The sequence below is a fragment of the Panicum virgatum genome, chromosome 9N (assembly GCF_016808335.1).
Source record: "Panicum virgatum strain AP13 chromosome 9N, P.virgatum_v5, whole genome shotgun sequence".
NCBI classification, from domain to species: Eukaryota; Viridiplantae; Streptophyta; class Magnoliopsida; order Poales; family Poaceae; genus Panicum; species Panicum virgatum.
In genome coordinates this window covers 75550936-75689370 of record NC_053153.1, presented here as the reverse complement: position 1 = coordinate 75689370, position 138435 = coordinate 75550936, and the positions used below count along the sequence as shown (strand labels likewise).

Below are 138435 nucleotides of genomic sequence, written 5' to 3'. Positions count from 1 at the left end.
TTGAGTTCTCTGCTTGTATGCTATTTGAAATCGCCTTTTTTTGTTTTGAAATCGTCTGAATGTATGTATGCTCTGAACAAAAGCAAAATCAAAGGAACACTGCTGCTAGGATGGCTGTGTCCGTTCGGAGCTTTTAGAAGGGGACAAACACCATAATAATGTCATTCAAAAACGTCTGGTCCTATGCGTGATTAAATCTAGGATCTTGCCATCCGGATGTTTGTGGAAGCAAGGAGCTTTGCATTGCATCTAGACAAGCACTCATTTCACAATGCCCAGGGGCCAGGGAGATCTTTTCGTTCCATTACTGCTCCACCAAGGCGGCTTGCATCTAGACAGCGTGAAGCAGCTCGTGTGAATGATACCAAAGATCCCACTCCTACCGATTGCCACCTCATCAAGGGGATGTTTAGATGTCGAGGCTAAATTTTAGACCATATCACATCAAAAAAATCATTGTATTTATAAGTATTAAATAAATTTTAATTATAAAACTAACTGTAGAAATCTAGGGCAAAACTGCGAGATAAATCTAATGACATATATTAATCTCTAATTAGTGGATGGTTACTGTAGTATCACTGTAGCAAATCATAAATTAATTAGACTCTTTAGATTCGTCTCGTGAAGTAGCACTCATCTGTACAAAAAGTTTTATAAATTGATTTTATTTAATACTTCTAAATGGTATGATTCATTTTGATACGACAGGAACTAAAAAAATCTTTGAAAACAAATACTCTATATACTATCGGCCCTGGAGAGGGCGCGCTCAGAGCAGCCCGCCGCTCCCCGAGCGTTCCTCGGGCGCCACGTGCCCCGGAGAGAGAAGCCCGACGCGGCTTGTGGATTTGCCGCGCCCATGTGCCACAGTCGCAGCGCCTCGGTCCGTCCGCGCCCTGCCGGAGAGAGGGGGGAGGGAGGGCCAGCCGGCCGCCGCCGCGAGAAGGGAGGAGGAAGAAGGAGGCCGGTCGCGCGCGCAGGGGAGGGGGAAGGACGCCCGGCGTGGCGAGGAAGTGAGGAGAGGGGTGCACCGATGGGGAGGGAGGCCGCCACCGCTGTAGCACGAGGCCCGCCGCCGCGCGCGGATTCGGCCGGCGAGGAGGCCGAGGCCGGTACTCCCCCCACCGCCCGAATCTGCGCATGAGCACCTCAGCTGCCGCTGCCGGAGAGGACTGGCCGCCGGGAGCAGGGGCGGGGTGGTGGCGGGGCCCCGCGCCCGCAACGGCGGAGCCCCGCTCCGGCCGCTGGAGCCATGCCCGCCGTTGTGCCGGCCCCACCTCGCTGCTGCCTTGGACGGCCACCTGCGCCGCGAGGAGCCGCCGTCGGCACCTTCGCCGGCACGACGCGGGCGGGGAAGACAGCTCGAGGCCGGCCGAAATCCCGGACGCCGCGGCAGGTCCGCTCCGGCTGCCCGACGTCTCCGATATGGCCTCCCACAAGGCCTCTCCGCTCCGCTCTGGCCGCCGCGCGCGTAGGGGATATGGCGGCGCCGCGCGGCGAGGCAGGAGGGAGGAGGAGGGGGCGGAGCTCGAGCAGGCCATGGATCCTCCGTGGCCCTGCGCGGCCTGGGAGGGGGGGCGCTCGTGTTGTCGGTCGAAACCCACCAGCGAGCAGCGACAGGCAACACGAAGAGCCGGAAGGTCGCCGGGGCGCTGGCAGGCACTGCTCCCTCGTCGACGGCCCGCAATTTCAGCAACGCGCCGCGGCTTGTGAAGACGCAGGGCGTGCCACCTGACCTATACCCGATCAGGAAGGTGCGGACGTGCTTGCAATGATTTGCCTGTATACACAAACACGTGGAAATATAAGTCCGAGCCGTGGTCGACTCCCCGGGACGACTCTTGCATCGGCTTTAAAGAGCCGATCGAGTCCCGGTGTCAGATGGGATCTGTATTTATCCGGATATTGATGAATAAAGCAAATAACTGTAAAGCTGCTTCAATTAAATCTAATTGATCTAATCCACAACGGTAAAGGCTTCACTGCTAGATCGGAACATCCTACACGTGACTGGGCCTAATAAACGTAACAGATAACTAAGCTATAACCAAAACAGAGGCCTAAGAACTAGTAAGAGCCGATTCCCGGATCAATTCCCTGTTAAGACTAAAGCAAAGCATCTAAGACGCCACCGGATCGTCCAACCCGTTTGCAAGGCCTAACCTAGCAGATATTATGCCAACTCTTAAGAACAAGAGCAAACCGTAACAGATCAGATCTACTAAACATGAAAGAAGCAGGGTGTCGTCTCTATACAACTAATCCTATATGACAAGAACTAGCATAAGATTGAAACGTGACTGCACAGAGACAACATGATATTCGTAGATGATAAACAACAAGGCACGATAGATCTACTAAAAGCCATGCTACGAACATCAAGATAACTAGCATTACTCGCCATCAAAAACGCTTCAGTACAAGTAATACCAAGGTAAAAAGCAAGAACAACGCTGCCCTGATCGCGAGAAGCGATCAGGGCAGCATGGCGCTTACTTGGATGAAACCCTAAGATTAGGGGTGGCGATGCGCCGAGGGTTGTTGTTTGCGAGACGTGATGACGCTCTCCTTTAAGAATAACAAAGGATACATATTTATAGTCCGGAGACTTGGGAAACAATCTAAACTAATCCTGTCCCGATCGGACTCTATCTCTAATCTTAAACTAAATCTAAGGATACATGGCCCATGTGGCCCAGATGCTCACGCAGGAGCCGATTTACAAGTCTTCTTAATCTTCTGCTTCAAGCCCATCTTGCTTTCGGCCCATAAACTAATCCTGTTAATTAATGGCGATAACAGCTCGTCGCCGGCGGAGGGAGCAGGGAGAGGGCGGCGGAGGGAGTAGAGTGAGGTGGAGGTGGAGGCGGAGAAAACAAGACAGAGACGGGCGGCACGGTCGGTGAAGAGAGAGAGAGAATGGGGAGGGAGGGGGTGGGGGTGGGGGATAAAGGAGAAAAAAATTGATAAGCGGATCTGCTGCTCGTAGTTGGTATAAAATAGAAGATATAGAAGATCATTAGTGCGGAAAACATGTATATGGAGGATAGAATCTCGATAACTAGGTAGAAATATTTTTTTGAGGATAAAAATAAAGTACCCCGAGTGCGGACGGTCTAAACCCGTCACTATGGGACGCGGCACGAGCCGACCTGCGGCACCGCCCTCCAACATACCTTTGTTCCTACGTAACCGTCAACATATCAACCATTTTGCTCCACAATTCTAACTGGGCGCGGCGTAGCGCGCGGTTTGCCTAGTTAATATGATCCCACAGCCAGGGAGAGGATGGTGGTACAAGATGTGTAACTGAGAAAGAAAAAGAAGCGGAAGGACGGTTGGAGAGGGTCCTGGACCTCTCCATCCTGTAGCAAGTCGATCGTCTCATTTTTTGTTTTCACAGTTGCAACCATTCCAAGATCTACATCTGATGAATTGCTACTACATGCAATATATTTAGCTATTTTAACCTAATAGTCGGCATCAATTAACTCTCTCCTGATACTTTTATGACTGCAAACTGTGCCATTTCTACGCCCTCTATTACTCAGTTTTATTTGGATTAGTATTCCGAGCTACCTAAAAATTGTTTGGTAGCTACGAATGCTGGCCCTCAATTGTAATATATGGCTTGACAGAACCTATCGGCTGCACATGCCATTCAATCGGTACTGCTGTTAACATTCAACTCCTATAATTCTCATGAGTGACAGAAAATCACTCGACTTCTACCGAACCATTAGCCTAGCCATCTAGCGACCTACACATACTAGTGTTCAAGCATAGGTATCTAGGAATCATACAGCTAAGGTTCCAAGCAACTCCTTTAAACTTAAATACGCAAGTAGATAGGAATAATAAGTTGCATAAATTTAAAATAGATAGGACATGCTCCGGGGCTTGCCTGGGATTAACACTAGATCAGTGTTAGTTAGAAGATAATCACTCAGCGAGCATCTTCCTTCGGTCGTGCACATCGGGGTCCATCCATCCATCTTCTAGACGTGTCCACTATTCACCGTCTTCTGGCTCGAATCCAACGTCACATTTTTCACGTGGTTCATCTATCATACCTAAATGAAATGCAACAATGCATATGTATGAATGCAAAGTTCCGAGTTATTTAGCGATTTAGGTTTTATTATTTTTCCTTCATGATAAAGTTGTAGTCTAACATAAAGTGAGTTGGATGTGAAACTTCTTAATTAACATTTCCTGTGAGTTGGATGTGAAACTTCTTAATTAACATTTCCTGGGCAGTCATTTATAGAATAGTAATTTAACATGATTTAGTTCGTGAAAGGAACATGGTGGTTTTTTAAAATTTTGCTAAGTCATGTAACACAAGTATTTCAACAAACAATAGTCAAACAAGAATAAATTGTACATGTCAAATAATGCAAGTAATGGTAATGAAATTTTAACTAAGTGTTGGTGACCTACTAATGAGCCTACTGTACATTTTTCAGATTTAACGGAGTACTACACAAGGCATGAAAAATAAAGTAATTTATAGTGACATAGACCAAGGTTAATTTATACATACCATTCTACTAAGATTTTGTTAAGTAATAAACCCTAAACTTTTGTAGAGCATCTACATAACTAGGATATGATTCTGTGCAACTTTTATCTACAAACTTGCAATATACTGACCAGTGCAAAAATAACCAATTAGACATAGGAACAACATGAGCTAAACAATATATCTATTTTTACTAGGTATTTGACCTTCAAACTTTTACTGAGTGTTTATGATATGGTGCAAAGCATGTTGTGAATTTTTCATATTTTCTCGGGTAATAGAACTATTTATCATGAAATAGCACTATTAACCATGGATTAAATCAAAACCAAATCTAGAGAGTTGTGATGGCTCCTAAACTTTTACCATATTGTTCATTTAGTATCTAAAGCATACTGAAAAATTTTTACTTGAAAATACCAAGTAGAACATCAAGAACAAAATATAGCATTTAATCCTAGCCTAGAACAAGATCTAATAAGAACCCATATCTACACTTATCTTATGGGCCTACAAATTTTACACAGTGTTCAACTTTCAGGTACATAGTTTCTGTACAAAAATCACATGCAGGTCATGTATACAACTCCTAGAATAATTATGAGCTATTATTTCTAATCTTTATCCTACATTAAAAACAAAACAAAATCTGAGTATGCGCATGTAATGAAAGTTGTAGAGTTTGTTTCAAGGACACCAAAACAGTTGAGTTTGTATTTTTAATATTTTTCTACGAATTGTTATGTATTTTACAAGTTTGCTGTTTTGAAGTTCATGAACATTTTGCAGACCCTAGAACTTTGGTTTCTTTTAAGGGGGAGCCCCTGGCCGAGCTTGGAAACAGGGGAGGCAAGGATGGCCGGAATCCGGCGATTCCCCTTGCCGGCAGCGAGAGGCCGGTGGGGGGAAAGGAGGAGGGAGTCGAGGCACACCTCTAGGAGGTCTCGGGTCACGAGAAGATGGCCCGAGGCGGCCTGTCCGCGGTGAGGGCGGCCGGCGGCGGACTGCGCCGGTGGAGGCGGCGCTCCGGCGGTTGTGGGCGGCGGGGAGGGGGTCGGAGAGCTGCGCCACGACGAGAGGAAGCTCGCTGTGGGGTTATCTCGGGCATAGGAGGGTCGGAAGAGGGGGCTTCGCGGTGAGGTGCCCGCGGCGGCGCTCATGGCGGCGACGGGAGGTGCTCAGGCGGGCGAGGGCGAGCGGGAACGGGCCGGTGAGCTTCAGTGGGAGGCGGGGGAGGTGGTGGTACGCTCTGTTTGGGAAGGAGGGGGCCGCAGAGGGGAGCTCCATGGCGCTCAGGCGAAGCCGACGGCCATAGCGGGCGGCGGCAAGCTCCGGCGCACAGGAGCGAGCTCGATTCGGCTCAGGGATGGGAAGGGAGTGGAGAGGGAGGTCGGGAACGCGTGCTGCGCGAGCCAAAGGGGAAGGAGAGGGGCGAGGGCGCAGGTGAGATGGAGAAAGGGCGCACAGCACGGCTCGGGGCATTGTCCGTCCTCGGCATGCGCGAAGGGAGGCGGCGCCGCGTGGCGAGGTCGAGAAGCGTCGGGGAGGATCCGGGAGCGGGGAGGCGAGTCTGGCCGGGGAGGGCGGCGCATGGGCGGCGGTGAGATGGCGATGAATGGCGAGGCGACGGCGTTGCGATAGGGAAGGAGGAGATGGTGGCGAGGGCAGTTCTGTAAATAAACTGAAGTTCAAAATGCAGTTTGTAAATTCAGTTTTTTTCCTGACCTCAAATGAAAAACTTTTGAATACCAAACTTACTTAAAATTTCGAGATCTACAACTTTCGTTTTAGGCACCTTTTCATTTGAATAATGATTTGAAAGATAAATTTTGAAACTTGAGTGCATTTGAAAAGGTCCTATATGCTTCGAAATTTAAATTTTTCTCCCATTTTTGTGTGGCGACTCGAAAAACTTTGAACACAAAAGTTGTTCGTCATTCGAAAACCTATAACATTGGTTTTGGGCAAAAATCCATTTAAGCAACGGTTTAAAATTTATTTTGAAAACCTGTTTGTTACGATTTGAAAGATAATTTAAACGTTTAAAAACTGTGATTTGAACAACTCATCATTTCATGTGCAAAACTTCATTTAATTATGCATGATTTGATGCTAACAATCCGGGATTAGCTAGTTAAATATTTGGGCTGTCACAATTGTCTAATTATGTATGCAATCTCTACTGCTACTATATTTAGTTCCAACATTTCTATATTTTCATTTACTATGTTATGCTATATTTACTCATGTATATAGATCTGTTCTATTTGTAATGAAGAAACTGATGATGATGATAGAGCGCGCAACGCGCGCATTGTGTTCTAGTCTGTCTGACGACGAAGACAACCTCGCGGAGCCGGGTCGTCGTCGTCCCAGCACGCGCCTCGGCCGCGCCCCCGCGCCGGGATCCGCGGCGCCGACTAGCTCCCGGCACGGGCTAGAGATGCGCGCGCGTGGAGCGTGCTAGCAATGGGCAAAGTCGCAAAGACACGTGTGCTCTGCTCCCTGGTTGCAGCGTGGCATCTTCTACGCCTGGGGATCGTTGACGATTGGCTTGTCGTGCAGATGTTGGACGACCAAAACCTGAGCTGCAAACTTTCAAGTTTCAACTAGTAGGGTCTAACTGTTGTCGTTGAAACGGTCTCGCTTCATTACTTCCTGGCCGCTAAGGTAAGCTCACTCACAGATCGAAGTACCACGACAGCAGCCTCCGGCTAAGGCAACTAGTAGGGTCTAACTGTTGTCGTTGAACCAGCAAGCACGCAGCAGCCTCCGGCCTCCGCCGTTCGAAGTACCACGACATGGCCATTTCTTTGCTTGCTTGCCCACATCGGTCGGGCACAGATCAATCTGTCATTGGCGTTCCCGTTCTCCCTTGCTGGAAGGTCTGAAGGTTCGATCGGATAGTACAAGGTTTTTCACTTCCCTGCGTGGGAGGAAGGAGAGAATGAGGAAGAGGTTGGTAGATTCACCATCTACCAATACAATTATGCAAGTGCTTCTGAACAGAGTGGCGTAGCAGCCACCACCATCGTATTCAGAAGCTACGGTGCGCGCGAGACCTCATCCTCATCTCATCGTGTGTCTGGAGAGCCAAGAGATGGACGCGTGACAATGTGACATCATAGGCACAACTGATTCGGAAGTCAGCAGACTTCAAACCGTGTGTTGTGGTGCAGGGCGGCTGCAGGTTTTATCACCCCGCGAAGCTCCTCGCCAACGCAATTTTTGGCGCTTTTCTCTACCTTACTTTGTTCTCATCACTTCCTCCTGTTAGTGATTAGAGTGCCCTGGTCACTGCTGGGGCTTAAACTGCTATCAGGAGCCGCCACCATACTATTATACAGTCTGTCTAATTCAAGACATCTGCAGCCAAATGAATACAAGAAAGAGATGTACCTTCTGAAGTCAACCCGAGGAGTTGAGGTTGGCCAGTTCTACCAAATTTCTGTTTTAATTCAGTCTTAAAAAATTCCATTGAATTTGAGTTCACATCCTACAAAGGATTAAATCTTACTATTACTAATTGGAGGCTCCTTTGGAGCCTTTACATAAAGCCATCTAGGATCCTAAGTGGACACTCCGAAAAAATAGAGAAATCCTATAAATTCTCGCAAAAATCGGAAACATCCAGCCATCAATCCAACAACTCTAATTATAATAACCATCGGATCTGTTAACTTTCCTAATAAATTACTCACATCTGCCATTATGAAAAAAGACTGAAGTAACCCCCTAAATATTTATCTAAATTACCCATATTTGCCAATATTTAAAAAAATCTAAAGTAACCCCTGAATCTTTGTGTAAATTACCCACCTATGCCATTATAAAAATAATACAAATACCCCCCTAAATTTACATATAAATTATCCAATTATGTCGTTATTATTACAAGTTAAATTACTCATAAATCTGAATCTAAATTATATAATTACAATAATATATTAAAGTTCACCAATATGAAATTCTAAAATTATTATTTCTATTATTATTAATATAGTATTTATATTATTATTTATATAAAAATACTACCCACGATATATGTCATCATATATTCATGTATAATGGAAGAGATAAGAACACCAATTCACAAACAAATAGTTCAACTAAACATATATTAAATACATATGGAGGTGCACAAAATGAAATATATTGTAACTAAATAATGAAAATATATATTTTAGAGTATATGTTAGAATATTTAATAGATGAAAAGGACGTGAGATGGACAATTATAATTATTGATCTTATTTTTATATTAATTTTAATTAGCCCGTGCTCCTGCATGGGTTGACAGACTAGTATAGTCTAATTATAAAACTAATTACATAAATAGAGGCTAATTCTACAGACGAATCTATAAACCTAATTCACGATCATTAGCACATATAATTATTATAACACAACGTGGTCAAATCAGTGACTAATTAGGTTTAATAAATTCATCTTGTAAATTAGTCTTCATTTATAAAATTGGTTCTGCAATTAATCTATATTTAATATTTCTAATTGGTGTCCAAACATTCAATGACTGAAGTTTAGTCGTGGGATCAAACACCTGAGGACGAAGATTTATCTTTCCAGTTCAGTTTTTCTTGATAGGGCATCCAAGGAAATAAATTCAATAGAATATACTTCACCCATCCTCCAAGATCCGGACAAGGACTTCTCCATCTTGAATGCATCTCCTCATCTAGGATCTAAATCTCTAGGCTTCTAGGGCCGAAGGAACCATCATTCTCGGTCTACCAGTGTTAGCCACACTACGTTCTTGTACACTCTTGAAAATTTTGGTTTAGATACGATCATAACATACAAACAAGATACACAAATTGATGATACACAAATTGCTGAGCAAGAGGATATGAGATTATTCCCCAAACTCAGCAAGATTGCAACAAAAAGAAAGTATCTAAAGAAAACTCTTGAAGCATGAAAATTTTCCCGGCTTCAACATTTAACAAGGTGACTAGCCACTTCTTTTATAATCTAGGAAAAAGTTGAATCTACACGTATGAACTACCATAAATTTCCAATTTTCAACATTTAACAAAAAAACGGATAACGGAGACCATCCAACTGTCGAAATCGGACAAAATTTAGCCCTTGGGTGATTTTGAATGTGGTTTATTTCATGAAATTTAAATTATTCAAGTTTAAACTGTAAACATTGTAAGAAAATTATTCTAAATAAATAATACAAAACATGTGCCAATATTTTTCTAAAAATATAACCAAGTTATTGGCACCCTACTTGTCAGTTATTCGGATCCAACTTTTTCATGTTCCTAGTATTTATTTATTTTAAGTTTTGTCTATTATTTTTTAATAAATAAGACTCAAACAAAGGATAGGCTACTTTTAAGAAATCTTTTTGTACTAGTTTCGTATTTCTACAATTTAAAATAAACTAGTTTTGATTGTTTAAATCTAACTAGATTTTTTATTTTTCTAAAAAAATAAAACCAGCTTTGAAACTACCCAAAGAGCCAAAGTCGTCTAGTTTTGACAGTTATCTGGTTTTGTAGTTAATAATTAAAATCAAACTAAATTGGTTTTTCCCCTACAATCTGATACACAAGAAAATATATTTGGTGGATCTAGACAACACTTGGTTTCACATCTTTGTAATTGTGTTGATATCAATAAAAACTTGTTTATCTAGAAAAGACAACACTTGCTCTCATACATATATAGGAGAGGACAGGAGAAGTACATACATACATAATATAATTGACGCCTGTTTCATCGTGAGTGGATTTGCGGCGTCAATAGAGGGAGGACAAGACAGCAACGGGCGGACAAGTCAAGCATCAGCCTAGCGGGTAGTCGCCTTGGGCACAAAAAACCGAGAACCGAGGACCGAACCGAAAAAATCGAGAATCGGAGCCGAACCGAACCGAAATCGAGAATTTCGGTTCTTCTTCGGTTCATGATTCTCAAGAACCGAAATACTCGGATCGGTTCGGTTCCTGGGCTCGGTTAACTGAAGAACCGACCTCATCCACATTCAGCCCATCAACTCTATCTGGCCCAAGGCCCAACAAGCAAACAAAACCCTAATCCCCCAACCCCAGCCCAGTCTCGCACCCCTCACTAGCCTCCTGCCTCCCGACCCACGCCCCGTCCGCCCTCCGCCCGCCCCGCAGCCGCCACCCGGCGCCCTCCCCGGCCGCCCGCCGGCCCCGTCCCCGCCGGCTCCGCGGCCGCAGCTGCCCGCCGCCGGCCACTGCCCGCACCGGCGCACCATCCCCGCCCCCGTCTCCCTCCCTCCCGGCGCGGCGCCGCCCCCGCCCCGGCCCCGTCTCCCTCCCGGCGCGGCAGCCGGCGGCGCCCCGCCCCGCCCCAGTCTAGCCATCTCCCTCCCTCCCTCTCGGAGTCCCGGCGCAGCGGCGCCCTGCCCCGCCGTATGGCCGTCTCCCTCCCTTCCTCCCGGCGGCGGCAGGGGCGCAGGGCAGCGCGCGGCCATGGGCGCGCACGCCCCGGCCAGCGCCAGCCGCCGCCGCTTCGCGCCCGCTCCATCCACCCCGCCGGCCGCTGCCGACGCCGGCACGCCGCCCCCGGAGGAGCTCACGGCAGCAGTGCTTGCGGTGGAGGAGGCAGAGGACGGCGCACCTCCTCCGTCGACCTCCTCTTCCCGGAGCGCGCGGATCCGCGTGTGCGTGGCTGCGGCGGCCACCCCAGGCCCCAGCAGGCGCGAGGCCAGCCCGTGCGTGGGCTCGCCAGCGCCGCGAGGGCCGGCGGCTCCATCCAATTTTTTTTATTTTGTGAACATTCGGTTCTTTCGGTTAGAACCGGAACCGAACCGAAGGAACCGAAACCGAAATTTGTCGGTTCCTATATATGAAAAGAACCGATCAGTTCCTATTTTTTTGGAACCGAATTTTCCAAAAAACCGAGGAACCGAACCGATCGGTTCGGTTAGAATCGAAGACCAGGCCTAGCGGGTATGATCCAATAGACGTGAGCAAAATGATGACAAATATTTATTTAACTCGAGTATAAAAAAACAATGTACCTTTTTCATGCTGCAAGGTGTAACATATAATTTACTACTATTCAAATTTCGTTTGGTAATGGCCTTGTTTGGTTATGTGGTGGGAAAAATTTCATAGAAATCTTTCCATGTGTTTGGTAACAACAGGTGAAAAAATGGGCCCAAGAGTGGGGTCATACGCGGGACCCACGGCGGACCGTGTTAGGCGGCCCCGTGATCTTCCCCCAGCGCAAGGATCCCCCCCCCCGACGCAAACCGTATCCAGGCTCCCCCTCCCACGCCGCCGCTCCATCCGGACGCACCGCCACAATCCGCCGCTCCCGGCCGGCCGCCGGCCCTCCATTCCACGGATCCGCTGCCCTGCACCCACGACACACCGGATTTGGGGTCGCCGTCCGTTCCCGCGCCGTCGAAGTCGCCAGCAACGCGCGTCAAGTTTGGGGCCGGACCGGCGGCCGGTGTTCGGCCCGCCCGGCGCGCCAGCTCACGGATCAGCCACCGTCCGCCCCCATTCCTTCTCCTTCCCCGGCGCGCGGCCGTCTGCCGCCGTCGAATCCCTCCCCGGCGTTGATTTGTTGCAGATCCAGAGCCGTTAGTTCGGGAGGTATTTGATGATGTTTTGGTCTCCATCTAACTGGCCTTGTGCATGCCTGACCTGCAGTTTGCTGCAATAGTAGACTGCAGTAGCGAGCAGTAGTAATATGCGGGTCAGCAGTTGCTACATGCTGCCTGTGGTCTCCTTTCCAACAACAGATAGACTAATTACTTGTGCAATGTAATGTTAATCTTTTGATGCCCTCGTATATGTTCAGGTTTGGGTCCCGAGAAACATGGAGAAAAGTTGAGGTATAAAGCTTTTGATGGATGGTGACAACCGACAGGTATGGTGTCTTCTGTCTGTAGGATTTCTCTTGCCCCAATTACTGGAGCATCGTGGAATTGAAATTGTAGCTAGTTCAGCCCACCAGGTTGTACCTGTTTTATCGTGTCATTTGTTTGTCCTACACTTTATCATACTTAAGAAAACAAGTACTCATGTCATGTTACTTAGGCACTTGAACAAGTATAGTAGATCAAATCTACTAATTGCATTGCTCTGATTTTCACATAAACGCTTGCGTGATTAGACCAGAAGTAGAAGCCTCCTCAGGTTGTGTTGCTGCACCATTTCTGAATTGAGTGTGAAATCTGCCTCATCATTGGGCACGTTTCATGAAAACCTTTTTATAGTAACATGGTTTGTTTATTCACTTAGCATCTTTCAGCCATTCCTGCTGCTTTAATGTATTCAGTTCTTGACTTCCTGCTGCTTTAAAGTATATTTTAGTAAATAAACTAATAATCTGCACAATTCCTATGCAACCCGTGATTATGAAATGCAATATGGATCAGAATCAGATAATCTTTAGAGTTGTTCCTTTTCTTGTTCTTTGTCTTTGTTTGGTCTGTTTCTAATTCTAACAATATAATGCAGGAATGATCTTCCAATGCAGAATGCGGCGTGCGGGTATGGTGTGTCTGGGATCGACTATGAGGACAATGAAAAATCCATGGGCGCCTGCTGCTGCTTGTGCCGCCTCATCGATGTGTGTGTTTTTCACTTTCTATGAAAAGAAATATAGAGCTGGTTTTGATATGTACATGCTAGAAATTTTAAGAAATGATTGTTGCTTACATGGATTGTACAGATATATAAGCCTGTTTGATTGAAATTAGCTATATGTGCAAGTGATTCAATTTTTGACGGTAAGGTCCTACAAGGAAATATTTTTTGACAGATTCTTTAATCTGACAGAGCTAAATTTTTTTGTGAGTCGCCACACAGGGAAATTCTATCAGAAAATTTATTTCTATCAGTAAACCGACAAGCAATTGTAATTTCTGTCATTTTATCCCTGTCAGTATTTGCTTGGCGGTTTCCCGTCAGAAATAATTTTTCGGATGGTTTTCCCCTATATCCCTGATGGTTTCAAGCATAGGGAAATTTCAGTTTGCAGTAGTGATAGTTGGTTGCCCAATATTTGTGTTTGTGGACCATATTTGTGTTGCAAAGGAAACAAATTCTATATATTATATTTGGCTATTTATGTACCTATGTGTGTGCAATTAGCAATTTCTGAATTTTAGGAACACATAGCTGTGTGCATATAGCAATTGCATCAGTTTTCATATGTTTGGTTATGTTTGGTTTTGCCAAACATATAGGAAACTTTTCACAAATTTTTTTCTCCCTCCAAACCAAACAGGGCCAATGTATGTCAAACATTTGCCAGCTTTTTAATCCAGTTTTCTGCACTGAATGGTTCATTGAACATCGTAATCACAAAATAAGAGGTTAGGATGATATTCAATTCATGCGCAACTAAATAACTTTAGGTGTTCAGCTGAAGTACCATAGCATCTCAGTGGCATACTTGTATTGGCCAGCCTCACATAGCGATCTCGCAGTACTGAAAATCATGTGGCATTATTCCCGTGGATTTGCGAAAAAGATGAAGTCAAATGAAAACATGAAAAACACGTCAATGTTTCACCCCAACCATCAATTTCTCAACCGGACGGCTACCCAAGCATGCCGGGTTGGTGGAGTGCATCTGCTCTGTGCTTTTAAACGCCGCGTCCTCCCGCAGCGTACACCGCGGCTCAGTTCACTCCTCCCCGACCCGCTCGCTCCAGCTTCCACTCTCCCCTCCGGTGGCAGGTCGCGGGAGATCGATCAGCCATGAGCCAAGGCGGAGCGGCGGCCGGCAACGGCGTCAGCCCCGGCAACGTGCCGGTGTGCTACTACGGTCAAGCGGGGCGCGTGCCGGCGGCGCTGGAGCGGCGGGTGCGCGCCGCGGAGCTGTTCCTGCGGTGCGCGGCGTGCGGGCTCGCGGTGCTCGCCGCGGCGCTGCTGGGCGCCGACCGCCAGACCCGAGTCTTCTTCTCTGTCGAGAAGGAGGCCCGGTACACCGACATGCAGTCCCTCGCGTAAGCACCTCCGATCCGTCCGTCGTCGATCCCCTGGCTCGACCTTCCATTCCGCCTCTTCATTCTCTGTGCAATATTCCATCTACCATTATTATGGCCTCCCAATGATGCACGTCATGGCTCCATGCAACAGCCGCAAGCGAATTTTTTTTAATAATTGTTAATAATTGTCTGTCTATTTTTTTTGCGCAAACTTCTCCACAATTAAGTTCGCATGGTCACATGTCACAAATCCAAGTACAGTGCTAAAATATTCCTTTTCCAGCTGCCAAATTGTTTGCTCTAATCAGTCACCGATTCACTGGTATCTCTGAGCTTGTTTATTTCACTGTCATGAGAGATGAGCGCTACTTTCGCATAGCCACTGATCAGAAAAAAACCAGTGATTTTTTTTTTTGTAACTGAAAAAACCAAGTGATTTTTTTAACTGAAAAAACCAAGTGATTTTAATTTGTTCCATACTTCCATCCACTAACAATAGTAGGCTAGGAGTTGGTATCTCGCTTCCATCACAACTTGTGAAGACAAGGCACCCGTCTGAAGACTGATGGCCACTATGCAAGTGAGGAAAGCTTCCTTAATTTGTTTACTGGTGATGTAGAGCACGCCATTTCCTGAACGCGTACATACACATCGCGCCACCAAAACTGTGTAGCATCAGATTTTGGTTGCGCAGCGGTGGAGGGGTTGAGGGAGATTAATGGCGAGGCCAACGAGCAACCACACATACGGGGCGATGCAGAGGAAGCAGCCGCTTAAAGCTGCTGCCGGGGCACGCACAGTTGGGCGGGTTTATTTCCCTGCCGCTTTGGCGAGGACCCATGCCCTGCGTCGATCTGCCAATCCCGCCGGCGCCGTGGAGAAGCCTTCTTCACCGGTGGCCGCGCACGGGCAGGCCTGGCCGGCCGTGGTTCGCATGGAAGGAGGCCGTGGTGTCGTGCCCAGAGTGGCAGCCGCTTTCATGACGCTGCCCGTCCTGTCCTTGCAGGCATCACATTCGCAGACTCGCAGTGTGATCTTCTCCATTCCTGTTACTCGTGGTAGCGTTTCTGGTTGTTTTTCACTGTGAGGCGTTGTAACGATTGGCAACTACCACGTGGTGTGGCTAGGCCACCCGATGCAGTGTTAGTGGTTACTAGATCATTCATGGCCGCTGCATGAATGCGACCTACTTCTCGCCTACCAGCACGGTTCCGGCACATCTGCCATTTCAATTTTGTTTCGCATGCCAATAGTGCTCTTCAGTTTCTATAGGACTGCTAGCGTCGTTTTTTTTGTTAGAAAAGGTGCTAGTATTGTTACGTTTATCCTAAGTCATCAACCATCTTAGGTCTGACCAAATTCTTAGCTGTTCAATTCCCAAAGCTTTATTTGAACATGGCATGAGGAAACAGTAGCATCAGTATATATAGCTTTGATAGGAAAAAAAATGCAAGCAGCGATACAGTAGTCCATGATCACTGTGATTTACTAATATGCTGGGCAAGTCAACAGTAATGCTAGTTAGTATAAAACAAACGACACAATCATGGTACTAGACTATTGCAATCAATGTTCTTACAGCGCTATGGTGACTCGTGGCGACCTACCCCCTCACAACGCCTAGGCATATAAGGCGCGAGGCGAGGCGAGGCGAGGCGACGCCATAGACATATCCTAAATATACCATGACAGCAAAATTTAGTAGCATATACATACCGAAGAGAGCACTTGCACAGCACAACTCAGAGAGCAATATAATATTATCTAATCTAGCAAACATTATACTAATCCAATTGACAGTAATAAAGTATACATTAGCTAGCCCAAAACACAAAGCAACATCACATGGCTCAATTAGTAAACAAAAGAGGCACAAATTACATAGCCACTAACATATGAGTTGATTTTTAAATGGCTGACAGAGCCATGCATAAAGCAGAGCAAGCACAAGGAGAGCAGCGGAGAAATCACAAGCAGAGCAGAGGGAAGGAAGACCGGAGAGCACTGAGCAGCAGACCAGTAGACCAGAGCAGAGGGAAGGAATTACCCGGCCATTGCAGTCTTGCAGGGGTCGCACGAGGCCGCGGACTAGCAGAGGAGGTGCACGAAGGCGGGGCCGCATGGGGCCGTGGACCAACAGAGGCGGTGCCGCGCGGAGGCGAAGAGGAGGCGGGGCCGCGCGGGCGGCGGAGATGCCCAGGGTGGCGCGGGTCCTCGCGCACTGGCAGAGATGTGCAGGGCCGCGCGGTTCCTCGCGGACGGGGAGATGCGCGAGGCTGCGGGGTTGCCGTCGCCCCGCCAGGTGAGTTCTCCCGCGCTCTATTCTCTGTTTCCCCCTCTTCTTTGTTTCTGTCCGTCCATTAAGCCAGCACTGGACTTCGATTTCGCGCCCAACCTTTGTTTCCCGCTCGATTTCCCGCCTGCCCGCTCGATTTCCCACGGACCAGCTATGGCGCCCGCCTCATCCTCCATGGCGTCCAGAGGACGCCTTTCGACGCCTAGGCGGACGCCTTGCGACTGAGGCGGACGCCATACGCATGCAGGCAAGGCGAGGGGGACGCCTACCACCCCAAGGGCGCCTTGACGCCTAGTCGTCGCCTAGGCGACGCCTTAAGAACATTGATTGCAATCTGTTCTCGATCACTTCATAGTTATAGCGGGTCCTCGGTGCTGTACAACATTTACACAGCTGCAAGGAGGACCATTTTCATGATGCAGTAGCATGGGATCGTGTAACATTATTCAAAGTACTGAAGAAGAGCTAACCATGCCCACAAAGTAGGTGATTTTTCATAATAGGGCCACATGGAAGGGAGGAAAAAATCCAGGATACTTTTTTTTTTCACCCAACTCCTCGGAACCAATGATACGAATCACGGATGATTTCCTCCTGGCTCCGGACATAAATCTCGAAAAAGAGGCAGAATTGTTGCTTAAGCCTGTTCGTTGCTTTAATTTGCAGATTTTTGGTGATAGCAAACGGGATGGCGGCGTGTTATAGCCTGCTCCAAGGGGCGAGGTGCTTGGTGAGCATCCTGACAGGTGGCGTCCTCATCAGCAGGCCCATGGCATGGGCTATCTTCTCTTGCGATCAGGCAAGTATTTATAATTATCACGACCGGCTTTTATAGTTTCTGGTCGCTGTCTCTATGTTCTTGCAGGTGTGTTATTTGTCACCATCAAGTGGGTTTATTGTTCTGCTATCATTTTCAAAACTTTCTGAGTGTAGATGCTGCTGTTCTGTAGCCCTTGGTACGTGATGGAGACATAAGTAGACTTTTACCCAAAGTTTTGGCTCAGCCTAGAGTAAGGTTAGGACTAGTGCTAGCTAGCTCTTAGGAGAAATAGTCGATTACTCGTGATGAGCAAATATATAGTCACTCTGAGCTCTGACGAGTAAACAGTCATGCATATTCATATAGCAGACTGAAAAAAAGGAGATAAGAAAAACAGCATGTAGGAGTAATTTTGTATGCTGGACGTGTCAATTGTTGATAGGAAAAACACTACGTAGTATGCTTGTCAAAGAGCTTGGTCCGCAAACCGTCAACATGACATGACATTCTTCTTGACCAATAAAGAGAGGGGAAATAGAAGGCGGCATTAATTGTCACCTTAATTTTGCATTTATAGCATACAGGGGGGCACCTTTCGTACGTGTGGCCGGAAATTGCTGATTAGGTTATTATATATCGCCATGTCATATGCTTCCTGCCTTCCTGGGAAATCACCTGCATGTGTTATGTGCAGTGTAGCTCTGTATTTCAGTCAAGACGTACGTTTCAGTACAACAGGTAGTATACCAGGCAAGTGCATTTTGCTGCCTGAATGCAGCAGCATCCGCAGTGCAGTACAATCAAGATTCAAGAACTAACCACAGCAATGGGCAGCGTTAGCAGGTAGTAGTTGGCGAGACCACAGATCAGAGGCACCACACCACATGGCGTCATGCCAAGCACTAAACTATCGTCGGCAGTCCTTCGTTCTGATAATGCCTGTCGTCGTTGTTGCCCTGAACCGTGTCAGCAGCAAGCATCTCTTTCGTTCTGTGAACAACCTGGGTGGTGGCATGGATGCAGGCGATGGCGTATTTCACGATCTCGGCGGTGGCGGTGGCGATGGAGGCGGCGGTGATCGGCAAGTACGGCAACACGCAGTTCCAGTGGATGAAGACGTGCCACCTCTACAAGCGGTTCTGCGGGCAGGCGGGGGGCGCCGTGGCCTGCGCCGTCGCGGCGAGCCTCAACCTGGTGGGCATCTCGCTCGTCTCCGCGTTCAACCTCTTCCGGTTGTACGGCAGCGGCAAGGGGAGGAAGTGATGATCGGCCGGCCGCCGGCGACCCGGTGCTCGCAGCTCGCTCGGCCTCTTCAGTTCAGCCAGCCTAGTAACACTACATGCCCCGGCTTGCCTCCGGCCTCTTTCTAGGTTTTAACCCCCCAGTCTGGAACCATATAGCGCCATGGATGATTGTCTTCTCCGGTTTGATCGAGTTTTTCTTCTCCTTTTCTGGTGTTGGGATGCTGCTACCTGTCGTCGTCTGTCAGCGCAGCGTAGCCATAAAAAGTCTCTGGGACCTGTATGTAAAAATGAAGGGAAGTGATCCGAGGTGTTTGTGTACGTAGTTGTATGGCAATAATAAACGTGCGGGAAAGCGATGTATCGACGACCACTGTGGCGCTGTCGCCGCCTGCAGCCGCTGCTGCAGGACGGCAGGGCTACCGAATTTACTCCCATGGTCACCACTGTGTACAGTAGCGGTTGTTGCTGATGCTGTGGCACCCGCCTTCATTTACTGCTCGGGGACTGCCATTACGGTTGCGAGCTGCCCACAGGGCAGAGGCGTTGTGGCAGCACATGCGGCGTCCCAAGCGATCCTTGATTCAGGGATGATCAAAAAAATTGTTCTCCGATCTTGTCCTGGTGTCCAAAGCGAAAGGAAAGGACCACCTCCTCCTATGGTTACCTTTGAGGCCCATTATAATTGTGCATGGTGAGCCGAGAGCCCGTCCTATGGACGTGATGGGCCGTCCTATTGTGGACCGAACATTTCGGCACGTGATGGGCCGTTCTATATATATTAACCGAACCTTTCGGCACGTGACGGGCCCGTTCTATGTGGAGTTTTTTTATTATTATTTTCGATTTATCAAAAATATATATCAATTTTTTTTTGCAAAATTGTCACCATGCTGCCGGTTCATTTGGCGGTAAGGAGATACCGCCAGATGAACCGGCGGTAGGAGCTGTGGGCCCCCGGCTGACAGCCTATCGCCGTTTGAACTGGCGGTAGCAGGCCAGGCCAGCGGGCCGTGGTGGGCCGGGAACGTACCGCCAGTTGAACCGGCGGTAGGTGGCGTTTGCCGCCAGATGAGCCGGCGATAAGTAATTACAGTACAGACATCCTATAAAATAATTAAATAATTAATTACAGCACTGAAAGCATATAAAATAATTAAAAAATGTGGGAATACCTACCGCCGTTTCAAACGGCGATAGGACACTGGGCGTCTACAGTCCGGCTACAGCCGGCTATAGCCGCGCTGTAGCCCGGCGGTAGCACCTACCGCCAGTTCATCCGGCGGTAGGTAGCTACCGCCGGATGAAACGGCGGTATGTTTGATGGGCCGTGGGCCAAGGAACTTACCGCCGGTTCATCCGGCGGTACCTTCCTTCCGCCGGATGAACGGGCGGCTGGATGACATATTTGCAAAATAAAAATTATGACATATATTTTTGACAAATCGAAAAAAATAAAAAAATAAAAAAATCCCTTTCGGCACGCGATGGGCTTTTCATGATGGCGATAAGAAAATTTGTTACCGTCTCAAGGAAATAAAAGAAGAAGAAGGGTACTTTCAGAAATGGACCAAACTCTAGAAACAAAAAAAGGAAATGTGTAACGAACATGGCACCATTCATGCCCTTTCGAGTGATTTTGGTGATTGTATGACAACGCAATCAATGGGACTAATGGTTTTGCTGAGTGAACATTTCTAGATCCCAGAGATGATGTACAACGGCCATGCAAAGCAAAACACGAAGAAAGAACTCAAAGAAACGCTGAATTGGACGAGTTCTTCTGAAATCAGTAGCACCGGAAGAACCGATGCCTATAGCATCGGTGCATCCGATGGTTGTCGGAACATCCGACGGCCTGGCTTTGGTGCAAGACTGAGCGCCTCTGGAGATCAGGTGAAGAAAGAATGAAGCACCGGTTGAACCGACGGTGTCAAGAGAAGCGTCGGTGCATTCAACATAATATGTTCCAGAGACGTTGTTGTGGCAGCCCCGCCTAAATTAATCCGGCTTAAGTGCGCTAACCATCACCGAAACGGTAACTAGGGTTAACACGAACTTAAAACGGAGTAATCCGGCAGTGCTGTCGGGTAAAATCCTGATTAAACCACTTGAAACAGGATCGACAAAGCAGTCCAGAGAATGCAACATTCCATAAATTTTACTATACAGAGTATGAAACTGAATTATTATTACAAACCGAGTTTGAATTTATAAAAAAATATAACAAAGCTCAAGAGTGACGGAAAACGAACGATAGTCTAGCGACGAAACAAGACGTCATGATTAAGCCCGTACATGACGTCATCCATCCTCAAATGTACCACTTCAAAAACAAAGCCACAAGTAAGGCTGAGTATACTAATACTCAGCAAGGCTTACCCGACTAAGGGTATACTTAGCCCTTTATCTAGACATGCAAGGCTTCTGGCTTGAGAGGTTTGGTTTGCCGAAAAGCAATAAGAGTAGATCCTTAATTGCAGGTTTTAGCTTTCAATTTCTAGTTCAATTAGCCATTCTATGTGAGCATCTATCCAATAGCATACATGGTGGAAATAATTATCTTTCATCATCCAACCAACCATATTCATCATCATCATAATCTTTCACTTCTTACTCTATATGGCAAAAGCGTCGCCGTGGCGCTTCGGCGGCCATCCTCGGCGTGTGCGCAGGGGGCGGTGCCGTGTGGCGAGACCGAGCGGATTGGGGCGGTTTGGGAGAGCCCGGTGGCGAGCTGCACCAACGCAGCGACACGTGGAGACGCTGGTGCAAAGAGCGGCGACGGCGCATGGCTCGGCCGGCGCAGAACAGGGGAGGGAGTGAGGAAAGAGAGAGTAGAGAGAGAAAGAGATTTGTCTGATTCAAATTTGAATTTTTCTCAAAAATTTCAATTAACACTCGAAAAATTTTTAATATGAAAGCTGTTCAAAAATTAAAATTCTACAACTTTCGTTTCAGGCATAAACTCATTTGAAGCATTGTTAAAGAGTTAAATTTAAATTCTTGAGGAATGTACACTATTACCCTATTCAAGTTTGAATTCAAAATTTTCCTTCAATTTTTGTATGGCAACTTGAAAAACTTTGAACACGAAAGTCGTTCATCATTTGAAACCCTACGATTTTGGTTTTAGGCAAAAGTTCATTTGTGCTATTTTTTAGAAATTATTTTTAAAGAATATTTGTTTAAAATTTGAAGGACAGTTTAATTGTTTGAAAACTGTGGTTTGAAAGGCTCGTCATTTCATGTACAAAATTTCATTTTCTCCCGTTGACTTCAACTATCATTTGGGTTATTATAACATTAGTGAGATGCCTATTTAATTTTATATGCATCCTTGCATTGGGTTAAAAGTTATTTAAGGTTCCTGACCTATGCACATATATACATGCATTTATTTCGACGTTTCTTGGTTAAGGGTACATGATTTGGTGCTAATGACCCTGGTTTAGCTAATTAAACACCTGGGGTGTTACAGTTGTCAAGCGTGCAGCAGCCAAGCCTTCAGCACCGGTTGAACTGGTGGTGCGTCGGAGCAAGGCGTCGGTGCAATGACGTCAGCAAGTGCAACGGCTATCTGCGGATCAAGTGTCACCGGAAGAACCGACGCCTAAGCATCGGATCAACCGATGGTCCCTAAAGTTGCTGCAGCAGTGTCAGAGAGGCCAACGGCTACTTCAAAGCGCAGAGTGACCGGAAGAACCGATGCCCTATGCACCAGAAGTTCCGATGCCTACGCAGAAAACTGGCCAACGGCTAGTAACGGATCTCTTGAGTTGGTGGCCTATATATATGAGCTCCCCCGGCCATTTGAAGTTTGCTGGAGTCCCAAGACATCACACACACACACACCCAAGAACACCTCCAAGCCATCCAAGAGCATAGAGTTCAAATCTTTAGTACTTAGCACAAGCTTTGTGAGTGTTAGTGCTAGGTTATCTCTTGAGTGAGTGATCAAGCAAGGTTTAGATCCTTGTGCTGTGGTTTTAGAGTGAACCAAACTTGTATCTCGGTGCATCGGCCTCTTTGGAGCATTAGTGGCTCGCCGGCAAGTCAACGACCCTCCGGCTTGGTGTGGTGTGGCGTCGACAACATTGTGCGGGGGACGGAGACCCCTGCTTCGTGGGCAATCTCCCTTAGTGAAGATCGGGATCAAGGTGACCGTGATTGTGTTCATGGAAGAGACTTGATTGCCGGGAAGCGATACACTTCGTGAGTGCTTCAACAACGTGGACGTAGGGGTGCCTTTGTGGCAAACCGAACCACGGGATATATCCTCGTGTCGAGAGTTCGCTTTCACTCATCCCTCTCCTTTAGCTTCCGCATTTCATATTGCAACTTGTGTGCCTTTACTTTCTTAGTGTAGTATCTTGCTAGGATTGGCTATAGGTTGCAAAACTCTTTTGGGATGAGAGTTTCACACTAAGGTGAACCGTAGTTGCACATCTAGATAGCTTGTTTTAGTTTAAGTTTTGTGCAATCTAGTTGGAGCCATAGGTTAAGGTTTTTAGAGTGCCTAATTCACCCCCTCCCCTTCTTAGGCGCACCCGATCGCTTTCAAGTGGTATCAAAGCCGGGACTCACTTCTCTCATAAAGAAAGCCAATTTCATTGGCAAATTTGTGTTTACCGGCTCATTAGATCGGTAGGCTTTACCGCCTAGTGAGTTAGCTCTTAGGGGAAAAGGATGGATCCTTTTAGACCCGCTCCACAGTTCGACGGTACGGGCTTCCAACGATGGAAGGTCTTAATGCAAGCCCATCTCCAAGCAACAGGGCTAAATATTTGAAGAGTAGTGAGTGAATGGGTAAAAAATAATGGTCAACAAGAGAAGCAATATGATGTCACCGCTAAATGCATAATCTTCTCTTCTCTTTGTGATAACGTGTTCAATTGTGTTTATTCTTGTGAAAATGCTCAAAAGATATGGAAGACTATCATTGAGAACCATGAGGGCACAGAGGATGTTGCCAACGAAAGATATCATGTTCTCCTTGATAAGCTTAATAGTTTTAAGCAACTTGATGATGGGAATGCCGAATCAATATACTCACACTTGAACACACTTGTGAATGAGATTAATTCCTTAGGTGTGAAGCAAATTGAAGACTTGAAACTCATTCGCAAGATCTTTCACTCACTCCGAAGGCCGGACTATGATTTGGTGACCACAATTCTATATGAGAAAGAGCTCGACACAATGACACCAAATCAAGTCCTCAACAAGGTGATCGCCCATAAGCTACGCAATGACATCAAGACAAAAGCGCCATCTTCTTCACCAACACACAGTGCACTTGCATGCAAGAAACTCAAGAAATTGAAGAAGATGGCTATTAAAGGTAGCTCAAGTGATGAGGAAGAAGAGGATGCAAGAAGCTCCTCAAGTAATGATAAAGAGCCAATGCACCCCAACCTCTACAAGCAAGTAAAGAAGATGAACAAATACTTGAAGAAAATCAACTCAATGGGGTATATGGTCTTCCTCAAAGATGAGCCTCACCATCAACTTATGAAGATTGAGAAGAAATTCAAGAAGAATAAGCAAAAGAAGGAGAAGAAGCCCAAGCATGAATCATTTGCCATATTTGGTGAATGGGTTAGCGGTGGTGAAGAATCAAGTGCAAGTTCAAGTGATGAATCAAACAAGAAATTCACCACCCGCATGGGATCATCATCCAACACTTGCTTTATGGCCAAAGATATGGATAGCGATGTAAATGATGATGACTCCGACTCTCCTTCAATTAATGAACTTCTTGACCTTGTTCATGAGCACCAAAAAATCATTAATAAGCAATCAAAAGAAATTAAAAACCTTAATGCTCTAAATGATCTAAATGCTTCTCTTGCCACAAATTTTGAAGATTTAATGTGCAAATTCAAATTACTTAGAAAGAATCATGAAGAGCTCAAATTAAAATTTGAGAGCATTAATGATACAAATGACTCTTTGGAAATAAAACAAGCTATCCCTTGTGCAATTTCTATCTCTAGGGTAGATGCTTCAACTTCTTGCATTGATTTAATTGATAAATCTTGCTCTAACCCTTGTAATAAGAAATGCAATGAGAATGTTGTTGTAGAATCATGTGATGATTTCATTGCCAAAGAGAATGATGAGCTCAAGCAAGAAGTGGAAAGGCTCATGAAGGACTTGTATAGATTGAAGGGCAAAGGCATAGAGAGTAATGTCCAACCTTCTCAAGATAACCGTGAAGACATGGTGAAAAAGTTTGAGAAGGGATCCACTGTGACTTGCTCAAAGTGCCACAAAGAAGGCCACAAGTCCAACAAGTGTCCTCAACCAAGGAAGAAGCTTTCGGATGAGAAGAACAAGAAGAAGCTCACAATCAAGAGTTATCTCATCTACACCAAGCCCAACCGTAGGAACAAAAGCAATAGCACCTCCTATGTGATAAAAAAGAAGACCAATGGCAAGGTGGTTGCTCACAAGGTTGGGAAAAATGAAAGGAGTTGGAACCACTCCATTTGGGTGCCCAAGGATATCATCACCAATATGAAGGGGCCTCAAATGGTGTGGGTTCCAAAGGAGACTTAAAGCCAAGGATGGTTATGGGGGATTTGGAGGCTTAGCTTACAAGTGGAAGTGAAGGTTCAAGCCAAAGCAAGCTAAGCTCACAATTTGGACATTTGTTACCCAAGTCCCCCATAAGGTAATGGTAGCTAGATTTCAATTCAAGCATCATGTAGCTCCATTGCTTTTGCTAAGATGTTTGAATGCATTGCATCTCCTAGTGTTATATATGGTGGGTTGCTTGTGCCATGATTCTAATCCATGAGCAACCTACATGGTTTGATTAGTGTGTAGAAAGCTACACAAGGATACCTTTCATGGTACATGGACTTCATGAGGTATGTATTTCATATGTGTACCATGAACACAAGCTATAGGGTAAACTTCCCAATTGTGTCAAAATCAATGTGCATACATTTGATTGGTGATTCAAACACTAAATGCACACATTTAGGAGGAGTTCATCCTATGGCTTGTGATTTTGAGACTAACATGTTTACAAGTTTATCTTTTGTAGTCTCTCGTGGAGTTAACACTCTAAGAGAATGTTTCTCACGATCAATGTGAACAAACAACTCTATAAGAGTGATTAGATAAATTGTGCTTTCATGCATATTGAGTCATGCTCTATTGAATTCAAATGCTCATATCTAAGTTCATAGGCTATGTGCTTATATATTTGCTTAACCTTGGTGTACCAAGTGCTCTTTGTTTAAAGACTTTCAATTGGTTGCAAGTCACTTTCAAATTGGTACATGCAAGGTAAACAAAGTAACCCCCGGAGGTATGCAAGGTTCTAAACTCTTTTAATTGGTATAATTGTCAATTTCTTATCATTTTTAGAGCTACCTCCGTGCATTATATGATCTAATCTTTCAAGTTATAACATCTAGTTGTGCACTTGATTTTCACATTATCATTCTGTGCACATACTTGTGGAAAGCTTAGCTCATGTCATACTAGTTTCATAATTTTGTGATCCACCATAGTAAATTTTCAAATGGTATCTTCATTGATATCATACAATTGGATCATGAGTCATGGAACAAACTCCCTAGGCTACTAATCTTCTCTTGAGCTATATTGTTTTGCAAGACCTTTTAGGTGCAAGACCTTTTAGGTGATTTGATTCCAAAATGGGAGAAATGTGGATCAAAGAAAGGCATGTTCCCAACAAAGAGGGAGAGATGTTCCCAAGAAGGAAAAATATTCCAAAGGGAGAGACATGCCGAGTGGATCAAGTCAACATATGAGAAAGGAGTAGCAAATAGAGGAAGGAACAGGGAAATCATGGCTTTAGGGGGAGACCAAGCCATCATTGGATGGTGGTAAACGTCCAAGCGAGTGTAAGTGGTTAAATTTGTCAATTCTTGCAAATTTGATGCTTGCTTTGATTGTGTTGTCATCAATCACCAAAAAGGGGGAGATTGTAACGAACATGGCACCATTCATGCCATTTCGAGTGATTTTGGTGATTGTATGACAACACAATCAATGGGACTAATAGTTTTGTTGAGTGAACATTTCTAGATCCCAGGGATGATGTACAACGGCCATGCAAAGCAAAACACGAAGAAAGAACTCAAAGAAACGCTGAATTGGACGAGTTCTACTGAAATCAGTAGCACCAGAAGAACCGATGCCTATAGCATCGGTGCATCCGATGGTTGTTGGAACATCCGACGGCCTGGCTTTGGTGCAAGACTGAGCGCCTCTGGAGATCAAGTGAAGAAAGAATGAAGCACCGGTTGAACCGACGGTGTCAAGAGAAGTATCGGTGCATTCAACGTACTATGTTTCAGAGACGTTGTCAAGCGTGCAGCAGCCAAGCCTTCAGCACCGGTTGAACCGGTGGTGCGTCGGAGCAAGGCGTCGGTGCAATGACGTCAGCAAATGCAACGGCTATCTGCGGATCAAGTGTCACTGGAAGAACCGACGCCTAAGCATCGGATCAACCGATGGTCCCTAAAGTTGTTGCAGCAGTGTTAGAGAGGCCAACGGCTACTTCAAAGCGCAGAGTGACCGGAACAACCGATGTCCTATGCACCGGAAGTTCCGATGTCTACGCAGAAAACTGGCCAACGGCTAGTAACGGCTCTCTTGAGTTGGTGGCCTATATATATGAGCTCCCCCGGCCATTTGAAGTTTGCTGGAGTCCCAAGACATTACACATACACCCAAGAACACCTCCAAGCCATCCAAGAGCATAGAATTCAAATCCTTAGTACTTAGCACAAGCTTTGTGAGTGTTAGTGCTAGGTTAGCTCTTGAGTGAGTGATCAAGCAAAGTTTAGATCATTGTGCTGTGGTTCTAGAGTGAACCAAACTTGTATCTCGGTGCGCCGGCCTCCTTGGAGCATTAGTGGCTCGCCGGCAAGTCAACGACCCTCCAGCTTGGTGTGGAGTGGCGTCGACAACATTGTGCGGGGGACGGAGACCCCTCCTTCGTGGGCAATCTCCCTTAGTGAAGATCGGGATCAAGGTGACCGTGATTGTGTTCACGGAAGAGACTTGATTGCCGGGAAGCGATACTCTTCGTAAGTGCTTCAACAACGTGGACGTAGGGGTGTCTTTGTGGCAAACCGAACCACGGGATATATCCTCGTGTCGAGAGTTCGCTTTCACTCATCCCTCTCCTTTAGTTTCCGCATTTCATATTGTAACTTGTGTGTCTTTACTTTCTTAGTGTAGTATCTTGCTAGGATTGGCTATAGGTTGTAAAACTCTTTTGCGATGAGAGTTTCACACTAAGGTGAACCGTAGTTGCACATCTAGATAGCTTGTTTTAGTTTAAATTTTGTGCAATCTAGTTGGAGTCATATGTTAAGATTTTTAGAGTCCCTAATTTACCCGTCCCCTTCTTAGCCTAGAGCATCGATCGCTTTCAAAATGGAGCATCGCCTTGGGCCTAGTCTGACAGGATGCAATGCAGTAGTACAACAGTCAACCCATTGGCCGCACGTATTCAGGCTCTTCTTGCATCTCTGCCTTGTGTCATCCGGAAGCAGACTCTGGCAGCTCTGTATCCGTCGTTTTGATGAGTCATGTGGGTTGCACTGCACCCTACCTCGGCAACACCGGCGCAGGAATTAGGTAACCACTAAGCCAGAATACATCCACACATTCAGGCATGCAAACCAACTACACGGCTAGGTGCATTGTGTCTGAAAAGTGAACCCAGAAAACATATATAGTCCTAAAAGGAACTAGAGATCAAGACATGGGTGATAGATAGTCAAACACCACAGCAAACCCAGAGGATATGCTCTAAATTATTTGAGTTGGAGAAGCTACACATCTTTGTATGCTCTGGCTCTGCATTTGATGAGTGTCCTGTAGCCTGTAAAAATGTACAAAGGTAGTAGCCACGGCATAAGCAACATCAACCGGCAACCAGTACAAATAACAGTATATATCTTGTTTCTGAATAGGTCCAAGTATACATGGTCGAGAGGTACACAGCGAGTCCAGTCACTCCCAATTGCATGCGCCTTCTTTTAGCCGGCGGGCGGCGGTGGACGTACGCGTCAGCGCGAGCATCCAGCCGGCCGGCCAGCGAGGGCAACCAGCCAGCGTGCCAACCGCAGCGTGGCAGCGCGTCGGGTAGCCCTGGCATGGGAGCTTGTCATTTCCACGGGATTCGGACATGGGGGCTTGGGAGGTTGCGCGCGGCCCCTTCCCACACGTGAGCGAGCCCCGTGACCCCTCCGGCCTCTCCCCCAGCCGCAGCAGGCTCTCGTGTCCTGACCGGCCATGCAGGAGCCGCGCGTACTACCAGTCTACCAGACACCTCCCCTGCTCCCCATTGCCCGCCCCCGTGAACTCGGCCGGCCTCGGCGCGGCGCCCGGCGCCCATGCATGCATGCACCCTAACCCCGCCAAGAGCGGCGGCCGGCCATGGTAGTACGAGATGCGCGTTTTGCGCGGTGGAACTTGTGGCGATCCACCGCACCGATCGATGTGCGCGCGCCAAGCTAGCTGGTGGCCGGCGAGCTGGCCGGGTTTTGGCGACTTGCTGTAGGTGACAGGCGGTTCCGCGCGGCCATGTCTCGTGAACGCCCTGAAGCTGCGGCCTCCATGTCGTTTACCAGGCGGCCATAGATTCTTCGTCCGAGTGGGGAGAGAGCAAGCTCCGATACGCAAGGATTCCCCGGCGCGTGGGTTTCCGTGGTCGTGGCGTGGAGTACTGCCTGACGACAGGAAACGTTTGTTCGAGGCCAACCCTTTCGATCTGTTTTCCCCTTCGTTCCACGCGAGTAATGAACGTACGTACAAGCTCGACCCATCGTGGTGGCGGCAGCTAGCTAGCTTTGCAAAAATCTCTGTCGTGCTGGCGTTTTGGCTGGATTGCACAACTTTTTCGCCTAGCTCGTGAACCCTGTTGAATCTACGTTTGTCTGCTGGCGCAGCCTCCTTACGTATATACTGCTGCACGCTCCTATGCGAACTGCGAATAATGGACAGCACTGGTACTACTGTAGGTATAGCAGCCCTCCTAAACTCCAATAGCCTAAAAAAAAGGCTATTTTTGGTGGATGTTGTCTCAGAGGCAAAGGCAAACACACAAAGGCATAAAATTGATGTGTATTATTAACGGAGTACGTACCTTAAAAGCTCCTTCCTCAACTCATAATCAGTGGCGAATCTAGCAAACACATCTAGAGGGGGCTCATCTCCCTTCTCATCTTCTTCCTCCTCTTTTTTTCTTCTTCTTCTCCCCTTCTTCTTCATAATTTCTTCCTAAAAATGAAGGGGGGCTTAGGAGGGTATCCATTGATGTTGGGGAGGTAGGGGGGCTTGATCCCCCCTAGCCCCCCTTTGGATCCGCCCCTGCTCATAATGTTGATCTTTAAAAAAAGGTGCGATGCATGCATGCATCTAGCTAGCTAGGGCGAGCACGGACGAGTTTGGAGCATTAAGATATGGTGTGTGCGCTCAGAGGCACATGGTTGTAAGTAAGGATGAAAACGGATGGGAAAAATCCCGTCCCGTTCCATTCGTATTTCTATATTCATCCTGTTTGTTTCCGTATTTACGAAAAAAAATTACAGAAATGGGATGAGAAGCGGGAAGGGGAGTATCCCATCCATATTTGCGGGATCCCATTTTTAGCCGGGATAAATCTGTATTAGATAAATACGGGAAAAAATAATGGGCACACCATATATCCTCTCATGTTCCTCAACATCAATAAATGTACTTCATGATTTAATCCTAGGAAACAAGAAACATTGATCATATTTTTGAAAAATAGCTTGTGTAAAGGAGTGTCTAGTGTTATATTTATACAAAGTGGATGGTGATTAAATAATAATGCATTCCGGTAGATTTTCCGGTTCCCGCCCATTTCCGTAACCGTTATATCCTGTTTCCGCTCCCGTACCTGGCTATTCCGCTCCCGCTCTCGTTTTCCGTCATAAAAAACGGAAACGGAAATGGTTGAGAGGTTTTCCCGCCCGTTCCCGTCTGTTTTCATCCCTACTTGTAAGGAAGAATCCAATTCTCATTCACTTGATGAACATGTACACATCATATAGCCTCCTTTTATAGATGGATGGTACAAGACGACCAACAGTCAGTCTATCATCATAAGTGGATCATGAGTGGTGCCTTCAAAATATTAAGATGGAGCCTAATATTTCTCTAATAGAATTCTTATTAGCGACCAGTTTGTTCACCATCATATATAATATGTTCTCACGTGCATTACATCTCATCTGACGATCCATTTCCATCGATGACTCAGGTGTGTTATTCACCGCACCCATACTCTAGTTTACTGAACAACAAACACGTACCTTGCATATCTTCCTTCAAACCCAACTCTTGAATTCATAATTGATCACAAGTTTTCGAGATAGTAGCAGTAGTGTACTAGTTAGTATATATCTCATGCATGGAATCTGGAATGTGTATCATTGAGACATTTTTTTCGAAAGAATATCATGCGGCCATCACGCTCGATGTATATATGGCGCCACCGCGGCACCGCCGGCTCGCTAGCGTTCGGTGCGGCACTGCAAATGGCTTCTGTAATTGGACGTGACGGGTCGATCGGTCGAGCTGCACCTTTCACGTAGACGGCCCGACTGATCGATCGGAACGAGCGCGAGAGCAGCGAGCGGGCCTTTCCAGAAAGCCTCTTGTTTCCCAATCCGGAATACGCCCGGGCACGCTTTCGATTCGGTCGCACGTCGAGACGCGGGGCCGACGCCGGGTCGGTCACCACGTACAGGGCGGCTGGCTGGCTGGCTGGCTCGTGATGTGGCCAACACGGGAGCTGCTAGCTGTCCGCGAAAGTAGACGGCGGGGCGCAGAGCGAGACTACACAGTGCGCACAGACAGCACCACGACGAGGTGTCTCGTCGGCGACTCAGCCTGACTGTGCACTGGTCACCGGGCCGGCAGGACGGACAGGGAACGGTTTCGCACGTCGTCGTCGCGCGCGTTTTTTACCTTTTGACTGCGTGCATGCACAGTGACAGTAAGTACACGTAGTAGGCCGCTAGGCTCTGGCTCGGCAGAGGAAAAGCCTAAAATGACGCGCGCAGCTAGTGCGGCAGGAGCCGACCCAGTACTACAGTAGGTGAGCTAGGCAGCGCACGCGCGATGGCGAGCGCGCGCACGCAACGGACGCGGGCATCCGGGCGAAGAAAGAGCAACACGAAGAAGCGGTACAAGGCGCGTGCATCGGAATAGCAAGTAGCCAAGCGGGCGCGGACAAGCCCCAAGCCTACACCCGGCAACGCAACGAAGAACGAACCAACCATCAGCAAAGAAAGGATCATTATTTCCATGGCGGAATTTAATTTAACATGCCCCTCCGGTGGAGTGGAGTACTACAGCTTGGGATTCACTCAACAGCTCTTGGCTTGCTTGCTTGCTTATTCTTCGTTCAATAATCGTCAGTGCTAACAATAATAATCAAACTAATAATTAATATAATCGTGTCAGGCGGCGGCGCCCGTCGGACGCTCGGACGTGGAGGAAGGGTGGCTTAGGCAGCGTAGGCCGAGGACGCGACGCGACGCCCGGGATGGCTTTAATTTGGCGAGCGACAGCGGTGGCCGCCCGCCCCGCTCGTGCCCGCCCGGCGCTGAATGCCGTCACGACACGTCGACGGGCTTGCAGAGGAACAGCAGCGACGACGGCGGCGGCTGCTGCTGCTGCCTCCCGGCGGCCGCGCCGGCGCCCCCGCCGCCGACTCCGAGGCGCTCGTAGCAGTCGATGGAGAAGAGCGAGAGCGAGAGGGAGAGCGACAGGTGGTGCGCGCGCGCCGCCTGGGCCTGCGCCAGCGCGCCGCCCCCCGCGCGGCCGAGCCGGTCCAGCGCCGGGCCCAGGCACAGGCGGTAGAGGCGGCGGTACCCGCCGAGCGCGGCGACGACGGCGCGCGTGGCGGGGCCGGCCGGCGGCGCCGGGCCGACGACGTGGCGGAGGCAGAGCGCCTCCCAGACGGCGTCGCGGCGCGCCACGGCGGCCCACAGACGGCACACGCAGGCGGCCGCCGCCAGCGAGCGCCCGTCCAGGCGCGCCAGGATCTCCGCCAGCAGGTCCGCGTTGTCGTTGATGTTGTAGCCGCCGCCGCCGCCCAGCAGCTGGATGCGCAGCTCCAGCTCCGTCACCTCCGCCGCCCCGCCCGGCCGCCGCGGCGCGGGCGGCGCAGCAGCTCCCATCCGCCCGTCAGCTCAGGCGCCCGCGTCTCGTCGGCACGTTGAGGCCGCAGCAGCAGGCGACTGACCGACCGACCGACCGACCGAGGAGAAGGAACGCTAGCTGCTGCTGGTGGGAGGCGAGCGAGAGAGACAGCGGGCGCCGAGAGCGTATATATAGGGAGGCGGCTGGGGGTTTTTGACTCCGGTTTCCACTCTAGCGTACGCGCGCGTGGGGGCGTTCGAAAAGGCGATTAAATAAAGCAAGCAGCTACCGGGGGTTCCAATGGCAGGAGTCGCCGTGGAAGAAGCTAGCTCTGGGTGGCGGCTGGCGAGTCCGTCGTCCCGTCTCGCCTGCCTGCGCTAATTAATCGCCCGTGCCAGTCGCTCGCAAAGCGGAAGGAGGAAGGATCCGAAGGGGCGGGACGGCGCCAAGCGGGACGGGCCAAGCGGCGTGGAGATGCGCGACGTACGTTGCGTTACGTAGGCGCCCGCCCGCGAGGGATTATTTGAAAAAGTACTCCTCCGATCTGAAGCCACCACCGGAGGCTGCGTGCGTGCACCTCCCGGCCGCCGGCCGCCCGCGTCCGGTGCTCCTCGGCAGCTGCGCGGCGGCGGTGGCACGCCGCAGGTCGTGTTTGCTTGGGCGTCGTTGCGGGCTCGTGCGGTGGCGCGTACGCACACCTGTGGCGTCGTCCGGAATTCATGCACGCACTACGTACCCATAGCTCATAGCTCTAAGTACGAGCATGCCTGGTTGATGTTGCGTGAGAGTTTTGGTTTTCTAGAACCTCCTGCAAGCAGTGCAAACCGTTTGTCGTGGCAATTTACGTAAATCCGGTCTGTAACAAAAAGCCTTTGTGTCATCGTGTGCTGCCGAATGCCACCAACTAACTAAGGTGACATTTTTCCTTTTGGTTATATAAGCTTTATCATTACACTTTGGTCCATCCTCACCTTTGTTACTGCCGCTTTCGTACTACATGCTTCCTTTGACCTTTTTGACTTCTTCAACCATGCCCCCACACAGTAGTGCCACTGCCACAAGGGTGATGATGCCTGCAACGTACAGGGTGACATTTTGACTGGCAGCCTAAAATTCTGCTCTTCAACCGGTATAGACCATGTTCATACATTCGTCAGTTCCGAATTTAGGTTGGTAATTGTTACAAAATTCTAATTTGGCGAATATACATGCAAAGTTGCAAAGAGTATATACTACGTGTATACTGTAGCTCTCTTACAGTTGCCTTACGCGTTGGCTTTGACCGAATAGCTTTCCCTTTGTTTTTTTTTGGGTTTGACCGAATAGTATGCCGCAAGGGTCTGGAACTCTTGATTGGGGATTGGTAGTAAACTAGTAGTCCGTTGCCGTCCAAGAGATGGTGCCTAGGCTCACGACAAGCTCGCACATTTCGTGACCGCTAGTCCGTGTGGTTTTCGGGACGGATGCTGCTGTTTGCTCTTTGGGCTTCGTGCTCCGCCGAGAAAAGTGGAACGAGGTCAGGTCACAACGGCTAGCTCCAGCCATGCACCACCCTTGCAAGTTGCAAGCTTGCTTCTCTTTGTTCCATGCACGGACTTGCTATAAACATATACTCTGCCACATCAAAGTTTCTTCGTTAGAGCAAGTATCATGGCGCCAAGAGGCGGGCGAAATGAGCATCCACGTCAGAAAAATATCTGCTGGCAGAGAGAAGCGGAGAGAGAAAGAGGAACGGACGCTCCACTACTCGCCGGCCCTTTGCTGGCTGAATCACGCGGCTCGAGATGAAAACGTCAAGGTACATACGTGGAACCAGATGTGTCATGTCATCCTCCGATCTCGTGTGCTGATTTATCCATGTGCCAGGTATATATGTGTGCTGATTACATAGATATTGAACACAATAGATCGTATGCATATACAAGCATTAAGTATTCCTATCTTAAATACAGTTCACCTCTTTCAGCCAAATCATAATATGAGCTGGCTGAATTGCAGGCATTGTATGACATAGCCGTTCTTTTAGCCGGCAACCGGTGTTATTATAAGTCTTGCTTTAGGTTTTCCCAGTTGATGAGCGCTCACATCAACGCTAGTACGCTACTATACTCTGCCAAATCGGAAGCTGGCGAGAACAGGTGTCTATGTGCTACTACTAGCTTGTAATCCTCTCTTGTAGTCTTGTTTCTTATCACTGGACGCATCACTATGGGGCTAGGCCCCAGGGGCATGCATGTAACTACTAACTAGGGCAGGTAAATAATGATCCCGTAGCGCAAGCTAGTGGATCAAACGGAGGGGATTAGGGGAAGACACTATTGATCCCATCTTAGTATACTCAGTATACGAAATCCAATGTAATTCTGCTACCTCATGAACGAGTATAATACAGTTTTTCCGACCGTTAGATCCAACAGTAGGCAGCTCTTAAGATCATGCCGCCGTATATGGATTTCTGCGATGATCCCATCTGCGTCGCTGACGGCCTGCCTGATGACCCGTGTCAGATGCGGGACCACCTGTCATCTGGACGGTCGATACGTACACGCAGCTGTGAGACATGTAGAGTAGTAGGTCCGAGTACGTACGTCTCGATCGGCACCACCGCACCAGAGTACAAAGAATGCCAACCCTAAACATGGCACCACGCATCAATAATGTGTCACCGGTCTACACGCCGAGATAGCCGGACAAGGAGAATTCAATTTGCTGGGCGGAACCCTGGCTTGAAGGGCGAGCTGCTCGATCGACCGCTGGCCGCTGCAGCGGCAAATCCGCCAACCGGCCGCCGGCCATCCAGTCGCCGGCAGCGCGCCATGATGAGATTCTGCTCGCCGCGCTCTGCTCCGGCCGCAACCACCCTATGCGCTGCGCCTGCGCATGCACGTACGCCCGCGCGCGTCGCCTCCTCATCACTGTAGCAAGCAGCTCCCTGATGTATCGTCCTCATCGTCGTGCGCTCTGCATGAGGCGCCAGCCGAGCGAGTAGCAGCAGGGAGCCCGGCCGTGGGCGGGGGCCCTCGCCATTAATTCCCGGTTTGGACGCTACCCTCTCGGACAGGATTCCTGGAAACGAGGCATGTACCGATGCGAGCGCCTGCGTATGATGAGCGGTACTGACTGCCGAGAGCTTGACGATGAGCCCGGCCGGACGTCCTCGCATTGTTTCCCTGGCCTCTGATTTGAGGGCCGCGATCTAGTCGGTGTCGCGGGCGCTACACGCCTAGTACACCCAACCTGCACGGCATGAACAGAGTTCGTCTCCTCCGCCATCGATCGCTCTCGCGGCGCATGGGCATGGCGCCCTGTTATATTGATCTGATCTGATCCCCCCCTTACGATCAACACGCATTCATGCACCGCGGGACCTCTGAATTCCTGTCGATAATGGAGCCGATGAGATTCTAAATCCAGCAGCAGAGCGCCCAATCAGTGAGGGTGTGGTTAGTTGGTGAAATTTTTTGATTTGGCTACTGTAGCACTTTTATTTTTATTTGGTAATTAGTGTCTAATTTTGGACTAATTTAAGCTCAAAAAATTCATCTCATCATTTACAGTTAAACTGTGTGATTAGTTATTTTTTAAAACTATATTTAATACTCCGTGCACATGTCCAAAAATTCGATGTGATGAGAAATCTTGAAATTTTTTTAGAACTAAACAGAGCCTGAGTAATGATTGGGTGAAAAGCGGGGAGGAATTTTTGGCCGCTGCGGCTACCGCATCTGCGATCGCGGGCGGCAGGCGGCAATGATCGGCCTGAACGTGCATGGAAGCGATCTGCTCGCTGCTCCCGATCAGACCCCCCCGCAAGAAAAAGCGATCCGGCCACCGATCATGGCCGGTGCCGAGTGCCAGCGCTGTGGGCTCCGGCGGCGTGCCGGCGTGCCTTCTCAATCCCAAGCAAAGCCGTGGACGCGAGCTCTTGTCCCCGCCCGCGAGCACAGCTTCCTTACCCGGGCGGCCGGCCCGGCCGGCATGCCCTTGGGGTTTCTTCCGTCTGGGCGTCCGGGAGTCGTGGCCGTGCGGGGGCGCAGCGCAACGGCGGTCCGCTGTGCCGTGCTATGCCGAGCCGCGCGACTACTAATCCTGCAAATGGGCCAGAATCCCATCCGAAACCCCACCAATCCATTTCCACCGTACAAGTCCCCCCAATCCAATCAAACCCTCCACGTTGATAATCCAAACTACACCAAACCATTGTATAATTTCAATCCAAATCAAATTAAATTGTTTGACAGTCCATGGATTCAACCCATTAGAATCCATTTCTCAATCCATGGTTTCCGTGCATGGCTTCCGTGCTCTATCTTCTGCTTGCTGAGACATGGATCTATGCATGTTCTTGTTAGTTTCTCTGAACTTATTGGCTTCCGTGCGCTATTTTCTGTTCGCTGAGACATGGATCAACACACAATATAGTCTCAGAGAAGTATCTAATTGTGATTCTCTTTTCAGTGACAGACTGACAATAAGCGAATTCACAATTTTAAGGAAGTTAGCTGATAAGAAATCAAAAGCACACACACATATAGTCTAACATCGAGTACCAAATTGTTGCAACATAAACAATAAGCTTCCATGATAATCAACAGATCCTTTGCCAAAACACAAGCTAAATTCTTAAGTTACATGTTCTTCTTAACACCAGACTTGGTCCTTTCTACAATATAGAAGCTCTTTGGTCTTATTAATCTCCTACCTCTAGCTTGCTCTGACAAAGACACCCTGCCTCCAGCTTACTCTGCCAAAGAATCAGAATTATAGTTTTGGTTTAGGAAGGAGCATTTATATGCAGCATGCACACCAACTCAACCAATCAAAAGGACAAAAAAAAGGATTGTGACAGATCACATGAAAAGCGAGGTTTATTTCTTCAGGGTACTGCTCACTTTGGAGCTGCTGCTTTTGAACCTCACTTTGCCAATGCAATCTCTCATGTGTCATGCTGTTCTCTCCTAGAATCACTAAAAGATTAATTCTATCACAAATATATTTGAGCTGCAGATTCAAAAGAGCTAACATGTTAATGATATCTCTAATTGTCTAAGCTAACATGAACTGTCACTCTCTGCATCAATTCATTGGATTATAACAAAAGAGAAAGGGCAGTCATATATTTATGACTCAGAAGAGAACTAAAACACATGCACATTTAGAAATACTACTGAAAAGCAACTGAAAGTGTTGCTCAATCGCGACCCTGCTAGGTCAGAGCAGGAAGCAAGCACGTACCAAGAAGACCCTGCTCCATCGCGACCGACAACACGTACCAAGAAGACCCTGCTCAATCATCCAGTACTTCATGCTGTACATGGTGCACTACAAAAAGTAGGTCATGCATTTACTGAAACCTGAAATATATTGGTTGGGCTCAATATACTAACAAAATTCCAAATGTTGCAGGTTGCTGTTTCAGTTTAAAGTGCAGCTACAACACACTAATAAGGAGAACAAACCCTTAGGTAACTGAAAACATGGAATAGTAATTATTTTAGAGCACTTGTATCTTACCTGAAAGTGTCTCTTGAACTGAGTTAGGGTGGGATTCTTCATATCCAGGCAAGGAGTCTTCAAAAGAGAAATGTGCTTCATCTTTGGTCTTGAATAACCAATCTTTGGCGCAAACAAGGGCTTCTAACATTGTTGGTTTTAGTGAGGTTCTAGTGTCCCCATGTATCCTGCCCGCACAGCTGAAAGCTGATTCCGAAGAGACGGTATTTAGTGAGATGGCAAGAAAATCTCGAGCCATAGCTGACAGCACAGGGTACTTCTCTGACTTGCTCTTCCACCATGCCAGAACAACAAAAGTTGCACTGTTTTCCTTGGGCTCTTCTTCTAAATATGCATCAAGTTCAGACTTATGAGCCCGCGCAGTCCTTCGTCGCGACCTGTACTGAGCAAACTCTGCTTCCAGCACCCTTTTTCCAATAACCGGTGAACCCATACTAACAGAGCTTACTTCAGGATGTGTCCTCATATCTGAATTGCTTGTCCTTACACGCTGCTCATACTCTCTAAAATACTTTCTCATCCAATCCATGGCAGCAGCCACACGTACATCAATCTGATCTGCACTTCGACACACCTTCTCATAAAAGAAATCCAAGTACTCTGCTTTTCTTGTAGGATCCAATAGAGTGGCTACGACCAATGCAACATCAAAGAACAATCAAAATGGTTGGATTTGGTGGCAAAAGTTAACAGACACAGAGGTCTTCGGTCTTGCAGATTACAGTAAGCCAAAACAATCTTTACATACTCTGTCCATAGCAACTGATCGATACGAGAGGATCGGATCTTGCAGTACGTGTCATGCATCTCGTAGCAGGGAGCCAACAGCACCCCAAAATTAAAGCACGGCAATCAAATAAATAAATAAACCAAATCCAAGCACGGGTAAATGAAGCAGCATGTGAGGTGATGAGCTCTGGTAGATGCACCTGCAAAGAGCGAGCTGATGAGCAAGCAGCAGCCAGCAGTAGTACTCGGCTCTGTCAGCTAGCAGTGGGATCCTGACGACGTCGCAGCCCCGGAAGAGGCCGACGAGGCCCTGGACGTCGAGCAGGTCGTTGGCGGAGTACTTGTCCCCGCGGCGGTGCACGACGACGTGGAGGACGGCGACGCCGCCGGGGCGCAGGGTCCGCTCGATCTCGACAGCGAAGCGGTCCGCTCGATCTCCGCTCGATCTTGTCCCCCGGACGGCGAGCGGCGGGGCCGGGGCGAGGTCGATGCCGACGGCGCCGGCGACCCCGACCTGGCGATGGAGATCCTCTGCTGCGGCGGCGGCGCGGCCCCCCCTCTGGCGGAGGCCCGGGCTCCTGCAGCACCGGCGGCCCGGCCCCCTGCAATGGCGGCGGCGGCCCGGCGCGTCCCTGCGGTGGTGGCGCCGATGGCGGCTCGGCACCTTAGAGCATGTGGGACTGAAGCCGGCGACCAGGGGGGTGAATGGGAGCCGATCAAAATTTATTCGAAATTCAAATCGTCGGCCTATATATCAAAATCTCCCAAACCCTCAAGCGTTCTGACCAAGTTTTGGTATAGCTATTGAAAAGCTAAACCAACACAGAAGGCCTCGAACGAGCGAACGAACCTACGAAGCAAATCAGAAGCAAAACCGAAAAACTGCAGAACTGGACTGCCTGGACCGGTCTGACCGGTGCGCTGGACCGGTCTGACCGATCGTGCCTACCGGTCTGACCGGTGGCATCCAGAAAACCCCGAAAACTTGGATTCAAACGGGAAATCTCGATCAAACGACCACGAAAATCGATGAAACTTGGGGGATTGCTTCGCCCCTACCCCGTGAACATATCCCCAAAAGATCTCGTCCCAAAGATCAACGAATCGTGAGAATTATGGGGGAGATCAAAAGGAATTGGGGGTTTTCTCAAACACTCAAGAACTCGAATTCGAATACGCCAGTGATTCCAGAGGGTTTAGATCAGAGTTGGGAGCGCGGAAATCACAGCAAAGAACTCGTAGCCTCCTCTCAATCAAGTGTGCCAAAAACGAAATCGAAAATCCATTGCACAAGGCACAAAACTAGGGGATTGAATCAAATCAAAAGCCCAGAGGGCACGAGGAGGATAGGGCCTCCTTTCCCAATCAAATCCCTTACAAGGTTTCAACAATCCATGGACAAAATCAACTCAAACGAGAGGAACAGAGGGAGGGAGACGCAGGGGCGGCGGCCTGGAGAAACAGAGAGTCCACGAAAGGATTACAAAAACCGCTAAATAACCTAACACAAGTGAAGGGGTATTTATACCCGCGGGACCGGTCAGACCGGTACGCTGGACCGGTCAGACCGGTTGGTTAGACCGGTCAGACCGGTGCCAGGGACCGGTCAGACCGGTTGGCATGCAGCACCCCCTGTACACGATCTCATCCGACGGCCGAGGTTCTTTCTTCGGAATGAAGTCTTCTCCGCGATGCCGCCGTCTTGATGAAGATCCAGTCCGCGGTTTTGGAGGGTCTGCGAAACCCGGGTAGGTGGCCGGTTTTGAGAAAACCGCCAAAACCTCACGCGCGGGAAGATTCCCGCCTCCGCGCCGTGGCCCTAGACGCCGTTCCCGCCTCGGCCTTCTAACGGCCCTAGACGCCGCCCGACGCCCGTCACCTCCTCGCCCGCAGCGAGGCCCTAGACGCCGTCGACGCCCGTCGCCTCCGTCAGTCCCGAGACCGACGCCCGTGCCTCCACGACTCGGCGTCTTCAACCGCCGTCCGCCTCCTTGGTTTTGTGGCGCAAACCAAGAAACCCGCCTTCCGTCGCCGCTTGCGCCCTCGATCCAGGAGTGGACGCCACAGCTGCCGCCCGGTCTGAGCTCCGGTCCCGGCTGCCCTTCACCGCCGTCCACCGCACGGTCCATCAGCCACAGCACCTCCACGGCAGCTCCCCGTCGACACTCGACGCCCGTGTACCTGCAATCCAAAGACCAAGCGCACGATCACACCGCACGGTTGACAATTCACTCATCACAAGTAGGATGGAGTACTCTCGTTCCTCAGAGCAGCGGCGGCACGGATGGGACTCTGGGTTTGGGAGGAAGCACCAGACTGAATCGTGGCTTTGGGACTCTGGGTTGGAACTGTGGGTTCAGCCCATTAGCGAACCGAAACAAGCAGCCCAAAACCAAACCAAACTGAACTACTTCAAGTAATAGCTCGAACTGAACCAGCCCACCAGCTTGCTCAGCCTGTTTTCACCCAAATTGAGCTAGCGACCGCCAGCGAGCTAGCGGAGGATGAGGGGGTGCCTGCTACTGAGGAGGGGGGAGGTGAGGGGAGTGGCCGCCAGCAAGGTCGCTGGCGACAAAGGTGCTGGATGAGGCGGCAGAGTTTTAAGAATCATGGTTATCGGAGCCTTCATTAGCCTCTGGTTATAGAAGAGGAGAGGGTCGGGTGCGGCAGCGATAGTTCGGCTGGCAAAGGACGATGTGGTGTAGAAGCACCGCCGACCGAGTAGGACAGGCGGGGGCAAGGAGAAGATGACGACTAGAGTGATTAGCGACGGCGGCGAAGATGATAAAAGTGCTTTCAGAGATGGAGGAGACGGGGGGTGCTTAGGCGACCTCCAACGGTTCACCGGACAGCTCCCCCCACTCTACGTAGGGGGGCTTTGGGGGGGGGGAGCAGCGCTCCAACAGCTCCCCCTAAAGCGCCCCCTGCGTAGGGGGAGAGATGAAACTCCCCCAACGCATGGGGGGAGTTGAAACTCCCCCTATATCTTTAATCACACCGTTTCTTTACGATATTAATTCCGTTTGATTCCCGTAACACGATGATAATGTGTATTATGACAGTACAAATATTGTATGATTTTTTTAAATTCAAAAATGTTAAATAAATAGTTAGTTAAGGAGTAATAGTATATAGGGGGAATAGATATAGGGGGAATGGTTGGAGAGAAGGAGTTATAGGGAGAGGAATCTTTTGGAGGGAGGTAGTAAAATATAGTAAATAGTATATTTGGGGGGAGTTGGATGGGGGAATGGTTGAGAAAGCGCTACCGCAATTGGATCGATTTCAATCTCACGCAGCAGGAGGAATAGACAGCCCCGCAAATTCTTCATCTTGCGCTGGGCGGCCTGCGAGGCGTGCGAGCTGCGACTAACAGTTCAACTATTTACGAGTCACCTGGAAAATAAATGACCGAGGAGCAGCAGAGGCTGAGCGGTATAAATGCTCTGGCGTAGAGGTATGTCTATCATTTTAATTTTTAAGCAAGCGCTGGCGCAGGGGCTACGGCACGCCATCCGTCAGAAGGCGCAGAACGCCCTAACGGACGCATTCAAGCACGAGCAAGAGGAGGGGAGGGCGCTGCGATACGAGATTCCGCTGGTATTTCCCCGGGGCCCAGTCCAAGTACAAGCAGACGACCATGATACAGCGCTCACGCCAAACTGCCGGGGTTACGTCGCTTGAAACCCCGAGCCTGTCCATATCTGCGCCTGCAACTCCTATTAAAGACGGTACTGGACGGTGCGTGTGTGTGTATGGATATATTGCCTATTGATGATGATGAATTAAGCAGATGAAAGTCCGTAGGCAGATAGACTTGGAAACTACTCCAATTCCAGAAAGCCAACGTACATGCTGGTCATAACCTAGGCTCTGGGCCTCTGGCTGCCATTTAACATGCCACCTGCTGCAATGCTTCATGCATGCAAATACTGCGGCCATTTTCCGGGTTGTTTACTTGCTGCTCGTCCCAGGAAAGGCAGCGTGGGCTTTTCGCCTATGGCCAGCCTTTTTGTATACGCTGCATGCTCCCATTCCGAGAGCATGTCGCGTGCCGTGCATGCAATGCAGGAACAACAACAGCTACGCGCACAAAGCAGATGCAGCGACGCATATACAACACGACCAGATGGCGTTGATCGACAGCAGTTCGTACCTCGACATCTTGTCAGATCAGCAAAAATATAGAGGGTGTGTTTGGTTCCCACAAAATTTTCAAACTTTCCATCACATCCATCACATCTCCTGTCACATCGAAACATTAAATATAACAAAAAATCCATGCATGGAGTACTAAATGTAGTTAAATAAAAAAACTAATTACATAGTTTTGATGTACATTGCGAGACGAATCTTTTGAGCCTAGTTAGGTCATAGTAGGACAATATTTATCACAAACAAACGAAAAATGCTACAGTGTGCTACAGTGACTGGTGTGATTTTTTCTCCCCTTTTCCCCTCATCTAAACACAGCCAGACATGCGAAGAATGACAGGGAGTACAGCAGTACAGTGTGCGTGGGGCTGTTAAGTTCCCAAACCAAAAAAATTTTTGTTGTCAAATCAACGGTTTGCCCAGGTGTCCGGAAGACTTTTCGGACACTAATTAAAAAACTAATTTTAAAACTCACTTGGAAACTGCGAGGCGAATCTTTTGAGGCCTTTGACCGCATCATTAGCACATGTGGGTTACTGTAGCACTTATGGCTAAGCATGCACTAATTAGGCTCAAAAGATTCATCTCGCCGTGTACATCCAAATTGTGTAATTAGTTTTATTGTTTAACTATATTTAGTACTTTATACATGTGTCCAAAGGGAGAGGCACAAATTTCGAGGTGAAAATTTTTGGGAACTAAACACGCCGTCAGTATACCTACCCACTATACTAATCGGTTGACTCTTGGGCACGCTAATCCTTCCAAGCGCTAGCGGCGATGGAGCCCCTGAACAAGCCGTTGGCGCGGGGGGCACGCCGTCGTGTCGCGGCACTCGGCAGCTAGCCGCGCGCAGCGTAACGTTTTTTTTTGCGATAAAGAGAGAGAGCTTTATTGATTACTCAGAAAAAGAGATACAATCCTGAGCTACTAAATGTTCGACACAAGCAGGGAAACGGTTGCGCCACACTGCACTATGAAACAACCGGATAGCTAGCTGTGCCAACTCGTGGGCAACCCCATTTTGCTCTCTCTTTATATGATGGACACGGAACGAGGGCAAACCTCTGGCTGCCTAAGTGGTTTCTTGTACAATGAAAGTCGACGATGATCGCTGGTCAGATGGCTTCCTGAGGAGGTTCACTGCAGACAGGCAGTCTGACTCCAAAATGGACGGTGAGGGTGACCATTCTGCAGCTAACAGGACCCCTTCTCGACATGCCAGCAGCTCCACCTCTTCTGCATTAGCGGCGTTGGAGATGACTCGCCAAGCAGTCAGGAGGACAGAACCTGTTGAGTTCCTGATCACGACTCCGATGCTGGCATCTCCATTAACGTAACAGAGATTCCCAGCACAAACGCAAAGTCCTAGGCTGATTATTAATTAGGAGCGCAGGGGGTGCACACGGATCCATCCAACGCAGCGCTCACGTGGGAGGCCCCCTAATCGCGGCACCCCTGCCGGCGGGCCGGCCGGCCGGCCGGCGACAACCTGATCGGAGCCAGACCATGAATTTTTCTTGCTTCTTTCTTGTGGCGTCAGTCAAAGGGGGAGGCTATCTAGTCGGGCTAGGGCGCGCTGGCCAGTTTTCGCCAGAGAGGAATGCATGCATGGCCATGGTCTGGCGCCCTCGTCGATCAGATCAGAGCCTCAGAGGTTCAGAAGCTCTGAGCTCGATCGGTGGCGAAGGGAACAGGGGGAAGTGGCCAGGGAGACCGACCCTGGGCTTGTGACCATGCAGCCATGCAGGTCGGGCCGAGCGCACGGCGCCGCCGCGCATTGATCGCCTTTGTAAGCTTGGTCGTCCCGGCCCCATGTAGTTAAGGCCCCTTGGCGCGGCCTGTTTGACGTGCGTGCCTCCGCGACCTGCATGCATGCTTGCGCCCAGTGGTAGCACGTACGTTTCTCGGATCTCGGATCACGATCGATCATCGATCGTCGATCGGTGACTCTGAGCAACGATCGATACCATGCAGTACGCAGCACTCCTGTTGCGAACCTTTGAGAAGGCGTAGGCGGCTAGGCGCGCCGTTCTTCAATGCGCTAGGAATTATCCTCTTGTCTCCAAGTTCAGCCCAGTGGAAGCTGCAGAGCCTGCATTTCTGCAGATCTTATCATTTCAACTGCTCGATCGGGATTAATCTGAATCTGGTTCTGGGTTAGCTACGTCGACCCAGTAGGCGACAACGAGTAGTATCGCCACCAGAAAATTGAAAATCCGTAAAGTTCAAGCGGCGTCACGTCGAAAAGGAAAAAGGAAAAAAGAAGGGGGCGGGCGTACCGTGGAGCTCCGCGTACGATGGACCCAGGCCGAAAATGAGCAGGCAGCGTAGGTAGCCATGAGTGAGCTTTACGACCAGCGCGCGCGGGTGCGTGCGGTCGCAAGGCAACAAGGCGGCTGGCAACAAGGGGAAGCGGGCGCGGCCCAAGGCGCCAGCGGCGCGCCCGAGCAGCAGCGACTGATGATTGATTGGAACTCGACGTGAGCCGACGGCCGGCCGGCGCGCGTGGCGTGGTGGCTCTCGCGCGCAATTTGGCGCCGGGGATCAGCGATCCGTATGATCATGTCAAGCTAAGCTGGTGGCGACGATGTTCATCAGGGCGACCAACTGTTCCTGCTGCGATCGGTCTCGCCGCAACTTGCCGCGGTGGTTCGTGGTGGAGGCGGTGTGATTCGAAACGACAGGCCACAGCGACAAGGAGCAGCGGCTAAGAGCTCCACTGTTGGCGGTGCGGTGCAGGTGGGATGGGGGGAGAGGGAACGGGAGGACGCGTCGTCGTCGTTGGGCCGTAGCCCTTGAACTCGAGCCCCTTGGCTCACGCCCCGGCGCGGGTACCGTGTGTCCTGGCTCGTCGTGGGCTTCGATCCAAGGGGTGCGCGCGTGGGGTTCGGGAGTTCGGTGGCGCTTAGCTTGGGCGCGCATGCTTGGCCTCACGCGGCGGGCGGCGGGCGGCGGGCGGCGGGAGGGGGGGGGGGGGGGGGGAGGGCGCTGATTCCACGGCATCGGGCCACAAGTCGGGGAAATGAGTTGACCTTGGCACATGGCAACGTTGCTCGGCGGCCGAGAAGTGACCGACCGGGTCCTGCAGGCTGCAGCTGTGATGGATGGGCATATTACGCCCAAGCCTCATATTGTGGCTCCAGACGGGCCATGCCGCGTCAAAGGGAATTTCAGGCCCATATTGAGGGTACTGTTTACTACCGGAACTTTTTCGGGCCTGTGTGGTGGGCTTTGTTGCAGACAAGGGCCCATAGAAGGGCCGTGGCTCTGAGCGTTCGTTTGCCTCGTTCGGGCTAGTAAGTCATTAGGCCCATTTCCGAGCTCGGAGCCTTTCAAGTCCATACGTCGGGCCATCTGCTTCAGCTATTACGCGGCAGGTCCAACGGGCTTGCACAAAAACAACAACAGCCCGCACTACAAATCCGAACTAGGCGGTACAGTACAACGGTGTGTAGTCCGCGTCATGGCAACCCAACGCCGTGCACCCAAGCAACCAAACCAATAATCTCCTCCACATTCTACAGTCTTGAAGCTGAATTTGCTGGAATACAAATAGTCGAACAATTATTTCGATTCCGACTCCTCCTTTTCGAACAAAAGCTGCGGGCCGCGACGTCTCTCATCTGGTAGCCGTAGCCGTCACCCCTCACCCATCAGCTGCGTCCACTTGCGGCAGGCTGACCTCCCTCGCCAAGATTCCCAACTATCTCGCGGCTTAGCTCCTCGCTTCAATTATTGGTCCCCCCGGTTCAGAAGGTGAAAACGGCAAAACGCCACCTGTGATTTTGTTTGGGCAAAGACAGGCAGTCAATTTCTCCGGTGGAACTGCTAGCTCGTCACTGGCCAGACAAGTTTTACTTGAGAGCCCGTAATCGTTTACGCTCTGATTTGTTTGAAGCAGCCCTTCAAGAATCAAGATCGACCGCCTCAAAAAATAAAATAAAATAAAATAAAATAAAACCCCCTCAAGAAAAGAAGAATCAAGATCGTTTTCAGAACTCATCGACTCACCACCGCTGCTTGGCCTCCAGGAAAGCAGAGGTTAATGTGCAACCTCTACTCGGTCAGAGTCGTACTTGAACAGTACTACAAACTATGAAGTTTCATGTAGCCAAGCTAGCTAGGTTGTTTAGTTAGTGAGTAGTCGTTTTTGTATTGTGTCTCTTGGTCCGGGCTTTTGTTATGTAATCTAATAAAAGATGGGCCAGCGCACGAAGTGGTGACGCCGAGTGTAACTCAGAAGCGTATTGTGTATTCTTCTGTCTTAATATAAAGAAGCGCAGCTCTCCTGCGTTTTTGAGAAAAAAAATGAAGTTTCATGTAGAAATTGAATGTACTCCATGAGCGCTGGAATAGAACCTAGAGTGTATTTGCAAGCAACCGATAACACTTAGCAGATGCATTTCTTGTTATTCCTTCCAAAAAAACCAAGGAAAAAGAACATGAAAAAATATGGACTTGCACCAGGGCTCAATTCCTAATTGAGCTCCCTCTTATGCACCGCAGCTCTCTCTGTAGTGCAGGCACTAGGCTATAGCAGAATAGAAGTGGCCAGGAGCCACAAATACCATTTCGGAGGGAAAGCCTCTTGCACTAAATATTTGCACTCAGACCCCTCTAAGATTTCTCAAATCACGTAATCCGACAACCCCTGCTCCATGGTCACCCCGGGCTGCTCCTCCGGCCGCCGCTGCGGCGCCGCCTTCTTCCCGATCGCCTTCGCTGGGTTCCCGACGGCCGTGGTTCCCTCCGGCACGTCGCGGAGCACGACCGCTCCCGCTCCTATCTTGGCCCCGGCTCCAATGTGCACATTGCCGAGCACGCTGGCGCCGGCGCCGATCAGCACCCCGTCCCCGACCTTGGGGTGCCGGTCGCCGGACTCCTTCCCGGTGCCGCCGAGGGTGACGCCGTGCAGGATGGATACGTCGTTGCCGACGACGGCGGTCTCGCCGATGACGACGCCCGTGGCGTGGTCGAACAGGATGCCGCAGCCAATGCGCGCGCCGGGGTGGATGTCGACGCCGAAGACCTCGGAGGCGCGGCTCTGGAGGAGGAGCGCCGCGGCGGCGCGGCCGTCGGCCCAGAGCGCGTGCGCGGCGCGGTGCGCCTGCAGGGCGAGGAAGCCCTTGTAGTAGAGGAAGCAGTGCACCATCCGGGCGCAGGCCGGGTCGCGGTCGCGCGCGGCCAGGAGGTCGGCGCGCGCGGCGCGGGCGGCCTCCGGGTGCGCCGCGAGCGTGCCGGCGAGGAGGTCCCGGAGCGCGTCCTGCGGCAGCGCGCCGGGCACGCAGAGCTTGGCGGAGAGGTGCGCCGCGAGGGCGGCCTCCAGCGACGGGCGCGACAGGACGAGGTCCCCGTAGAACTTGCGGAGGATCGGCTCGGCGTCCGCGTCGGCCTGCGCCTCGCCGCGCAGCTCCTCCCAGACGGCGTCGCCGCGGACGCAGCAGGCGCTCGCGGGCGCCGGCGCGGCGGCGGGCATCGCGCGGTCCGCGGCTGCGGTGGTGGCGCGGTCCGGCAAGTAGCGGTAGATGGCGCTGGAAAGGCGGCCGGCGTGCGTGGGGTGCCACTTGTCGACGCAGGCAGCCATGTGTGCGGCGCGGCGCGCAGGGCAGAGGAGGAGGATGCTCGTGGTGAATGGCGGTGGAGTGCGGAGGTTGTATGTGGCCGCCTACACAAGGCGTCAAGTGTTTGCAGTCCTATACTCCTATATATACGTGTCTGCCGGCGGGGAAGGGAGGGGGCCGGAGCCGCCGATCCGGCGAAGCTTCAGAGAAGCAGCGCGATCAGATGGTGTGTACCCCCGGAGACGGACGGGACCCCCCTGCTCGCATCCCTCTTTCTTTCCGTGGCAAGCTAAAGCGAGCTGCTTGCTGGCTCACCGCGTGATTCCGCCACCGCTGCGGCTGTGCACGTGGCTACATGCCGAGACCGTTGTGCTGTTGTGCAGCATGCCCAACCTTAACAGCTACAGCGCCGGCAGGATGGTGTCTGGGAGAAACCGCAACGGCGACGCTGGAGAACGGGAAACCGAAATCCTTGAGCCGTGTGCGATCAACAAGCGGGGGGCTTTGTCGATGTAGAGCCGGAGCATATGCCGAACGAATATCTGCCGATCGAATTCGTCCGGACCAGCAACTAGGCTAAAATTTGAGATCCTTTGGCACCCCTAGGCGCGGCTCTCGTGGCCCGGCGCGACACGCACGCTCATGCCCCCCCGGCCAAGGTGGCCCGGCTCCTGGCCAGGCAAAACCTCCGCCGCGCCGCGCACGGGGCCGAGAGGATGGCGTGCCGCAACTCGGGTGGGCGCGCGCGGCGCACGCGACCTCCCTCCCGTCGCGTGGCTGCGATTCGTTCTCGGCCGGCCGCGCCCGCGCCACAGAGATACGGCCCGCGACGCGCGGCGCTTCGCGGCGGAAAGAGCTGCGGCGCCCCGTCAGGTCAGGCCGCCGTCGGCGCATGATGCTCGATCGCCCCGGCCCGGCTAGTGGAAGCTCGCTAGCTCGCTGCTGGTGCTGGGCGTCGATGTGGACACGTTGCGCTGCGCCTTTTTTTTTTCCATTTTCTCCGTTGCGATTGTTATCGGAGACCACTCAAATCAAATCTTTCGAGGGATGCGATTCGCCTCGCCAGTAGCCAGTCAGTACCGAACCGGTCACACGCCCACACCATCTGGCATCGGCATCTGCTACCTATGCTACTACCGTTGCTGTTGCCCCATACTGCTGTTCATGTGCTCCTAGCAAGCACAGCTACGCAGCTGAGATTTTTTTTAAAAAAACTTTTGCTGCAACACAATGGTGCACTTAGAACTAAATTGTGCTGAGATTCGTAGAATTAAACTGTAGAAATTCGTGGAACTAAATTGTGCTACGTTTTTTTTTTAAAAAAAACTTATTCTGCAACAAAAAAGAACCATCCTTGTGCACAAATGAGAGGCGAATGCGAAATCGAAGATTATCCACATTTTGGAAGATCCAGGTGCATGCACGGTCGCCTCGCACCGAAGTCTCAGCCTTGACCATGAGTGATTGAGTGGCGGTTAAGGTAAGTGGCAGGAGAGACCTGGGGAGTTGCACGTTTCAGGGTCAGACTAATCGATCAGGATCCACTGCGCACGCCGCGCCAGGCAGAGCGACCAGAGACGGCCGCCGGGCGCCGCAGAGGATCCGGTCCAGCGGGGAACGGTGACGTTTGGAGTGACGGGGCGACGAACAAGTCGTAAGGCCGCTCCACCGCGATGGCGCGATCCCCGAGCTTCCTCGCAGCAAATGATCTTGGCGCCACATGGGACCGACGGCGCGGATCGTTGACCTTTTGACCGAGGTCGTCGGGCCCAACCTCCTATGAATCGAGATGTTAAGGTCTCGTCTTTTTTCGTTATTTTAACCTTTTTTGAAAACTATTTTCAAAAATAGACCGCCGAAAAAACTATTTTCAAATCTGACCCATCCATCACGCGTCAATTGAGCTGGCGCGGAACATAACGTTAAACACACCAAGTTCGTTGGCGTGTAAGTCGCGTCGTTGAATTCCCAGCTGGCAGTTTGACCAGGCCGAACTCTGACGTGGACAGGGAACCGCGCCAATTGCTTTGGCGAGGTTCTCTGTTCCCGTAACGGATGTTTTCCCCAATTGGTGGTGGGTCCGGATAGCATAGTGTCCGCCGGGCTTGTTGGCGCGGACGTCGCGAAACCCTAAAGCCCTGGTTCGTTTGTATGGGGTTCTATTTTGCCCCGTGACCCAACAACACACTAACTCATTTGGTGGTGGGCCCGGATAGCATAGTGTCCACGCTGGGCTCGTTGGCACGAACCTCACGAAACCCTAAAGCTCTGGTTCGTTTGTACAGGGTCCTATTTTGCCCCGTGACCCAACAACACACCAACTCGCGCTGTAGTGCTCGTGGAGTCGGCGGCGGCTACTGTCAAGAACACCCCGCAATCCAGCAATGGAGGCTTCAGGTCCACGCCAAATCAATTGGTGCGGTGAAGGAGAAGCCCGCAAGGCAGCAAGGCACTGTCTGACACTTCCGCGCCAATTCATTTGGCGCGGACCAAGAACACCCCGCAACCCAGCACTGGAGGCTTCAGGTCCACGCCAAATCAATTGGCGTGGTGAAAGAGAAGCCCGCAAGGCAGCAAAGCACTGCCTGACACCTCCGCGCCAATTAATTTGGCGCGCATCAGACACTTCCAAAGCAGAACTACGCAACTGAGCATGCAAATGGCTAAACAAAATTAACCCAGCAAGCCAACGCACAGCACAGCAAGGCATCAAATGAGTCGCCGGAGCCGCAGCAAGGGTCGCCGCCAACGCCGCACCTTGGGTCTTCTCCGCCGCCGCCACACCTGGGTCGCCTCCGCCTCCGCCGCCGCCGCACCTTGGGTTTTCTCCGTCGCCGCCGCACCTGGGCCGCCTACGCCTCTGCTGCACCTGGGTTGCCTCCGCCGCCGCCGCACCTCGGAAAGCCTACGCCGCCGCCGCACCTGGGTCGCCTCCGCCACAGCCGCACTCGGAAAGCCTACGCCGCCGTCGCCATTGGTTCGCCTCAGCCACAGCACCTTGCGTCGCCGGCGCGACTTGGGTCGGCAACGCCGGATCTTGGTTCGCCGCCACCGGATCTTGGTTCGCCGCCAGCAAAGGGGAAAACTACACGGGCCAAAGACACAACGGGTAATGGGGAAAAGCAAGACCCACGCCAAACACAACGGGGTTTAGGGTTTCACAGGTCCGCGCCAATGACCCTGGCGCGGTCATACTGGACTACGGGCCCACCAGGAACGGGAAGACGACCCGTTATGGGGGGCGGCCACCACGCCAGTGCATTTGGCGCGGGTAGGGTCCACGTCAGATTTTGACCGGGTCAACATGCCACATAGATATTCAACAACGGAAATGTAACGCCAACGACTTTGGCGAGTATAAAATTATACTCCGCGCCAACTCAATTGGCGTGTGATGGGTGGGTCAGATTTTGAAATGTCCACTTTTGAAAATAGTTTTCAAAAAAGGTTAAAATAACAAAAAAAAACACTAAGGTCTCAGCCTCTCAGATGCCAGGGCAGGGCATACGCACAGGGGCATTCCGGGTCTCCATCCACCCAGTGCTGATGCCAGGGCATACGCACAGCCGCATTCCGGACACATGGATCAGATGGACCATGGATGGATGGTTGTGATGCAAGGCTAGTTAAACTTCACGTCTGAATCGAACCATACAAATTACTCCTACTAACGGATCGGACGTATATGCAACATACAATTGTTTACCTCTGGATTATAAAATGTTTAATAATTATGAATGATGCCATCATGTTAGTTTTATCTGGTTATGTCTAAAATAAACGCCGCATGCATCATATATGTCCTCTCTCTATATATCCATGACCCATGGACTCGTCGTCAGGAGATCAAATATTCGCCCTCTTGCATAAACATATCCAGCAATAAACTTAGCTAGGGCATTACCTTGCACTATGGGACATCCACATCCAAGGCTACAGAGTTCTGCGCTGCAGCATGGCCAAGAAGACGACCACACTGTTGTTTAGTTTTTAGCATCCGGCCGGACCCCTAAATTGCTGGGCTACAACGGATCCAGCCCTAGATGATTGCCGCAAACGTAACAAGTGACACCACTGAAACTAGTCCGAAAGCAACATCCAATGGTGGTAGCGTCCATCGAACGGCTACGATTTACTAGCTCGTGCGAACTCGAATTTTTCATAAAAAGGGGACGGACAAATCCGCGCACAAGACGCATTGAATTTTTCCGCACGCAGCACTCACAGTCACAGTCACAGTGAACTAGCGAAGACAATGGACATCGCCTTGGCTGCAGCCTAGCAGCCCTAGCTAGAGCACAAATGCATGCCATCCTTTCCTTTTGTGCACAGTAGAACTGTAGAAGCCCTCGCAGATACCCGTAGATGGCGATTTTGCCTGCTAGTGTTTCTAAGAGATACTCTTCTCTTTTTTTTTTTGACATGGAGTAGCCAAGTCCTCTTCTTTTTTTTTGGAACCATTACTGGATTTATATACCTACCTTCTAGTCCTCTAATCTAATTACGGTAACATGATGACTCACAGGCGAGTGCTTTCGGTGATTTATTTGTAGGCATCTGATAGAGTGCGCACTTGCAGGTGTGAGTGTGGTGCGCACGCATGATAGTAGTGTGTGCCATCCTCGTAATATCACAAAAAATGGAAAATGATAGATAGCACGGATCATGATACGTAGCAAAAATGGTAACCGTATTTTTTTTCCTTTTCGACGCGAGAAGCTCAAGTCGTCCAACTCGTATGACAAAACTATGATACGTTTTTCAAAATGTACTACACGAAAAAAATGGTGGTATTATGAATTGAGTAAGCTGATGGTGACATTGGTTTATTCTGCACTTGAAGAGTACCGTATGCAATTTCAGTGCCCTGAACAAAGATACCTTTAGCATCTGACTCCTCTAGTGAGCAAGCGGCCAAGATTAAGAAAAAACAAGGCCAAAGCACTCAAACATTTAGACAAGATTAATTAGGCCATCCCGAAGGATAGTAGTTTATGGATTTATCAGTCGCCGACCAACAACGCTCAGCTGTCACCTCATCGTGTCTCCACGATGTCTTGGACTTATGGGTCGTTTTCGGACGGAGAAAGAGGATTACTCTACTATATGGCACTAGAAACATGGACTATGGATCCTGGGGCTGCGTACTACGGTCTAGGGGCTGCTAAAGACCAACTTTATATCTCCCTTTTCTTCAGCCAAAAAAAATAGCACTCCACCATTCTTGGTATATATAAAACACCATCCCCTACTACCCCTGTCAACTTAAAATCTTACTATTACTAATTGGAGGCTTCTTTGGAGCCTTCACGTGAAGCCACCTAGGATCCTAGGTGGACACTCTAAAAAAATAGAGAAATCCTATAAGTTTTCACAAAAATCAGAAATATCCAGCCATCAATCCAACAACTCTAATTATAATAACCATCGGATCTGTTATCTTTCCTAATAAGTTACCCACCTCTGTCATTATGAACATAGATAAAGTAACCCCCTAAACATGTATCTAAATTACCCACATCTGCCATTATAAAAAATCTAAAGTAACCCCCTAATTTTTGTGTAAATTACCCACCTATGCCATTATAAAAATAATACAAATACCATCCTAAATTTGCATATAAATTATCCAATTATGTCATTATTATTACAAGTTAAATTACTCATAAATCTGAATCTAAATTATATAATTATAATATATTAAAGTGCACCAATATAAAATTCTAAAATTGCTATTTCTATCATTAGTAATATATTATTTATATAAAAATACTACCCACGATATATGCCACCATATATTCATGTATGATGGAAGAGAGAATAATACCAATTCACGAACAAATAGTTCAACTAAACATATATTGAATACATATGAGGGAACATACCTAGTGAAAACCGCAACCTTCGTGTGTGATTTTTACAAATCATCTTTCTGGCTTGAAATTTGTTATTTTTATATCTCACAAACGAAGTCGAGTTTGGACAAGTTATTTTACAAGGTTGTGTATCATCATATCATCTACATGTGTGATTTTTTTGGTGAATTTAGACGATTTTTTTGTCGTGGTTTGCACAGATTTTTACGAAGGTTGTGGTTTCCACCAGATATATTCCTTACATATGGAAGTGCACAAATGATATCTATTGTAACTAAATAATGAAAATATATATTTTAGAGTATGTGTTAGAATATTTAATAGATGAAACGGGGCATGAGATAGATAATTATAATTATTGACTTTATTCTTATATTAATTATAATTAGCCCGTGCGGGAGCACGGGTTGATAGACTAGTAGACTAAATTTAGGGAGGGAAAGATATATCGAACAAGTTTGGCTGTGTTGTGCCTCGCCTAAATGATAGCTTAAAATTTTATTAGAGTTCTGAAAAGTTCAAGCAAATGAAAAACAACCCGTTTTTTTTGGTCCGGTTTCCAATTTGAACCAGGAAAGTTTACCTTTTGTTTACCAAATGATATATGGTTCCTTTTCCCCTCTTTGGCTCTTTAGGTAATAAATATACTACTTGCCATTGTTATTTAATAGTAATTATTTGTATTGAACTTCGTGCAAAGAAGAACTATATGTCATACGAGAAAAGTACCTTAGCTGATTTTGGTGCGTCGCCTACAAATTACAAAATGGACTTAAAATAATAAGCTTGAGCTCAGGTAAACTCTGAAAGGAAAAAAAACACTGTCCGTCTGTTGAACCATCCCAGTATGGGTACAACAGGCATGGAGCCATGAACAGAGTAATTTACTCATCCAGTTGAATCAATAAATTTTACTGGGATGGTAAGCCAAGTATATCAGATGCTGACCAATTACATTTACATCCAGCAATTTCACTGAAGCCAGAACATCAATATAACTTCATGTAAAACATTTCATTCAATATGCTTCATCGCAAGATAACTCATGTCTTAACATCTTCTTTCCTATTACAAGCTCTACATTTCTTTCAGTCCCAGACAACAAAAGGATCAACGAAGAAAGGCTGCGGAAAATGAGTCCATACTACATCATACTTTGAAAACTTCAGCTCCAACAGAATCATAGCTTAACCTCAACATCCACACCGGCGGGGAGCTGGAGCTGCATCAGTGAGTCAATTGTTTGGGCAGTTGGATACATGATATCAATCAGCCGCTGATGTGTCCGGATCTCGAAATGGAACCGTGAATCCTTGTGCACATGAGGAGAGTTGAGCACACAATATATTCTCCTCTTGGTCGGCAGAGGAACAGGACCCATGGTCTTCGCGTTGGTTGTTTTGGCAGCATCAATTATCTTCTTGCACGAGTCCTCTATCAAAGGAACCCAGTAGGACCGCAGCTTGATTCTGATCTTCTGCTTGGGTGCCAACTGAGAACATATAACATTCAAATCAACTGTTAGTCATAGATAGATATGCAACTTCTGAACGCAAACTGAAGAGTGAAGATACCACATAAAAACTGAGTTAGGGCAAGGATACTATTTCCAGTAGGAAATTGAAAGCTTATTGAACTTTAATTTCTTGTGCGATAGACATATGCTTTTGTTTCCCCACAAAATGCAGTCAACTAATAATGCCATAAGTGAGGACACCTTAATATAAATGTTTAATAAAAACAGTTTTCCACTAAAATAAATCCGCTAATATGGGCAGAACAAGAGTATTGGGGGGAAAAAAGAGAGGCAATGGCTACATTTGTTTCCACCTACCCTCATCAAGATTTAACAAATTTCAATACAATTGAAGCTAATTCAAGCTGATAAGATGCATATCTATGATCAGTCTCTTCAATAATATGCAGTTCATGGTTACTTATATACTTATCAAAATCTAGGGCATCCTCTGATGGCACAACATCATCATTAGCGCCATGTACTGTCAACACCCTGCAGTTTGGGTCAATAGATGTGCATGCACTCTGCACATCTGTCTTAAGACGGTCCATCAGACTTTCTTTGGTCACACGGTAGATGATACGTCCTGTTGTGTCTTCCACATCGATGAAACCATGCCGATTAATCTTTTCCATATAATCATTTCCAAAACGATCTCCAATTCCACGTTCCAGATTAAACCTTCCAGACAGGTTAATAATTTTATATATATCATGATACATGGATGCATAGAGGATAACCACATTTCCTCCCTTACTGTGGCTGGCAATAGCATGGGTGTCACGTTTGTGTTTTCTGAAATGTAGGATCACATCATGTAAATCGTCCACTTCTTTATAGTAGTTGTCATATTCAAAAGTACCTTCACTTTCTTCGTTGCCAGAAAAATCAAATCGGAATATGCTGATCTTTTCTGATGCCAATGCATTAGCAAGACTCAATATAGTTCTACTATCCTTTGATGATCTAAATCCATGGCACAACACTACAATGTCCTTAGATCCAGCTTCATGCAAAACACCAAGAAGTTTCTCTCCGTATCTGTTTCTTATCACTATTTTCTCTTGTGATACATCTAAAGAATCAGTAAAAGAGGAGCTCAACTGTGCACAAGGCCTCATAACAATTTCTTTTCCAGCAGTTCCATACAACAACTGCACACAAATATGCACCATGGACAGCTTAACAAGCAGACACATGAAGTGACAAAATAAGAATATAATGATAAGGAGTAGCCTCAATGGCAGATTAAACAGTACTACCTCTGTTCTATTTTACTACTAGTCATTTTGGAGATAGACTCCAAAACACACCTTGGTCCATCTTTTCTAAATAAATACACGCATGGTTTTAGCGACAAATCTATCTATACCATTTCCATGTGAGAAAAGCAAATAACTTTATGCAAGTTTTAAAAGGTTGACTATTGACATTGATAGAATCTATTTTAACTGCAGGGAGTATGGACCTATGTCAAATTCTGGGTCAGAAAAAAAAATCTCCAATTGTCCACTCCACTCCAACAGTGTAAGGACAGCACCAACAAGGTTCCAAGGGAGATAAGCAAGAGGCATGGCATAACTTGTTGAATTTTAACACAACCACACATCTAGAAACTGTTATACACATCTCTGTTTATAAAAATAAAGTTGTATTTAGTACACAACTCATATGCCTCTGACAACTTGCTAATAGAATATATAGATTGTATTTATTATAATTTTTCTAAAAAATGTTGCATTTGTTATACAACTGTAAAAACAGTAGTATGTGCATAGATCTTTAATTAATCAACACCTTATAATCTGGTCCCAACTCGCTTGGGATAAAAGGCTATGTTGTTGTTGATGTTGTTGTTATAATCTGGTCCCATCAAAACAAATGAGGTACTCCCTCTGTCCGAAATTACTTGTCACTTTGGCTCTGTCCTAAGTCAAACCTATCTAACTTTGGCCGCGTTATAGAAAAAAAAGTATCAACATCTACAAATATCAAATAGTTTCATTAAATCTACCAATAAATATTTATTGATAGTGTATTTACTTAGTATTGTGGGTATTTACATTTTTTTATCAGCTCGGTCAAATTCAGAGATGTTTGACTTGGAACAAAGCTAAAGTGAAGCAATTTCAGATGGGCGGAGCACATCCTTCTCTATTTGTCTTCAAATTCTTCCTCAAGGAGAGGATTTTTATTTCCCCCATTTACAGATTAATTAGGGGAGTTCAAGCAATTAATGCGAACTGCAAAGGAGGTGTCCTAGATCACAAGGATAATCTATTGTTTACATAAATATAGATACATGCATCACAAAGGAAAGCAAGGATAAAAGAACAACTACACAGCAGAAGCAAACCAACACAAAAAGACAAAAAGTGCACAGAGAATGAAAGATGGTTAAAAAGAACTCAAACACCAAATGACAGGGATAAACCTACAAGAACAACATTGCTTTTGCCACTGTTTTGGATCTCTACTTTTTTAGAGATCAACAATTGGGCATTTAAGAAGAGATGAATTATTACATCTCTTCTTAATTAGAACAAATGATTAGGGCCACCATTCTTTGAGTGGGCTGAATAATTCCGAGGAGCAGAACAGTAATGGGAAGAAAACTTTGAAAATTCCACCCAGTGAGCTTTCGAGAATTAAGTTCAACTTGGAAAGCTACACCATCATAGACCATCAGATATTCTTGTTCCAGTTCAACAGGAATGATTTGAAGGACAGGCTGCATACTCATGAATAATCCAGCTCATGAATAATCTATTCAATCAGGTAACTCCGCAAAACTCAAGCATCAAGGATGCTAAACTGTCTACGTTGATATGACATTACCAACATACATTCCTGACACCCAAATCTATATCTATACATATTTTTAAAGCAAGTAAGGTTTCCACCTAAATTTTTGGTTTGGTCCGTCTTGTGTTATTGACAGGTGGGCCTTAGTCCATCCAGTATGCAAGTCAGACCAGCCCTCCATCCACGACTCGATCACGTAGATCCCTACAAATTAACGAAAGAGCAACTACACATATTCGATACTTATACCAACTCTGTCCATAGCAACGCACAAGCATAATTGCCTAGTCACATGAACAATAGTTTGCTTTTAAGTGAAACATCTTAAAAATTGTGCTGACTGCCATATCTGTTATTCTTCTGACACACTGACCATTGAGTCAGAGAGTTCATTCGCTTCAAGCCTCCAATAATGTAACTGTGCCAAGTAGCATGGTTTCACCCTGAAGCCTGAACCATTTCTTAATTTACCAAAATTCTGAACACAGTCTTTTCCATTTATTATGATAAAATGTGCATTATGCAGCAATAACAGACAAACGTCCGTCATATGGTAACAACTTATCACAGTATAATCACGGCAGTGACAATATTAGAGCTATACATTTGGTAACAAAATCTGCAAATTTTAATCGTTAAGGAAGGTACCTGCTCTCCATCATCCCCAATCGACGATGGCAACGGAATTCCCGTCCCCTCCCCTTCCTGAAAGCACGAGCACAACAATTTTAGTCACTGAATAAACAAGCTCCAACGGGTGCGAACTGAATGAACTAATGCCGCCATATAACCCCGCGTTCCCATGGCGCATACCTACTGTCTACCACCTAGAAATCTACTGGTTTTGGGCTATACGTGCTCGAAAACTGCCAATGTGTCAGCATAGTCACGTACCGGTGGCGCGTCGGGGATGCCGTCTTCGGAAAGGGTGTCTGCGGGCGAAGCGGCGGCGGCGGCGCGGGAGCGGAGGGACGTCGCGCGGAGAGAGGAGGGGAAGGAGAGAGACGCGGGGCTAGGGTTCGCGGTGCCGCGGTGGAGCAAGAGGAGCGGGAGCTGGGACGTAGTGGAGGAGACGGCCATGACGGAGGAGGGGGGCAAGAGAGGATGGGGAGCACTAGGCGTTTGCCGTGGGTTTTGGAAGGCCTCTGCTTCGCTATCGCGCTGTATTATCCGGTTCGGGGGCAAATTTGCGCATGAGCTCCTCCAGCTTTGTTAAATTCACGCTTGAGCGTAAAGAGCGAGGCCTGTCTGCCTGTCTGCCTGTCTGGTCTTCCTGTTTCGGGCAAAATTTATATGTCCCCTTTTACAAGGCTATTTCGCTCTTCAAGCCAATGCGTAACAATTACTCTACGAATATACTCCGTACTCCCTCCGTTCGGAAATGATCTACATATTTTGACTAGAGAAAGTCATTCGAAGTAAAGTTTGACTTTTATTAATCACTCAGAATATAATGTCAATTACGAATAACTCAATGTCATCTCAAAACCTCTTTGAATACATATATATTGACATAAATTTTATAAACTAATTATACATATAATTTAACTAATTATTAGTCAAAGTTTATAAAGTTTGACTTTTTCTAGTCAAAATACGTAGATCATTTCCGCACGGAGGGAGTATTACTTACGTGATAGAAAATGATAGTAATAAGCAGTTGGGTTATCCTAACATAACAAAACAAGCCTTGTAATTTACACCCAGGTAGTACGAATTATTTCCAAATAACTTTATCACTGTTTACCTGGATTTTGGACAAGAACTTCAACTAAAATTATGCAAACTACCGTGTCAATCTGGTATAAACGTGATCCTTTCACTCTTTCAGCCAAGTAGGCAACAAACAGTTTCTTGTATAGACTGTCCCTACAGCTTACCAGTGCTCAAATGAAAAGGAATTGCATTTCATTGTACTAAACATAGCGAATTAAGTCAGCTCAGGCTATAAATAATTTGGAAGTGGTAGCAATTTTCAGCACCGAAGCTACAAAGTCTGGAGTGACATTTCTCCACAGACATAGAATGTCAAGGGAAGCCGAATTTAACTCTACTACAAACAAACATCTATATTTACAATGGACCATTACCGTTAATTTTATTTCCGATTAATAACTGAATAAATAGCTATAGCTATTCACTTCCCTTCCTTATCCCGGCCATCACCACCATCCCCAGCACTCCTTTTTCCAATCCCCTTCAGAGCAGCTACAAGGTCAAGGCCAATGTGCTGCTCACGAAGCCTAGAATATGATGGACCAGCTGCAGTCGCCCCTTGCTTAAGCTGCCATGGTAAAGGCTGCCTATTCGGAGATGGAAGCATATTTGATTCATTCAATGACTGATCGCCGAAACTTGGCTTCACTGTAGTATCTGCTCTATCAGAATCCATTGCACATGATACCTCATTAAGGTTGAACCCACGGACATTAGTTTCTGTCTTGTCACGATCAGATTTTGGAGATGTTGATAATGGGGCATTTGATGGCCAGAATGCCTTGCTCAGCTCATGAGGCTCAAGTTTTGCAGGCGGTCGACCAAGAGCACTGATTTTCTTTTCTTCCTCTTCTTTCACAATGACCATGTGATCGGGCTCTGCAGGCTCAGGACCTTTCTGCCTACTACTATCAAATATCTTATCCTGATACAGATCCTTGCCACTTGACGGGCGCACTGAGTAAATGGTTGTCATTGGAAAAGCTTTCTCTGGTGGTGTGGCCGGTGTATAGTCAGGGGGGAGCAAATCATCCCAGTTCTCCAGGAGTTCTTTGTACACTTTGCGTAGAGTGACCTCTGTAAGGCCTGTTACTTTACAGATTTCAGCCTGGGTTTTGCGCTTGTCTTCCAGTTGACATGCAAGATATATTGCAGCAGCAGATATACTTATTGGATTGCGCCTTGTGCAGAAGCATTTATTAACAACCACCTCACCGATATGAGCTGCAAGTTCCTGAGGAGTCAACATGTAATTAGTTAAAAGCAGATATTAATTTTTGGCATAATGCTACAGTAACACGTTTTCAGTTAAAATCTGATACCTGAGCAGACTTATTCAGCTGGAGCAAGCTGCAAAATCGAGGCATATGAACAGCAATTGAGTTGCTGTTAAGAGGTTGGCTCAGTTTCAGAGATTCGCCGAGTATTTTGATGTATTTTCCTATCTCTTTCTGAGGAAGATTGCTAGCAGTAGAGATTTCCTGGTCACATATTAAGCAGAAGGTGAATCGGTAGTGATTGATAAAAGTAGTGAAAATGGTACACTACGTTTCAGATATTTGCCAAATGCCAAGTATTTTGATGTTTATTTCCAATCTGTTTCTGTGGAAGATTGGTAGCATAGAGATTTCCTCACTACATAGTGAATAGAAGGTGAATCAGCTCTAGTCAACAAATTTCAAGTATTTGAGTATGTCTGAAAATGCTACGAGAAATGTTTGTATAACACATCAGATATATCCAAGTAGACTTAGCAAGTGTTTCAATCATTTGTCAAACTCAGGTATTCCCAACATGGTTGAAGTTAGCCCAATTTGTATTAGCTACAATTTCATGTTACACAGGATGTAACTAAGCCAAGCAGTAATAACTGGCAGTTTGGTTAAGGGGAAAATGCAAATGAACATTCATCAATGTTAATGATCAAGCACAGCATTGAGAACACGCTTTATTTGATGGCTAAATGGGATATTTAAAACTTAGGATTGAAAACTGAATTGTCTTGCTGACTTTGGTTGGTACTTTCATATGCTAGGGCACAACATATCTTTAAAACTGAAACCACTGGCTGATTCGAATTGACTCACAAAATATCCAAGTTCCAAGAAAACAATATCTGAGAAACTGCATATTTTCATTTCGAAAACAACAATTACCTATACAATCCTAACTGCTTGGAGAAAGGAACGCCTATGCATCTATATCTATCCATATTTGCACCAGAGCATTAGAACAAACAGGTGTGAGTGTGCCAATCACAAACAAACCTGCAGCGTCCGGGGCTGCTGCGCCTCGCGGATGGCCTGCACGAGCGCCGCGGTCGCGAGCGCCTCGACGCTCCGGTTCCTGAGGCAGGTCGCGGAGGAACAATCCTTGAAGAGATCGAAGGCGTGGTCGGCTATGTCCCGGTCGAGCCTGAGTATGGAGGCGACGTCGACGATCTGGAGGTAGGCGCGGAGGCTGTCGACGGAGACCATGGGACCAGCGGGGTCCGGGTTGGAGGACGCGGCGGCGGAGTCGACGGCGAGCGCGCGCTCGAGCTCGGCGAGGAGGCCGGAGAAGGCGGAGGCGGAGCGGGCGAGGACGGGGTGGCGCTCGAGGGAGAAGGCCGAGAAGGCGGAGACGAAGCCCGCGGGGAGGAAGGGATCCTCGTCACCTTCGCCGCCGGGGGAGGGGGAGGGGGCGGGGGTGGGCTCGACGGCGGTGGCGAGGTCGGGGGTGACGAGGGGGAGCGGGTGGAGGGAGGGGAGGAGGGGGAAGAAGGGGTGCGTGTGGAGGTGGCGCTCGAGGACGATGCGGGCGCAGGCGGAGCACTCGGAGACGGCGCGCGAGAGCGGCGGCTGCGTCGTCGCGCACCGCGCCGGCCCCGACGCGCGGCAGTAGGGGCACTGCGCCGCCTGCGACATGGGGGGCTGCGACGGGGGAGGCGGAGGCGCCGCTCGAGCGATGAAGACTCTACTTGAGAGAGGACGGCTTTGGCTAGTGCTCACTGCTCACAGTCACACTTCACCCATAATCTCCTCTCATCCGTCATCTATCAGGTTTAAGTAACTTCCTAAAAATTATACTGTCAATTTAAACCTTTCATCATTGTTTCACTGTGCTGATACAGCTAGAGCACAGATCTTCTCCTTTCTTCTGAGTCAAAGAGAAGTCAGAAGTGAATTATTGTGTAGGCACCAGATGAATCCATGTCCTGCTGTCGCATTGCTATGCTAGAAGAAAACAGTTCCATGCTCAGCAAAACAACAGATAGAAATTTGGCAGATGGAAATTATAGGGTAACACGAATGATGATATAGAAAAGTCAAAACACCACATGGTGTCGGCAGTTCAGCATATAGATACAGGGCAGAGGCAGGCACAAAGAGTATCAATCTCGATTTAAACTTGCCCGTGTGCTCGAGGGCAGCTTCATTAATCATTGTTGTCGACGCAATTTTACAAAGGGATATGATCCCGTATATTCTGTCGGTGACGCTTTTGATGTTGTCAGGGAAATACAAAGTGGGGGTGTGGCGATGAACTTGGTAGTATACTCGGCGGGAGAAAAAAGGAGGGGGAAAACTACTAGGGGTCTTCGTTACAGGCTTACAGCAGTATCAACTCTCATTTACCTGAGATGCACAAAGAATTAGAGTCAGCCAAAATGAGTATAATTTGTTTCGAGTAAAGCATCAAATTGTGTGAGCATGTTCAGGAACACTGGTTTATATAGTTTCTTTGTAACATATCAGCGCATTAGACATTTGGATCTCACACAATGGTTAATTGTAGGAATTACTGAGAAGTGTTGTCAGCACATAGCCACGTCACAAGAGCAGACAAACATAAATTGCATGGGTAACTAAGTTAGTGTAACCTATCCCTTCAGCAAAATTGATAACAGAGGTAGACTCAAGTCTAGCACGGCTCCTTTTTGAAGCATTTGTAACGTAAAGAGTCAGGATAAATGTCACAGGCTAAAATGTTAACCTAATTAGATTAACTAAAGATTGTAGAAAATGGTAATGGTCATGGTTGGTTTTGCTGCAGAACAGTTGAAATTTGAAACCACAAACTTACCGTAATTTTGGTATTTCTTTGAGAAGTTGTATAAAGCTTTAACAATGGCACCGTATTTCATTGAGTTTAGTGGTCCCATATGCCTGTAAAAAGAAATATTAAGAAATATCTCAAATGTGAAAATAAACTATCAATGGTACAATAATTTCTCAATCAGAAAGATTAATGTATGTGTTGATGGAAAACTTACATAATTTCAGTATACCGTAATCTCCATGCAGGAAAGCCTAAATGACATCTAGCAGGACCATACATGAGAAGAAGATCAGGTTCTGGTCCACCACAACCTGCGATGAACCCAGAACTTAGATGGTCCTCGCATTACGATAATATATTTGATAAGATCAGTAACAAATGATAATTAAGAATATCAAATGGAGCATGCGTGAAAAAAAAAGTTTTTCAAGCATACCTACAGCTTTCAACGCACTGGCCATGTCAGCTTCTGTAAATGTTGGCTCCCTTTTGCCATTTCCATGAGTATCACCATTTAAGTAAGTTGAGCAAAGTAAATTGGCTGCTTTAGCAATACCCTCCTTGCCATCAGAACCAGAAAGGCACTCGATCACCATATCTTTGTGGCTAGAATGTGAATAATTGATGCTTGCACCAATATCCTACATGTTGCCATGAACAATCAACAACCCAAACAGCTGAGAATGTACACAAAGTAAGAGAAACTCAATATTGTAACTAACCAAATATTCTCCTGCCTTCCCATCTCTTGAACCCTTCATAGCCGGTTCAAGCGATTTCTTCAGGACTCCTACGATGCAACATAGAATAGTAAGATAGTAGGATAATCTTATGTGTACTAGATGGAGCCCACGGGTCTCACGAAAAAACAATAAGAATCCATGCATCTATAAACTTAAAACATCAGAAGATAATGCACAAGAGCGATAGGGCAGTTATTTTCGTTCACTCTGCCACTGTCTCAACTCTCGAGTATTGTAACAGACCAGTATTGCTGCTTAAAGTAACTTGATTCTATAAACTATGCTTATTTACACAAAAGAAATGATCATATAGGTATATTAGCAGTGAAGGATGAACTTCAAGCAGAAAACAGATATCCCAGAAATTCAAATGAACTCTTTTGTCTCACCCTCAATGTCGTAGAGACATATATACTTCACACCCATTGCTGAGAGCCAGCACAATAGCTGCCTGATCTTCACGGTATTTTTAGCTTCTTTGCTATCTACCACGATGGCCAAGTACTTCAGCCTATCCAGGTGGAGATATCGATACTTCCGCAACAGCCCAGACGAAATAAGACAGCATTCTAGATTGTAAATCAGGAAAGGCCATAAATTAAAAAGGCTGATTGCCAAATGGATGATGCCCCAGAGCAAGCCCAGAATAAGCTTGAGAATAATCGATGGTCTAGACATCTGCACACAAAGAGCAAAAAGAACTTGTCATGGTCTCCCTCTGAGTGCATTACCTGATCTCAGAAATATATCTAAGGAGATATAAAAATGTTAGCAAGATTTAGATTCTAATCCTCAATCTCAATGCATTCAGATAATTTGATGCAAACATGCAGTTACTGTTCTGATTTGAATTACAGCAACAGAAATTGTACAGTTGTCACATTGCTCACTCATACTGATTATACATCCTAATGTTAGTTTTAATTTTCAACTCTCAACTGTCAAACTAACACATGATATTATATCGGGAACATGGCTGAGCCTGAAAGAAATACATACTTTTTGTTAAAAACAAATTGCTCACTCAATACTATTATAGTGTTATGTGCATGGGCCTGCTTTAGCTTCCATGATCTATCTCACACTCAGTAAAAATTTTAAAGGCTTGCAGCAATTGAAAAGCGCTCTTGACAAAACTAAGAAGAAGTTAACTTTCCGCTTAGGTGACCACTAAAGTAGGATTAATTGAACACCTAATTATGTGTTTGGTTGGTGGGTTCAAAGGGGTTGTTAGAACGGGTTCAACCCAGTTGGACCCACGTTTGGATTAAGACTCGCATGGTTAGGATTGACCTGGATGGCAATATTCCCTGTAGACCCGGAGGCCCAGCCGAATGGCTGCAGCCCTGGAGACCGGCGCAGGCGGTGCAACCGCAGAGTAGGCGAGGGCGCTGGTGAGACGCGCCGCGGATGGCGCTGGGGCGAGCGAAGGCGCGCTGCAACCGGCACTGGGGCGGATGGGTGCGCGGCCGAGGGCGGGCCGCGGGCGGATGCGCGTGGAGGTGCCGCCGCGGCCGGCGCAAGGTCGCTAGGAGGCGAGCATCGACGGCCACGGTGGTGGGCTGGGCAGGGGCAGGGTTGGGTGCACTGCGTATACCGTGCAGAAGATAGGGTAGATCAGAAAAAAAAGAAATGGAGGCTGATTGGCGGATCCAGTGATAGTCCTGTTTATAACGGTGTCAAAAGGGCATTGTCTCGTCCCTCTCAATCTCTCAAACAAACAAAAAATAAAAACGAAAGCGATACTGTTTATGAGTTATGACAGTTTTAAGAGGGTATTGTTTCGTCCCTCTCAATCCCTCGAACCAAACAAAAAAAATAGGAACAGAATCAATCCATCTAATCAAATACGAAATAATAGGTTGAACTCAACTAAAAAATTAGGATGGAACCGCCTGGTCTGCAAATCAAACACACGCTAATTCGCTAAACCTTCAACGAAGGTTATTGCCTTATTATTGGGCAAGTGCGAAGAATGGCTCATATAAATCTTTGAAAAAATAAACACCGATCCTTTTATAGTGTTCCTTCCACCAACAAGATCTAAATCTCTCCTCAAACCAATCAAATGCTATATAAATCAGAGGTAAAAGGTTCGAGAATAGCTGCAGAAGAAGCCAGCATGCATACGTACATGTCGAGAAGCCTGATTCATGAAGATGGGAGCCTGACTGGCCAGAAATTCCTCCCTGCACAAGAACCATACATTATTCTCTCAAGACAAGGGAAAAGGGGTGGCAGGGAGAATCATACACGCAACCAAAGGAGATATGTGAACATCAAATCCTGGTAAATTGCATTGAACTTTTCACTTCACCATTTCTACTTGCTTTCTCAACAATGGATTGCAGCAAAACTTAAACACAAAGAGAGGCTAACAAACAGCATAAGGAAACAAAGAGAAAGGGAGACAGTAAGGATGGTGAAGCTAAAAGCATAGGCAAGCAAAGAAATCTAACATGGCTTTGGAATCCATGGCACTCGCAGGCTCGCAGCAGAGCTGAGACCGAGAGGGCTGCTGAGGAGGAATAGCAGAGGCACCAAAGACAAGGCGTGTGCAAATCGCAAAAGAGAAAGCTCTACTTATGGCTGGGGCAGGACTGCTGGACTTGGGAGGAAAACTATAATCACACAAATCTCATGGGTTGGCGTCTCACATCAAGTCACGTGTACCGGCTGTCCTGTTGAGCGTTGCCCTCCTGACTGCTGACATCTTTGTTTCTTTGCTAGAGTCTTCAAAGAATTCATTTCTCCTTTTCGCTTTCTAAGGTTCTCTACCTTTTTTTTCTAAAATGCTTTAGCCATTGAGCGGTATCCACGCTTGGCTGCAGGTACATATGCTTGCATTCACATGTGACATCCACCACTGGTAGGATAAAGAAACTACAAGACAGCATCAAATGCTGGGTGCGTTAACATTGTATATTCAAACTCAAGGGGATAGTTTATCTGATGCCCTTCACGACATCCTTGCACGACTCCTCCAAAAGCAGGTTACAGAGATCGTTCAGGCGGAGTGGTCGTGGCGTGAGAAGAAAAACCAAATGCCTCGCCTGGGATTTCTACCGTGCGTTTCCACAAACACCTGGCGTGCGATCCGCGCGTGAGCAAAGAGCACAGCCACGACTTCAGGAAACGGAGAGTTTTTTACGGAGAGGGAAGGGGAGGAGTGAGCGAGACCGACCTTCCGCTTCCAGTGGGTGAGGCGAGCGGCGTCCGTTGCCCCGCGCTTCCCCGGGGCCCGGCGGCGTCACGGCCGCATCGGCGCCGGGAGCGGAGGCGGATGCTACGGCCGGTGGAAGAGGAGCACGGGGAGCGGTTACGAGCGAGGGGCGGAGGGCCGGCGGCGCTCCCAGCGCGCCACACGAGCGAGGCGCCGACGGCGGCTTAGCGAACCATGGCCGACATCCTCATTCTCGGTAGCTTGAGTCCAGCTGTCCAGGTGCAGGAAGGAGTGGGCTCGGCCGCGAGGCGTAGGAAGGAGTAGGCAAGCGTGAAGGAGGAGGAGGGGGAGTGCTTGGCATGCCGGGGTTGGAGAAGATAGAGCGGACGGCGGCGCTCCAGCGGCGCTCCAGCGGCGAACTTCCGCTTGGATTCGAGTGGCGTGCAGGTAGGATCGTAGGAGACGGGCAAGGGTAAGGAGGGAAATTTCTGTAGTTTTCTATTAAAAGCTAATATTATAATGAGTTCAATGTTCTATAGTAAATTACCGGTGTTGTGCAATGTCTTTCAGCAAAGAGGTATCATTTCTAGGGTGCGTTTAGTTCCAAAAAATTTCACCTCGAAATTTGTGTATTCCTCTTTGGACACATGTATGGAGCATTAAATGTAGTTAAACAACAAAACTAATTGCACAGTTTTGATGTACACGACGAGACGAATCTTTTGAGCCTAATTAGTGCATGATTAGCCATAAGTGCTATAGTAACTCATATGTACTAATGATGCGGTCAAATGTCTCAAAAGATTCGTCTCGCGGTTTTCAGGTGAGTTCTGAAATTAGTTTTTTAATTAGTGTCCGAAAAATATTCCCGACATCTGGTCAAACTGTTGATGTGACACCCAAAAAATTTTGGTTTGGGAACTAAACGGGCCCTTAGTGGTTTAGGGGAAAAAACCGTCGTTGAACGCAATTTTGCCTACGACTTACGACTCGAGGAGTACCGATCTGACTCGAGGAGTTGGAATTGGAGCCGCCGACGATTTTTTTTTTTTTTTGAGAAGACCGCTGACGAATTTTTTTCAACAACCGGTCGGACTCAGGCCTAGCAAGTAACAAGTTTTTTTTTAAAAAAAAGCCTAACAACTAACAAGTGGCCCGCTACTCTTTTGAGGGGTAGCCCAGTAGCCCATTTAGAGAAAACGCTCGAGCAAACGGCATACGGGCCGTTTTGGTCTGGCTCGTGCCTAAAACGAATCTCGAGTTTCCCTCAAAAAAGAACAAAAAAGAGTGAAATATCTAGTCCCCAAACTGCGAGAAGGCTGCGAGGTTTCACCTGTGCTGTGAGTGATCCAGGAAAGACGTCGAAAAATGCAAAGGCAGGGCAATCACATCGCTGCTGAATAGGAGCGGAAGAATATCATCTAAAAAATAACATCTTTTTAGAGAGAGAGAATCTGATCTCAACTCGGCAATGTGCTTAGCTAGCTCACCGGTATAGTATTATGTGAGTGGTCTCAAATTGGGCGCGTTGTTGTCGAGCTTGTCCTCAACCGTGCAGTGCTCCAACCAAATAAAAACGTATATGCTCGTCGTGGTCACGGGTTCATTCGTGTTTGCCTCAGTGTCGTCAGTTTCGCATTTTTGGGTGGACCCTGGAACCTGTCCTAATAATGATGGTATTGAGATTTTGTTGGATTAGATATTCCTGCCTCGGATTACAGTATCATGTGCCCCCACCATACGGGCCTATGCTCTGCTCACCCCCCCCCCCCCCCCCCCCACCACCACCACCACCCCAAAAAAAAAAACAGGTGTACCCTGTTGATGACTTTAAGATCCCAAGTTGTTTTTGCAGTATTAATTTTCCTATGAAAAGAGCTGTTTTCATTTAGTTCATACATGCCACCAGTGCATTTTGCGCATCTTCAGATGTAGGTTGCTGCAGGGGAAAAAAACTTCATCTGACATGCTTGTATCAGTCATGGCCTTGTCAAAAAGCCCGTTCCACGCTTCTACTAATCCACAAAAGGGTACGGGAAAAAAAACGGCCGCTTTATATTAGCCAGAAGAAGTAGAACAAGTGGTCGGGCAGCAATCTGAACGTCATGAGTAAGATTTTACAGCGTCAGCAGTAGTATTTTGCAAGTTCTGTCAGAAGATATACATCTTTTTTTTTCAGCGTTAGCTTGGACAGAATATGACAGCTTAAACGCAAGATCATCGTTCCATTGGACACAGCAATCAGCATTCAGCAATGCCATGCCGTCCACCAAAAATTGATGAATAAGTGTCGAATCGGATACAGCCCCAGGCCCCCTCCATTATGGTCTGAAGGTCCTCCCACTGGTGAGGACGACCCATCGCCTGCACCAGCGGCAAGCTAGACACTGATGGAAAGGCACTGAAAGGGAACAAGTACAGGTAGAGGCTCTCCTGTAACAAACAGTACACAGATAGTCGTCGCATTTCCTAACATCCGTGACTCCGTGTGCACAGGAAGAAGAAAAACCAGCGGCGATCCGCCCTGAACCCTAAGTGACGTGCGTCGAAACGACGGGTACCTGTTTCGTCTGCAGTTGCAATTTCGCATGAGATGTAGCGAACTCACCCGCCATTGAAAACCCTGAAGATGTAACGCAACAAGCTACTGCAGTCCTGCAGCCTGCAGGCAAGGCAAGCGTGAAATCCACACCACGCGTGTTCTGCTTCTTCCCCATCGGCAGGCAACACGAGGAGACCAAGGAGGAAGACGACGGGCTGATCTGACGCCGGCGGGCGCGGGACCGGAGCGAAGGCGTTGTGTGCACGCGTGCGCATCGCACGCCCGTACTGAGTTAGGCGCCATGATTTTTGTATGACATGACGTATGAGACGAGATGATGGCGGCGGAAGCAGCAGCCAGTTAGTGGCGGAGCCACTCGGGTTAGCGATCCCTCTCGCCGGAGACTTTTGCCGGCCGGGCTCCAACCAGAGACGAGAGGATGCGAAGATATTACACGAACCGATCGGATGGGTACTCTGGGTTTGGCATTGCATTGCATTGCATCGCGTCGCGGCCGGATGATGATGGGTGCGCGCGATAGATTGGAGCGCACACGGTGTGGGCCTGTGGCTGCCCGCTGGTAGCTTATCCTAACCCTAATGATCATCTCTTCTTCTTAGCTTCTTTATTCTCTGGCGAACCAGCTTGAGGCCTTTTGCATTGGCTTTCCACGGGCGCTCGCGCGTGATCCGATTATGAATTCCTGATAGCACTCCCGCTCTTGATCGCTCGCTCCGGCATTGCTGGTGCGTGGCGCATAATCCTCTTTGATGGACAGGTACTGAACTGAAAGGCCCCGGATCGATCCATACGTGTCGAGCTCGACCTGGCCGCGGGCTCCGAGGTGGCTGCGAGCTTTTTCCTCAAACTTTTGGGCCCGATCATCATGCGACATGCGTGAATCATGATCCGCAACTCCTAGCAGCCATCATCTGCTCTCCGCACTGCACCCAATCACATCAGTGCATTAGCTCTCGGAGTGATCGACATCATCATAGCATAGGATTTTTCACAGCGCATCTAGGGATCATCCGAAACGCGCCGTCCTTCAGATTTGGGTATCCTGTTTCTCTGGCCTTTAACTCTCCCTTTGCTGGGATAATGGCAGCTCTGAGATCATGTACTCTTGCTAGTTTTCTTGCTTTCTTCTTTTGGGGCCCGAACGCAGCAAGCACGTACCTGCAGGGGAACAGTGATGGGCATCAAGACACGCACACACACGCCGCATGCCCGCATTAGAGCGAAAGGATCAGAGGGCTGAAAAGGGGCACGATCAAAAGAGCGAGCGAGCTAACAAAGCAAACCCATAACTGATAACTCCCCTTTTGGTGCATCTCGATCGGTGCCTTTGCTGCTTTGCACCCGTCCAGAATCTCGTTCTCACACGGCATGATCGAATGCCACGTCTCCTATGCTCTGGATCGCTCAAGGGCGGTGGTGTTTCACGGTATCCAGAGGCGCCGGATCATGGACATGGAAAGTACACCGACGCCCATTGCCCAATCGGGCATTGCTCCAATTGGTACTGTGTGCATGCACGTAGTTGAGGAGCACGAGCACTTCGTTCTTTGCAGCATGCCAGGAATGGCCTGACCATGCTCGAGACCAGTCGAGAAACGACAGCTGTTGAGTGAATCATACTCTTGCCCCTTGCAAAAGCCACACCTACAATCTGTAGCTTCTCTGTCGTTGCATCATGAAGATTAGCTGCAGGATAATGAAGTCGGACACAGTTGATCCATCACATCGGTTAAAAATCCTGTGTGCCCCCGCTGAGAACAAGTTTACTACTGTTGCGTCCTGGTGTCCTCCCAATCTTTTCTCCGTCCCAGGGGCCAGCGAAGTGATGTTCCTCAAACTAGGACAAAGGGGTTCGCTGTGGGTGTCGGCTGACACTTTCAGAATCTTATCACTGAATTCAGACTGTTTCACTTTCACAGGCGTTGGATCAATCCAAGATATTTTGGGTCCTGCTTCCTCTACCTCAGCAGAAAAAGAACAGCGCGTGCCTAATTGCCGCATCCTCGTCGTAGGCCCCGGTGGTAGGGTCCATTCCTTGACTAACAAACAACTAGCAAGGTGGCCCGCGCTAATAGCGCAGGTAGCTAGTTTTTTATTTAATTTTTTAAAATATTTACATTGACAGAAGAGATGTATTTTGTAATTTATTTACCTCTCGTTTGTTCTTGTTGAATATTATACTACTTGCAGCTTTCTATGCATAGGAGTTCATATCAATCATCACTTTTTATGTTGCTTTGTTCTATATTATAGTTGCATATTTTAGTACTTAAACCTGCAAAATCTAAATTTGCGGATTGAATTCAATTTTGGGTCACCTTGAATACGGAGCAAATTGTACATAATTGTATTCATATAAAGTTTTTTATAATTATGAAATATATTTATATGTATTTGATAGTTATGTTTGCCAACAATCTGTAACTTAGATGTTGGAGTTCGATTTGTATCTTGCAATATTTTGATTAATATTTAGCGAAAATATATCTAGTGTAGTTGTTAGAGCACTTAAGTAGCATCTAGCACATCTAGACCTGACTCGTCATCGGAGCGAAATAAAAATAATCATGGATTAGACAAAAAAAAGTTATGTTAAAAAATAAGTTGAGGCCTCCTGCTGGCTTTGGTAAATAAATGTTATGCAAAACTTATATATATGTGTGCTATGTTAATGCATATATGTTTTAAATTTTTTATTTAACCGAACCTATTATTATTTTTTCTACTTTGGTTACAGCACAATTTATTTGTTTTTAACCCATATGACTGCATATATTGGTCTACTTTAGAGTTTTGTCATCTCGGTGATAGATAGTTCCATATATATTTTTGTTGTTGTTTCTAACTTTTTTCTTTATTTTCCATTTTCTCAAGCAATTTTATTGATTTCTCTGTCTTCTATTTTGTTCCTCGGTATATTTGACATCAATTAGTGTGTATCGCATCCGATGCATCTAATGGAGAAGTTTCCTATTTAGTATTGTGCCTCAGGGTTTTTTTTTCCCTGAGCGAAGAGGAGCATCGACAACATACATATGTTTGAATCATTTGATTTTGTACTGTAGGCAATCGACTTTGAGATAGATTAGCAGGGCTTCAGGCCTGTATCTGTGGCTAAAATAACTCCAGTTGTAGCTTCTTTAATGGAGTAGCTTTTTTTAATGGATATAGAGATGTTTTGAAAACCGTTCGGTAAAACCACTTCTTCTATTTTTTTCATGAATATATGAAAGATGTCAAATGTCCAACAGGACATGACTATAATTTAATATTTTTCTCATTCTAATGATATTATTTATAGACTAAACCAATAAATTCACTTTTGTCCCTTTTTTTCCCTCATTTTCCCATTTTTCCTGCCTTCTTTTTCTATTCTCCTTTTTCTACTTTCCTTACCCGTTCAATCTTGGTGCTTCTTTATCCTTTTCTCTTTTCTTTCTCTATACTTCTTTAGAGGTATCGATCACATTTGTGTTCCACGCCTAATGTGTACTTATAGAAGATTAGATGGGGATAATAATGTTAATAATTATCTATGCTATTTGATTCCTCACATGACCAACTCCCTGATTTTTCCCATGCATCTATTTAGATTGAGCTAATAATAGTCATATTTATTTGTAGGTTTCGGTGCATTACCCTTTATCCCAGTAATTATTACTTGTATGGAACTATTTATATGCCCATAGAATCATAATTCTTTATTGACCACCATCAAATTAGTTTGTATAACTAAAGTTGTTCAAGAATATACAATATTTATGATAATAATCCTTGTTTGGAGAAAACATTGGTTCTTTAGCGGATATTTCTCTCACATTGATTCGTCTGTGTATTCATTGGCCCACACTTATAATCATAAGGTGCAGATGGTCTTGCAATAGATTGCAATATGTGAAACTCTGCGCATCATCATTATTTTTTCGTCTCTATCTTGACGTTTGGTTGCTCCAGAAGAAATGGATTGATTGAGTTCGGCAATGATTTTGAGTAGAATCAAGTGTGCTTCATGCAGCTGCATGTACTGCAGGACGTTCTTGAGACTCAAAAAGTTGTGATTCGGAATCTCGGGCAAAAACTATGGTCGCGTCGTAGTGCAGGGCGTTCCAAAGGTTTTTCAAAGCAATTATCTCTTTCAATAGTACCAATACAATACAACTATGGTCGTGTTGTCACGCTTATGCTGTTGCCATTTTTTTTTCATCTTTAAGGAAGATTAATGCGAGACATGGATGCTAACATGAGTTTTTATGTCATGCGGACCCTATATTTAACTTTAATTGGATACAGACACTTTTTGGTAGTTTAAAATATTGCATCTCATTAAATTGGACATGGACTCTTTTGTTCAATTTGGATCGTTAGATCTTCATTAAATCGAATGGTGTAAATCCTATACACAAATACTATTTAGATCTTCGTTAATTTGGAGTATTTATTAACTTTATTTGCCATGAAACTCAAACTTGGATTTTTATTATTGCATTTGATACTATTTATTTAGCTATTTTTCTTCTTAATATGATTCATAATCACTACACACATCAACAATAATTTTTTTGTATTCTAGTTCTTGCATTTATCTATTTATTAATCATATTTGATTCCAATTTTTTTATACTTTTAATTTTAATTTAGCTATTTGGCTAATAATAATTTTTTTTGTCGTGTGCCAATGCTAATTTTTTTAATTTTATAATTCCGAATTTGCCTATTTAGTAATTGTATTCGACATGGACTCTTTGGTTAAGTCCTAATTTCCTTATTTTTTTAATTCCAAATTAAGCTATATTTACTAATCGTATTTGGCATGGACTCTTTGTCATGTCTTTTTTTTAATTTTTTAAATTCGAAATTAACTACTTATTAATCGTATTTGACATCTCACCGCGTTTTTTTACTCCATCATCATCACGAAATCGTCCGTCCATCCATCTTCGACATCCCTTCACGTCGGGGCAGTGCCACGACACCGGAGGCACATCGCGTCGGAGGCTCCCTCCGCCAGCCTGTTGCCTGCGACCACCGTGCTGCTAGCTACCAGTAGTTGCTAAATAGGCACATCTCTTTGCATTCTAAAACATATGTTTTTTCCATCAAGATCACGTATTACCCATGCCCCCCTCTTCTTCAATCGTACAGAATGCATAATCTGTCTGCAAAATTTTTAACAGGTACTAACAATATGACATACTAAAAAATTAGTCAACTGACAACAGTTGGACAGTCATAGAATAACGTAGGAATTTCTAGACTCTCTCGACGAACGTGGTGGCTTGTTTTAACACTCCCTTAATAATATAATAGAATTTATACTTTTAGTTTTAAATTTAGCTATTCAGCTAATATTAATTTTTATCTAGTGGTAATGCTATTTTTTTAATTTGATAATTCAGAATTTTCCTATTTAGTAATTGTATTCAACATGGACTCTTTGATTAAGCCCTAATTTCCTTGTTTTTTAATTCCGAATTAATCTATTTACTAATATTATTCAGCATGGACTCTTTGCCATGTCTTAATTTTCCTTAATTTTTTAAATCCGAAATTAGCTATTTATTAATCGTATTTGATATGAACTCTTAAGTTAGTTTGAACCGTTAGATCTTCATAAAATCCAATGGTGCAAATTCTTCTCTTTTTTAGATTAATGTGGGAATTTCTAGACCCTCTCGGCGAACGTGGTGGCTTCTTTTAACACTCTTTTAATAATATAATAGATAGAATTTATACTTTTAGTTTTAAATTTAGCTATTCAGCTAATATTAATTTTTATCTAGTGGTAATGCTATTTTTTTAATTTGATAATTCAGAATTTTCCTATTTAGTAATTGTATTCAACATGGACTCTTTGATTAAGCCCTAATTTCCTTGTTTTTTAATTCCGAATTAATCTATTTACTAATATTATTCAGCATGGACTCTTTGCCATGTCTTAATTTTCCTTAATTTTTTAAATCCGAAATTAGCTATTTATTAATCGTATTTGATATGAACTCTTAAGTTAGTTTGAACCGTTAGATCTTCATAAAATCCAATGGTGTAAATTCTTCTCTTTTTTAGATTAATGTGGGAATTTCTAGACCCTCTCGGCGAACGTGGTGGCTTCTTTTAACACTCTTTTAATAATATAATAGATGCATTATGAAGATCTAATCCCGGCAGGGTTGCATCTTCAGACGCGGCCGGAGGGGTGAACGGACCCCACCGTTTTTCATTAAGAAGAAGCAATACGGTTTCTCCCGACCGCGAAAAAATCCCCGAACCCTGGCACATGGCCGTGAAGGCCAAAGCTTCCTTGAGAAAAGCAACAAAAAAAAGAGAAAATACTGCAATGTGAGTAGAGTAACGTGCTGTTAAAGTTGAACCACAAGATAGGAAATTTAAACATATCATCGATTTTTTTCCCCGATCCGCTACCTTGGAAAAAGCTGACGCTGACGTTGGACTCAGAGGCCACGTGTACGGGGGCAACTGGTGCGAGGTGCCCAAGTGGCAGGCCGAATTAAGTGTCAGATTTCTAACGTCGTGGTCGCCCTCTTTAATTGTTTGGTTACAGGGGCTAAATTTTAAACTATGTCACATTCAAGAGAATTTCGATATTTATTAATATTAAATAAAATCTGATTATAAAACTAACGGTAGAATCCTGGGGCTAAATTGCGAAACGAATCTAATGAGGTATATTAATCCGTAATTTAGCTGATGGTACTGTAGTAACACTGTAGTAAATCATGTATTACTTAGGCTCATTAAATTCGTCTCGCAAATTAGCACCAATCTGTCAAAAAAGTTTTATAAATCTATCTATTATCTTATTATTTGACCAACAAACGGAGCCTCCACGTTCGCTCTCAAGGTCTAGAAATTCCCACGTTAATCAGAGAAAAATAAAAAAATAAAAATTACCCACCACTGTCATTATGATAAAAATTAGCCAAAAATACCCCTGTGCCTAATTAAAAATCACCCACCAATATCATTATAAAAAATTAAATATAAAATACCAATTAGCTAGGTATCAGTTACAAATATATTCTATTAATAAAAACTAAAGCTAACAACAATCAATCAAAATAAAACAAAAATAAGAATAATTATATATATAATATTATTAAAACTCAACAAATCAAATTGTTATTACAGGTAGGTAGATCATATTTGAATTGTTTTAACCAACAGTAAGACACAATTTACGATAATGAACAGGTGATATATGGTAAAAAAAAGTATAATCTTTAAATAGGATACAATGATATGCGAATTTTTTGAATTTTCAATACTAGTCGCGCAAATGCGCGGGCTGTACGCCTAGTTATCTTATTATTTGGCCAACAAACAGAACCTCCACGTTCGCTCTCAAAGTTTAGAAATTCCCACGTTAATCGGAGAAAAATAAAAAAAAATAAAAATTACCCACCACTGCCATTATAATAAAAAATTAGTCTAAAATACCCCTGTGACTAATTAAAAATCACCCACCAATGCCATTATGATAAAAATTAGCCAAAAATATCCCTTTGCCTAATTAAAAATCACCCACCAATGTCATTATGAAAAATTAAATATAAAATACCAATTAGATAGGTATCAGTTACAAATATATACTATTAATAAAAACTAAAGCTAACAAATCAATCAAAATAAAACGAAAATAAGAATAATTATATATATAATATTATTAAAGCTTAACAAATCAAATTGTTATTATTGGTAGATCATATTTGAATTGTTTTAACCAACAGTAAGACATAATTTACGATAATGAACAGGATGATGTATGGTAAAAAAGTATAATCTTTAAATAGGATACAACGATATGCGAATTTTTTGAATTTTCAATACTAGCTGCGCAAATGCGCGGGCTATACGCCTAGTAAATTTTATTTGATATTTCTAAATGCTAAGATTCCTTTTAATGTAATAGGGGCTAAAAAAACTGATGTAAACAAACAAGGCAATCTCGAGGCGAGGTAGGTACGGGCTCAGCGGCCTGTCTCGAGCACTGACGCAACAGACAGAACCACCGGCGCAGCTACCTCACCGGCGGAGCCGTGCGAACGCGATCGCCGGCGAGAGACGGGATCGCCGTGAAAAGAACGGGGGAGTAAAAGCGGTGGAGTGAGCTCCAAGCGTCAGTAATTACAGAAATGGACAAGGGTGAGCGAGATGAACCGGCCGGGCGCGCAGGGCGAGCTCGGCCTTCCCCCGCGTCCTGTCGCTGGCCTGAGGCGGCGGCGCTGTCGCGTCGCTCTCGCGGTCGCGGCACGGCGAGTCCACAGTGCCTGGATACGGAGAGTGCTCGGCGCCACACACGCGGCGCTGCGATCTCGGAGCAGGAGCACCACTCCCCTCGGATCCATCGCGTTGCAGCCTCTTCTCCGGTTTTCTCGCGGGGCTCGGGTGCTCGGCCGCGTCTCCGACCACACAGGACACGGGCGCCTGTCACAGAAATAATGCCTGACAAAACCGGATTGGAAACTTGGTTAGGTTCGCTGGCACAAACAAGCTGGAGGTCTTACTGCTTGTGAACGAGAAGAGTGAGATACCTGTCGATGCCAGTTACTTTGATTAACTTGCACTGGACAAGGTAACTAATAAGATGTGATGGCAGTTGTCAGGAAGAGGACGAGTGCGTGCAACATCGTTTCAAATAGCCATGCTAGCTTGTTGCCGATGAACCTGAGGCTGCATTTATTAGTTCAAAAAAAAAATCGCACAGTACTTGTCACATCAAATTTTTGAATAAATGCATAGAGCATTAAATGCAGTTAAAAAATAACTAATTACATAGTCTAACTAATTCCTATTAGATGAATCTAATTATGCTAATTAATCTATAATTAGACATTAATTATCAAATAACAACAAAATGTGCTACGGTAGCCAAACCCAAATTTTTTCACCAACTAAACCCCCCCTGAATACAGAAGCTCCGGCTGCCTCCGTAGGCCGCCACAGATGTCCAGAAGGTACGTTGCCTCAGTTCGTGGTTACGAGACGAGCAGAGCGTGGCCTGGCCGGGAGCCACGAGCTCAACGGGTATCTCACGAGGCCATCGGCGTGCACAGCTTGATCAGGTTGTTCTTGCAGATCCTGATCAGCGTATGGACACAATGAAGGCGCGAGGATTACGCTTGGACGGAGTAAGAGCCTGAGATAGATCGATCGGTCGACGTCGTAGCAATACAAACAGGCTGTTTGGCTTATCTAAGTTTGACTTGTCTCGACTTGTCTCAGCTTATTTCCTCTCGCAGAATACTATTTATTCTACCAGTTCTATACTATTCATGCGGTCAGCCGAACAAGCTCAAAATCTGGTGGCAGCAATGCTGCAAGAAAAAAAAAACACTCTTAGTAGCCGTGTGACTAGCAGAGAGGGGCGTTCCGATGTCAAGGTCGACGTGACGACGAGTGGAAAACCGGCGCCATGAGTCCCCATCAAAGCTCGCGAGCAACAAGTACCCGAGCGCCCGTGGTGTCCCGCTCGCATGGAAAATCCATCGATCTGCTAGAGAGTCAGGAGCAACCTGTTTTGGTTAACCCCGGGAGCAGATCGAGGTAACCCAAGGTGGCGTCGTTTTACTACTACTTCTCGGAAGAAAGAGGGATCAGCGATCGAGTTCGCGGTGGCGAACACAGGCTCTCGGGACCCGGCCGTCGACGGCGGCGAAGATGTGGGTGGTGTCTGCATCGACGAGCCGGAAAACTTGGACAGCGACGAGGTGGGTGGCGCCGCCCGGCACGCGATCGTGGCGCGCGCTGGTGCCGGAGGATGCAAGGGTGACGGCGGCTTGACGCGGTGGCTCGGAGAGCAACGAGCGAGCGCGAGCCTGCCGTTCCAGCCGGACGCGGAGGTTTCTTCACGGCCGCTCGATAAACCTGGAACTGGCAAGCTGAGCAGCAGTGTGACGGGATAATGTGGGTACCGTGGCTTTGTTTGGTTTGGTTCTTTCAAAGGAATAGTAATATTTTGACCGGTAATTACGGTGTCAAACAAAATCAGTTTACAAAACCAACTTCAGAACCTTGCACTAAAAACCCTGAAGATTCTAATGAGATTTTTGACCGCGTGATCTAAGAATGGTTACTGTAGCATCACTGTAGCTAATCGTAGATTAATTATCGTTATTAGATTCATCGCGAAAAGTTATACCTATCTCTAAAGAGGTTATATAAATAGATTTCATTTGGTCCGTCATACGGAGGCTAGAATATACGTTTTAGAAAATCTAATGGAACCAAACAGGCCCGTGTAGCCCGTACAGTACAAGTACTCATCTCATTCAGAACATGTCTGATTGCCTGCTGGTACCAAGCGTGTCACAGTGGAGAGAGCAAATGTACTGTTTGACACTGTTGACGCACTATAGACAGTAAATATGTGAGGGGCGTGGAAAACGAGGAAGAGGAGGAGCAAATTTGCTCTTGCCGTTGTGGATAGCCTTAGCACTTAGCAGTCGAGCTATGTAGGCCGTGTTTGGTTACTACATGATTTTTTCCGCGCACGTTTCCCGAAAAAAAAAATCTCGTATACATAGAGTACTAAATGAAATCTATTTGTAAATCTTGTTTAGGGATAAGTGTAACTTTTCGAGACAAATCTAATGACAGTAATTAATTGATGATTTGCTACAGTGATGCTACAGTGATGCTACAGTGATGCTACAGTGATGCTACAGTGATGCTACAGTGATGCTACAGTGATGCTACAGTGATGCTACATTAATTATCATCTAATCACGCGGTTAAAGGTCTCATTAGATTCGTCTCGCGATTTACACGTGGGGTTGTGAAGGTGGTTTTGTAATTAGACTTTATTTGATATTCTAAATTAGTGGTCAAAGATGAAAAAAAATCCATGAAATCCTAACCAAACACGGCCACGGCCAGTATGTACTAGGAATCGGATCTGATTCCTGCTAGTAATAAATACTCATCTCTTAATCGAACACGTGGAGCTTTCTTCCTTCCACGCCGCTGATATACCCATGGCAGTTGACCGGGTCGTCGCCGTGACCTGGCTCGACCCGTCACTGACTTTGTGGGACCGGCCGTTTTCGAAATACTTCTATTGGCTATCGTACGTATATCGGAGATAACAGGCTAGTGCATACCATACATGATGTACTAGATTAAGCACGTACGTGATCTGCCGAGACACTGAGCGTCCACTGATCGCCATCCACTCTTCTTTCTTTCAAATTCTATCTTTCTACACACTCATGGATGCTCCCTATATAACAGGGCCTAGGACTAGCCACCCAGCCAGCCAACACCTCACGGACCACCCGCGCACTCCTCCTGCACGCTGCACACCACCTCACCTCGCGCCGGCGAGGAGCGAGGGAGGACACTGGACACAGGACACGACGCTCCGGCGCTCGCTGGTACACCAATAATCGAGGGCGCAGAGAGGACAGAGGCCGGCACACAGGACGACACGCCCGATAAACAACTAGCGCCGAACAGCCGCAGCCAAACTGACACAACGCCTCGCTCACGCCTCCGATAGAGAACCAGCCACCATGAGCACCGACGCGGCCGCCGCCGCCGCCGTCCCGGCCGCCGTGGCGCCGGCGAAGCGCGCGCCCATCAACAAGTACGCCTGCGCCTGCGCCCTGCTCGCCTCCATGAACTCCGTCCTCCTCGGCTACGGTACGTTCGGTTCCAGTAGCCAGCACGTACGGGCACGCGGCGCGCATCCCCACCTCGCCCGTTCATGCGAGCTTATTAGAAGATTATTATTATGTGATGCTAACAACAACGGTGTGGATGCATGCTGGTGGTGATGGAGCAGACATCTCGGTGATGAGCGGCGCGCAGCTGTTCATGAAGGAGGACCTCAAGATCACGGACACGCAGATCGAGATCCTGGCCGGCGTCATCAGCATCTACTCGCTCTTCGGCTCGCTCGCCGCCGGCCTCACCGCCGACTGGCTCGGCCGCCGCTACACCATGGTGCTCGCGGCCGCCATCTTCTTCACGGGCGCGCTCCTCATGGGCCTCGCCCCGGACTACGCGCTGCTCATGGTCGGCCGCTTCGTCGCCGGCATCGGCGTCGGCTTCGCGCTCATGATCGCGCCCGTCTACACCGCCGAGGTCGCGCCCACCTCGACGCGCGGGTTCCTCACCTCCTTCCCGGAGGTGTTCAACAACTTCGGCATCCTCCTCGGCTACGTCTCCAACTTCGCCTTCGCGCGCCTCCCCGTCCACCTCAGCTGGCGCGCCATGTTCCTGGTCGGCGCCGTGCCGCCCGTCTTCCTGGGCGTCGCCGTCCTCGCCATGCCGGAGTCGCCCCGGTGGCTCGTCATGCGGGGCCGCATCGACGACGCGCGCCGCGTCCTGCTGAAGACCTCCGACTCGCCCGCCGAGGCCGAGGAGCGCCTGCTCGACATCAAGAAGGTGGTCGGCATCCCCGAGGGCGTGTCCGACGCCGACGACGTGGCCGCCATCGTCCGCGCCGGCAGCAAGAGCTCCCGCGGCGAGGGGGTGTGGAAGGAGCTGCTCATCAACCCGTCGCGCCCCGTGCGCCGCATGCTCGTGGCCGGGCTCGGGCTCATGTTCATCCAGCAGGCCACGGGCGTGGACTGCGTGGTGATGTACAGCCCGCGGGTGTTCGCGCAGGCGGGCATCAAGTCCAAGACCAACTCGCTGGGCGCGTCCATGGCGGTGGGCGCGTGCAAGACCTTCTTCATCCCCATCTCGACGCTGCTCCTCGACCGCATCGGGCGGCGGCCGCTGCTCCTGGCGAGCGGCGGCGGGATGGCCATCTTCCTGTTCACGCTGGCCACGTCCCTGCACATGATGGACCAGCGCCCCGAGGGGGAGGCGGCGGCGCTGGGCGCGGTGAGCATCGCGGCGATGCTGGCGTTCGTGGCGTCGTTCGCGTCCGGGCTGGGCCCCGTCGCCTGGGTGTACTGCTCCGAGATCTACCCGCTGCGGCTGCGCGCGCAGGCCGCCGCCATCGGCACGGGGCTGAACCGGATCATGAGCGGGGCCACCACCATGTCCTTCCTCTCCCTCTCCAACGCCATCACCATCGCGGGGAGCTTCTACCTCTACGCCTGCGTCGCGGCGGCCGGGTGGGTGTTCATGTACTTGTTCCTGCCGGAGACGATGGGCAAGAGCCTGGAGGACACCGTGAAGCTCTTCGGCAAGGACGCGGACGACGAGGACGCCGCCGCCGTGGCCGCACGCCCCGAGCGCAAGAAGTCATCCACCGAGTTCAGTGCTCAGTAAAGCGCCCCTGCATGCACCACGTGCCCGTACACACATGTCGTCCCCAGTGTGGCCGGAGCTTTCCCGTAAAGCTTCGATGAGTACTCCAGTATATAAGTACTTTTTTTTTGTCTTTGCTGTGGTGAATCTTTTAGAATCCAGCGCGCTTTGTTTGGATAGGTTTTTGGTGATCTGGTCGTGCCAGCATGTAGGGTCCTTGGCATTGCACGGGCAGAGGAGAAACAAATATCACCTGATATTTCCACGTGTAAAAACATCTGTTTGCTGCCGAATTACTGACGACTAGTGTACCTACTCTGCTGTACTGTACATATGCCGTGTAAAAATATCTTGGCGTCATTTCTGCAACTGGCTGTTGAAGCCATCTCTCATTTGCTGTTTTTTTTAAGCTCTCATTTGCTGTTTTTATTCTTAGATCTTGGGCAGCTTGGACTCACAATCCAGCAACCTTTTCTGATGGAATCTTTTGCACACAGCACACTGTGCCAGATATTTTTTCGATGTGGAACTCCACTGTGTCCCTTAGCCTGACGCGATGGCCCTCGTCGTCCCTTCTAAATTATTGTACTCGCGGCGCAACCCTGCCTTTATGCTTACCGAATCCAGACAGAGGGCATGTGTGTGGGTGTGTCCTGGCTTTGGAGGCGAAAAGCCTAGACAACGAACAATATTAGCAGTACTTGATGGATCGGTACTCCTGCGTACGCATCTCCAGCAGTTCCATCGACGTCCATGATAAATCAGGAACAGCTTTAGCGCAAAATGTCCCTATTGAGCCTCTCTAATCGCGCTGATCCCGAACGCCATGCCGAGGTTACGCTTCACCTAACGTGTCTCCGGCGACACAATCATGGCTAGCTGAACCACCGGACGGCGCGCATCGTACCACTTTTTTCTGAAAAAAAATGCAGTTTTACATAGTTGTCACACTGGCTTTCACGGTGCAAGCCAACATGGCAACTCCCGAGTCCGGCGGCTTCTCGGTCATGGAGCGGCCGAGTCCCTCCCGGTGACAGAAGTGGGCCGTGTGCGGTGTACCACAGGTCCACAGGCCACGGCAGCGGCGTGCTTTTCTTCGCGGCCTGGGATGGCGTGGGCGGGCCGGGAAGGCTGTAGCTCGGGCCGCGGCCTCGGTCCAGGAGATTAAAGTGGCAAAACCGGCATCAGCCCGATTGGCTCGGTGCATGGGCCGAGCAAGGGGGTCCGATTCGTTGTAAAGGCCACACCTTTCTTACTTATGGGCCGGAGCCCAGAGGCCCACAACCATAATTCGTTGTAAAGGCCAGTTGTGTTTCCTGCCAAGTTAAACTACCACTGCAAGTTTCTCCTTCGATGATTTACTAGAATCAACGCGCGGCGTTGCAGCGCGTCGGCCTTTGATTGGCCAGCATGAATACTATGAGCTTGGATACATATCTGTCGATAGTAATGAAATTAAATTTGTGTTGATTGGAAATATTGAAAAAGAAATATTCCATAATCTCGAACAATTTGCCCCTCGGTCCATTCTCTCCCATGTCGTGGTCCAAGCAAGTAACGTGGTATAGCTCCTACGAGGCATTTCTGTTGGTTGACCACAACAGAACATATTCTGAAAAATCCTATGGTAAAAAAATTAAAAAAGGGTAGAAGGCAATATTGGATGAACAACAATGTTAGATTATAATATTTACCTAATGTAGCCCATGAAGAATGAGATCATGCAGGTTTGCAAGGATGTTTTGCTTGCCATTGACAATCGGCCAGCCTTGCAGCTTGTTACTTGAACGTGTAATATGATCATCAGTTTCTTCCAAAAGTTTTGCTGATGGAAGCTGTAGATTGGTCTGGTAAGGGCGTAAGGCTGGAACATTGATTTATCAGTAGATTTTTGAAGGAAATAGCACAGGATATACAATCAAGTAGCAAGATTTAGGGATTTTTGACTATCGCCCTTGTGATTGCAAGATCGCACTGCTAGTGCTAGTTTCAGTAAGCCTTTCCCTTTTGGAGGAAAGCAAAGCAGGTAAGTAATGTAAGTAGCACTAAGTCATTCATATGTATGTGTACTTGAAATAAGTATTAAAGAGGAAATGAGTTCTTACCTTTATTTTCCTTTTTCTCTCCTTGTGTCTGGTTGACTTGTTGATTTCTGATATTTGGGATCTGCAAAAAATTAAAAAACAATGTAGCAGTTCATATTCTCCAAATATAGGCCCCGAGCATTGAAGAGTAGCAATAGCTATACAAGTGATTTGTAACAGTAGTGAATATGCAGTTTTTTTTACAAAGTTTTATTGGATGTTCAGTTGATGTGTATGTATAGTAAAATAACATATGGGAGATTAAACAATAATGTTGATAGATGCTTCAACAGAAATGGATTTGACAATATAAATAAATGGTTAAGGACTGCAGTCACCAAGTAATTTAAACTTTCATCATTTCAGAAAGGGCATATGAAAAGTAAATTGTCCTGTCACCTTCTGGAACTGTTGGTACAACATTTTTAGATAAGAACTCAATTAAGTCAGGATTATTGGATGAAAGAAAATGTAATCATTTCAGAAAGGGCATATGAAAAGTAAACTGTCCTGTCACCTTCTGGAACTGTTGGTACACCATTTTTAGATAAGAACTCAATTAAGTTAGGATTATTGGATGAAAGAAAATGTAATCCCAAGCCAAGTGATTCAGAATTACTAAATAAAAGAAGTTGTATTCCACAACTTCTCGTATTCTTAAATTTTAGAGTACAAGCAGATATATGAACATGTAAACACTTCATTTTGTTTCATTTGCACTATACAAAACATATATACATACATTAGAAGATGAAGTAAGTATGCCCAATTCATTTCTCAGCAATGCAACTTAGAAAGGCTTATTTTATTTTTCATCACTACACTTTAAAAAGGTTGATTCATATATGGATAGGAGCTACCATGAAATGACATTTGCAAAGTTACCAAATATTGCCATCTATCACTATAACCTTACCCATCTCTACAGAGGATAGCACCTCGGTAGTGCCCAGAAATATATGAGAAATTAGCTGACTTATTCAGAACCTAGCATATACAGAAAGTAATAAGGAAAGTTCATAGATAGCTTGAATAGGTCCTTGTCATAAATCATGATGTGACTTGTGCCAAGTAATCCATTAGATGTTCTGATTTGTACTGATTTGATAAGACGCCACAAAATATTGAAGGTAGTCAAATAAATTGCCTATTACGACGTATGATAATATGATATTGATATGCTGAAACTATTACTTTTCTGCAAGATAAAGGATAACAACATGAGGATTTATTTTGTATCCTGAATATAATTACCTTGTACAAGAATGATCCGAAGGAATGCTTATTTACTATAACTAACAGAGATGTCAAATGTTGTCTAATTATTAATGGGGCAAAAACTGGATGTATATTCAGAATGTGCATGTTTCTGTGGCTATCTTCTAAATGATTGTGCGTATTTATCTGCACGTATATATATGTATATATTTGCACGTGTATATATATGTGTATATATGTATATATATAATGTATGTAGTAGGTAGTAATAATTTTTATTTTTGCCTAATACTCTCACCTGCACGCAACCAAAAAGAAATTAATAGTTAGTAATTGAAGATTGTAGGTACATGAACAGTTTTGATGACTAAATTTATTACGTTTGACAAATAGTTAGAGAAGTATTGTAGTTTCTGAAGGCAGGTTTTTTATTTTTAAAAAATAATGGTCAATTCATGTGTTGCTGTTGCTCGAAGGGGCTTTCTTATTTTATGGCAGCTTGCTTAGGTTGAGGGGTCGTAGCCAAGAATTGGTTGGTGCAGTGATTGGAATTTTTTTATTGTTGGGAAAAATATATTACATATAATGTTAATATGAAGCTAATTTCTGGTAGTAGTGATGGGTGTGCTAATACATTGTAACATTTGTTGACAGCACATGCATTAGCTGTCTTCTTTTCTTCATCTTAAAAAATTGGTTCTCTTTCTTGTTGTACTGATGGACACATTAGTATATCACTGTTCTCTGCTTTTTTTATCTCCCTTATATTACCCCTCTGTTCTACAGAGGACAGCAATGGCTAGTGTCCAAATTGGCTTTCGGCAACTGCAAATCTTGAAATATGACATCTCTATGCTACTAGCCCTGATGGTCTACTGCCATCTCTCTCATTTTCCCTTCCGATTTTGGGCTATAATTTGCTCAATTTTGACATGCTAGCTGGAGTCCGTTGTTATAATCTAGAATCAAAGCTTCCTTTATGTGTGCCTCTTAGTGGCCAACAGAGGCGGAGGTGCGGCTCACCCTTTGCATCGTGGAGGGGAAAGGGCGTGGCTTCTATAGAAACGGAGGGAGAGGGGGCATCAGTCCGCTTTGGAGGTGGGGGTCGACGGCCGCCTTGCCCGCGCGTGCCTTGCACCTGACGCCGCAAGGCCTCAAATCGAAATTTTCATCAAACAAAAGTTAGTCCAAATGGTCCTAAATTGAATCAAGGGAAAGCTTATGATGTTACCTCGCTACTCCTGGTTGTAGGGATAGGCATAGCTAAATCGGCGATGGTAGTTCAGAACATCAGGTTAGATGGAGGGCCCTTCTTCCTTGAGGCAGTGGAAGGGGAGAAGTACGTGCTCGATTGGAACCGGTGTCTGTGGCCCATCCGGCTGCAGCAGTGCAACCAGCAGCCGCGTATTGAGCCCATCTGGTTGCAGCATTGCCGACGAGGCACTGCATCTCGACAAGCTGTTTGGCCCCTACTCCATACCCTCCGTGTGCAGACTACTTGAGCTCGGACGAGGTCGCTAGCAAAGGGAGGCGCGAGTGGCAAAGGCGAGGGGAACGATGCTGGCGGCTTGCGCAGACTACTTGAGCCCAGACACGGTCGCCGGCAAAAAAAGGCGAGGGGGAATGACGCTTGCGGCTGAGTAGATAGATCTGGTGGGCGGCGCGTCAAGCAGCGTCGCATTGCCTTGCGCGGCTGCGCCGCTTGGTCCCTCCTGCTTCCCCGTGCGGGCCTCGCGCCATGTGTCGGTGTCGGCGATGGCGGCGGCAGAGAATGCGGCGGCCGCGACCAGGACCAGGGCGCTGAGGACGAGGAGCGGCAGTGGAGCCGGAGGGAGGCAAGCACGCTGCGCTCGCCCTCGCGTCGTCGCCCCGGCCGAGCTCGGCCCGTCGGCGCGCCCTTGTGCCAGATCCAGAGCTGGACGTCGCTCCCCCACGCCGGGGTGTCAGTAGACGCGCCGCGCCGCTCTACACAGGAGGGGCGGCGGCGGGAGGATAGAGGATCGTCGGGAGGAGAGAGAGTTTGCAGCAGGGTTTCTCAAGATTTCGCTAAAATGTGAGGGTTTTTTTGCAAACAAATCTGAGAGAGGACAATGAACTGCGAGTTGATTTTGTTAAAGCTGGAGGGTTTTTCTGAAAAATAAATGCAAGACGCACGTTTTGGACCATCCGTCCGGCCGATCCGACGGTCGAGAATAGCCGCCGACGTGGCCATGGTCGCTGGCCAGAGAATCGCCTGGGGACGGACGCGCTTTCGTGTTTTTGAGATTAGCAGAGTTAAAAACAATAAATACTACTCCCTCCTTCCCTGTTTATAAGGCATACACGTATATCAAGATTCAAACCTTGTCATCTTTGACCAATAATTTGACTATTAAATTTTTATTTTTATAATGCAAATTTCATATGATTGGATTCATAATCAAATATATTTTACAATGATTATAAGTTTATAATCAAAAGTGATATAATATATGATAAATAAATGGTCAAAGTGTTGTTTAGAAGACCGTGTCATGTTCCACCATGCCTTATAAACGGGGAAGGAGGGAGTATGTATGTATACTTCCACAATCCATAGAAAAGGTTATCATCTAAAAATCTCCCTCTACATCCATCATTTACATTTGTACCGTGCGAGTCAAGGTCGTGTCATTTTCACACTGGCATTATGAAGTCCACTATCTTCAGATCAAATCGTACACTTATTAACATGCAACTCTCTTTCCCAATGATGTCCATTTAAGCACTACTAGGAATCTAGGATGTAAGGGCACAAGACGGTACACGTCCACACGGAGCCAAATCTGAGGCTGTCGCCCGTGCATCCTGTCCCAATAAGACGGGAGCTTTGTGTAGGAATGACTCCTGTCAGTGTAGCTGTAGGCCGTATGGGTGATCAGATCGCTGTCAGTTGCTCTCACCGGAGCCGGCGTGGCCGTAGACTTGCATTGGTGGACATGGCCGGATCCGTGCCGTTCTTGTTCTTCCTTTAACCCCGGTGGCACGCGTGGTGGCCGTTCTGCTCCGTTTCCCGATCAGCTTTCGCCTTTACACGCCAGGAGCGGAGAGGGATGTCCACAGGACATGCGGATGTCCCCTCCTTGCCTGATTGCCTCGTGCGCGCGTTCATGACCACGAGGCATTCCTAAGGCATTGCTGATGGCCCGGATCAGAAAAGTATCGACCTTGTTGCTCGCCAGGAGGGAATCAGGTGAGCCGTGAGCTCGTGTTGTAACGCTATCATCAGAGATTTTCAGAGCTGAACACATCTTCAGAGATCAAACAGCCTAGTTTAAAGAGCACCGGATTCAGCGAGTATCAGAACACGTTGTGCTTGATTCCAATACGGATAGGTACGGGCAGAATTCCTGACGCAGGACGAGCGAAAAACTCTGCATGTGTGCGAGACTCTGCAACCCCAAAAGACTAGTCGCGCCTAGGGCTGGACGAAAAACTCGTAACTCGCTAGCTCGCTCGACTCGCTCGTTAATGGCTCGGCTCGAGCTCGACTCGTTTTATAATGAGCCAGCTCGTTTTATAACAAGCCAGCTCGTTTTATAACGAGCCAGCTCGAGCTGGCTCGCGAGCCGCTCGCGAGCCATAACGAGCCAGTTAATTATGAAGCCAGCAAATTTAAATGGGTGCATTGTTAAAGACAAAAAATTCTAATGACTCATATTTGAAGAAAATGAGTGCTGCAATGTTAAACAAATTTGATAAATATTTGGAAGAGAAGAACAATGTCATGGTTATTGCTACAATCCTTGACCCTAAGTTCAAAATGATATATATTCAGTTCTATTTTAGTCAGCTTTATGACTCCTCAAGGTATGAACAAGAGGTTGCTTATATAAAAAATGAGTTAGAATAGTTGTATAAGAAGCAAGAATTGGAACAATGCTGGAAAATGGGTAAGAAGAGCAGCATAAGAAGCAAGAATTGGAACGAGCCAAACGAGCTATAACGAGCCAAACGAGCCATACTCTGTGATGATGTGTGTTCATATTGTCTCTCTACATTGGCTCGCGAGCCAAACGAGCTAGCTCGAGCTCGCTAACGAGCCGAGCCGAGCTAGCCTGCTGGCTCGTTAGTATAACGAGCCGAGCCGAGCCAATATGTTAACGAGCCGAGCTATAACGAGCCGAGCTGGCTTGATATCCAGCGCTAGTCGCGCCGACTGGCTGGTCAGCGTTCTGCCGTTCCTGATCCGACTGAATCGACGTGAAAACAATGTCGAGCGACTGCGAGCAAGACGGGGCCCGGAATCTTAAACTCTGCAAATGGACAAGGCTGCAAGTTAAATGCAGGCAAGGTTTTTCCATGTCATTTTATTTATTAATCGAAGTAACACGCCATATTGGCATTTAGGGCTGATGTTGATGACCGGAACCACCAGAAAACCTAGAGCAGCATTTACATTCATGCTTTGAAACGGCAGTTTTTCTATGGGTGTGTTTAAATCCCCAAACTCCTCCAAATTTTCCAAATTTTCCATCACATCGAAATCACATCGAAACATTAAATATAGCAAGTGACCCATGCATAGAGTATTAAATGTAGGTAAATAAAAAAACTAATTGCATAGTTTTGATGTACGTTGCGAGACGAATCTTTTGAGTCTAGTTAGGTCATGGTAGGACAATAGTTAACACAAACAAACGAAAAGTGCTACAGTGTGTTTTCGGCGCTACAGTGTTTTTAAAATGGGAACTAAACACAGCCCATGAGTAGAGAGGTTGGTGAATTTTTTGTATTTATTTTCAGAAAAAAAAAACCGAGAGAGAAAACCACGCATCTACTGATCCCAAGTTTATAGATGATCGGTCATCGCACACAAATTTCAAATTTCAATCACAGTTGTTCACTCTTTCTGATCCTTTTACAGCCTTTCGCGCTACAGTTCGTACTCTTCTCCGTTGCCTGCTGCCTTTTGTTGCAAAGTAGGGCCAGAATCCTAGACCACAAGTCTAGAACACCTCGTTGATTGCCACGGCATTTTTCTATTCGCTGATAGCAATATATAGCTAGACAGGGAGTGTAGAATATTGCAAGTGAAGACCGGCCGTAAGGAGGAGACAGTGGCACCGGACACAGCAAGCGTGTGCCGAGAGCCACACCCCTCACTTCATCTCCGTCTCGCTCTCGCCATGTCGAAGCAGGACGCCTCCGACGGCATCCCTGCCGCCGAGGCGCCGGCCAAACGCCCTCCCCTCAACAAGTACGCCCTCGCCTGCGCCATCCTCGCGTCCATGAACTCCATCCTCCTCGGCTACGGTACGCATACAAAATTCCATGCACACTGAACTGAAGTGTGATGCAATCCACCACAGTCAGGCTCTGATTGCAGATGTCTCGGTGATGAGCGGGGCGCAGCTGTTCATGAAGCAGGACCTCAAGATCACGGACACGCAGATCGAGATCCTCGCCGGCATCATCAACATCTACTCGCTGGTCGGCTCGCTCGCGGCGGGCCGGACGTCCGACTGGATCGGCCGGCGCTACACCATGGTGCTCGCGGCGGCCATCTTCTTCGCGGGCGCGCTCATCATGGGCCTCGCCCCGAGCTACGCGGTCCTCATGCTCGGCCGCTTCGTGGCCGGCGTCGGCGTCGGCTACGCGCTCATGATCGCGCCTGTGTACACGGCCGAGGTCGCGCCCACGTCGGCGCGCGGCCTGCTCACGTCCTTCCCGGAGGTGTTCATCAACACGGGGGTCCTCCTCGGCTACGTCTCCAACTACGCCTTCCACGGCCTCCCCGTGCACCTCAGCTGGCGCGTCATGTTCCTCGTCGGCGCCGTCCCGCCGGTCTTCCTCGCCCTCGGGGTCCTCGCCATGCCGGAGTCGCCGCGGTGGCTCGTCATGCAGGGGCGCATCGGCGACGCGCGCCGCGTGCTCTCCAAGACCTCCGACTCGCCCGCCGAGGCCGAGGAGCGGCTCGCTGACATCAAGAAGGCCATCGGCATCCCGGAGGGCGTCGGCGACAACAACGACGACGTGGTGGTCGTCGCCCTCAAGAACAAGGGGACCCATGGCGAGGGGGTGTGGCGGGACCTGCTCCTCCGCCCCACGCCGCCCGTCCGCCGCATACTGATCGCCTGCCTCGGGCTCCAGTTCTTCCAGCAGGCGTCCGGCATCGACTCCGTCGTGCTCTACAGCCCCCGGGTGTTCCAGAAGGCCGGGCTTCAGTCGGACAACAACTCGTTGGGCGCCACCATGGCGGTGGGCGCCTGCAAGACGCTGTTCATCCTGGTGGCAACCTTCTTCCTTGACCGCGTGGGGCGGAGGCCGCTGCTCCTGACCAGCGCGGGCGGGATGGTGGTCTCGCTGGTGACGCTGGCCTCGGCGCTGCACGCGATCGACCGGCAGCCCGCGGGGCAGGCGACGCCGCTGGCGGGCGTGAGCATCGCGGCGGTGCTGGCGTTCGTGGCGTCGTTCTCGATCGGCATGGGCCCGATCGCGTGGGTGTACAGCTCGGAGATCTTCCCGCTGCGGCTGCGCGCGCAGGGGTGCGCGCTGGGCACGGCGATGAACCGGATCACGAGCGGCGCCATCACCATGTCCTTCATCTCGCTCTACAAGGCCATCACCTTCGCCGGGAGCTTCTACGTCTACGCCGGCATCGCCGCCGCAGGGTGGGTGTTCATGTTCTTCTTCCTGCCGGAGACGAGGGGCAGGAGCTTAGAGGACACAGAGAAGCTCTTTGGCGGCGGCGGCGGCCAGGACAGCAGCAGGGAAGATGAAGGTGATGCGCCGAAGAAGTCCACGGAGTTGACTAGCAGTCAACAGTGAATAGCTAGCTACCTGATGAGTGACACTCAAGAGAGCTGCACTGCAAGTGTGTACTAGCACAGTAACACTCTGTAGTCAATAAGACGAAACTGATGGTGATTTGTGGTCGGATTTGTCGGTGTGGGACGGAAGACAAGCTAAGTCTGTGAGCTGGGCAAATTGGGCACCTGCACTGCACAGAAGGCCCTCGTAGAAATTAGAGTCACGAGGATCAGAGTAATACGTGATGGTCCTTTCAACCCTGCTGATCCGGCATGTTCTTGAAATCTTGAACGGCTGAACCAAACATGCTAAATTGCGTCGACGTAACGACTATTAAAAAAAAAGCCAAATCGGCAGAGCTGGTGTTGACTCTGCAAACAAACTCGGTGTTTACTTGACGAGTGTAAACACCACATGTGCAACAGCGAAACGGTGCGAGTGCGAGGTAGCATGTCCTGTAACTGTTAAGACCTGTATGCTGCCGACTGCTTGGTGTCCCTTCCATGGCGACGCAGAGCTTGCAGCATGCTCATCCGGCGATGCCAACTCGGGCCGCAACTTTTGATGAAGACGGGCTTAATCCCTTCCAGCCCAAACAGGATACACCACAACGCGTGACGGCCCAAAATTTGCTTGAGAAAATGCATGTTCTCCAGTTTGTAGGCGTGCCCCGGTCTGCCAGACATTATCCGAACGCAGCGCGCAGTCCACGTCACCGCACAGCCCGGGCCAAGTGGCTGGCGGCCGGGCACACCTCAGGAGCCATGGCGCAGCAGCGTCCACCACCATCCGTCGCGACCTCGCCACGTCTCGCCCATGCACGGGGACACATTGCCACCGCTCCCCACGTCGCGCGCCCGGAACACCGCAGATCCCCCCAGGCCTAACTGCTTATCAAGCGGCCCGAGCACTCCACTGCCCCTCCGCATATCGGGGCTGGCCGGGGGAACAGCGAAGAAAGATTGTGCTAGCAAGCTAGACTGGGGGCCATGGCGGCGGGGGCGACTGCTCGGTGGCTTGTTCTGCTTCTGGTCGCCGTCTCGGCGGCCGCGGCGGCCGCGGCCGGGAAGCATGAAAGATGGAGGAGGATGAGCGGCGCGGTGAGCGGCCAGGTGGTGGAGAAGGAGAAGCGGAGGCTGGTGGCGTACACCGAGGCCGGGATGGTGACGGCCGTGGACGTGGCCGACGCGGCGTACCGGCTGCACTTCATCGCCATGGATCCCGGCGCGCTGTTCCTGCCCGTGCAGCTGCACGCCGACATGGTGTTCTACGTCCACAGCGGTAGGCGCCAGCCATATCTACATACAAGTGCCGTGCACTTAATAAGTGCAGTGGGATTCTTGCAGTTTGAAACTGTGATTATTCTTGCATTGGGACAGGACGGGGCAAGGTGACTTACCTAGAAGAAGACAGCGGTGAAAAGAGTTCCCTGGAGGTTGAGCGGGGGGACGTCTACAACTTGGAGCAGGGCAGCATCCTGTACATCCAGAGCTACCCCAACGCCACCAGACAGCGTCTCCGGATCTTCGCCATCTTCACCAGCGACGGCATCAACGCCGAGGATCCCACGGTAAGATACCTCCTTTTCCGCTTTCCGCTGCATGATTATAAACTTGCCGACCGGAGATACATTTGCTCATACTTGTGATGATTATTGTACGTGTATCATCAACACAGAAGCCAAAGGTTGAAGCTTATTCCAGCGTCAGTAATCTGCTCAAAGGGTTCGAAACAGATGTTCTTCGTCGCGGTTTTGGGGTGAGTGAAAAACTGTGATGATGTTTTGCGTATGGTACGCGTAATCCTGACGATCGGCAAACTAATCAATGCCATCGTTTGCAAGGTCCAACGGGAGGTGGCAGAAGCGATCAAGTCGGCCAAGACGCCGCCACCGATTATACCCTACAACCCACAGGAGAAGGGGGGCGACGAGGAGCCCAGCTGGACCGAGGACGTCGTCGACGCTCTGTTGGGGGTGCGAGACCCGGAGTTCCTGAACAAGAAGAAGAAGGACAAGCACAAGGGCAAGAGCAAGGACAAGAAGTCCAAGAGCAAGGCGTTCAACTTCTACTCCGGCAAGCCCGACGTCCACAACTGCTACGGGTGGAGCCGAACGATGACCAACAAGGACCTCGACGCCCTGCACGGCTCCGACATTGGCATGTTCATGGTGAACCTCACCACGGTAATGGGAGCACGACGCGATTAGCTTCAGGTCGCCGCACCTGACAGCACTTCGATTGCAGGTGTCGTGCTAATGGCATTGATTGTCCACGGACTCGATCTGCAGGGTTCGATGGTGGGGCCTCACTGGAACCCCAAGGCGACGGAGATCGCCATCGTGACGGACGGCACGGGGATCGTGCAGACGGTGTGCCCGAGCAGCAGCGGCAGCAGCAGCCCGCAGTCGGACGAGAGCAGGAGAGGCCACCGCGGCGACGAGCGCGGCGGGCCGGGCGGGCGCGGCGACGAGGGAGGCGAAGGCGGCGGCGCGCGGTGCAGGAGCTCGGTGTTCCGGGTGAAGGAAGGCGACGTGTTCGTGGTGCCGCGGTTCCACCCGATGGCGCACATGTCGTTCAACAACGACTCGTTCGTGTTCGTGGGGTTCAGCACCCACATGGGCGAGAACCACCCGCAGTTCCTGGCCGGGAAGGGGTCGGTGCTGCAGGCCATCGGCAAGGAGGTGCTGGCGTTGTCGCTGGGGCAGCCGAACTCGACTGCCGTGGAGAAGCTGCTGTCCGCGCAGCGGGACTCGACGATCCTGTCGTGCATCTCGTGCGCCGAGGAGCTTGAGAAGAAGGCCGCGGAGGAGGAGAAGAGAAGCCGGGAGGAGGAGGAAGAGAGGAGGAGAGAACAGGAGGAAAGGGAGAGGAGGGAGCGCGAGGAGGAAGAACGAAGGAGAGAGCAGGAGGAAAGGGAGAGGAAGGAGAGAGAGGAGGAAGAACGGAAAGAGCAAGAGGAGCGGCAGAGGAAGGAAGAAGAGGAGCGGCAGAGGAAGGAAGAAGAGGAGAGGGCTAGGAAAAAGCAAGAGAAGCGGCAGAGGAGGGAGGAGGAAGAAAGGCAGCGGGAGGAGGAAGAACGGAGGAGGGAGGAGGAAGAGGGTGGCGGCGGACGTGGGGACGAGCCAGAGAGGGAGGAAGAGGAGGGAGACGAGCGGCCGTATCGCTTGTCCAAGAAACTGAAGAACAGCTACCGTGTTGGCTGAAGAACAGCTACCGTGTTGGCACGTTTAGGAGTGGCTGAGCAGTGTTCTAGCCCTTGTCACGTACAAATAAAAGGGGCCCTCGCTCGCAGAGGGCCGGCTAGTCGACCTGTGTAGCTTGCTGTACATGTTTACTGCTCTTGTTTAGCGGCATGATCCCGCATGTACGAACGGCACCGTAAATAAGCAAATAAGCCTCTCTTTGTGTTGAGATTGTTGTTTATTGCAACTAATATGATAAGGAGGTGGTGCTTATTAGGCTACCCGCACTGGGGTGCGGTAAAGCCTCCTGAAGGACCAAATAGCGGACGGAGGCGCTGCAGCGGGGTAGGCCACCCCGTCCGCTACGTCCCCGTCTCCTCCAAACCAAGCGGAATAGCGAGCCTCCGCAAACCTGCGCCGACCCCACCTACCGTTGTCGACCCGCAAGAGAGAGAGGAGAAGAGGAGCCATCGACGCCGCCCGGCCACCCCGCCGCCGCCCGCGCCGCCGTAGCACCTCCGCCCTGCTCGCCACGCCGCGCGCCTCCGCCCTGGTCGCTACGCCGCAGGAGGAGGGGCCGCCTGGCGGTGCCGCCTTCGAGCTCGCGGATCTGCCCGGCGGCGGCGAGCTCGGGGGAGAGGGGCCCGCCCGCGTGCCCGGCTCCGCCCCGCCGCGTGCCGCGCCGCATCTTCCGGGGAGGAGCAGGAGAACCGGCGCGCGTGCCTAGCCATGGCGGCCGCGCGCGCGTGGCCATGGCGGCCCACCGCGAGCCGGTTGGCGTTGCCGTGCACCGCGGCGTCGAACGCGGAGCCGAGGCAGAACCCGCCGCCGTGGAAGAGCACCAGGACGGGGAGCCTGCCGCTGTAGCCTCCGGAGGAGGGGGGCGCCGGGAGGTAAATGCGCGCCGACACGCCGGCTTCCGGAAGGATGGGGACGTCCTTTGAGGCGAAGCCGGTGGCGGCATCGGTGTAGGGCGGCGCTGGCGAGCTGCGGCGAGGCGAGCTCGAGCCGGAGGGTGGGAGCGCGCCCTCCGGCGGCGTGGGCAGCGCGACGAGGTCGACGGCGGCCACGGCGAGGTACTGCTCCGCCGGATCCGAGCGAGCAGGGGAGCACCTCCGCCCCGCAACGCCGCGTCCGAGGTCCGCGCCCGCCGCCGAAGGCCGCGGCCGAGCTCCGCGCGCCACCGGGGCCGCAGCCGAACTCCGCGCGCGCCGCGGAGGGGCGCGAGAGGCCGGCCGCCGGCGGTGCGGGACGAGGTCGGGTGGCGAGCGCGCGGCCGGGTTGTGCGGCTTGCTCTGCGAGGCAGGGGCACCGGCGTCTCCGCCTCGCGCTGCTCCGGGCCCCGGCCGCCGGCGAGGGAGGGGCGGGGGCGGAGGGCCATGGCGAGGGAGCCACGGCCGGCGCGGGCCAGCTCCGCCGCGGCCGGCGAGGAAGGGAGGAGGGAGAAGGGCCGGCGGGGAGGAGCAGGGGCGCATCTGCGGCGCGCGGCGTGGAGCAGAGAGGGGGGGGGGGGCGGTGGAGTGAACGATGGGAGGGGGAAGAAAAGAAAGAGAAAAAAATTCTGATGCGTGGGTCACACAATCTCTGGTAGTTGATACAGAGGGTGACATGGAGTATGAATGACTGCAGCAAAACTGTATATAGAATAGAGAATTTGGATGACCAAACATAAATATTTTTTAGAGGATAAATATAGAGTAACACGAGTCTATATATATAGCCTTATTACCGCATTCACCAGGTTTCACTGAAAGCCGTTATTCTTGGCATCGGACCGCACGCGAAACAACATACTTTGTTCGACTGAACAGATAACCTCTGGCTGGGCTGCTCTGGCTGGCCCAGCGGTTCGGCGGTCAGGTGTAGCCGAACGGTTGGAGGCAAGCTGCCCCGTCGGCCTTTGTTCCGACGTTTGGTTCGAAACTAGTACAAAAGTTCTGGTCGACACAGTAACTCCCAGTAGGAACAGTAATTTCAGCCAGCACTCCAGTCCAACCAGCGCTATTTAGTTCAACCGAACGGGCTCGACGATAGAGGAAAAGAAAACCATGAGGGTCCTCCTGAGCTGTATGCCAGCATGTTCATGTTCTCAGTCTCCGTGCACGGTGCACGGTTTGTCGAGGGAAGAATTGGCGCCTAAAAGGCCCTCCGCAGTGTGCTAGCGGTGCCAAAAAAAATTGGAGTCGCTCCCTCCGCGTTCTCACAGCGGATCCACACACAAAGTAAAAAAAAATTCGGCACCGACGCTATCTCACAGCGGATCCACACACAAAGTAAAAAAAAAATTGCCGCAGCAGTTTCCTTCGCGCGACGGCTCCAGAAGCTCTTCGTTTCCCATATCCTTTCTCCCTCCGCTGATGAGCACGAGGAAGCAAATTCCATGTCGATTTCTCCATCTCCCCAATAAATTGGCCTCTCTCCTTCCAGATCCTGCCTTCCTAGCCAGTCTATTCCTCCGATCTGGTGGCATCTGAAGGAGGTGGAGTTGGGGCAGGGCAAGCCACGCGGAGGACATCGGCGGCGCAGGAGCACGTCGACGCCAGCGGCGCGGGAGCACGACGGAGGCCATGGCAGCGGCAGCGGCACGGGAGCACGTCGACGGTAGCGGCGGGAGCACGGCGACGGCGGCGGCCCTGGAGAACTGCGGCGGCTTGCTGCGTGCTACAGTATTTTTATCATTTGTTTATAAAGTGGGCACCGATGCACGCACTTGCCCCGCTCCCGTTTTTCCGAGCATCGCTTGCAATTGGCATCGCAGGCTGCAGTAGTGGGAGCGATGCTCTAAGACTAACTCCAACAATGAGATGCAATTTTGAGAGGCAAATCAGAGTTGCCTCATGTGTACAGTAAATGCAACGCGTATGTATTTAGTGACATCTCCAACAGCCATAGCATTTCCCGCTCTCCCGGCAGTATCAGTTTCATTTCCCGCCAACTCCCGGAACTGAAGAGGCATGGCCTGGCGATTTCGGCAGCTCGGCGACTGAGCAGCATCGGTCCTCGACTGCTCCTGTTGCTGGCCGGTGGTTTCGGCGGCTCCGCGACTGAGCAGCGTCGGTCTTGGACTGCTCCTGTTGCTGGCTGGCGATTTCGGCGGCTCCGCGACTGAGCAGCGTCGGCCCTTGACTGCTCCTGCGCTGCTTCACCAGAGCTCATGGTGATGGCCAAATCTTAGATTTGTGATTTGTCGGTAGAGGCTCGTTCTCCTTCCCGGCGCCAGGTAACACTTGTTCTTAGGATCTGGTTTGCAGATTAATTTTCCTCATTTATATAATGTTTGTCATTGGATATGTGGCTGTTCTTTTAGGGATGGTGATGAGGTATATTAAGCTTTCAAACTGTGGAACGGCTGCCAGTCAGGGGAGAGATGCTGATGATGTTGAGATGGCTGCAACAGTTCTCGTTGTTGGGACAAAACGTCGATGGGGAGGTTCAACACCGGGTCACAAGACATACAAGCGCGACCGTGAAGGTGCTAACAAAATATTGAATGCTCAATATTTTGTTGAACATCCAATTTAAACCCAGATCATTTCCGCAGGAGGTGTGTACGTGAGCTGAAACATAACTTTTACTATATTGTCAACCAAATATGCAGTAAATAATACAAATTGTGTGGTTTGTACCGAATGCGGGAGAATTTGTTCCTTTGGATTGTCGATAAGGTTACTGAAGCGGACTCCTATTTCAAACAAAAACGAAATTGTGCTGGTCAGCGAGGATTTTCCCCCATCCACAAATGCACGATTGCAATTAGAATGCTAGCTTATGGTAGCATTGCTGATTCATTGGACGAGTATCTTCAGATGGGCGAGAGCACTGTATTGGAGACATTGAAGTGTTTTGTCAGAACAATAGTAAATGTTTTCGGGGAAGAATGGATTAGGCCACCAACAGAACTAGAGTTACAGCATATACTAAAGGTTAATGAGGCAAGAGGATTTCCTGGAATGGTTGGCAGCATAGACTGTATGCATTGGGAGTGGTCTAGTTGCCCCACTGCTTTTCATGGGATGTACATGGGCCACAAAGGGAAGCCAACTATGATTCTAGAGGCTGTGGTGACTGAGGACCTCAGGTTTTGGCATGCATACTTTAGATTACCTGGATCCCATAATGATATTAATGTGCTGCAGCGATCACCGGTCTTTGATGATTTAGCTAATGGCAGAGCACCTCCGGTTGAGTTCAATGTGAATGGCAACATTTACAATATTGGTTATTACCTAGCTGATGGGATATATCCAGATTGGGCTACCTTAATCAAGACAATTAGTGCACCCATAAGTAACAAGCACAAGGTGTATGCAGAGCGACAGGAGGCATGTAGGAAGGATGTGGAGCGTGGTTTCGGTGTTCTTCAGGCTAGGTGGAAGATTTTGCACTCCCCTGCTAGGTTGTGGCACCAAGAAGATCTAAATTATATTATGAGGGCTTGCATCATCTTACATAACATGATCATCATGGATGAGAAAGGTGTGGATCTTCCTACAATTCATTCATCAGAGTGGCCTGGTAGGGAGAACCCTCCTGTCTGTAATATTGTAGATTTTATAGATGCTCAAACTTATATCCGGAACAAAGAAACTTGCCACCATCTTCGTTCTGACCTTGTCGAGCATATATGGGGATTGTACGGTTCAGGCACTGGACCTTTTGCTCGAAAGGGAAGCATATGAATGTTCAAGCAGATCAACTACCTTTTGAAGTCAAGCTTTTGAATGGTGTTGATATCAGGTGGAGACAACAATGGATGTAATTAAGTTGCATGTATCCCAGAACTTGCCACCTTGTAATGAAGTAGCATGGGTCCTCAAAGTTAGTCATATATGTAATTAAGTAGAACATGTCAGGAAGTATAAGTCTCTAATTTTGTTCCACTTTTCGTTTTGCTCTACCACATATATAAAACTGATGTTGTGAAACGATCATTACAACAGAACTTACAAAGTTGAGTTCACACATAGATTATCGTCACGCTGCTGCTTCTTGAGATCTAGATATTCCCTTTGAAGGCTGAGTTTCTCATCTTTCCTAGTAAGGATCTGAACCATTTGCTCATCTTCTTTCTGTTGGCACTTCTCCCTGTTGTCGTGAATGCGTTGAAGCACATCAACTGCTGTGCTGGATGAGGAAGCATCTGCAACTCTTTCTTTTAGTACTATCTCTTCCTGCTGGTCTAGCAGGAATGCTATTCTCATTACCTTCATCTGCCACTGCAGTAGGAGCTGTGTTTGCTTGTGAAGAACCTTCCCCCCTGTCCCTGCAGAGTTGCTGTTGAGCTCCAAAACATTGTCATTCCATTTTGATTCGTTTCGGAGGATTTTCCAGCAATGCATGAATTGGAAAGGTTCCACAGCCTCGTACATACGGACTGCATCGTCAATCTGCAAAATTCAGACATCTCGTCAATGGCATGTGAAAAAATTCAGACCAGCACTAAGCTTAGTTTTGAAAAATGACTTGTAAAGAATACACTTTAGATCAGTTTGAAGTACAATAGCATACCCTGTCTTGTTCATTCTTCCCACTCTCATGAAGACGATCAACAGCAGACTTAAACCCACAGAACTTGTTCACCGATCTTTGAATGGTGCCCCACCTATACTGGATAGCTAGTTGGCTGCGGTTACTTCCCTCTGGCTTAAAAGTATTATAATAATCATGCAACCGTTTGTAATAACCTCCTTAAGTCTGATTGACACCTGCATATGATCCAAAAAGATAGTTCATACATATATAATAACAAGGCTTGACTAAGGAATTGTTGCTTGACTAACCGGTTATTGCATCCTTGCTTACGTTGAGGAAGGCGGAACAAAGGACTCCATCTTCTTCTTTTGTGAAACCACCACCCCTCCGCGACACCTTCTTCTCCTTGCCTTTCCGTGTTGTAGGAGGTTGCACAATCTCCACATCTTCGCGATAAACTTGCGCACCCCTGACATAATTCACCTATCCAACAACCACTAATGCTTATGAACACAACTTCATGATGATAAATAACTTTATGAAGTATCAGCTTACCTGTTCGGACTGTGGGCACTCAAGAGGGTCTATGGAGGATTGTAGCTGATAGGGCCATTGATCAGGAGCATAAGACGGCTGGTCTTGAGAGCCCTGCCCTCCAAATCTGGGAATCTGATTATCCATTCTAAAATAAAGATAGAATGAGTGAATGACAATATGAATCGTAGACATCAAGAGCTATCCAACCTTGAATACTAATTTGAAAATAGTGTGTAATGCCAAATTTGATACAGACAGGATCCACAATTTTGCAATCTCTGCATACACGGATGGTATTCTACTTATAGAAATAAAAACCTAATGAGTGATGAATGGGTGCACAAGGATCCACAACAAAGACCTCACAAATCCACAGATCTACCCTACCCAAAACCTACAGAAGCATGGAATCCACCAAAGAGGTGTGCGAACTGCATAGAATCCACCAAAGAGAAAGGGAGCTGGATGGAATCCAACAAGAGAAAGGGGAATGCGAACTGCCTGCAGTAGTTGACACTCACCGTCGCAGGTGTTTCTTGTGGTTCAGTTGCTTGCCGCCGCTCTCGCCCCGCGCGCCGCCCACCTCGTGCACGCAGGCTCCGCCGTCGCTAGCCCAGCGTGCCGCCGCCGCTCGCCCTACGCGCTGCGCGCACAGGGTCGCCCAGCCCGCGGGGTGCCGCTTGCTCCGCCTCCGGCTACTCTTCCGACTCTCGGTCGTTGTCCCCTCCTCAAATGCCTTGCAGGAGAGAGAACATGTATTTTTACTTCGTCTCTCTCTTCAAAGGCAAAATGCCTGCTTCTTATGCCTAGTCTGTTGGAGGTAATTTTGTGATGCACAGTATGAATTGAAGAGGCATATTTGGTTTGCCTTTCCTGATGCCCATGCTATTGGGGTCAGTCTAAAACTCTCCTCTTTAAGCGTCACTCTGGCCACACACTGCGGAGGGCCTAATGGCTAAAACCCATGAACACCCAGACCAGGGAACTTGAACAAGCACGGTACCCCAGATTTTGCGCAGACGATTGTGGGTGTGTTTAGGCCGTGTTTAGTTGCGCGTTGTAAAGTTTTTAAAAAGGCATCTTTCTACATTTGAAGTACTAAACATAGACTAATTACAAAAATAATTACAGAACTCGTCTGTAAATCGCGAGACGAATCTAGCGAGCCTAATTAATCCGTCATTAGAGGTTATTTACTGTAGCAATTTAACATCTAATTACAACCTAATTAGGTTCATTAGATTCGTCTCGCCATTTACAGATAGCAGTCGCAATGTGTTTTTTATTTCGTCTAGATTTAAGTCTCCATGCAGGTGCCGTAAAAAAAATTTGGAATTTTAATTTTTGTAACTAAACACGACCTTAGTTCCCACAAAATTTCCAAATTTTCCAAACTTTCCATCACATCCCCTATCACATCGAAACATTAAATATAACAAATAATCCATGCATGGAGTACTAAATATAGTTAAATAAAAAAACTAATTGCATAGTTTTGATGTATGTTGCGAGACGAATCTTTTGAGACTAGTTAGGTCATGGTAAGATAATATTTACCACAAAACGTGCTACAGGACGCTACAGTCTTTTTTCTGACGCTACAGTGTTTTTCGGTGGAACTAAACACAGCCTGTATGGTAAAAATTGGTTCCAGAAGCACATGGCGAGCATTTGCAGCAGCAGCAAACTGTACAAAATGTCAATTCTGGAGCCGATAAAGCAGTTCTGTCAATTCTGGAGCCGATAAAGCAGTTCTGTCAATTCTGGAGCCGTTGAAGCAGTTCGGACAAGTACCCTCCACCGCCAGGACGAGAAGACTTGACTCACACCGGAATAGCTATCCCTTTGCTTGACATGCTGTCAAGGATGTCGTTCAGAGCTTGGCACAGCCCAGAAATCTGCAAGCATAAAGCAAAAATAGCACGCCGTCAGGTAGGAAAGTTCTCAGGACAATAATAATTAATTGGTTGGTGTCAAGTCTTGGAGCCAAGCTTGACGCTGGCGAGTGCAAGCGTGCAACTCTGTTTTGTGCATATTCCCATATGGCATAATACTAAGAGTTAACATATTGAACAGCAGAACTAACCTGTTGATCCCATTGTTGTAGCTCTTCGGTGTCATCGTCAAAATGTATCACAGCTTCAACCTATGGGAACCAACAGAAAAATGTCAGGCTGAGCACAGTTCAAAACTTCAAATCCCTACAACGAATAAGGATAAATCTATCGCAAAACCACATGCATCAACATAAAAAAGAGTCTCAAAGAAAGACGAATATGCCAAGTACCTGATCAATTGAACCCCGCATTCTATCCTCATAAATCATCCGAGATGCTATCTTCTCAGCCTGACAGTGTCAAAGTATTGGTACTTAGGATCGAATTCAGAAAATTCCAAAACATACACTTGAATCTGGGTACGAGTGCACATGACATGAACATCCGTACCTAGACATTCAGTACAGTCTACATAGTGTTTTTTCTTCATATCATTTCTTCATTAACAGAACATGTTCGTATAAGTGATGTAATCAAGCAATCAGGTAATTATGTATCATCAGATACCGAGACTAGAAGCTTGCTAGGCTAAACAAACATTCGCAGCTTCTTGAAAATGAGAATAAAATACATTTTATAATTTCCAGCTCTTCACATCAATTTTCTCTTCGGAATCAATCAAACTACAAGGTAATAAACATCTCAGCATAGGGACCTACCTTCCTTGGATCAATGCCCAATAATGTCCCAAGCTCATCAAAGCTGCAGAAATAAGGTGGGTTGGTTAGGAACTTGGAAAAAAATATATCCTAATTAATCTCAGTAGACATAGGAGAACCAATTCACCTGATATTTGTGTAAAGTTTACTGGCACTAAGGAGATTATGCTCAATCATTGCCCGGTCAAGCACAGTGGACTTGTCTTGCAATAAAGCTTTCTGTAGTTTTATAGAAACAAAATGTCAAGGGCATCATAGATAAACCATTCCAATAGAGGGTATAGAGATTCGCTAACTTGATGTGGCCTCAGCTCCTCTGCAAACGCATCGATTTCTGGTTTCCTCAAAATCCTTTCAAGATAGACCTGAAGTTTGGGCAACAGAAAACACAAAGATAATCAGTAAAGTGAAATTACAATCCAAGTTATAATGCCCAGGGAGGTAACACTAATATCACAAACCTTCTGCAGTATTGGGTATATCTTCAGCTTTGAGCATCTTTCATCCTGAAAGGGGCAAAATAAAGTTATGATGCATCAAAGTCATAATTTAAACAAGATTTGCATATAAGACGAATAAGATGCAAAACAAAATGCATTGAGAGAAAAGATAAAAACATGATAGATATGTATCCCAGCCTCAAAGTTGTGACTAAAACCAGATTATAGCATTTGTGTTCTTGCCCCTAATTTACATTGAAATTGTGATTGTACCCTCGTTTTCCTTAACTTTGTGATTTTGCCCTTGCCGTTCACAAGTCAACGCGATTTTGCCCCTAGTCAACGCGATTTTGCCCCTAATTAACGCGATTTTACCCCTAGTCAACAGTCAAAACAGGGGCAAAGCCACGTTGAATAGGGGCAAAATCACGTTGACTAGCAAGGGTAAAATCATAAAGTTAAACAAAATGAGGGTATAATCACTAGAAATTAGGGGCAAAAACACCAATTTCTCAACATAAAAACCTTGATTAATTAATATCTTTACCACCTCTTAACAGAGGGCAGGTCAGAGATTAATATTACAAATCCAGAGTAAGCTAAATCTGCAACACATGTTGGCTACTAACTGAAATAAATAGGGCCAATGCATTTTAAAATGATATAACTTGAGTAAAGCCCTAATAAGCAATATCTCTAGAAAGTTGTATGCTTGTAAGCTAAATCTGCAACACATGTTGGCTGCTAACTGCATTTTAAAATGATATAACTTGAGCAAAGCCCTAATAATCAATATCTCTAGAAAGTTGTATGCTTGTATCCAGTTATTCACAATTATATGGCACAGCTGAGGTCAGATAGTACTGGGGCACAAACCAAGTACATTGATATGTGCATACAAAAGTAATACCTTGTACAGCGTAGCAAGAACACGGGAGCGTTGTGGACCAGCACCAGCCAATATTGTGCACGTTACGGCAGCACTAAGAGCTTGTTCTAGAGCATTTTCATCAATCTCTCTGACATCACATGCAAATTGGGCCCCATCAGAATGACAACTTATGGCGGGTTTGATATATAAGGAAACAACATCGCCATCTCATATTGCATACTCAATCATGCACAACCAAAACACAACATAAAATGTAGCTTATATATGAATAAAAAATACATAAATGAAATAAGACATAAGAATGTAGCGCGAACTAATCCAAACTAGGAACCAGCAAGACAGATAACCATTCACAGATTTAAGATTGCAAAGAACAGAACATATTGCAGTATGGCCAAAAACTCTTACTCGTCTCCGATCTTGCGCTGTTCAATCTGAGAGATATCATAATATCGAAGCGCAGCTTCCAGGAATCTTCTTTTCAGATCCAAAATCCTTGCATAGCAGACCTTAGAAAAGTAGGATAACATCAAGCAGAATCAGGCTTTGGACTTGGTCCCCAAATGCACCAGAAATAAATAAACAAATAACTGTTCCCAAAATAACAAACCTTGTACTGTAAGTTTAGAACTTCCTGCTGACTGTTGGTGACCAAAAATGAAGCCTTGTTGATAAAAGCCTCAGCATTCACTGCATCATCATCCTACAAAATGCAGAATTAAGAGTTAAGTACACATAACGCACTGACAATTGAACAACCAAATAGGGATAACCTCTAAATAGAGTCGTGCAATCTGGACACACTTGGATAATTTGTTGGTGTCATCAAGCATCCTGATAAAAATGAACAGGTTAGAACCGCCACTTCAACAGGTATTGAAAATACTAAAGATAAAAAGCGAGTTTCTACCTTATTCCTGAGTCCAAATCAATACCACTAAGCATTTGCGCTGCTTTTGACCACTGCTGTTCAGACTCATATAGTTCTGCAAGCTTCTCTCTAATCACTACAACCTGTGGATGAATAATCAGCCAAATTCAATATAAAAATTGTTATGGAAAATCTCTACAACTCACCAAACAAAGGTCTTTTCATATAGTCAACCACAAGTTATTTCACAAACACCAAACATACAGAAACAAACGTAATGAGTATTTGAGAAATCGATAACATATTAGTACAGCAGCACAAAAAAACTGGAGAATTTCATTCTATGAATGCTACTACAATTCTGGAGCAAATTATTGATATTTTTCCACTGCTAATTTTAGCATCAAACAGATCTAATATTTACAAGTTCAAAGTCTAACTTCTTTTCCATTGAGTTCTATCATTGTGATAGCATAGATCATGACGTGCCAAGTAAACACCACTTCACAAATTGAGGTAATTGACATAATTCCTTTTCTTTTTCTTTTTGTCTTTGATCAGGACACGGTGTAGCTATTGTAGTTAAGCAGGAAATTGATCCCAAAAATAATCCAAAGGAATCGATACAGCACCCGAGTTGCTAGTAGGAAAAGGTTCATCCCACAGCTAGACACACATCAGGCCTTTCCATAAAGCATAAATTACAACTTGCACAAGTATAACAATTTAACAGTAACGCCAACAGTAATCTACTCATTGTATTTTCCATATGAATGCGCATGAGCATGTATCATGCGGTACCACCAATCTCCTGTGTAGTGCTTACCATAATTGTTAAAAGGCATGGTTATGAAGAACAAGAAAACAGATGGATAAATGCAGCAATGAATTTGCAGAAAGTGGAAGCATGGCCGCACAAAACAAAACAAAATACAACACCCAACTTCCCAAATGATTGAACAATTTAATCCATCATCTGTATTCCTATATATTCACCATTTACTAGATCAATAACATGACTAGATTCACAGATAATACACTAAGTCAGTAGACCTTTCTATTCTATACCTAACATCAACCAAACTATAAAAATTGGTGGGAAAGGCTGAAAATTTTGAGAGCTCACCCCTGGCCCTAAAACTTGCCATATCTTCATTTTGGGAACTAACCATACAGAAATAATGGTGGCCAGCATAATGGGGCAGCTCAACTGTTGTTATTCAAATTCCCAAATCATTATGACACATAGTAATTTAGCATTCTAAAAGAGTTTGTTGATCTAATTGCAGTAAGCTATCAGTTCAATATGTAGAAGCTAATAAGTATTATCTGGGACTTAAAGTAGCATTCGCAGGATGAAACCAAGTGTTGCCCTACCTGCTCCTCGAAGGAGACCACGCGCGGTTGAATCTGCGTCAGCGCGTAGTGGGCGACCTCCTTCTGCGCGTCAGACTCCAGCTTCCCAAGGTCCTGCGCAAACGTCTGCAGCAGCTGGCGCGACACCACGAGCGGCACCTCATCCGACACCACTGCAATCACAACAATTCCTACAACTTAAGCCAACGGAGAGCAAAATTTACAACGAGAGTTAGATCATAGCGCATTACTGTGGTCGAGGAAGCGCTTGGCCTGGGCGATGTCTGGCGGAGAAGACGAGAGGACGGAGGCGAGGATGTGGCGATACTGCTCGATCTTCTGGCGCTGGTCGGCGATCGCCGCCGCGCTCGCGAGGGCGCTCTCCATGGCTTCGTGCGTCTCCCTGGCGCAGGTAGCCGGAGGGAAGGGGTTGAAGGGTGTGGCCGGCGACGGAGACGGAGAGGGGGAGCTAGGGTTTTGAGGCTCGATCTGCGGCGAGGGTGGCGATGGGAGGAGTTCTAGAACTGTTGGGTTTTGCGGAAGGAGTCGTGGGATATTGGAATTGATGATACGGGCTTGATTTATATTTGGGCCTGATTTTCGCCCTCGCTCCAATATATTTCTTTTGGGCTTCAGATTTACGCACAAATTGAGCAGCTTTCTGGCCCATTTTGAACGACCGGAATAGCTCTGGATGCTCGCAACTCGTGAGCTCGGTCAACCCAGCTCGGCATGTCATATTTTTCTATCGAGCCGAGCTAGCGCATTTTAGATCGTTAGTTTCACAAGCTGATCGCGAGCCAAAGCAATCGACAGAGAGCAAACCTCCCAACTAGCCAATTGGCAACGTCACAGCAGCCTGAAAAAACCCACTACTCCCTCCGTTCTTAAATATATGATATCATTGATTTTTTTTATTTGACTATTCGTCTTTTCTATAAATATTTATGCAAATAGCCAAATCTTCAAGTTAGATTCAAGAGACTCTTGATAATAGACGTAAAAGTACTCATTTCACTTTATTTAACTAACTAATTAATTAAATAATATTGGTCAAAGTTGAAGAAAAAAGTAAACGGTGTCATATAAAAAAAATGGAGGGAGTATAATTGACCAACTCTAAGAGCATCACCAACAGATTAACTAAATTTAGTTATTTAACTAAAAATAAAAAAAGTAAAATCATCATCCAACGAACTAGTTAAATTTCTCCGCTAGCTATCCCCCCTCCCGCTAGACGGAGCGGCTGGCCATCCGCTGTTCCGCTCCCTTCCACATGCGGGTCCTCTTCCTCGTGTTGTCCCCTTCGAGCTTGCCCATCGCGCCGCCATGGTTGAGCTCCTCCCCATCGCGGTGCTTGACTCCTTACCGCGTGCACTCCCGCCCTCGAGCCTGCCACTGGGACAGGTGGCTCGCGTGCGGGCGGCGGAGCTGTGCCTCGCCAGGACCGGAGCAGACATCGTTGGGGCTGGAGACGCGGCGGAGGTTGTCCTCAGGTGGAGCTCGTGGCTATGAGGCATGCCACCGGGACATGATAGCGTAGGAGGAGCAGGTTAATGCGCCGCGGCGGAGCTCGGAGCCGCGGCAGCGTGGCTCGCGCCCGCCGGCGCTGGCTTTTGCGCGACCAGACCCCTGCTATCCAGGAGAAACGCCGCCGCCGCTGTCTAGGAGGAGAGGGAGAGCGTGAGGTGCGAGGGCGGATCGAGTGGAGCGGAGTCCACATGCACACGTCGTTAGTGTATTATTTTTTGAAGTTATTTTCTTTTAAGGACACATTGTCAGTGTATTATCCCAACAAATTGAAATACTCCCTCCGTCCCAAAATAAATGCAACTATAGAGTTTAAAATTTGTCCAAAAAAACTTGCTAACTTTGACCTACCTACCACACAATACAAGATAATTCCGGAAGACTCCAAAAAAACAACTAACAACTCATTCACTGATCACAAAATACAAGGGGTATTTTTGTAATTTTATATCTAGTATTGATTTACGTGTTTGGTCCTAAAATTACATTTATTTTGGGACGGAGGGAGCATGTGCCTTTGTTGAAAAGATGGAGAGACTGTGTTTCGCAAAGAAAACGATGGAGACAGTAGCAGAAGGGTGCCGCGTAGTGATTAGTACTCCCTCCGCCTCACAGAGACTTTAGTTTTAGCATTTAAATTTTGTCCAACAAAAAATATTCCCTCCGTATCGGTAAAGGAAGTCGTTTTGGACAAGGTTTTGGTCAAATATTGGAAATATAAATCATCAATAACTTTTAAGTTGTTGAGTTTACAAATATAAAAATTATATGAATAGATTTGTTTTGAAAAATAGTTTCATAAAAGTTTACTTATATCACTTTTCTATAAATATTTTTTAAAAAAAATAGAATGTTAAAGTTGTGTTTTGGAGACCGTGTTGCTGTCCTAAATGATTTCTTTTACCAATACGGAGGGAGTATAGTTTTAGTTTGTAATGAGATCTATTTAATTAAAGTAATACAAGGTAAAAAAACATTGCATAGAAAAAAGCGTAGAGCCAATCAAATATTTAGTAGATATTACTTTTCTAGTTCTAGTTCCAATGCATATGCATTGATTGAGGATCCAGAAAACCAAATAAATAGTACGGTTTTCAATCATAATTGGTAGAAGTAATTAGGGGCAACAAAGTCATTTCTTTGGATGAGTAATATATCTAAAATTTTCTAAAACAACACTCTTTACGGGACGGAGGGAGTAGATCATTGAATACCATGTGGCCGCTGCAGCTACGCTGAGCACGTTGCTGTGTTCGCTTGGTTGTGGCTGATAGCTGTTGCTGATTTATTATGAGAGACCAGTATTGTTGGCTAGCTGGTAGCTGGTGGCTTATGCTAATTTAATATGAGAGATAAATACTACTAATTGGTTGGCTGACAAGCCAAGCGAACACAATCAATAGAGATAGAAGCATACTACTACGGACTAGTAGACGGACTAGTAGGTTGGAATGTTTTGGACCGGTCCGCGTTGCAACATATATCGTACGTTCTTTGGGCGCTAGTAGAATCGGTGTACGAGTACGATCATGCATGCATTAGAGCCACCACCAGCGCCGTACAGTATAGCTGAACGATGGCCGCCGATACGGGCGGCCCACAAGCAGTTAATTCCGCCCGCCGGTACAGGATGGATTTACATGACTGAACATTCGAATTATCCGTATTTGTATTCGTTTAAAATATAAATATGGATATTCGTATTCGTATTCAATTTTAATATGGATGCATCCGAATCCGACTTTGAAAGCTTTTCTCTATCCGATTCCATATTCGTATTCGAGGAATATCCGATCACATCCGTATTCGTCCGTATCCACAAAGAAAAAGTGACTAGTGAGACAATTTTAAACTTATATTTATATCTAATTACTTAATGATGTACACTATTTAAATTATTTAGAAAGCTAGATAACTAATAATATATTTATTAAAATTAGTAATGATATAAAAATTATCTTTAACTATTTAATATATTTATTTCATGATTAAAACTATTTTATACGAGTCAAATTAATTATTCATTTAATGATAAAATCTATTTATATATCTTAATTATTAAGAATTTATTTATTTATTTTACCTTTAAAATTAGTATTATATATTTAATATAAAAGCTATACATAGATAATTATATTATTTTTTTAGCTATCTTCTAATCATTTACTCCCTACTTATATAATGATTTTGATCTATTATAAAATTATTGACAAAATAAACTGATACTCGTGATAGCTCTATGTTTCAAATCGAGAAAGTATCCGGATTCGAACTATCTGTTTTGTATTCGTATTCGATGATATTCACATTCGCATTCGTATTCGAATTAAAATATGATAAAAAATAACATTCGGATTCGATTTCATCCGTATCATATCTAAATCCATGCTAAAGTGCAACCTGTGCGGAGAGCTGCGACCGTGAAGGAATCCGACACACCCACCAGTCCACCACCAACCATTCCACCTGGTGGCCCGTGGCCGCCCGCGCTGCCCTCCGTCCGGGCCGCCTCATAACTCCCCGGCCCCGATAAAAGCTGCACGCTTCCTTGTCCAGCGCGAAACCGCATCAAATGTGCATGCGCGCACCCCGCCCTGGCTGGCTCCCTCCATGTACCAGCAGCCCCGTCCAGGCGTCCAGCACGCGGCAGGCCGAAGCAGCGACGGCCCCAATCACCTCGCCGGCTCGCCGGCGAGTTCAATGCTACCCCCGGTCCCGCTCCCGCGCCATCGGCCCGTGGCACGGTGGTCCGTCGACCCCGTGCGGGAGCCGGCGATCCCGACGCCAGCGATTCTTTCCCCGCAGCTACAGTCCTGCAGACGGGCGCAGGCTACACGCCTATCACAGTACTTCCTCTCAAAATATAAACATCTGTTGACTTTCAGACATCACGTTTGACCATCCGTTTTATTAAAAAAATTTATAGAAATATAAAAATAAATAAGTCATACTTGAAGTATACCTGATGATAAATCAAATCATAACAAAATAAATAATATATTCACAAAATTTTTGAATAAAACGGATGGTCAAATGCGATGTATGAAAATCAACAAATACTTATATTTTGGAAAGTAGGAATTACCAATACAGTGCGCCCCGGTGAACGGTGAAGGCGGAGGCGGCAGCACGCAGAAGCATCTGATGATTGGAGACAACCCAGGCAGCAAATTCACAAGCGCCCCCGTCCAGCGGCGCGTGCGCACGTACTGTACACCAGAAGCTCTCAGAGTCGGGTGTGTTTAGTTTATTTTTCATTGTGTATTTTTGCGTTTTTGAAAGAGAATTTTTAATATTTGAAATATTAAATGTAGACTAATTACAAAACTAATTATCGTCTGTAAACTACGAGGCGAATCTAATGAACCTAATTAATCCATCATTAGAGCTTGTTTACTGTAGCATTAATGTAGCAATTTAGTGTCTAATCACGTTCTAATTAGACTCATTAGATTTGTCTCGCGGTTTACAGTCTATTTGTGTAATACGATTTATTTTTTAACTACATTTAGTATATCATGCAAACGATTTATAAAAATTTTGTATTTTACGTTTTGGAATCTAAACAAGGCTCAGCCCGTTGCTCATCTCACACAGACACTCTTGGCCTCGGGGTTCCGGGCGGATCTCCTGCGCGCGCGGACTGCATCAACGGTCGGACGGCCTCTACTAGCTGTGTACTCCAGACTGTGTACAAGGCGAGCCCAGAGGGACGGAACGGACTGGTCTGCCGTGACAAGGTGCCCACCATTCCTTCAGGGGAGCGTACAAGTTTGCCAAGAACGGTGGCCGTCGGTAGCGCGCCGAGAAAGCCCGCGAGTGAGACCAACACGGCAACACACTCAGTGTCTTTCCGGATATGATTGTTTTCGGGTCAAGTTTTGCAGTAGGTAAGGGGAGGAGGCTATCACTTTGCCACTAATTCAGAACAGTGACGAGCGAGGTGGAATTAATCGAGTTGGTGGACCGGGACCCCCCAAGTTATTCCGAAATTGTATCGTGTCGCTCCATCAACTCTGATTTCCGCGAGCTCCTGCCCTCCAGCTGAAGGTTTTCTTTAAGAACGGAAACCTGGGAAAGAACCCAGGAAAGTCTGTCAGGTACGACCCATCAATTTTGACGGACAACAGCCAGGAAGTGAAAGAGATGCAACGCAAGTTGTTGTATTGATATCTGATGCATACATATACAACCGATGCAGCTCAACGTGCGCCAACGATTCCCGTGAAGAACGGATCATGGCGACGGAAGCGCGGGATGAGGGCGCAAGACCCGGACTAGCGTGATCTATCCAAACACCAAAAAACATGTACGTGACTAGCCACTTTGACACCGCCCCCAGTTTGTGCGGCATCCACGATGCACAAACTGGATCGGAAGTCCTCAAACAAGGGTCGTGGGAGTCCTTTCGTCATGATATCGGCAAGCTGTTGTCGAGTCGGAACGTGAGCGACGCGGATGTCCCCAACGGCGACCTTCTCTCTGACGAAGTGAACGTCTAGTTCGACATGCTTGGTTCGCCCATGGTGAACTGGGTTCTCTGACAGGTAGACGGCCGATATGTTGTCGCAGTACACCAAGGTTGCTTTGACGAGCGTGACATTGAGTTCGCCAAGAAGATATCGAAGCCAACAACACTCGGCAGCTGCGTTCGCCACGCCCCGGTGCTCAGCTTCAGCGCTGGACCGAGAAACAACTGCTTGCCGCTTCGACGACCAAGACACCAAGGAGTCACCGAAGAAGATGCAGAAGCATGAGGTCGAACGTCGTCTGTCCGGGCACCCGGCCCAGTCGGCGTCGGAGAACGCGACGAGGGACGGTGTGGAGGAACGCTGCAGCTGCAGCCCTTTGTGCACCGTGCCTTGGACATAGCGTAGGATGCGCTTGACAAGCGTCCAGTGTGCGTCGCGCGGTGACTGCATATGCAGGCACACCTATTGGACTGCATAAGACAAGTCAGGGCGCGTGAGAGTTAGGTATTGCAATGCCCCAACGATGCTCCGGTAGAACGTGGGATCGCTGCAAAGTTCGCCAGCGACGCTGGAAACTTTCGACTTCGTGTCCATGGGTGTCGATGCAGGCTTGCACAACGTCATGCCAGCACGATCGAGGATCTCGGTGGCGTACTGGTCTTGCGACAGGAAGAAGCCATCAGCGTTGCGGTGCACTTGGATGCCAAGGAAGAAGTGCACGGGTCCCAGGTCCTTCATCGCGAACTCGGCACGCAGCTGTTCGATGATGTGTTGAAGGAGACGTGAAGACGAGGCGGCGAGGACGATGTCATCAACGTAGAGGAGGAGATGAGCTTCATCAGTGCCACGGCGCAGGACAAAGAGCGAGTTGTCGGACATGGAGGAGAGGAAGCCAAGGCGGTGAAGGTGCGTGCCAAAGCGCTGGAACCATGCGCGTGGGGCCTGCTTAAGCCCGTATAGAGACTTACATAGGAGACACACAGCGTCAGGTTGTGCTGGATCAATGAAGCCGGCCGGCTGGTGGCAGTACACTTGCTCCGTCAAATCGTCATGGAGGAAGGCGTTTTTGACGTCGAGTTGATGCACCGGCCAATCGCGAGCAGCAGCCAGATGAAGGACGGTGCGAATCGTCGCCGGCTTGACCACAGGAGAGAATGTTTGGTTGAAGTCGAGGCCCGGGCGTTGAGAGAAGCCGCGGACAATCCATCTGGCCTTGCGATGCTCGAGACTGCCATCCGCATGAAGCTTGTTCTTGAAGATCCATTGTCTTGGAGGGCGTGGAACTCGTCTTGCATAGCCTGAAACCACGCTGGATCCCGTAGCGCAGCACGGACCGACGTGGGCACGACATCGCTCGCGGCGAGGTTGGTGTAACGCGGGTTGGGCCGGACAATGCCGGCCTTGTCGCGCGTGACCATCGGGTGTCTCAACGTCGTGACGGGTGTGGTTCCTGACGGAGGAGACGTTGAGGACGTAGGTGTGGTAGAGCTCGGTGCAGACCCTGGCGAGGTTGGTGGCGAAGACATGGCCGTTGGTGTCGCAGGAACTGGAGACGTAGTCGTAGTCGACGTGGCCGCGGGTGGCACATCACCCGGCGGAGTGGACGGAGACGGCATGACTGCGGGTGGCACAGTACCCGACGAGGTAGATGGCGACGTAAACGCTGCCGCAGGTGGCGAAGAAGCCGTCAGAGAAGCATGCGAAGAAGATGTCGATGGAGAACATGCGAGGCGACGACGTGACGGGCGAACCGCGACGGGTACCTGCTCGACGCGCCTTGGTGGTGGACGTGGAGACAAAGCGGGAGCCGGTGATGATGGTACCTGCCGGAAGGGAAACACACTCTCGTCGAACACGACATGGCGTGATGTTAGTACGCGATGGGTGATCGGGTCGTAACACCTGTAACCCTTGGTGTTATCGGGATAGCCGAGGAACACGCATGGAACGGGCCGGGGAGCGAGCTTGTGTGGCGTGGTGGCCGTGGTGTTGGGAAAGCACAGGCACCCAAACACACGAAGGTGAGAGTAGTCGGGCTCCGATCCGAAGAGGATAGAGAAGGGTGTGGCGAGATTGCGAGGTGTGCACGGTCGGCGGTTCAGAAGTTAGGTTGCGGTGCGCAGCGCGTCGGGCCAGAACACCAGCGGCATGGCGGTGTGGAGTAGCATGGTGCACACGCTGTCATTCAGAGTGCGGAGGATGCGTTCGGCTCGACCGTTCTGTGGTGAGGTATAGGGACATGTGAGGCGAAGAACAATGCTGCGTTGCGCGAGGAATGTGCGGAACACAGTGTTGTCAAACTCTCGGCCATTGTCAGTTTGGGGAGCCAAAATTGGCTGCCCAAATTGTGTCTGAACAAAGGCATGGAAGTGCTGAAGAACGGGCACGGCGTCGGACTTGCGTCTCAGTGGGAACGTCCAGACATAGTGCGAGTGATCATCGAGCACGACAAGATAGTACTGTAGGCCGGAGTTGCTCAACACCGGAAAGGTCCACATATCACAATGCAAGAGAGCAAAAGGATATGGAGAAACCGTGGTTGATTCATTGAAAGGGAGACGTACATGCTTGCCAAGACGACATGATGTGCAAGTATGATTATTGCTGGGTTTACAACTGAAATCAAAGGAGTGCAGGATGCGAGAGAGCGCCGGCCGTCCAGGATGTCCTAAGCAATCATGCCAGAGATCAGCAGAGACATGGAAGCCGGCAGGAGACGTCGCTGTGGCGGAGTGCAGCGGGTAGAGATCACCGTGGCTGTTACTGCGGAGGAGAACCTTCTTGCTGCGCAGATTCTTAATGGAAAAACCAAGAGGGTCAAATTCGACAGACACATAATTATCACGAGTGAGACGACGAACACAGACGAGGTTTTGGATTAAGGAAGGTGCAACAAGAACATCATGAAGATGAAGAGGGGATGAGGAAGAGGTTGGAACGGTGGCCGTGCCCATGCCCATGCACTGGACGGGCAGAGAGTTGCCGTTACCGACGATTATGCGTGAGGTGGTTGGGGTGGTGGAGGAAAGCATACCAGATTTGCCGGCCATGTGCGACGAAGCCCCGGTGTCGAAGAGCCAGTCGGTGGAGCTGGGCGGGGTGGACTGCAGAGAAAGCCCATTCAGGGCCTGGTAGAGCGCCGGGGGAAGCGCACTAGCAGGAGCATAGTGTGCAACCAGCGACTGTGGTGGAGCGGCGCTGGGACGAGCGCCAAGAACGCCGGCAGACGGTGCTGAACTTGGAAACTAAGGGAGTGGCCATGCCTGGACGACACCAGTCCAGGGGTTGACCCACGAGGCCATGGGCGCACGCGGCGCACCAGAGTTGCCCGTGGTTGGCCCGTCAGTGGTGGCACCGGTACGAGCGGCTTGCTTCTTGCGCTTGCGAGGGCGGGCGTTGGTGGTCACGCCCCCTTACGGAGTCGGCGTGGACGTCGCAGATCTAGTGGTGGGTGCGTTGGACGGGGCACCAACGGACCGCGCGGCGGCGAGCATGGCAGTGGACGCCGCCTTTTGTGCCCGGGTGACGATCCAGGCTTCCTCCTGAAGAAGGAAGGACTGCGCCTGCAGAAAGGTCATGGCGCGGGTTCGACGCCGATATGGTGGAGATGCAGGAAGCAAACTTGTCGTTGAGGCCGCTCAGCAGGATGACGACGAGATCAGGGTTTGAAAGAGGAGAACCGAGTTCACGCAGGTTGTCCGCCAACTCCTTGAGCCGGCCGCAGTACGCGGTGATGGACATGTCGGCCTGATGGAGAGCATGGAGTTCCTGACGGAGGTGAACGGAGCGTTGAACGGCGTTTTCGAGGAACTGGTTGCAGATGGCGGTCCAGGCGGAGAGAGCCTCGTGGTCGGGCTGGATGATGACGTTGAGGAGGTCGGTGGAGAGGGTGGTGTAGAGCCACGAGATGATGCAGGTGTCAATCTCCATCCACTCGTGGTCATGGCGCATCTGGCGTGCTTCAGTGGTGCCATCAACATGATCGAGGAGGCCGAACTTGCGAAAGGCAATGTTGAAGAAGGAACGCCAGGTGCTGAAGTTTTGGAGGTGCCGAGGCCGAGAGGGACGGGGACGTGCGACTGGATGTTGAGGAGCTGCGCGTCGCCGCGGAGATGGCCACCGGCGCAAAGGGGTTGGCGCTGTCGTCGTCGGAGGTGACGCTGGATGCCATGGGAGGGAGAGGGAGAAGCAGCGGAAGGTAGGATCTTTAGGTGAATGATATCATGAAAGAGATGCAACGCAAGTTGTATTGATCTCTGATGCATACATATACAACCGGTGCAGCTCAACGTGCGCCAACGATTCCCGTGAAGAACGGATCATGGCGACGGGAGCGCGGGATGAGGGCGCAGGACCCGGACTAGTGTGATCTATCCAAACACCAAAAAACGTGTACGTGACTAGCCACTTTGACAGGAAGCATGGGCGTGGCAGACTGCAAGAACGCCGAGCCGCGCGAGGTGTTATCCGAAATGGGAAGGGCGCGTCTTGACACCTGACATGATTACGAAAGGTAACCGCACCAAAAAGACAAAAAAAAGTTACCAGAAGCATTACGGTTAACCGAACAATGTGATCAATTATGTGTGCACGTTTACAAGTTATTACCAGCCGGCAAGCGCACGGAAGCATCTAATGCAACAGTGATGGCGGCGCGACGATGCCAGGAGGAATGTGGACACGCTGGCGTACGCTAGCATCAATCAATTGGTCAAAGCAAAAACTGCATGCCGAAATTGACTGCATGGGGTGCATCCGTGCTTGAGCAACCAGCAACCGTGCCCATGGGTTTGACACCTACTACTACTACTAGGACTAAAGAAGAGCCGTGCCAAAAAGAAAAGCCCTGTCCCGGCCAGTCCATGGCTCGACGCATCTCGACCGTCGGATCCAGGCACCCAAGCCCTGGGCGAGAAGGGACAAGAGGATTTCCCAAGATGTTCGTCAGAGAAAAAAAGATGGAATTTTCCAAGACGGATCCATCAGCCGGTGCCGCGGGACAAGTTAAAAAATTCAGGCTGGGAGAGTGATGGGCCGAAAAGGCTACAACCAGAGCTACCACCTTGTTTACGCGCTACGAGTACGTGATTTACGTAACACGCATGTGCGTCCAGCACTTGCCAGTTGCCAAGACTCACCCCACCGCTTTCTCTTTAATTAATTATTAATTAACGCCGCGCTTCGCTGAACAAACTCCGAATCCTCCCTGTCCAGTGTCCACTATAAACAAACACGCAGGCCAAATCATACGCTTAAAATAAGCAGACGCTGACAAAAGAGCCGGTTCGCGATCACACCATCAAACGAAAAGGCAAACACTTCCAGAACCCTGCTTCCCCCGTGCTCCGTGAGACCACCAGGTGGGCCAGGCCGTCCCCAGGGTCCCGCCGCCCAGCGTCGCCGGCGATCAACGGCGGCGCTCTGACGGAGCCACGGAGGGGGCAGACATCAACAGGTTAAGATAAGGGGGGTTATGATAAACTAGCCGGCCTGCCTCTGCCTGGCCCCAACAACACTCTCCGGAGGGGTTAAAGTGAGCTAAACCGGATAGAGAAGTCAATGGGTGCGATGATGGCGAACGCCCCGGGCCCGCGGGCCGGGAGGAGAGAAAGAGAAGAGAACCCAACCCATGCCGGCGTTTTTGGTTGTATCTGCTCACTTTGTTCGCTGTGCTGGTGCTGGAGGCTGCTGTTGAAATGATGTGTGAGAAAAATATTATTGATTGGTTGGTGATTGGAAACTGTTGTTGAAGTAGTGTGAAAAAAAAACATGGAGGAGCAACGCAGCGAACGGGGTGGCTGTGTGCTGCCCCTCCGCGTCATCTCAGTCAGCTTCGCGGCGTGGCAGGGTGCCCAGGGGCCAGGACGGTGCGTTTTCTCAAATGCTATGCGGGCTAGGCTTCGGCCGCTCGGATTATAAAAACAACGGACGTGTTGGGTTCGATTTTGTTCGTTCTTTTCCTCAAGCTGCGAGTGCGAGGTGTTGTTTGCGAAGACGATATCGTGGTTGATTCCAGTCACCTGCCACACTAGGAGAACGGTGCTGTTTTTTTTTCTCTCTTTTTTTTTTTACTTTTTTTTAAGATGCAATCATGCAAAGAGACTTCATCATTGTAAGGCCCTACTTGATCTCCATACCAGAACGTGGACTTTCGCCCCACAATGACAGTCTCACAAGTTGTGTTTCTTTATCTTGTTGCCGGCCGCGGACTGCAAAAGGACCAAAATAAGCATCGTAGATATAATAGACCATTGACTATTTTATTAAAAAATGTTGACACATGAAAGCACCAATCCAGCCTTTTGAATCCAAACACCTACTTTTTACATCTAGCTGTGTTTATATGGAGGGAAAAGGGATGCGAAAAGTCACATCAGACACTGTGACATACTGTAGCACTTTTCATTTGTTTGTGGTAATTATTGTCCTGCCATGACCTAACTAGGCTCAAAAGATTCGTCTCGTCGTGTACATCAAAACTGTACAATTAGTTTTTTTATTTACCTATATTTAATGCTCCATGCATTCGTCATTTGCTATATTTAATGTTTCGATGTGATGTCGATGTGATGGAAAGTTTGGAAGGGGGGGAGTTTTTTTGGAACTAAGGCCCTGTTTAGATCTTTACAGGTTTTTGCAAAAAAGCCATAAACGCATTAAAGTGAAACGGAATCTTGCTAATTTGAAGTACTAAATGAAGTCTATTTACAAAACTTTTTGCATGGATGGGCTTTAAATCGCGAGACGATTCTAATGAGCCTACTTAATCCATGATTTGCAACAGTGAAGCTACAGTAACCATACGCTAATTATTAATTAAACATGGATTAATTAGCATCATTAGATTCGTCTCGCGATTTACAACCCATCTATGCAAAAAATTTTACAAATAGACTTCATTTAGTACTTCAAATGCCCTCTTTACATCTTTACACAATTTTGCAAAATGAACTAAACACCCCCTAAACACAGCCCCTACCGCTTTTAACAATTCATTTTTCAATGCAGCTTAAAAATCTTGTCGGATACTTCGATCCGAGCAGGACATAACTTGAACGGGACAATTCTGTTTGATCTTTAGCTTCTGGTCGTGCAGTTTTAAATGCGGGACTTCATTTTGTGCAACGGGCATGCTCAACATCAAATATGTTTGGACATGGAGTCAAGATGTCTAGGCTTGTACCTTTGTTCGAAGAGACCGTCCACTTGGTATCTACAAAAGTGAGAGGCCGTATGACATTGAGAAAAAGATTTGAGATAAGCCTTTTCAGTACAACACAAAAGGTTTTAGCTTTCAGAAGCCTACTTTTCTGCTTTGCTCTTTTATTTATAACACACCAGTGATGGCGTACAAATATGGAGCACGAAAAATACTGAAGCGCCACAAAAAAAGGTTCAGGAAAGCTAACAGGGAACTACGCTCTCTTTGCTTACTTACTGCAGAAAGCTATATGCAACTGAGGCCATGTTTAGTTCCCAAAAATTTTCAAGATTTCCTATCATATCGAATTGTTGGACATATGCATAGAGAATTACATATAATTTAAAACATTAACTAATTGTACAATTTAGCTATAAATGATGAAATAAATCTTTTAAACATAATTAGTTCATGATTGGATACTAATTACCAAATAAAAATGAAAGTATTACAATAGCCGAACTCAAAAAATTTCGTGAACTAAACACGCCCCGAAGCATGGTCCCCGTGTAATTTGTTCCAAAAAAAAAAACAGTGGTCAACCAGGCAACCAAGCTTATCAACGCCGTGGAAGTAAGGTGCCGTTTCCCCCGCGACCCCCTTTGATGGCAGTTCGGCCAAAACCAAAACTCGTGGAAACGAGACAAAACAGCCGTCCTTTTTGGATGGCGATGCCCAGGAACCTCTCGGGCTCCTGCGTCAACAACATGTCAAGGGTCCTAGCAATTGCTGCCGTTGGTCGCCGTCCACTAGCTAGCCCCTCTCCGTCTCTCGGATACTGATGTACCCGGCGGCGGCGCCCACAGCAGGCCCTGGTTATCCTCATCATCCGACCGACGCACGTCCTACTCTACGCAGACCCTCTCGCGTCAGCCTATCCGCACTCGGAGTCCTCAATCTCCATCCTCAAAAAGAAATATTCATACCTGTCATAAAGATTCTATCTTTTATATTCAGTTTCGCTATACCCATTTATACTCTATATCTCTTATCTATCTCAACTACCATCTGATGGGGTCCACATGTCACCCTCTCGCTCATTTTTTACTCCAACCGTGCCCTGTCTCCCCGCGTCTCTCTCCCTCGACTCCTCCGTCTTTCTCTCTCTCTCCGTCGAGCGGCGCCCCTCCTCCCTCCCCTCCGACATCTCCTCATCCCGCATCCCCTCCTCCGACGGCGGCGGAGCTCCAGCTACCTCGGCACGGCGGCGTCGGGCGGGGAGGCGAGCGGCGCACGGCGGCGCTCGTACTCCGCGGCGGCGAGGCGATGGCGAGTGGCGGCATCAGGACCCGGCGGCGGCAGCGCGGCCAGCACGAGGGGGGCGGCCCCTGCGCGCGGCGTGGCCGGCAAAGGGCCTCCCCGTGGCCGGACAGCGGCCCCGGCGGGCCACGACGGCGCGCGCGCCGGAGCCCGCAAAGAGACGGGCGCGCGCGTCCTCCCATGGCGGCGGCCGGCGGCGCGCGGAGCTCGGCCGCGACTCGACCGGCGGCGCACTGAGCTCCAGACGACGCACGCGGTGGCCGGGCACACGCCAGGACGACGTCGACGTCCGCCACCGTCCTCCTCCCATGGCCGGCCCGGCCTCCCTGGCCTCGATCCGGCCGCCCCTCCTTCTGCTCGACCGTCGGCCGCTGATTTGTGGGCACGGCGGGATCTGGGCCGGCGCGCTTTGGCCGACGCGCGTCGCCACCTCCTCCCTCGCGGCTTGGCAGCGGCCCCGACGGCCGCCTCCCTCCTCGACGGCGTGCTTGAGCCCCAGCGGCGGTGCGGCCGGCCAGCTCCAGCGGTTCCCGGCGGGGCTCCAGCGGTTCCCGGCGGGGCCCCTGGAGCTCGCCGGCCGCAGAGCTCGGCAGCCTCGGAGCTCGCCGGCCTCGGAGCTCGGCGGATCTGCGGCGGCCATCGGGCGGCGAGCGGGGGCGGGGGCGGTTTGCGGCGGGCGGCGGACGGAGCATTAGCAGCGGCGAGATCTCCGGGCGTGACGGTGGTCAGCGTCCTCCGACGGCGGTGTCCGAGGCGAGGCGCGCGACGGTGTTTCCGAGATGAGGTGGGGCCGAGCAGGATTGCCTGGATTGCGCTCAATTTGGCGGAACCGATTGCTCTCGTGGCTTTTAGCGGAGGCTTTACAGCAACCGCCGCAGCTCATTTTTCCTCTTTCCGGTAATCCAGTATGGGATACCGGATCCCAATGCAGACAGCCTTAGACTGTCTGCACTGGGTGCGCTAAAGCACCCGGTACGCCACATTTCAGTACCGCTATGGAGGAAAAAGCCCCGCAGCGGGGGACGGTAACCCGTCCGCAATCGTCCCGGACGGCCGCCGGCACGCCATATACAGCACGGTACGGCTGGGACACCAAACTGCCATGAGCTTGCCCCGTCGTCGTTCCCGCGGCCGTCACCAACCGGATCTGGGAGTGAGCGAGCCACGGGCCTGAAGCGTCCCCTCATAAGAGAAGACTTAAATGTGTTACAAACATCAGTCCCAGGAGGCTGATGACACATTTATTACATCAGATGGTTCATTACCGTACAACTCTACGCGGTAGTGAGCAGAGAAACGCCACTATCGCGAGGATTACAATCCACACACATGCAACGATATTAAAAACAAATTGAAAATCATCAGAGTCTGGCGCCATGCAGTATCTCCTGCGGGTGACCCTAATCCACAGGCAAGGCTGGGTATAGAACGATAACCCTACTCGGCGTCGTCTGGTACGAAGTCTGGGTCTTCTTCTGTAAAAAGTAAGAAAGGGGTGAGTACAAACGTATTCAGCAAGTCCAACCACACCCACGGAGGGGGTTATATCAGAACAACATGCTCAGGTAAAACAAGGATAAGGTTACGGTTTAATTTGCGGAAAGCTAAATTTTATGCAGGAGTTCGTTTAGCCGAAAACATTTCAAAACCCAGTTTTTGTAATGAGTAACACGGAGTTCAAGTTTTAAACTGCTACCGGACTCCCCGTCCGTCGTAGCACACGGCACGACTGCCGGACACAATTCCAAAACAACTCACGCTAGCCCAACCCAAGATAAACACTAGTTGTGAGACCACACCGTAACTCGCCCAGTACCGTGGGCACGGCTATTCGAATAGATTCTTAACTCTGCAGAGGTGTGCAACTTTACCCACAAGTGGGGTACCACAACACGATCACCTTAGTGTCGGTGCAGATCCCAACAAAGCCATTCCCCACCTTAGCTAGACCTGACTAGCCATCACGGGATGCACCAAGGGGTCATCGACCTTTCACCTAGGTTTAACCGGGGCATAAGTCATTCGGGACTTATCCCTTCTCCTTAGTCACCCGTTGCTCTCAGCTCTCCTGATGGCTATCAGACTAACTAGTGGGATTTATGCTAAGCCATTCGGTATAATAAATGGTGGTGGGAGCGGTGCTGGGAGCTCGGAGAGAAGGGGCACAAGGGCGGTGTGGCTCGTGGTGGTGGTTGTGCAGCTCGGGGGTGCCCTTCGGCCCCTTTTATAGGCGGCCAAGGCGGTGGAGATGGAAGAGGGGCGGTGGCCGGCGGGGCAAGCTCTGAGGGCGGTGTTAATGGTGTGGGGGTGGGTGCTGCTGGAGTGGTTACGTCGCCGGGGTGGTGTAGCGTTGACGCGGTGAGTGTGCCGAGGCGAGCACAGGTGACGCGACGCCTCGGGCAGGCGGCGCTGTGCGGGCGTCAACAGCGGGGGCGTGTCTGCGCAGCGGAGCGGCGAGGGCGGAACGCAAGCGGCGGGCGGCCGCGGCTCGATGATGCGGCCGGCGACGGGACGCGTTGTCGGCTCAGCGGGCAGCGGCGAGCGGCGCGGCGGTGCACGTGGGGCGCAGGGCGAGCGGGACCGGGCGGCGTGGTGCCGCGCGCGGGAGCGCGGCCAGGCGGCCGTGGCATGGCGTAGGCACGCGCACGGCTCGGGGCGCCGCGGCGTGGCGTGCACATGGGCGTGCGAGGCGGGTCGGGGTGTGTGGGCTAGGCAGGCGGGGCGCACAACGAGGAGGCGCGCGCGGGCAGGCAGCTTTCGGGGGCCGGCAGCACGCTGCTCTGCAGCGTGGGGGGCGAGGTCGGGTACCGGGCCGACGGCGTGCGCACGGCCGAGCGGCCGGGTCGAGGGCGAGCGTGCGCGGGAGGCGTCGGGCCGGTGCGTGCGCGGTAGAGGGAAGAAAGAGAGGGAAGGAAGGGAGGAGGGAAAAAGAAAAGAAGAAAAGAAATGGAAAATGGGAAAAAGAAAAGAAAATGAAAAAGGAAAGGAGGGGAGAGAGAGAAAAAGGAGAGACGCGTCGGAGCCGACCGCGGCGAAAGGTCGCGCGTGGCCGATCGGCGCGAGATGGGACGGCGCCGAGGAAAAAGAGGGAGGGTATGGGCGGTGGAAAAAGATGGAACGGATGTCAGGGCAGCGTAAATTCGGGAATTAGGTCTTGAGCTCAACGATGAAAAAGAGTTTTGAAAAACAATATTATTATTAGCGCGTGTTTTATTTTGGTATATTTTTCGGGATGTCGCCGGCGTTGACCACGAAGCCAGAGAGAGAGCGCTTTGCAGCTTGCTGGAGCCCGCGCGCCGAGGCCGCCTGCCGGGGATAGAGAGGGGCGGATCCGACCGCCGCCGCCCCAAATTGAGGGAGGAGGAGGGAGCAGGGCTGTCCTGCGGCAGGCCTCGCGCGCCGGCAGCGCTGCAGCGCCAAGCTTCACGTCGCCGCTCCGTGTCGCCCGCCCGCGCCGCATCTCCGCCCAGCCCCGGTCGCCGCGCCCCGGCCGCGACGCCGCACGCGGGCCTCGCCGCCACCCGCTGGCCGCGGCGCCGCTACGCCGCGCGCGGGCCTCTCCACCGCCATAGCCTCGTGGCAGAGCTCGGGCAGCAGAGGGAGCACATGAGGGCGAACGCCGACTGGCATGGCCTCGGGCCTCGGCAGAGCTTGGCCGCCGGCGACCGCAGAGAAAGGAGGGGGAGAGAGAGGACAGAGGAGGAGGACGCGGCCATGGACGGGGGCGGGGCCGGCGGGGCTCGCGGGCTCCAGAGGCGGCGATGGCCCCACGCGCAGCAACCCTGTCCGGATCCGGCCCCCGCCGCTGGAGGGAGAGGCCGGGTCCCTCCCCTTCGCCGGTCACCGCCGTCGGTCACCGTTGGAGGCCGTGCACGCCGTCACGCCGGAGAGGAGGGGCGCCGGGGAGAGAGAGGGCGCCAGGAAGGACGGGCGGCGCCGGGGAGAAGGGTCGCGGGGCGGCAGCGCCGCCGTACAGGCGCGTCGAGAAGAGAGGGGAGGGAGGAAAGAGAAGAGGGGGGCGACGACCGACGGGTCACGGGTGGGTGGGAAGGTTGGGATAAAATATAAAACAGTGAATGACATGTGGGCCCTGTGGTGTGGTAGTTAGAATAGAGGACAAGATATAGAGTGTGACGGGTGCGGAAAAACTGAGTATAGAGTGAGAATATTGATGATCAGGACATAATATTCTTTTTAGAGGTTGGATTTAGAGTATGACGAGTGTAGACAGTCTTAGTACGAAACCGCAGTAGTTGAATGTAACGCAGATTTAAAAAAAATAGAGAGAAAGATATACCAAACCTAAACCAAATTCAAAAATGTTCTCAAATCATAAGTATGAATCACATGTGTGGCTATAAGATGGTCGCATGATAATCTTTCAAAAAAAAAGACGGTCGCATGATGCCCTTTCACCAAGGGTGTGTTTAGATCCTAATCAGAAAACTAATTATAGATATCGTCTGTAAACTACGAGATGAATCTAATGAGCCTAATTAATTCATCATTAGAGCATGTGTATTGTTCAAAAACTTAAATGTTCAAAAATAATTAGTGTCTAATCACGTCATAATTAGGCTCATTAGATTCGTCTCGCGATTTATAGTCCATTTGTATAATACGATTTATTTTTTAACTATATTTAGTACACAATATAAGCGATTTATAAAAATTTTGTATTTTGTGTTCTAGGATTTAAACAAGACCCCAATCGCACATGGACGCGAGGAGGGGCAAGTTGCTTTACGAGCTGACGGTACATGAGGTTCCAGCAGAAGCACCAGAATTCCATTACAAGCAACGCAATCAAAGCAGGTGCCGGCCGCTCGATCACTCCCTGCAAACAGTGCACGCCCCCAACCCTCGCTCCAAAAACGAAAATGAAAAATCGCAGGAAAACCCCAAGAATATTAGCCCCCGCGCTACACGACAAGGTGCCTGCCGGGCTGGGCGCCACGCTTGACTCCACTAGCGGAGATGCTCATCCCGTCCGCCGCCTGCGGCCACATGTACGGCGGCGATCGCTACACGGCACCCCTCACCTCACCGCCCCGGTGAGCTTCACCTTCCCCCACTTAATGCCACCGCTCTCTCTTGGCTTGGCTTCCCTTCCTTTATCCCCCGTCTTCCCCTTCTCTCTCTCGCTCTCGCTCTCGTCAGACGCCGTCCCTAGTTTGCTTCCCTCACAAGCACCCAGGCGGAGCGAACCAGCCGGCGACGACCGGTGGTTGCCGCCGCGGTCGCCCCCGCGATTTTTACTCGCGGCTGCTCGGTTCGTGGGCTCCGGTAGCGCGCTGCGATCCTCTCGGCCACGGACCTTTCTGCGGGAGTGAAGATTCCGGTATGGAGGTGGAGGCGACGCCCACGACGGCCGTGTCGTCTTCCGGCGGCGCCGCGCAGCTGCCGCCGCCCGGCCCGCCCGCCAAGAAGAAGCGTGCCCTCCCCGGCATGCCAGGTGATTGATCTTTTCTATTTTGTTTAGTCGTCTAGTAGTCCGTGGTGCGCGCCGGGGGTCTAGCTCTTTGTCGTGATCGATGGCGACGGTGCCGTGGCTGATGGCGGCGGCGGCGGTGGTGGTGGTGCAGATCCTGACGCGGAGGTGATCGCGCTGTCGCCCAAGACGCTGCTGGCGACGAACCGGTTCGTGTGCGAGATCTGCAACAAGGGGTTCCAGCGGGACCAGAACCTGCAGCTCCACCGCCGGGGCCACAACCTCCCCTGGAAGCTGCGGCAGCGGAGCGGCAAGGAGGCCCGGAAGCGGGTGTACGTCTGCCCGGAGCCCAGCTGCGTGCACCACGACCCGTCGCGCGCGCTCGGCGACCTCACCGGCATCAAGAAGCACTTCTGTCGGAAGCACGGCGAGAAGAAGTGGAAGTGCGACAAGTGCTCCAAGAAGTACGCCGTGCAGTCGGACTGGAAGGCGCACGTCAAGACCTGCGGCTCCCGGGAGTACCGCTGCGACTGCGGCACCCTCTTCTCTAGGTCCGTCCGGCGGCCACACCTCCTCAATCTGCTCTCCCTCTCCGGTCCCCCTTCCTCCTCATCAATTGCTCCTCCACCCACCAATTCCGTTGACTGACTCGTGGTTCGCCGTGTGCCCGATGCAGGAGGGACAGCTTCATCACCCACCGCGCCTTCTGCGACGCGCTCGCCGAGGAGAGCGCCAAGGCGCGCGCGGAGGCGCCTCCCGCCGACGACGACGGGGGCTCGGCGGCCGCCGTCGGTCCGCCGCCGGCTGCCCCGCCAACTCAGGCGCCAGTACCTGCCGCGCCGGCGCAGCTGCGGCAGCAACCGCCCCCGCCGCCGCCTGCTCCTCACCGTGCGGAGCAACGTAATGGTCAGTCCTCTTCTATGCTTATCTCCTAGTCCTAGCTGTGTGCTTGTCTTGTTGTGGTCAAATTCGATAGTCCTTGTAGCAAGCAGTACACCTTCAATGCATGTTTGGGTTTGGAATGTCCCCAGAGCCAGGGTGAAGCGCTGCATTCTTGCACGCGTCTCGGAACTCGATCACACCATTTTCACATGCTGCCGCCATGACTTCACAGTTCACACGAGGGAGATGGCGGCGGGGATGGATTGTTCTTGGTTTCTTTCTGGGATCATGCAAACGTGCTTCTGATTACGACATCCACCGCGGCTTTTCTGAACTTCTCAGAACATTGAATCAGATGATAAAAAAGTGTGCCCACGAACACATGGAAAAGATCCCGTCATGGCGCTCGTTGCTTTCTGCATCGGTCTCTTTATTGCTCGGGCTTTTAGCGCTTTACAATTTACAGTAACCAATCCGGTCTCGTGATTTGCTAATGCTTTGTTGCAATGCATGCAGAGCCGGAGACCAAGGCGCCTGAGCCCACTCAGCTCGCGCCGCCGCCGCCCTCTCCGGCGGCGGCGGTGCCGGTGCTTTCGCATAATTCAGTCACCGCTGCGAATGTCAGCGCCAGCAGCAGCAGCAGCAGCGTCGCAGGGACATCGCAGGGCCTGATCGGCGGCATGTTCGCACCGTCGTCGATGGCCCCAGCGCCGCAGTTCCCGGACCTCGGCGGCGGGGTTGGGCGCCCGGAGCGCGCGATGCCTGGCAAGCCCCCATCACTGTGCCTCGCCACGGACGCGTCGTCCTCGATCTTCTCGGCACCAGTAGCCGCCGACCGGCAACAATTCGCACCGCCGCCGCCGCCTTCCCCGTCGCCGCACATGTCCGCCACCGCGTTGCTCCAGAAGGCCGCGCAGATGGGCGCCACGTCGTCGACCTCCTCGTTCCTCCGCGGGCTGGGTCTCGACGCATCCTCGCCCTCGCCGGGGGCCTCGTCATCCGGGCAGCAGCACCACCACGACGCCATGCAAGTGTCGCTCCCGGAGACGTCGCTGCAGCAATGGCCCCCGCGGTTGGAGCAGGAGCCGGCGCCGATGCTGTCGGCCGGGCTCGGCCTCAGCCTGCCGTACGACTCCACCGGCGCTCCGGTGTGCCTGCCGGAGCTCATGATGGGCCAGTCGTCGCTGTTCGGCGGCAAGCCGGCTACCCTGGACTTCCTGGGGCTCGGGATGAGCCCGACCGGCGCGTCGGCAGGCAGAGGGCTCCCCACGTTCATGCTGCCAATCGGCGGTGCTGTCGGGATGGCTGGGACCGGCGCCGGCGCCGCCGAGACGTTCGTCGCCGGCCGTGGCCCGCAGGCGACGCCGTGGGAGAGGAATCCGAGCACCTCGCCCATCCTGTAGCACCACTAGCAAGCTAGCTACTCCTAGCTAGCAAGTAGTGCAAGCACTGAACCCCAGCCCCGAGCGCTGTGATTTTGGGGAAAGGAAGGAAGGATCGTCGGAGGAGACAAACAGTAAACGCCAGGTTCGATTAGCAGCTAGAGTCTCCCGCTGTCTGTTCTCGCTGTTCTTTTGTTTCTTTTTAGCTGAAAGGATCATCTTCGTCTCAGTTCTTTCTGTTCTGCTCTCGGCTCTTCTCTCGCCCTTGTCGCACGCCCTTGTCTCTTCCCGATTGTTTCCATGCGCGTGTCGTCTAGCTGATCGCTGCCTCCTCGGCATTTAATCGCGGCGCTGTGGGGTGGGGGCAACGCAGAAGTGGATCGCGAAATTAAATGGGAATTGGTGCCGCCTGGGACACGATTCCGCAGCAGGCGATGATGAACATTCAGGCTGGCTCCCCTGAATGGTCTTTAAGCGTCCGTGTCATCAGGCTGACGCCGTTCCTCCTCTCCCTGTATCAATGCCGGCTCTGTGGCGCCAGGTACATGCATGTCGGGCTGGGCATTCGGGAGGAACCGAACCGTTCCTCGGTTCTTACAGAATTTCGGTTCCTAGATACTCCCTCCTTCCCCGTTTATAAGGCATACATGTATATCAAGATTCAAACCTTCTCATCTTTGACCAATAATTTGACTATTAAATTTTTATTTTTATAATGCAAATTTCACATGATTGGATTCATAATCAAACATAGTTTACAATGATTATAAGTTTATAATCAAAAGTGATATAATATATGATAAATAAATGGTCAAAGTGTTGTTTAGAAGACCGTGTCATGTTCCACCATGCCTTATAAACGGGAAAGGAGGGAGTAATAGGTACCGATCGGTTCTTTTTAGAGGCAGGAACCGAACAACTTCGGTTTCGGGTAGTTCGGTTCGGTTCCGGTACTTACCGAAGGAACCAAAGTTTCGAGATGGCATCAACAACAGCTCATTCAATAGCAAATTTTAACAGCACCTCCTCTAATTTTAGCACAAATTTAAACATCAATTCAAACAAGCAACAGTAGCATTATAGCATTATAGTAGCAGCATTACATCAATTCAAACAAGCAAAAGCAACGGTAGCATTATAGTAGCAGCAAGTATTACAGTACAACACAGATGTTTTTGTAGCAGTCCAGCAGTCCAACTCAGTAGCAAGCAATCAAGCATTACACAGCAACTCTGCAAGCACCAAGCACCAGCAGTCCAGCATTACACAACAACTCAGCAAGCACCAAGCACCAGCAGTCCAGCAAGCACCAAGAACCAGCATCTTCAGACTTCAGTAGTTCAGTCAGTCCTTCACAATCACAAGTTGAAATATTATTTGCAAACTGAAATTTTTCCAATCTTGATGTACCACCCCTAATGAATTTAACCGCAGCCCGCACACGCTTGATAGATTGGTCTACTTCTTTCAAACCATCTTGGACAATCAAGTTAATTATATGTGTAGCACATCTCATGTGAAGATACTTGCCCTCTGCTATGCTAGTTTTCAAACTATTCATTTGTCTTCTCAAATAAGAAACACCACTATCATTTGCACTTGCATTATCTACCGTTACTGTCATTATTTTGTCTAACCCCCATTCAAGTAAGACTTTATGCAAGTGTTTCCCAATATCATCTCCCTTTTTGCCTTTTACCTTGAAAAAACTAATTATCTTTTTATGCAAGCACCAATCTTTGTCAATAAAATGAGCTGTCACAGTCATATAACTCTCTTGTTGCTGTGATGTCCAACCATCGGTTGTGAGGCAAACTCTATTGCATTGTTCTTGAAAGAAAATTTTCAATTTTGCTTTCTGCTCAAAGTACAATTGCACACAGTCCCTAGTGCATGTCCTTCTAGATGGCAAAGTGAACCTAGGGCAAGCAACAGACATGAACTTCCTAAAACCAGATTTTTCACCTTTAGCAAATGGTTCCTCATCTTCTATGATCATTTCAGCAAAAGCAGACCTAAGCAATTCAGGATCAAACTTCCAAGTACCAACACTAGTGCCTTGAGTTATTGATAAAATACCTTGTTTAGACTCTACATGAGGATTACTCTTGCAAGCATTATAATGTTTACGCATACCAGATGTACCATTCAGAACCGGATGTGCTGCAATTTGACTGCTGCAATACTTGCATTGTGCCTTGACCAACTGACCTTCATCAAAGATTTTGGTGTAGTGATCCCACATTTCTGATCTGGATGCGATCTGCTTTCTCTTCTTCCCCTCTTCAGCTTCTAGATCAATGATCTCCTTCTCTGCAGCACCATCGGCCTCGTCATCCTTTATGTTTCCATCGGGCCCGGCATGCATCTCTGTCCAATTACTCACCTCTTGCTGCAAATCCTCCTCAGACATCTAGCAAAAATATACAAATTATCAGTTATCACCACTACAAATCCCTAGTTCCTCACATCTAAAATCAGTGAGGCACTTACATTGCAAGATGCAATTGATGTAGCCGTTGTGGACTTCAAGCAGGACCTGGCCTCGCCGGTATTACAGGCACAGAGTCTGCTGGAGAAGGAACAAACGGAAGTTAATGAAGTAAACTGGTAAAGATTTCTCCACCCCACGACCACTTAACAAAGTACCCAAAATTACTACCCTAAAATCACCAAATTATACACGATCCTATTGATTCTTCGAGCACAATTACTACACGGTACTCCGTAAGGAACAAGAACTACGCAGCTACTGAGTGCAAGATAAAGTAACTAGTCAGATCCGCACGCCGTGGAAGGAGACGCACCTGCGGAGCGCCGATCTGTCCTCCCGTGCGGCGGCGCGCGGGTCTGCGGAGTCGCCGGGGCAGCACTGGGGCGGGCGCTGCCGCGCTGGCGGTCTTGCGGGGCCTGGCGTCGGCGGGCGCTCGCTCGGTCGCCGCCTGGCCACCTGGGTCGGGTCGCTCGCCCGCTCGGTGCCTCGGTTGCCTGGTGAGTGGTGATTCGCGGCCTCCCAGGCGCAGCGCAGGCCGCAGGGTCTCGTGGGGGGCGCCGCCGCCGGGGGTGTCCGCCTGGACGGGGGTTGGGGCCTTGGGGGGGGGGCCGTGGGGGGAGGTCAGGTGGGGGGGGCGCCGGGGCCCGGGGGGGTGTCCGCCGGACGGGGGTTGGGGCCTTGGGGGGGGGCGCCGGGGGGGAGGTCAGGTGGGGGGCGCCGCCGCCGGGGGGTGTCCGCCTGGTCGGGGGAGGCTGGGAGAGTGGGAGGAGTGGGAGCCTGCGATAGTGGGATCTGGGATGAGTCGCGTACTCGCGTGCGTGATGTTAGGGTTGGGAACTGGGGATTGAGGAACGGATGTCGGATGATACTGGGTTTTACTTGGGCCGACTTATATTGGGCCTAGTCTAATGGGTTGAATTTCGGTTCTTCGGGAGAACCGAGCCCAAGTACCGAATATCCCGAGAAACTTCGGTTCCTTAGATCTTGGAACCGAACAGGAACCGAATTTCTTCGGTTCCGGTTCCTTCGGTATCGGTTCTCGGTAACTTCGGTTCGGTTCTCGGTTCTCGGGTTTTTTTGCCCAGCCCGACATGCATGTGTCTCCGGTATCTGCTTTTAATAGCTTATCACATTGGCGTACGTAGCAGTGTATTCTTTCGCGGTGGTTAGCTCCATGACTCCGTCCACGGCTGACCGCTTATTGGTTAGGCCTGCAGATTCTGATGATTATTGCAGCATCCTACTACTACGTTTGTTGCTCAACTGCTTCTTTATCACTCGTTAGAGCAGGTATAATAATGGGCTTATATCAAATTAGTCAGGAATTTTGCAGGTATAATAATGGGCTTATAGCCAAATTAGTCAGGAATTTTGATGACGTGGAGGGGAGGAGAGAGAAGAGAGCTTGGCTTCAAGTTAAGCACCAAGCTAGGCACGGATGCATAGGCAATAGTGGGTCCCAATAGAGATCTTTGTGAGGAGAAAAGGAAAGATAATGAAACTATATAATAATTAAAAAATATTTGGAGCCAAATAAGAGTCTAATTATTGTATAGCTTGGCTCTTATTTCTTAGCTATAAGTCAAGCATTTGGCTCTATTATTAGTCATACCCTTATTCGTTAGTACTACCAGCAGCTAGTCTGGCAGTTAACTTCTCTCCGAAAATTTATAGGAGAAGCCATTTGGCAGACGGCAGACGTATCAACATTTGGTAAGGCTGATTGACATGTCTAGGTCCGAACAACTCTGCAGTCTACACACGGAGCAATTAGTGGTTGAAACAGCAACAATTGCGAAAGGCAGCGAATCATGCGTCGTTCCTGTCATGAAATGACGAGGTTGTATCGCAATCTGGGACGTGCAAGCAAACGGAGGGAACGGGCGGTGTGTGCGTGGATCAACAGAAAATGATGGGGGCACATCGTGTTCGTACGACTGCCTTGTGCTGTGCTGATGGACTCCATTTTCCCTTTATTGTGCCAAGATGGATATCTCCCTTCTTTGCTCAACCACACAGCAACGAGCACTCTATTCAGTAAATCACACAGAAGTACCATCCATTCCATCTAAACTCATCTTTCGAAAATTCTACATTTTTCCATTCCCACACACTCACACATTTTCCCTTTATAAAACAAGTTGTATCGTGTTTAAGGTCCTAAGCGTTCTAGCAGCGATTAATGTCCAAACAAATTACATTCAGACATTAATCTAGGTGGTCATGCAATGGTTATAACAAATCAAGGGGTGGCTATCCAACCATGTTTTCAGTAGGCAAAACATATGCAGTATTATAAAACATGCCAGTAGGTTGTGTTTATAAAACTGGGTCAAAACATGCATCAAAGGATAAGATTGAACTTGCCGTCTTCAAAGCCTTCCGAGAAGTCCTGATCGAGGTACTGTCCTTCGGGTTTGGGGTCACGGAAATGGTCCTCGTTCGCTTGTTCGCAGTACTGCTCGTCGACGGGCTCTCCCTCGTTCACACTGTGATCTACGACGTACACAAACAAGCACACAATTAAGAAAAAGAAATAAAGGTTTTATCGATGAGCTCGAATCGGAAATAATTAAGATATGGGGATAGGAGTAATATTTTTGGGCGGTTTTCTAATGGCATGGCCCAAATTACGTTATGAAAGGCGTGGTAAAGTTTCGGGGCGATTGGAGAATTTTTGGCGCATAAAATGATAGGTCAGAGAGGGGTTTAGGGTTAAACCGAGGTTCAAGGCCCTCTTTGTAATTAGTTTTGGAAAGGGAAGGCCTTAATTGTAATTTCTAGGAATACATGGGTCACTCAAAAAGGGCCAGGGGCATAATAAAAATTATGTTTATATAGTGGAGGGTTTATTTGTGAATATAATAAAGGGCAGGGATTCTTTTGCAAAAAGGCAAAAGGGTGGAAGGTCTCTTTATTAAAAATGAGAGAGTGCAGGGGGTATGGGCATATTTGCCCTTCTCTTCTTCCTCACGACCGGGAAACAGGGAAGGGCGTGTGAGGGGCGGCGGCGGCCCTGGGGGCTCGGCGGCGGCCGGGTAGGAGGGGGAAAGGGGCAGGGCGGCGTGGGGGATTGATTCCCCTCCTCGATTTGAGGGGTGGCGGACCGTAGAGGCGGCGCCACGGCGGCGGCCGGCCCTGGAAGGTGCGGCGACGGCGCTACAGGGCCCCGGCGGCGGCTAGAGCTAGGGGAAAACGGCGAGGGGAGCGAGGGCACCCTGCTGCTCTTCTCACCTTGGGCTGGGATGGAGCGAGGAAGTGGCACGACTATGGCAGGCGGCGGCCGGCTTCGGCATGCGTGGTGGCGGCGCAGTGGCGAAGGGGAGAGGGCGTGCGGTGGCCGAGCGGCTTGTGAAGCTTGAGAGCGACCCGGAGGCCCTATTTAAAGGCGAGTTAAGGCGATGGAGGAGGAACGCGGCGGTGGTGGCGGTCAGCGAGCTCGGTGGGGCGCCATTAACGGCGCTCCGCCGCTTGCGAGCGTCGGCGGCGCGATTCGCGGCGGCGACGAGACGGCTCGGGCAGTGGGCACGTGGAGGGCTGGCTGCGGAGCTTGGCGTCGAGCTGTGCGGGCTCGAGCGTCGAGGTGGGGCGCTGTGCGTGCTGGACAGCTCGGCGGGCGGCGCGGCGAGGTGGCCAGGCGACAGGACGGGTCGGCGAGCGGCGCATCTGTGTGGTGCGCGT

At 48.8% G+C, this 138435-nt stretch overlaps 13 protein-coding genes and 3 long non-coding RNA genes across 33 annotated transcripts; 7 read left to right on the top strand and 9 right to left on the bottom strand.

Moving 5' to 3' along the window:
• Positions 1-11757: 11757 nt before the first annotated feature.
• On the top strand, positions 11758-13278 carry LOC120693502. Its single transcript, XR_005682999.1, has 3 exons — positions 11758-12132; positions 12341-12409; positions 13003-13278. It is a non-coding gene; the product is annotated as an uncharacterized LOC120693502 (long non-coding RNA).
• Positions 13279-14117: 839 nt separating this feature from the next.
• Positions 14118-19147, top strand: LOC120691726 (CASP-like protein 2U2). Of its 3 annotated transcripts, XM_039974897.1 has the most exons (4): positions 14363-14498; positions 16403-16782; positions 17443-17575; positions 18560-19147. In XM_039974897.1, exons 2-4 carry the CDS (start codon positions 16601-16603, stop codon positions 18797-18799), a joined length of 555 nt encoding a protein of 184 aa, XP_039830831.1. In that variant the 5' UTR covers positions 14363-14498; positions 16403-16600; the 3' UTR covers positions 18800-19147. The 3 variants fall into 3 exon arrangements, with proteins under 3 accessions (XP_039830830.1, XP_039830831.1, XP_039830832.1); XM_039974896.1 differs by lacking the exon at positions 16403-16782 and having other exon boundaries at positions 14118-14498; XM_039974898.1 differs by lacking the exon at positions 14363-14498 and having other exon boundaries at positions 16129-16782; positions 18560-19144.
• A 12939-nt stretch (positions 19148-32086) lies between these two features.
• On the bottom strand, positions 32087-33456 carry LOC120687292 (F-box protein SNE-like). Its single transcript, XM_039969277.1, has one exon. The coding sequence runs from the start codon at positions 32988-32990 to the stop codon at positions 32424-32426; it is 567 nt and encodes a 188-aa protein (XP_039825211.1). The 5' UTR covers positions 32991-33456; the 3' UTR covers positions 32087-32423.
• Positions 33457-47731: 14275 nt separating this feature from the next.
• Positions 47732-49387, bottom strand: LOC120692762 (probable serine acetyltransferase 4). Its single transcript, XM_039976145.1, has one exon. It carries the CDS (start codon positions 48935-48937, stop codon positions 47981-47983), a length of 957 nt encoding a protein of 318 aa, XP_039832079.1. The 5' UTR covers positions 48938-49387; the 3' UTR covers positions 47732-47980.
• A 6294-nt stretch (positions 49388-55681) lies between these two features.
• LOC120691519 (30S ribosomal protein S10, chloroplastic) lies at positions 55682-60304 on the bottom strand. 2 transcript variants are annotated; one of them, XM_039974592.1, is made up of 4 exons: positions 60009-60304; positions 59763-59819; positions 56625-57463; positions 55682-56282 (listed from the first exon to the last, which is right to left on the bottom strand). In XM_039974592.1, exons 1-3 carry the CDS (start codon positions 60192-60194, stop codon positions 56630-56632), a joined length of 1077 nt encoding a protein of 358 aa, XP_039830526.1. In that variant the 5' UTR covers positions 60195-60304; the 3' UTR covers positions 55682-56282; positions 56625-56629. The 2 variants fall into 2 exon arrangements, with proteins under 2 accessions (XP_039830526.1, XP_039830527.1); XM_039974593.1 differs by lacking the exon at positions 56625-57463 and having other exon boundaries at positions 55761-56282; positions 60009-60276.
• Positions 60305-61005: 701 nt separating this feature from the next.
• Positions 61006-63843, bottom strand: LOC120691517 (plant-specific TFIIB-related protein 1-like). The gene is made up of 3 exons (XM_039974591.1): positions 63098-63843; positions 62153-62311; positions 61006-62064 (listed from the first exon to the last, which is right to left on the bottom strand). The coding sequence occupies exons 1-3, from the start codon at positions 63734-63736 to the stop codon at positions 61252-61254; spliced, it is 1611 nt and encodes a 536-aa protein (XP_039830525.1). The 5' UTR covers positions 63737-63843; the 3' UTR covers positions 61006-61251.
• Positions 63844-64014: 171 nt separating this feature from the next.
• Positions 64015-69282, bottom strand: LOC120691520 (dehydrodolichyl diphosphate synthase complex subunit NUS1-like). 7 transcript variants are annotated; one of them, XR_005682269.1, is made up of 8 exons: positions 68272-68461; positions 67749-67803; positions 66004-66292; positions 65594-65661; positions 65312-65512; positions 65086-65182; positions 64890-64978; positions 64015-64301 (listed from the first exon to the last, which is right to left on the bottom strand). XR_005682269.1 is itself a non-coding variant. In XM_039974597.1 (8 exons), exons 2-8 carry the CDS (start codon positions 67767-67769, stop codon positions 64252-64254), a joined length of 819 nt encoding a protein of 272 aa, XP_039830531.1. In that variant the 5' UTR covers positions 67770-67803; positions 68799-69282; the 3' UTR covers positions 64015-64251. The 7 variants fall into 7 exon arrangements, 4 of the variants coding, with proteins under 4 accessions (XP_039830531.1, XP_039830528.1, XP_039830529.1 ...); XM_039974597.1 differs by lacking the exon at positions 68272-68461 and adding an exon at positions 68799-69282 and having other exon boundaries at positions 65308-65512; XM_039974594.1 differs by having other exon boundaries at positions 65308-65512; positions 68272-68442.
• Positions 69283-82600: 13318 nt separating this feature from the next.
• On the top strand, positions 82601-84953 carry LOC120688628 (polyol transporter 5-like). Its single transcript, XM_039971019.1, has 2 exons — positions 82601-82998; positions 83141-84953. Exons 1-2 carry the CDS (start codon positions 82869-82871, stop codon positions 84580-84582), a joined length of 1572 nt encoding a protein of 523 aa, XP_039826953.1. The 5' UTR covers positions 82601-82868; the 3' UTR covers positions 84583-84953.
• A 965-nt stretch (positions 84954-85918) lies between these two features.
• LOC120692052 lies at positions 85919-89908 on the bottom strand. 3 transcript variants are annotated; one of them, XR_005682465.1, is made up of 5 exons: positions 89095-89908; positions 88887-89016; positions 86667-86727; positions 86256-86408; positions 85919-86183 (listed from the first exon to the last, which is right to left on the bottom strand). It is a non-coding gene; the product is annotated as an uncharacterized LOC120692052 (long non-coding RNA). The 3 variants fall into 3 exon arrangements; XR_005682466.1 differs by having other exon boundaries at positions 86256-86425; positions 88887-89001; XR_005682464.1 differs by having other exon boundaries at positions 86256-86425; positions 89095-89902.
• A 2980-nt stretch (positions 89909-92888) lies between these two features.
• Positions 92889-94898, top strand: LOC120690946 (polyol transporter 5-like). Of its 6 annotated transcripts, none has more exons than XM_039973869.1 (2): positions 92889-93081; positions 93194-94898. In XM_039973869.1, the coding sequence occupies exons 1-2, from the start codon at positions 93011-93013 to the stop codon at positions 94650-94652; spliced, it is 1530 nt and encodes a 509-aa protein (XP_039829803.1). In that variant the 5' UTR covers positions 92889-93010; the 3' UTR covers positions 94653-94898. The 6 variants fall into 6 exon arrangements, with proteins under 6 accessions (XP_039829803.1, XP_039829807.1, XP_039829802.1 ...); XM_039973873.1 differs by having other exon boundaries at positions 92893-93081; positions 93198-94898; XM_039973868.1 differs by having other exon boundaries at positions 92893-93137; positions 93211-94898.
• Positions 94899-95380: 482 nt separating this feature from the next.
• LOC120690945 (vicilin-like seed storage protein At2g18540) lies at positions 95381-98059 on the top strand. Its single transcript, XM_039973867.1, has 5 exons — positions 95381-95915; positions 96014-96204; positions 96312-96392; positions 96478-96819; positions 96925-98059. Exons 1-5 carry the CDS (start codon positions 95624-95626, stop codon positions 97837-97839), a joined length of 1821 nt encoding a protein of 606 aa, XP_039829801.1. The 5' UTR covers positions 95381-95623; the 3' UTR covers positions 97840-98059.
• Positions 98060-99823: 1764 nt separating this feature from the next.
• On the top strand, positions 99824-102761 carry LOC120690850 (protein ALP1-like). The gene is made up of 2 exons (XM_039973696.1): positions 99824-101038; positions 101126-102761. The coding sequence occupies exon 2, from the start codon at positions 101448-101450 to the stop codon at positions 102495-102497; it is 1050 nt and encodes a 349-aa protein (XP_039829630.1). The 5' UTR covers positions 99824-101038; positions 101126-101447; the 3' UTR covers positions 102498-102761.
• On the bottom strand, positions 102648-104714 carry LOC120690851. Of its 2 annotated transcripts, none has more exons than XR_005681972.1 (5): positions 104349-104714; positions 103846-103972; positions 103621-103773; positions 103327-103523; positions 102648-103205 (listed from the first exon to the last, which is right to left on the bottom strand). It is a non-coding gene; the product is annotated as an uncharacterized LOC120690851 (long non-coding RNA). The 2 variants fall into 2 exon arrangements; XR_005681971.1 differs by having other exon boundaries at positions 102649-103205; positions 103599-103773.
• Positions 104715-105328: 614 nt separating this feature from the next.
• LOC120690849 (COP9 signalosome complex subunit 4-like) lies at positions 105329-110662 on the bottom strand. The gene is made up of 14 exons (XM_039973695.1): positions 110354-110662; positions 110124-110275; positions 108786-108889; positions 108649-108709; positions 108486-108578; positions 108284-108384; positions 107894-108002; positions 107005-107049; positions 106840-106908; positions 106671-106762; positions 106544-106586; positions 106115-106174; positions 105914-105973; positions 105329-105725 (listed from the first exon to the last, which is right to left on the bottom strand). Exons 1-14 carry the CDS (start codon positions 110487-110489, stop codon positions 105651-105653), a joined length of 1200 nt encoding a protein of 399 aa, XP_039829629.1. The 5' UTR covers positions 110490-110662; the 3' UTR covers positions 105329-105650.
• Positions 110663-116566: 5904 nt separating this feature from the next.
• Positions 116567-117522, bottom strand: LOC120689359 (uncharacterized mitochondrial protein AtMg00810-like). The gene is made up of 2 exons (XM_039971647.1): positions 117439-117522; positions 116567-117046 (listed from the first exon to the last, which is right to left on the bottom strand). Exons 1-2 carry the CDS (start codon positions 117520-117522, stop codon positions 116567-116569), a joined length of 564 nt encoding a protein of 187 aa, XP_039827581.1.
• A 12147-nt stretch (positions 117523-129669) lies between these two features.
• Positions 129670-132521, top strand: LOC120691812 (zinc finger protein ENHYDROUS-like). The gene is made up of 4 exons (XM_039975006.1): positions 129670-130020; positions 130151-130547; positions 130673-130902; positions 131395-132521. The coding sequence occupies exons 1-4, from the start codon at positions 129909-129911 to the stop codon at positions 132279-132281; spliced, it is 1626 nt and encodes a 541-aa protein (XP_039830940.1). The 5' UTR covers positions 129670-129908; the 3' UTR covers positions 132282-132521.
• The last annotated feature ends 5914 nt before the right edge of the window (positions 132522-138435 follow it).

Bases quoted from the DNA above. Each gene is read 5' to 3' on its own strand.
- LOC120691726 (XM_039974896.1), top strand. From the start codon at position 14,251: ATGAGCCAAGGCGGAGCGGCGGCCGGCAACGGCGTCAGCCCCGGCAAC. The intron at 14,499-17,442 runs GTAAGCACCTCC...TTTAATTTGCAG, and splicing joins ACCGACATGCAGTCCCTCGC to ATTTTTGGTGATAGCAAACG. The intron at 17,576-18,559 runs GCAAGTATTTAT...GCATGGATGCAG, and splicing joins CTATCTTCTCTTGCGATCAG to GCGATGGCGTATTTCACGAT.
- LOC120687292 (XM_039969277.1), bottom strand. From the start codon at position 32,990: ATGGGAGCTGCTGCGCCGCCCGCGCCGCGGCGGCCGGGCGGGGCGGCG.
- LOC120692762 (XM_039976145.1), bottom strand. From the start codon at position 48,937: ATGGCTGCCTGCGTCGACAAGTGGCACCCCACGCACGCCGGCCGCCTT.
- LOC120691519 (XM_039974592.1), bottom strand. From the start codon at position 60,194: ATGGCCGTCTCCTCCACTACGTCCCAGCTCCCGCTCCTCTTGCTCCAC. The intron at 59,820-60,008 runs GTACGTGACTAT...TCGTGCTTTCAG, and splicing joins GCATCCCCGACGCGCCACCG to GAAGGGGAGGGGACGGGAAT. The intron at 57,464-59,762 runs GTACCTTCCTTA...ATTTGTGTGCAG, and splicing joins TTGGGGATGATGGAGAGCAG to TTGTTGTATGGAACTGCTGG.
- LOC120691517 (XM_039974591.1), bottom strand. From the start codon at position 63,736: ATGTCGCAGGCGGCGCAGTGCCCCTACTGCCGCGCGTCGGGGCCGGCG. The intron at 62,312-63,097 runs GTTTGTTTGTGA...ATATGTGACCAG, and splicing joins AGCAGCCCCGGACGCTGCAG to GAAATCTCTACTGCTAGCAA. The intron at 62,065-62,152 runs GTATCAGATTTT...TTGACTCCTCAG, and splicing joins AGCTGAATAAGTCTGCTCAG to GAACTTGCAGCTCATATCGG.
- LOC120691520 (XM_039974594.1), bottom strand. From the start codon at position 68,327: ATGTCAGCAGTCAGGAGGGCAACGCTCAACAGGACAGCCGGTACACGT. The intron at 64,979-65,085 runs GTAAGTTTTCCA...TTCTTTTTACAG, and splicing joins TTACGGTATACTGAAATTAT to GCATATGGGACCACTAAACT. The intron at 64,302-64,889 runs TTGTGGTTTCAA...AAGCGTCACCGA, and splicing joins ATACCAAAATTACGGTAAGT to CAGAATATACGGGATCATAT.
- LOC120688628 (XM_039971019.1), top strand. From the start codon at position 82,869: ATGAGCACCGACGCGGCCGCCGCCGCCGCCGTCCCGGCCGCCGTGGCG. The intron at 82,999-83,140 runs GTACGTTCGGTT...GTGATGGAGCAG, and splicing joins CTCCGTCCTCCTCGGCTACG to ACATCTCGGTGATGAGCGGC.
- LOC120690946 (XM_039973868.1), top strand. From the start codon at position 93,011: ATGTCGAAGCAGGACGCCTCCGACGGCATCCCTGCCGCCGAGGCGCCG. The intron at 93,138-93,210 runs GTACGCATACAA...CTCTGATTGCAG, and splicing joins CTCCATCCTCCTCGGCTACG to ATGTCTCGGTGATGAGCGGG.
- LOC120690945 (XM_039973867.1), top strand. From the start codon at position 95,624: ATGGCGGCGGGGGCGACTGCTCGGTGGCTTGTTCTGCTTCTGGTCGCC. The intron at 96,205-96,311 runs GTAAGATACCTC...TCATCAACACAG, and splicing joins TCAACGCCGAGGATCCCACG to AAGCCAAAGGTTGAAGCTTA. The intron at 96,393-96,477 runs GTGAGTGAAAAA...ATCGTTTGCAAG, and splicing joins TTCTTCGTCGCGGTTTTGGG to GTCCAACGGGAGGTGGCAGA.
- LOC120690850 (XM_039973696.1), top strand. From the start codon at position 101,448: ATGCGGGAGAATTTGTTCCTTTGGATTGTCGATAAGGTTACTGAAGCG.
- LOC120690849 (XM_039973695.1), bottom strand. From the start codon at position 110,489: ATGGAGAGCGCCCTCGCGAGCGCGGCGGCGATCGCCGACCAGCGCCAG. The intron at 108,579-108,648 runs GTTATCCCTATT...TGCATTTTGTAG, and splicing joins TTGCACGACTCTATTTAGAG to GATGATGATGCAGTGAATGC. The intron at 106,175-106,543 runs GTAGGTCCCTAT...TGACACTGTCAG, and splicing joins TGGGCATTGATCCAAGGAAG to GCTGAGAAGATAGCATCTCG.
- LOC120689359 (XM_039971647.1), bottom strand. From the start codon at position 117,522: ATGGTCACGCGCGACAAGGCCGGCATTGTCCGGCCCAACCCGCGTTAC. The intron at 117,047-117,438 runs GTCCGTGCTGCG...GGGCTTAAGCAG, and splicing joins GCGATGTCGTGCCCACGTCG to GCCCCACGCGCATGGTTCCA.
- LOC120691812 (XM_039975006.1), top strand. From the start codon at position 129,909: ATGGAGGTGGAGGCGACGCCCACGACGGCCGTGTCGTCTTCCGGCGGC. The intron at 130,021-130,150 runs GTGATTGATCTT...GTGGTGGTGCAG, and splicing joins TGCCCTCCCCGGCATGCCAG to ATCCTGACGCGGAGGTGATC. The intron at 130,548-130,672 runs GTCCGTCCGGCG...TGCCCGATGCAG, and splicing joins TGCGGCACCCTCTTCTCTAG to GAGGGACAGCTTCATCACCC.